The following is a 144,179-nucleotide window of genomic DNA, read 5'->3' as shown; positions in this document are numbered from 1 at the left end:
TTTTTTTCATTTGATTGATAAACTTGCACCGCAGTTGCTTTTTAAATTTGACTTCTTCAACTTTTGTGTATTTGTTAATTAGGATGACTGAATCAAGCTACTCACAGCTTTTGATATTTTGAGCAATGGCAAAAAACATTCACCCTTGGTAGAGATTAGTAGCATTGGGGGATAAACATTTGCTCATTTACTTTGTTCTTACTTACCTGATTTTGTGGCACTGTGACCTCTGTGTGACTTCTAATAGGATGGGTGTTTCTGTTTGGTGGGCCCCTGTTTAGGCCCCTATAACAAAACAACTCACATGGATGGAAAAGGAGATTTTTTGGGGAGAGGATCTCAAGTTATCCGCAACCCCCCACAACCCCACAGTCTTTTTAAAAGGTACAAGAGTCATGCAATTCACCAAAAGAAGCCCTCATGTCTCGAGATATCCTGCAACATGGCACCCTCCAAATAAGTACCCCTTCTCAACATCTTCTTGCTGATTCATTTCAGCCATACAACTTGTACTCCTCGTGGCTCCTTTCATGACAGAGCCTGCGTCTGTTCTGCCTGCCTTCCCTTTACCATTACAGCAATTCTCATTGTCCTTCTCTCCCCAGAAACAGATCCAGTGGAAACCTGTTTGCCTGGGCACCTTGTGAAGGAAGAGGGAGGCAAGGTGGGCCATGCTGTTGAAAAGGCTGGCCCTAGCATTGCCTCTTTCCTGTGAGCCATTCAGGTGAGGCCAAGTCTTCACTCTCCAGAGGGAATTAATTCTTCTTCCTATTTGTCCTCTTCCTCTCCTGCCTGAGCCTGTCTCCTTCAACTTCCCTCTTGGCCCGCAAGCCATTACAGAATCCTCAGATGAGTGAAAGGTGACCCAGCTTAGCTTCTTTGTTGATAAAGAACAGCCATCACCGCAGAGGATAATGGTGGCTGTGGGGTGCGGAGTTGCACCATGACACATCACATTGTGCTTGGGGAGAAGAGATAGACAGATATCAAATCTTGCAGCTGCCCCAAGGAAAACAGAGGTATTTCCTCCCTTCCTTCCTCCCCTGAAGCAGGCAGACCCTCTGAGGCTATTTCTGTCATTCCCTTGGCAGTATTTGCTACTCTGCACACACACTCCCACCCCTTCTCAAATTCTCTGTCAAGTTTTTTTTTTACTTGACCTAGGGAAGCAAAAATGTAAGTGTGAGTCTCTTGGATTTAGCAAGGAATTTTCCAGATGACCTGGATGTGAACACTTCTCCTCTCTGCCCTAGGAACCATCAAGCTCTTTGCAATTTCAGGAGGCATTCTCTCTCCCTTTGTGGAGCAGGGCACCTGTAGTTGGGCCAAGGGGGAGGGGTCTCCAGATTGGCTCTTCTGGTGCCCACCAACAACCTACACAAAACCAGAAACTGCACTTGCCTGGGTCAATTGCAGCTCCCCTGCACACCCAACCACTAGCTAGTGCTCATTTCATGTTAGCATGTAATGGGCTTTATTAGTAGTTACAAAGTTAGTCCTCTGTCATCACACACCTGGCATACCCACAGACACTGATCTCACAGTTCATCACTGATGACCAGTAGCAAGACTCCTCCCTGGCTGGGCTCTTTGAAGTGAAGGTATCCAGCTGCTGTTCTTTTTCCTTCCCCCCCCCCCAAACTTCTCTGAAATTAGTAGGGCTAAATTCTCACAGTTGGGTAACAGATGATACTGTTCGGATTTTTAAAAAGAAAGCTGTGTGATTTTGCATTCTTTGGAGCACAAGCTATTTTTTAAAAAATGAACTCCTGAAACAAATGGATCAGATTCAAAAGAGATAACCAGGAGCCAAAATTAACAATGAACTCAGAAAATCCTAAAGCAAATGGCAAACAGCAAATCACTCCTGTAAATGTAAACTCCTCAAAGATTTTCATTTCACTGGCTGAAATGATAGAGTCAGCTTACCAGGCAAATCTTTTTGGTACTATTACTATTACTACTACTATTACTATTACTATATATACTATTACTATATATATACTATATATTACTATATTACTTTGTTTGTTTATTTGTTTATTTATTTCCTGCCACTCTTGACAGAGCCGGCTCATGACGGGTTATAAGATAAAAATAAAGATATAAAGTCCCCTAAAAACCCTGCTAAAATTACAACAATTAACAGAGATACAGATTCCAATAACAAGTGTGGCGGCAAACCAACCACTCACCTACCCCTGCTAGGAACTAGAAGAGAACTGCTGGCCACCACTGTTAAAATGTGGTGGAATATCTTCCTTTGGCGGGCCCACAGATATTCTTTCCACACTGGCCTCAATCACAGACCTGGTGGAAGACCTCCTTCTTACAGGCCCTGTGAAAAGCTGAAAGCTCCTGCAGGGCCTGTAGCTCCTCCGGAAGCTCGTTCCACCACGTAGGGGCCAGGACCAAAAAGCCCTCTTTGGGGCTGGGAATTACCAGTAAGTTGGAACCCACATAGTTGGAATTACCAACGTAAGTTGGAACCCCCTGCAAGGCCCTGCAGGGGGCATAAGGTTACATGTGGTCTCGCAGATATGTGGGTCCCAGATTCTGTAAGGCCTTGAAGGTCAGTACCGAAACCTTGAACCTGAGCCAGGCCACAACTAGCAACCAATGCATCAGCCTCAGCACAGGCTGGATCTGGGCCTTCCAAGGTGTTCCTGTGAGGACCCTATCAGCTGCATTTTGCACCAGTTGCAATTTCCGGGTCAGGGACAAGGGCGGGTCAGCATAGTGTGAGTTACAGAAATCAGTCCTGGAGGTGACCTGGAGGTGACCATGGCCAGATGCTGGGAGGACAGATAGGGTGCTAATAGCCTCTCCTGGCAGAGATAGAAAAATGCCTGGTGGGCTACCTTTTTGACTTGTGCCTCCATGGATCCAAGGTCATTCCCAAGTTCCTGGCCTGGGGCATGGTGACCAGTTGCATCCCAGCCAGGGTGGGCAAGTGCACTTCCTGGTCTGCCCCCCTCCTACCCAGCCTTAGGACCTTCATCTTGGAGGGGTTGAATTTCAGGCAACTCTGTTCAAGCGATCTAGCAATGGCCTCCAAACATCTGGTGAATGGATCCAGGGAGAACCCGAGTGGCCATCCATGAAAAGATAGAGCTGGGTGTCATCAGCATATTGATGACAGCCCAGCCCAAAATTCCAGACCAGCTGAGCTAGAGGGTGCATAAAGATGTTGAAGAGTGTGTGGGAGAGCACTGCACCCTGAGGAACTCCACAAGGGAGCTGACAGTAATGCAATAGCTCTTCCCCCACTGCCACCCTCAGGGACCAGTTATGGAGGAAGGAGCATAACCAGCTGAGAGCTGTATCCTGTATCCTCATTACAGCAAGACAGTGGGCAAATAACTCATGGTTGACCATGTCAAAAGCAGCTGACAGAGCAAGCAAGAATGGCCAAACCACCCGTATCAAGCTGGCACCGGAGATCATTCATCAGGGCAACCAGCGCCGTCTCCACCCCGTGGCCAGGATGGAAGCCAGATTGATATGGATCAAGTGCCGAAGTTTCCTCCAAGAATGCTAGGAGCATTACAAGAAAATATCAACAACAAAAAAATGGCAGTGGGAGTTGAAAAATATCAATCCCAAACAAATGAGGTAGTTCGAAATGATGCACACATCTCTAGAACTTTTTTCACCCTCACCACTTTAAACGTTCCCTGCTTTTTCTTGGATACAGTTCAGGGTAATACTGTATCCATTATTTTTAACAATGTTATATATTTACCAAAAGGCAACCTTTTGGATCATCTGGTGCATGGGGAAAACACTGCCTGGGATTTTTTCTTGGCTCATTTCATCTTCCAATTAACACCTCTACATAAACTCTGCTTTAACTTCAGCCACTGCATAATACGTTCTGCCTTATATTTCACTGAAGAGCTTGAATTATACAGGCAATGAATGTAGCATTTTAGTCTAGGTCTCCAGAAAGTGAGGAGATATTTAAATTTGTTCCATTTCATTCAATGGCCATGAATTGGCTTAAAGTGTTAAAATTAACTAGATTGTTAGATTCCAAATTGTTTGGACTTCAAGGACAACTGAAAAGGGAAAGACACAAAAATGTTACTGTTTAGCAAGCAGGAAGAACAGTATGAGCTTTTAGTTGAAAAGTTATGAATGAAACTTTGCTGGATCAGAACAAGGAGAACTTTGCTGGATCAGAACAAGGATTCACCTTTTCAACATCATCCAGGCATCTTTTCAACATCACTTCATGAAATCCACAGGCAGGACATAATGGCAAAGACCTCCTCTAGTGTTTGTGCCTCAGCCTCTGGCATTCAGAGACCTCTTAGTCTGGACATTTCATTTACCTGTTATGGCTATTTTACAAGTCCTGAATGTGCCTAAACCCTTTTAAAATTCTTCTATCTCTATCCTACACTGATAACCAAAAGTTCAAGGTGACATAAAGATGATTACAAGCCATACAATACTGGCAATGTCTCAAGGGCCGCTTGGGTAACAGACAAGATGACTGGTATAGGGTCACTTCCTCCAGTAATACTGGAACCTTGGATGTAATGTCACTAGTACACCATTTGTGGGTTGGGAAAACTGGCCTATTCAAACCTAAAGAATGTATATTATCTTTAAAGGGTTGTTTAAGTAAGAAATGAGAATTTTCTGGTACACACACATCATAATTTTTTGTGGTCCCTCATCTTCTTTGTCCAGAATGTGAGAGCTAAATAAGACATCTTTATATATATATAAAAGACATACCTAATCAACCCAATAGACATCTGTAGATGGAGCATCTGGGGGGGGGGATTGGGGGAGGGGACTTAACTCTGATGTCTGGTGCAAGGATTGAGGGTGGTATTTTGTATGGTGACTGTTGGTCTGGGTTGAGCTATGTGGTCACTAGTCTGCACTCAGTTTTCCAATAGCCACTGAGCTGTGCACAGTTGTACAGTTGCCACTGGAAAATGCTCTCTTGTTGGTAATCAGCTTTCAGTTGCTGCTTTCAGTTGCTGCTTCAGTTGCAGCTTTCAGTTGCTGCTTCAGTTCATGGTGATTCCTCCTATGTTCAGGGACATGACAGAGAACTACCTTCTTATGACAACTACTAAAACCCTGCCTGTTCCCCGTCCCCTCAATTTAAATGGTTACACATAAGAAAAGTAAAACAGCCTAGAGTGGACTCTCATTCCAGTTTGCCAAAGTTGATTTTTAATACCATGGCACACAAGTACTCCTTCATATACTTAAGTTGGAATCTGATTATTGCTTTCTGTGTGTGGCAAGCATTTGACATTTTCCTTTTGAATGGGTCTTGCCATTTGAGAGTGGTTTGTCTATAGGTTGCTGTCAACTGGTAACCTTAGCATTCCCATTCTCTTGCAACTAGAAATGTTGGAGCCCTCAGAGGACCACTTCCATTTGAGAGAGTATAAAGTTGCCATGCAGAAAATTGTAAAGCAGTGGCCATATGGAAAGTAGTCTTTTGGTCCTACTCACGTTAGTGACCTGATGAATTATAGATGACGCTCAATGGGAATCAATTAAAAAGAGAGAGGCTGAAAATTCATCAGCTATTTCCTGTTGATAGGTGCAATTTATAGGGGAAAATTTCTTGCCCCTTCCCTTGGTTGACAGGCTCTTATGAATTGTATTATACTTGTTTAAAATCTTAAGCATACAGACAACTGACATGCCATGGTATAAGTTAATGCAGAGGTGTCCTAGGACATTAAAGGAAGAAAGTAAATGGTAAGAGTAGCCAGAGTGTGCAGGATTGATTGTCAATATAGTTTTATGTGCGTGAAATGGAGTGATCTTTATTAGAACTGCAGAGGAAACATCAGGCTGCAATAAAATTATCTTGACAACATGGTTTGCCTTTTGTAGACCATTTGTTATCCAATTCCCAAGGTTGTTGCAATAGGCTCAAGGGATTTTAAAATTAATTACTCCCATTTCAGATTTAACAGAGAGAAAATAAAGGAGGGCTGAAAATAACAGAAGCATGCCCAAGGAATATGAATGTGTAAGTGATAATTAAATGATTGGGCTTTGCTTTAACACTTATTGTAAAACAGAGATTTTGAAATTTCTGCATATTAAGCAATGCAGTTTTCTGGGACTGCTTTAATACAGAGAGGCTGGATTGGACTTAACATCTCTCTTTCACAATGTGAGGAGATGTACTAGGGCAGAAGAACCCTTTCTAGGCCTTCTTTTCATACTAAGGACCCCAGGAAACCATTTGATCCCACACACTGAAAGTAGTACTTTTTATTGCAGTGCTTTTAAATTAACAAAGCTGAATTTTGGGCTGTATCAAATGGAGTATCATGTCCAGATCAGAGCAGCTTCACTCTGCTCTGGTTTGGCCTCACTTGGAGTACTGTGTTCAGTTTTGGGCCCCCCATTTGAAGAGGGATGTAGACAACCTGGGACATGTCCAGGGGAGGGCAACAAAGATGGTAAGGGGTTTGGAGATGAAGACGTATGAGGAAAGGTTGGGGGAGCTTGGTCTAGAGAGGAGATGACTGAGATGGGATTTGATAACCATCTTCAAGTATTTAAAAGGCTGCCATATAGAAGATGGAGCAGAGTTGTTCTCTCTTGGCCGGGAGGGATGGACTAGAACCAATGATATGAAATGAATTAAAAAAAATCTGTCTAAACTTCCGGAAGAAGTTCCTGACAGAGCAGTTTCTCAGTGGAACAGGCTTTCTCGGGAGGTGGTGGGTTTTCCATCTTTGGAAATTTTTAAACAGAGGCTAGATAGCCATCTGACAGAGAGACTGATTCTGTGAAGGTTCAAGGAGGTGGCAGGTTACAGTGGATGAGTGATAGGATTGTGAGTGTCCTGCATAGTGCAGGGGGTTGGACTAGATGACCCAGGAGGATCTTTCCAATTCTATTATTCTATGATCCTATGATTCTAACATTCTAAAAATTAAAAGGATTGGACAGACAGACAGAATGCCATTTGGGATATAGATATCTTTGATGTAAGACTGGGCCCACAAGCTTCTATTTTTAAAGTGTTATTTTCGCCCTCTGGAGCCTGTAAGTATTGAAATGCTTCAGCAATCATGTTTAAATCACAAATTATACTATATGTGCAGCAAATTGTAGGCATGTGTTCCCTCCCCAACTCACCTAATACACTGGACTGCTAGAGTTGCTAGTGTGTGGCCTCGTAAAATAATGAATTCAGTAATTTCTTGCTTATTTACTTTTAATCTAATGAAGCGTGTATGGAGTTTTATTTGAGATTGCAATGCAGACATATGAATTCCATGGCAGAGCCCTAATCCATGAGGTCATTTTCCTCAGTCAAAAGGATCTCTGAGTAATACAGCTGAGAACAGAATTGTGATTGTGTTCTATCAAACCAGGCTTTATAATCAAGTAAATGATTCTCAGATCCCAGTAATAGGGAAAGGCATATAAAGGTTAATTCCCTGATATTTACACAGAGAGTTCAGATATAAATTTGGCAGGAGTCATTTGCAAAAGGGACGAAAACAAAATTCTTGTTTTGCAAGATTTCTATGAATAGATTTTTATTTGAGTATGGCACACATAGGTGATTTGTGCAAATGAATAAAGTTCAAAGATAAAATAAATGAAAAAATAGCTGTGGACCATTTCTTACTGAAGCATATTTCTAAAAAGAACTTTTGAAAGATGCCAGAGTTAGCCAGCAGAGGATAGATTACAATTCATATTGTCTCCATTTTTTCCTTAAACATTTAAAGTAAACTGAAGCATCCAGGAATTTTTGAAATAATAATAATAATAATAATAATAATAATAATAATAATAATAATAATAATAATAATAATAATAGAAAACTTTTGGATGAGACTAGGGACATTTCTTGATATGGATTATGTGCCTCCTTAGAATGTCATTAGTCTAATTGTAAAATTACCACAGACAGAGAAACCAGGTCATTAATGAAGTGATCCAGTGAGCATGTTAAGCTTAAGGTTTTGGTAATCACCTTTAAGGCCCAGTGCATCTGAGAGACCGCCTCCCTGCTTATACCCCCCCTCAAAGAGCCTTATGCTCTGCCACCTCCAACTGGCTGTGGATCCCTGGCCCCAGAGAAGCACATCAGACCTTAGCAAGGGCCAGAGTTTTCTCGGTCCTGGCCCCCACATGGTGGAACGAGCTCTTTGAAGAGATCAGGGCCCTGCCTGAATCACAATTTCACAGAGCTTGAAAAAGGGAGCTCCTCCATCAGACACTTGCTTGAGGCCGACCAGCCCCAAAACACTCACTGCCCCCCTCAGACACCCCTTCCCATGACTGAAGAATCTGACCAACCCAAAGTTGTGTCAATGTTCCTTTTTTAAATATTGTTCTGGTTGACATGTTATGATTGTTGTATTTGTTATATTTGTGAATTAAGAGTTTAAAATCCTTACTAGGAGTACAGAACCAGGACTATAAGTTGCTCTGTGATTGGCCAGCCACAGCTGGGTGGCAATTGATATACTGGTGTGGGCTGGAGGGAGAACAGTTCTGTCTAAAACTGGTATGAAAGAGGTCTGATTCTGATTATCACCAAACTGAACTGAAAAACTCCTCTGAGAAGAAACTCTAGTGAGAGAGCAGAGATCTTTATTGAGAGCTAATCCATACAGTGTCTCAACAACTAGAACAATGATTTAACTGTGGTAATTTGTTAAATCAGAGGTGTATTTTTAAAGATGAGCATGACCGATTATGCATGGCAGTGGCCGGCCCAAGCTGCCGCCAATTCCTAGAGGTGGGGCAGCATGCCCTACTGCTTCCCATGTATGCTTGGGGGGGGGAGAAATTCCCCAGTGCTCATGGTCCACCTCAGAGATGTGCCTGTGCACACACAACTCTGAGGTGAGTGGGCTCTGCTGCACCTCATGGTGGCAGTGGTAGTGGGAGGGTCGGGGACACTGCACGATGGTGGAACCAACTTGTGTGGGGGTGAAAATGCCCTGTTAGAACTCTCTCATTTCCACCTATTTCACAGGGTGTCTTTTGTGAAGAAATAAAGGGAAAGGTGTTTGTAAGCCACTTTAGGACATCTTTGGGTAGTGAAACAGGGTATCAGTTATAAGGGTATAAGAAACCAGTTCTTTTCTCTTCTTAAACACATGGGTGATAGTGATCTCGAACAATATATGTTGAACTGAGAATAAGCAGAACTTGGTAATTAGATAGATGTAATATGGATAATCAACTATCAATTCAGAGATGGGGGGGGGGGGATTTGGAGGACAAATATCCTTGATTTAGAAAAAAAATAACATGGCATGTCCCTATTGTTAGGTTTTTAAAGTGGAAACTATCACATCACAAATCTTTGCTGGGACAAATCAGATGATCCACCTGGTTAAGCCCTCATGCCAAGAACTCCAAGTTCAGCAAATTACCCATTAGATTGACTATACAAACAATGGAAAAAGCTAAGGAAAGTAACTGATCATATTGTGGTGAGAGGCATATTTGTCTTCATATTCTACTGAAAAATGTAGTTGTCGACTAAAATAAAGGTACCAGAATAATCTATAAAACTGTATGCAAAGTAAGAACTGTTTTTTTCCAATTAATTTTTGTAAGTACTTGGGATTTCTGTGTGCAGTCATGCAGCTGGGGAAAAGATAAATATTACATTAAAGATAGTTAATCTCTATCTGGACTTTTTAATAAATTGAAGTTAGCAAAAATCAGTGAACATCAATTGGTTCCAACCAACTTGTGTTTATCTTCCACTTCTGTCTGTGTTTGATGGATGTTGTTCATGCTCTTTGGTTTACAGTAACAAACAGGTTTTTAATTTTTCTGAACTCCATCTCTCCAGTGCCACACTGTGATGGATGATGTGACAAACTGTTTCTCAGTGAAGTTTGAATACTAAATAAATTAGCAGCGTAAGAAGTAGCACATCATTCGCTCCTGACTGCATTACAATCACTGCTACTTTTCTCCTCCTTGCCTAATCTCTGGTGGTAATACTATTTTCTCAGCACAGGACTGCGGCCCAGTCCATATGTCCTTACAGCAAATGCCAGGTATGGCAAGTAGGGTAAAGAGTGATTTTCCAAAAGAGCAAGGAAACACCATTGTGATTGTTCTTCCATATGTTCAGGTCCCTGATAAATTATAATGAGCTACGTGGAAAAAGAACACGAAGCATGGCCAGCCTTGATCAATTCTCACTTCATTTTCCATCTGTTGAAGGGAAAAGAGGAAATATTACTTTAAACCTCATGTGCTGTTCTATAGAGAACTGAACATGAATATATCAAGATTCAGATGATATATCCATGTTCACTGAACATGTGGAGAAAGGGTAAACAGTGGGCTGTGCCTCTCCAAGAGTTACATGTTCACCCAACACAAAAAACGGTCATAAAAAGCAAATATCTGTTAACAACAATTATATACCTTCAACTTAAAAATGTGTTTCTCTCTCTCTCTAGGAAACAGAGCAGTATAAGTTCAGAAAAGAAGTGGAATTTAAAATGTGTCTGATCAAATCAACAATTTACTTTTGATAGAGTGCTGCCATGCACATGTACAGATGTCATTACCTAGTTAATTTTGATAACCCTTCAATTTGATTTTAAAACAATACAAAATACAAGCGTAATTGTTCATTTCCCCCTGTAAAGACAGGTGTTGTCCAAGGTTAGCAGTGGTTGGTTGAAGAAGAAGAATAGTTGGTTTGTTTATGCTCCACTTTTCTCTTCCCTCAGGAGTCTCAAAGCAGCTTACACTTGCCTTGCCCTCCTCTCCCCCAAAACAGACATCCTGTGAGATAGGTGGAGCTGAGACACCACTGACAGAACTTCTTTGTAAAGACAGCTCTAACAAGACTATAACTAGCCCAAGATCTCCCAGCTGGTTGCATGTAGAGGAGTGGGGAATCAAACCTGACATCCAGACTACAGGCTGCTGCTCTTAACAACTACACCAAGCTGGCTCTCTGTAATTCTGGTACTATCGTGTTAAATGATTCACCACTCCAATGACATAGAAATCTGATTTGCTACCCACCACTTCAATCACAAAAACTATTAATTACAGAATTCTATGCATTTTGAGACATTAAAGTCTAGCTATGATTTCAAGTAGTATAACATGCATCACTTCAAGCTCTTCTCTAATCATTCTAAGAAGACTTTTTACTCTAGGCTATAGCATAGATTTCTCAAACTATTTATTAATTCTAAATATACTTCTTTGGGACTTATAGTTAAGATCAGTGTGATGTCACAACTTCAACATGGAGTAATTTAAATTACATTGCCATATGTATTATGCTTGAATTTTAAAATAATGAGACAAAAAGAAAAGGGAAAAACACAAACCAAAACATGGAAGTCATCAATTCATATAGTGGACATGTTGTGATATACTGGCATGGAGTTGAAGATGCCAGGCTTTTTCCTATAATGTTAGATCTTCTCTGGTCCTTGATTCCTCTTATTATATACTAGGGGCAAAGCCCGTTGTATCCAAGAATACAATGGGCACTAGAACTTGGCAGTGGGAAGAGGAAGGGGAGGAGTTTGTAAGGGCATGGAATTGAATGTATGTGTTGTGTGGGAGACTGTGGTGGTATGGTGGCAAATGAGGGCATGAGTGTGGAGATATGGGTGTCAATAACCTGTGGTTTGGAATGTTCGTTGAGTGTGGGAGAGGACTGACCTTTGAGAATTGTGGCATAATGGTTACAGATGAGCTTTCCAGAGCCATGTCTTTAGACATCCTGCATTAAGCAGGGGGTTGGACTAGATAACCTGTATGGCCCCTTCCAACTCTATGATTCTATGATTCTATGTGATGTGAAGGAAAAATCAGACTGGAGACTCTTCTTAGGGGAATATTACATGGCAACCAATTCCCCCCAGTTCTGCGTCATTTCCCTTCTCATGTGAATTAGACCATAGACACTGAAATGCCCCTCTGCCCTAATACACATGGAGGAGTCACAGTACACAGATGTCCACCCTGTTCCTTCTTTTCCATTTTTTCACTGATGATAAAATGTTATGTGCCCACATGCTTCTTTTATAGTTGCCCCTTAGAAGAACGAATTTTTGTACCCTGTTGTTTACTACCCAAAGGAGTCTCAAAGCAGTTTACAAACACCTTTTCCATTAGTCTCCCCACAATAGTCAACCTGTGAGGAATGTGGGGCTGTGAGAGGTCTTAGAGAACTGGGAATGGGCCGCAGTGACCCAGCAGGCCTCAGGTGTCTCAAAGCATTTTCCAGTCGTCTTCCCTTTCTCTCCCTATAGCAGACTCCCCATGAGGGAGAAGGGGTAGAGAACCTCACAGGAAGCTGGCAACCCTAATAGGAAGACTCTCTGTGCACAGCAGTATTGACCTTAGTAAGGTTTTTTTATACTGGTTTTCTATTTGCCAGGCCAAGGTTGAAAAAGGTCATGTGTCTTTAGACATTTACTTGTTCACTATTTACAGTTTCAGGCTTTAAATATTTATTTAGATCTTCCTGCACTTTCCAGACTCACAGGTCTGCCTGTCTGCACCCCAGAATACATACAGTTGCTGGTAAGGGCTGGCCATAACCCATATCCCAGGAGGGACACACCTGGACCACTCCCTCCCAAATGCAGGCAAAAAATGGCTTCTTTGAAGGCTGGACTCTGAGGCATTGTACGATTTTGAAGTCCTACCTCCAAACCTCCAGGAATATTTCCAACCCAGGGGTAGCCAACCTCCAGGTGGGGCTGAAGAGCTCCTGGAATTGCAGCTCAGAGTATAAAGATCAGCTCCCCAGGCAAAAAGGACTACTTTGGTAGAGAAGAAACATTTAAGGCCTCAAGTTGTTGTTGAATTGAAAGATTTGAGGCCTACTGCACAGAAGACAATATAAACTGCAACAACATCCAATTTCGTCTGCAGAATAACACTGTGCAGTAGGCTTAAAATCTGCAGAGAGTTACAAAGAAGAAAGACACATGGCTTGGCTGTGTCTAAACCCCAGCCAGAGCAGTATTTTAAGTGAGAAGGGGCTTTTCTGTGGCCTCCCTGTCAGCTATTTGGCAGAAGCAGAAATTCCACCCCCTCAAAAGGAATGCCCACCCCCATGCCCTCAGAATCCCCTGCATTGCTCTCAGAAATGCCTCAGTCTGGACCTGTCAGAGGCTCCTTCGCAGCAGGCCTGAAGGGGGGGAGGAGAGCACTCTGCAGCCTCCTGCCAGCTCTGTCAGGGTTCTGAGGCAATTTGCAGTTGGACAAGATAGTTAGAACAGCCTTGGGGCGAAATGGGCTGGCACAGCCTGTCCAAGCCTCTGTTCTCATCCCCCTTGACAGCCCTACTGACCTCCTCTCCCTGTGGTGGTCAGAATCAGACTGGCAGCAATGTCTCCAGATTTCCTCTGACTAGGCTGACTGGATGAAATTTTGGTGTGTCCTGGTGAGGGGCCAATCGAAAGGCACGAAGCACCTTCCAATTGGCCCCTCCGCTTGTCAGTCCGGGGCCAAGTGGCCAATTGTTGCCCCCCCATCCCGGACTGAGCCCACCCCAATACCCCTTACTGTTTTATTAAGAGGGAACAGATAGGCTGGCTCGCTACTATGTTTTCACTTTCACTGAACTGTCCTGTCCCACAAATTGGTACTTCCTTAATTCTTCCCCAATTAATAGATTTTTAGGCTGTTGAATGTTGTTTTATGCTATATCCCAGCTGATATGCTATACCCTAGCTGATACTATTATATTATTGTCTTAATGATTTTATTGTTCTGTATATATGTTTTGTGAATATGTAAATATTGAACAGTACATGGGGAATACCTTTGATGACCAGCTTCTTTCTGTACATGTTTGGTGTGCTGGAAATAAAGAAAAAGAGTCATTGATATAAAAAGTTGTGCATTTGTTGTTAGCCTATGGCTATCCAATAGGCTATTCCATTCTGAAGGGGTATAGTTTCATTAGCTGTTAATAAGGACATTGTTCTAAGACCAGTAATCAAGAAGCCTCAATTTAACACAACTTTTTGAGTTTTGTGTTTTACTTTTGACAGGGTCCACAAAGCAACTGACAGCAGAGGGGTTGTGCTCAACCCCTCCTCTTTTAGGTTTACAAGACAAAAACATGTCATTTATTTTTAAAGATGAAATGAAGACCTTCATATAATGCTTGTCCATGATTTCAGTCATTTAAATCTGTAGTAAAAAAATAAAAGAAAGGAAACACTGGCAACACAGTGAAGGATAGTACATTTCTTCTTTATCTTTGAAAAAAATAGATGCAGTCAAAGAAAACAAAATGTACCAACCTGGAAAATATTTTATGATGCTCTTATCTGTTGGAAACAGAATTTCTCTGAAAGATGCTCGGGGAAGGGGGGTGATCCCTTAAAGATACAATGGCATTCCACTGAGATCTGAAACAACCCTCCTCGGATTAGAGATGTCAGATTGCGGGTGCCAGAATCAGCAGGAAAGTGACTGCATTTTAAGTTAAAACTAACTGCCAGGAAGTATCAAACTTCAGGTGCTTGCAGTTCTATCTGAGCATGTAAACTAGAAAATGATAGGCAACATTTCAAAGAAAGGATGTTAGATTGCATTTAGAGGGAGGCATTGATGATAGTCCACCTTGAAAGAATTTGTCCTTAATATGGTCTTCTTCTATAAGTACATGGCTTGTTCTTTGCACTTGACTGTGTAACTTATAACCGTTCAGAAGCTGCTCAGTATTCAAAATCCCCTGGGAAGCGGAAGCACTCCCTCTCCCCCCCCCCACGTGGCCAGATGACTTTCCGGGGGCCTGGCAAGCACACCCAGGGCCACTGTGAGCCCCCCGGTAAGTTTTCCAGGCCTTTGGGAAGTGCTCCCTCTCCCCCCTCCCCCCTCCCCCCTGTGACCTCGGACATGGAGTGGCAGAGGCACAGATGTGCCTGGCTCTAACAGGCAGGCACATCTGCAAGGCAAGGGATGAGGGCTTGGTAAGGGATGACAGGAGCTTTAGGGGCAGGGCCAATCAGGGTGCAGCTGGCTGCACCCTGAGTAGTCCTATTCCAACTCAGACAGGGAGGGCGGGAGCTTTAGGGGCAGGGCCCTGGAGAGGCTGGACCGTTCATCCCTCAAGGCTGTTTCACAATTATTAAGAGGCAGCAAATGGATAAGATGTTGGTTTTGACATATTTTGGCATATCATTGTCATCTTCCAGTTTGATAACTGCTGCTACCTCTGCTTCCTACATGTGTTAGCTGTAGTTTCATTCTAGATGTTGTGGTGATATTCAAGGGATTCCTGCCACCAAGTCAACTGCTGTTTGCGATTACGCTTTGAATGTATAGACAAATCGAGAATATTATTTATATCTCAACAAGTCCTTTGACAAATTATTACCACAACATATGTCAGAGTCTCTGGGATGAAAACAGTATATAGCAATCTTTCATCTACAGTTCATTTGTTTGTTTGTTGACTGCTAGTCCAGGGCCTTGCCAGCTCATGGCAGTTTACAATAAAATGATAAAACCCACATAAAACAGGGGAAAAAATGCAATCCTATGTAATTGGATAAAGCTAATCTAATCCTCCCCTCCCTTCTTTGCACACCAGACCATAGCCACCCACAGCCCCCAACCACCACTCATGTCTAGATGACTGGCAAATGGGGCATATGAGGGGAGAGACCTGATCTTAGCATGGCCTCAACCAAATGCCTGGCAGAAGAGCTCCATCTTACAGGCTTTGAAGAACTGAGTTTTTTTCAGGGCCCTCAACTTCTCCAGAAGATCATTACACCAGGTTGGGGCCAGGACCGAAAAGGCCCTGGCCCTTGTTGAGGCCAGGCATGCCAACCAGGGACCAGGGACCAGGGACCACCAACAGATTCACATCCACAGAGCAAAGAGTTCTGCGGGGAACATAAGGAAACAAGCAGTCCCTCAGATATGCTGGCTCCACACCGCAGATGGCCTTAAAGGTAAGATCCAGGACCTTAAACCTGATCTAACTGGTAACAAGTGCAGCTGCCTCTGCACCGGCTAGATGTGGGCCCTCCAAGATGACCTTGTGAGAACCCTAGCAGCTGCATTCTAAATCAATTACAGTTTCCAGATCAGAGATAAGGGAAGGCCAGCACAGGGAGACTTACAGAAGTCTAGTCTGCATGTGACCATTGCATGGACAGAACATCCATTGCATGGACCATTGCCTATAGTAAATATTTGCATCAATTTCATCATTAGACTAGCTATGCTTTCCATTATAAATTATGGTTTTATTCAGGGATTAAAGGATATATTTTGTTTAAAATGGAGTTTGACTTGAAATGTGAAGCTGCAAAAAATATTTTATCAGCCAAATCTGTTTATAAACCATATCTGTTAACAAAACTACTCTCATGTGGATAATCAGTTAAGACCCACATCTTCATGACATAGATGAAGGTACACTTCTGGATTCAGGATATTGGTCTTGTGTTATATATAAGTTCCTAGAATATTAGTAGGCACAGGGTACAGGTGAATTTCTTAACTGAAGTATTTTCCATTGGCTTTGCCTTTATACAGACTTCAGTGCTTTTATGCTGGCTTTGTCCTGCTTCCATAGACAATTTGCATTTAGGATTTGGTGACTATTTTACTTCCAGTCCCATTACAATCCTATTGGATTTGAGGTTTTGTGGATCAGACACCAAAGTTTGACTTGAGTTTTCACCCTTGGTCAGAAATTCAGCATCAGGACATGTCTTCCACTAAGCAACTTGTTCCCCAGCCAATACTCCGAAACAGTTGTGATCTTGTAACTGCAAGGAAACATCATGGGGTTCTCTTTGTGATATACATTCAAATGACACAGAGAATCAGTTACCCTCTGATCAATAGACATGATTAAAGTTTTCCATCTGTTCCTGAGGAACATGTTGCAATAAAACCCACTCATTTTATCCTTACAATTACAGTCCAATGAGATAGCTGAAGCTGGGCCACACTTCTTTACTAAAAGGCAGAGAACTGATGACTCATAGGAATGTGAACTTTCCCCTCTGTTCTTTTCTGTTCAATAATTCTCTGTGTGCCTATGTCACTAAATGGAAAGAATTTTGTCAGTATTCTGCATACATTGTTGCTACTACTGCTGCCAGAAATATTTGGAAGAACACTGAAAACTAGAGAATGCTGTGTGTCTATGCTCCATGTCATGTCTCATTGCTATGTTTTCTCCCAGTGTCACAAATGAATGAAAATACACTTGAAGGCTTCCATGAGCAAGTAGCCGCTTATTTGCTGGATGATCAGAATGTTTTTTTCTTCCTCCATTCTGGCTCACTGTCTTGCCTCTCAGGGCTCTCGTCTCTGCTTTGTACACGGTGATCAGTTGCATCAGTTGTAAGTCAGTTGCATCCATCTAGTTCACTATCATGGCTAGCAAGAAACTTCTGGGAAATTGACATGCAGGGCTGCAGGTGAGAATATTCTCCTGTTATTTGTCTCTACAATCTATTATTCACAAGTTTATTGCCTTTCCTCCTGGCATTTAATTCAAATGGCTGGAATGAAGACGATATTGATAGCTTTATGAAGGTGAAGCCAATGGAAAGTGTAACTAGAATGGTTTGTTGGAGATGAAACTTGTAACATTTCCGAAGTATAATTCCCTGAATTTTTTTTATGAGACAAATGGAAATATTTATTTTGGGACTCTAGTTTTCTTGGCTAATTTATTAGGATATATTATATGGAAAACTATAGCTGGCTTGGTCATAAAGAGTTCACGAAATAAGGAGAGTATTGTGAGCTCAGCTGAGATAATAAGGAAGGGACTTGAGGGAGACTGGGAGATGATGAGTCAAATGAGTCAAAGCTTCTGACAGAACACAAGAGCAGTTCCCATGCTTATGAAGTCATTGGCTTTGGTTAGCTTGTTACATAAAATGCTTGGCTTCATGCCCACCGTGAAACCAAGTTGTTTTGTACCAGACTTCTTTTATTAAGACAAAAAGATGGTCATCTGTCTGGCAGCTGGAGAAGGAAGCCCCATCTGATGCCGGACCCCACTTCCTTACAAGGAAGTCCTGCTGCTTGCCACTCCCTCTGAACCTCCTGGCTACATGCGTGCGGTCAGGCATCCACCTGGCCAGCTGACTGCCCCCTCCCCCTTTCTGCGCTTCCGGGCCCTTGACCTCACAGCAACATTGTTCACGCCCCCAGGTGATTTGGAGGAGAGGGACATGAACGTATTTACATAAAGTACGTGGCTTCATGCCTACCATGAAGCCAAGTTGTTTTGTACCAGACTTCTTTTATTAAGACAAAAAGATGGTCATCTGCAAATACAAAAGTGTATTTTTATATAATATACACACACGCATACACTTTGGATAATGCTTGTTCCATACATATTATGGTCACTTCCTCTATGAGAAGGTGAAATAACAAAGAATCTTGGTACACTTTGAAGACTAATGCAGTTATTTTGGAATAGCTTTCTTGAGAATGTAAGCATGTAAAAAAGGCATCAGAGATGGGAATCTTTTCCTTCCTTATCTCAAACTATCAGCCTTTCCACTAAAACGTATCTTGACAAAACAGAGGAAATCAGGGATAGTAAGAAGACAGACCAGGGACTTGAGACCTTTCCTTCTTGGATGAAATTATACTTCCCTGGAAAAGCTGGCTTCAGAGACTGGGAGCGCTAATTAACACAGCAGTCACCTTAGAAAACCAGATGGTTATGGTGGAATATTATAAAGTGCTGTACATGAGGCTAAGAGTATTCAGAAGATTCAGCTAGTGTAGAAGGCTGTAGCTAGGTTGCTAGATGGGGCCAGCTATTGGGCTTATTTCATTATAACATTTCTCTACTCATGCTAGAACAGAAATATTAGGGCTTTATGAAAAATCAGAGAGATGAAAAAAGGAAGCAGCAATTGCAGTATATGGGGCTGCTCTTCTAACACCTTAAGGTCCTTCTGTCAGCAAGCTCTGCAAAACAAACACATTCCTGGCTTTAACTGAGTTATCCCTGATAAATTCACAGCATAGGTCCATGTCTAAAAATGGGCACATATTTTATTTTTATTTTTTTAAGTATTGTAGCTGCATGACTTTTGCCTTGTTTAACTGCTTACATGCTTAAAATGGGTTGCAACTTAAAAATATGTTTGGTTGCATTTTTTTAAAGAACTGGAACACTGTACAAAATCTGAAGTCCACTTAGTGCAGCATATTTATTGCACATGCAACCTATTTATTTAATTACAAAATCTATGTACCATCTTTCTGCCTTCACAACAATTAAAAATGTGCACAATAAAAACACGTTTTCAACCATTAAAAACCACACATGGAAAAATATGCATCATTAAGATAATTCAAAATAGAGGTAAAATACACATATTACATTTTTAAAAACTCAGCAATTGAAACATTGGTTAGGAATGTGGAATCACTGACATAATGCCAAACAGAGCGTGAGAATCTTCACCACTGGGAGAAGATGTTCACATAATGTTTGTTTGTTTGTTTGTTTGTTTGTTTGCTCATCTACAGAATCAGTCCCTGCAGCAATCATCTGAAGAACATTGTATTCTTAACTGTAGTTTAGCTGAGCCTTCCAAATATTCTGGACAACAATTATCTTTTCTTACACACAATAAGTCAAATATTTATTGCAATTTTCAGTCAGAGAAAGAAAATCTTGTATATTAAAGGAAATTCTCAGTCAAAGTAAATATAGACAAAAACATTGATTGACAATTAAATTAAAATAAGTACAATGATGAATATATATTCTGGTGTAAGATGCCTCACAATCTTCCCTGACTTACACAATTCTAAATTTGTCTTGACCTGAATACAGAATCTAGGAACTTGGCCTGTAGTTTGATTCTTTTTATCAGATAAGAGATATTCAAGTCTGATTTTTTTCAATCAACCAGGGAAACCTTCCAACAACCTACCAATAGTTTCCTAGATCTTACTATACAAATCACAATTTAGAAAGTGTGCGATCCATTCTACTTCTATTTGTGGGCATGCAGAGAACCTCTGAGCATATGGAATTTTCTGGTAATTCTCTTCCCGTATTGCAGAGGACAAAGCATTCTTTCTTGTGAATGTAACTGCCCTTCTAGAATTTTTGGAATTAAAAAAAAATAGATAGGTTGCCAGGGTAATTATATACCTCACCTTTCAGGAACACTGAAATCTGGTTGATATATCCAGTTGTCTCTCCATATCTGTGGGGGTGGGGAGAAGTGGGGAGGAAACAATTTGTGTCTCTGAATGTACTCCCTTTTATCTCAAAATTCAGAATCAACTTGGCCTTGAAACTGCAGCTCATTCCCACTGACAGCTCCATTTACAGAACTGGCTTTTCAGAAGCATACATTTTGCCCTTATAATGCAGAGCCAGCATGCTTCATCTTGGAAATTGAATAAATAGTTATGTCTTTCTGTTTATTAATCTAATTATGTGTAGAATTATCAATCCATTTTTCTGTGCACCCATGCTGCATTCCCCTTCCTCTTCACTATAAGAGATTGTAAAACAGCAACCCAGCGTAGAATTTCTGTCAATGCATCAGAAACCAAGTTTGGTAACAAACTACCGTATTTGCCGGCGTATAAGACGACTGGGCGTATAAGACGACCCCCCAACATTTCCACTCAAAATATAGAGTTTGTTACATTACATTACAGTACTATGGGCCACTATGGGCAGCTAGGTCTATCCCAACTGAAGTGCACCTGGCGTATAGGACGACCCCCCCCCCCCCACTTGGAGGCATGTTTTTCAGGGGGGAAAAGTAGTCTTATACACCAGCAAATACTGTATTCCTTTCCCCACAAAGACAGAGTACCGATGCAATAGCCGTACAGATCGCTATATCTGTTGAGTGGCTGCGTCCTCCTGAAAGAATGACCACTTCTTGTGTTTTGTGGGAAACAGTGATGCAAGCATCAGTGTTGCAAGTAGTCAGTGTATGCGTGAATGTGCCCCATATCTTGCAACAGAACAAAATTTGAGTCCAGTGGTACCTTTTAGACCAGCTTCCATTTCAGTGTATCTGACATGCACAGTACTTATTTAAGCCCCATAGCTTAAATAAAACATTGTTAGTCTTAAAGGAACCACTGGACTCAAATTTTGTTCTATTGCTTCAGTGAATATACTGCAACACAGTACAAATCTAAAATAAACCGACTTACTCATGTATAAGGCTTCTTTTTGTCACCCAAGTGGTCAAGTTAGCAGGTAAACCATTTGAAAACTATGTGAATTGTTCCTCCCTTTGAGTCCTGCGACTTCCCTAATTCCCTAATCAATATGGGGGTAGGACAATGATTTCTCAGTAAGCACAACAGCAGTCTTACTCCATAAGTAGAGTCCACTATTCATTTCAATAAGTTGTCTAAATAGTAGAAAAAGAAGAGTTGGTTCTTATATGCTGCTTTTCTCTATCTGAAGGAGTCTCAAAGCGACTTACAATCTCCTTCCCTTTCCTCTCCCCACAACAGACACTCTGTGAGGGAGGTGAGGCTGAGAGAACCCTGATATTACTGCTCGGTAAGAACAGCTTTATCAGTTCTGTGAGCCCAAGGTCACCCAGTTGGTTGCATGTGGAGGAGGAGCAGGCAATCAAACCCGGCTCACCAGATTTGAAGTTGGCGTTTCTAACCACTATACCATAGAGTGGATTTTAAGTGTATGTACTCTCCCTTTTCCCCAAAACAACTTACCACTATTGAACTGAAGAGTTCTTGATAGAAGATATGCACACAGAGAGCCTATCTGGGTAGAAAACGTCCTCAGATATATTCCATACACACACACACACACGCACACACACACACACACGCACATATATATATGTAGAATGTGTGCTTCAATAGAAAAAGTGTAAATTGATAAGTTATTACCTCCCAGTTGGCCACAATATTTTGCCTTTTCTCTGAATCAAATCTCACGTATGGGTACAGAATGTACGTTTAAGATCTATTGCTGCCTGTAGCAGCTGTAGTGTGTAGGATTGTTAAAGCTGCTCTGTGGGCCCTTAGATGAATGTCTTCACAGCCAAGTTTATTGATGTCAAAGAAGGAAAGGTAGCATATTAGAACATAAGGGAAGAAGGGACTTTATGTGAACTTGACCCTGGTATGCCAACAGTATGCTTGGCTTGCCGGTGCAATGATCCTATGGCACATGTCCAACCATAGCTGCAAATTGCAGTTCTGCCAGTGACACACTGCTAGATTGTGATAGGCAGAGCAATAAACGCTAGAGGCTACAGTGTCCTGAATCCTAAAATCTGTACTTCATTTTGTAACAGGCAGAAAATTAAATGCAAACTCATCAGGGTAATTCTTTTCTCCTTTTTGTGCAAGGGATGTACCATGGAGTGTCTCTCTTTAGTGCAATCACTTATTGTGTTTGTTGCAGTACATGTCTGCAAAACAAGTGTGGCCAATCTATTGCTATGCTGCATTGTTCAGAGCACCAGTTCCTGTTCTCAAAAATCTGTAGCCAGAGCAGCATGAAAAGGAGAGAACCCCTCCCCCCCGCCCTAAGGATTTGAATGGCTCCAATTTGTCCTGGTAATGGGTACCAGATGTCAGAGTATAAAAGGAATCCGGACCCAGCAAAAAGATTGCCATTTTGACCTTCCATTGAATTCTTCTTTTTTCCTGTTCTCCCCCCCCCCCCCCGCTGACCAAATCACGCATTCACAAACATGCTGAATGGAGTGGAAAAAACAGCTTGACTCTGGTAAAAGAAGTCACAAACAGAAGTGAGATGGCCGCTTGCCACTTTTCCTGTCAGGGTGACATCTGCCAGTGTTTGCTGAGATTCCTTTTGTGCAGGGAGGGGGAAGAATAAATAAAGAGATTAACCTCAGCAGGGCTGTTTTTCCTCTGCCTTTATGGCTGTCCCTTTCTCCCCAGAAAGCTTTTTATTTTGTCTGCAGTTCATCCTTTAGGGGAGATGAAGGCTGTATCCCAGGAACCCTTTTTCCTGCCCTTCTGCCATGGCTTGAGCCTTGACACAATTCTTCTTCTGATACACAGAACATCCAGTGTATTCTATTTACCACTCCATTTGTCCTGGCAAAACAGGTTTACATCTGTAAAAATACTCAGCAGTATAAATCAAAGTGAATATAGCGTGCTACCTTAGAATTTATAACAATAAAGTCAATCAGCTTCCACACAATTTATGTCTTTAGGTCTTTACACCACATTTGTTGAGAGAATGGATTTTTGACTGCAAAGAAATCTATGCAAGACAAACAGACAGACAGACAGAGAGAACAAAAGATTTTAAAATTAATATTACTGATCTTTTTAATTATTGGGTTCATTTGACTTTATTATTAAGGTAAGCAAGACAGTTTGAACAGCAAGGAGTGCTATAAAATTTTGCACTTGCTTAATTATGTCTTTTATAGGCCTGAAACTTCATGGTTATATTAGAATTGAAGCATATAGCTGAGTTCAGCAAAATATCAGCAGGGGCAATAATAACTTGAATGAGAATATGATAGCCAATCATACTCTGTGATCACTGTCTTTGTTTTCACATGAGTTGAAACCCCTCACTGGATCACTTTAATGTTGTGCTTCAAACACTATGACTACAACTTTGTACCTGTATGGTAGTTAAAACAAGCAAATAAACAAACTACATTTGGAATTTATAAGCTACATCTTGTGACAATGCTTATGACTTCCCATTCAGTGAACTAAAAGTAGCTGAACTACCTAAGGGACAAACTCATACGTGTGCTTTCTTACACTGACTTATGGGAGATGTAGTTCCTTTTTTTCTTCTGCATTTCTTCTTCAATTATACATCTGACTGTGCAGATGTGAAGAGGATGCAAACTGTGAGTGACCCTGTGCTTTATAAATATGGCACTGTTATGACATGACCATCACCCTGGGACATATGTGCCTCCTTCTTGGGTGACCAGAATAATTTATTTTAGCTTTCAGTGTGGGTCTAAAGCTTTTGCTGATTTATTTTTGTGGACATTCAGGCAATCTACAATTCTCATAAAATTAATTACAGGACAGTAACGCACTAATCTGGCAATTTTATCAGCCATGAATAGACACAACAGAATGTTTTCAGAAGAAGAAGAAGAAGAAGAAGAAGAGTTGGTTCTTATATGTTGCTTTTCTCTACCCAAAGGAAGCTCAAAGTGGCTTACAGTCACCTTCCCTTTCCTCTCCCCACAACAGACACCCTGCGAGGTGGGTGAGGCTGAGAGAGCCCTGATATCACTGCTCGGTCAGAACAGTTTTATCAGTGCTGTGACAAACCCAAGGTCTCCCAGCTGACTGCATGTGGGGGAGTGCAGAATCAAACCCAGCATGCCAGATTAGAAGTCCATACTCCTGTTTGGATGCCCCTTATGGGTTCTTGCCTTTAATAAATCTATTGAGGGTGTTCAATCTGCTTTCTATAGGCAAACTGCAGGGGTTCCCAATTGTGTCTCCTACCATGCCATTTGCGCAGAATTTGGCCAAGTTAGGGTAGAGACAAGGGCCTGGATAGCTACTTTTAAATTTTGGGTCAGGCTATTTTTTAGAATAGAAACTGGCAGCCTTTTAACTTGTCTGAAAAGTGACCCTCTTAAATTTTGATGGTTCCGGGCTATTGAACAAAAATTAGTCTCCATTGGCATCGAACTCCCTACTACCTCTGGAAGAAAAAATATCTTCCAGATTATTAAACAGAGAATATTAGACCATGAGCAGCAGGAACTCATACCTACCCAGCCTCGAGTCTGTTCACCAGCATTCTTTGGCATCACTATGCAGAGAAATATTATGCCTACATATTTGCATCTTCTTGATGTCCCACCCCTGAGAAGAGCTTTTCTCCTGGCACGAATGAATGCTTTCCCCTCAAAGGTCTTAGAGGGAAGATTCCACCGTATCCCATACCATGCGAGACTCTGTCCGTGTGGTTCTGGCTGCCCTGACTCTGTCTCACACATTTTGTTAGATTGCCCCTTATATGAGCAGTGTCGGGATGACAGCTTTGTTGCTTTGCTGGGAAACAAGCCTTCTGTAAGTAAAACTATGACTTTGCAATTTCTGCTCTCTGACAAAGATCCAGAGGTAACAATTTTAGTTGCCAGAGTTTTAACTAAGATGCTTTTATAATATGCTGCCTACCTTGTATTTTATCTTTTATAGTTTATTTAATCATTTTAAGATCTGTTTGGTTATGTAACCCCATGGCCTATTTTATTATTTTGTTGAAATTTTAAACCCTGTTTTTATATGTCTTATACATATTTTATGCCAATAAAAGGTTACTGACTGACTGGCATGTGGGGGAGTGCAGAATCAAACCCAGCATGCCAGATTAGAAGTCCACACTCCTAACCACTACACCAAACTGGTGAAGCACACAACTAGCAAGTTTTATTTTGATCTTTGTCGGTCAAAAGACAGGGGTCATTTTGAGTGTCACAGTAGTAATAAGATGCTACTTGAAAAAAAGTCTTCCTATATAGAGAGCACTTGCAACATGTGTAAAGTATCATCATTTGTGTATACCAAATTGCCTATTGTTGTGGAGATGAGCTGGTAATGCAAAATGAATTACGTCTCATAAACCTCTTATGAGCCAGTTTGATTTGGTGGTTAAAAGTGGTGGGCTTCTGATCTTGGCAACCTGGTTTGATTTCCCTCTCTTCCACATGTAACCCAGCTGGGTTACCTTGAGCTAGCACATTTCTCTTAGGGCTGTTCTTGCAGAGCAGTTATCTTAGAGATCTCTCAGCTCCACATACCTTACACAGTGTCTGTTGTGGGGAGAGGAAGGGAAAGATGTTTATAAACTATTTTGGGATTACTTTGGGTAGTAAAAGGTCAGGTACAAAAACCCAGCTCTTCTTCTAGGGTACTTTATTCTATTAAAGATGTCACTGAGTATAGAAGCAATGTGGATTCCTTGGTCAGCTTTGTTTAATCAAAAATAATGGTTGTGTATATTATAGGTTGACATTAGTATTAAGGTAATCTCTATCATTTGCATGTGATCTGACATATCTTACTGATATGGCTCTGTAGCTGGGAGGGAAGATAATACAATTAGTTCCAGAGATCTGAGGAGGGAGAAAGTACATGAAAAGGAAATTTTCCCACAATGACTTGCATACAGGACCAAGGCTGTTGGAGATGATAAGCAAATACTGGTTGGACACTTGACCAACAGACCAACAAGATGGCTCTCAATTGAACAGCTTTTAGATAGCATCGGTACCCATGCAATCTCATTAATCTTTGATGTTAGCAATGACAAATGAAGATTTTTTTTTCCTGGCAAGAATCCCAGATACATCTAGATAAGAGGTATGCATTCAGATAATTCAAATAATTAAAAAAAATCCCAACATTATCAGAGAATTTTGGCTATTGTTTTGGATTAGAGATATCTGAATGCAAATATTATCAACAAGGCCAGTAGTTTTCAAATCCACTTTATTTCTTTCCCTGTCATTACCTTCTCTCTACCTTCACTTGGGGGGAGGATAAACCCACCAAACTTAAGAAGGATGTTTTACTTATTTTTTTCTCAAAAAACTCTCTTTAAACTTTTAACCAAACACTGTGGAAGGAGGGAAATAGTTTTATCACCTCTATCTAGTCACAATTAATATGACATAAAAATACCAGGAGGAGAAAAGCTTACTCATTAAAAATAATCCATTAAATCTTCATGAAGGTATGTTATGGAGGAGTCATATATCTTCAGGGCTGACATAAAAAATAATGTAATGTGATACACAAGTTTGCCCAGATATCTCCAACAGTAATTTTTCTTGATGCACAGCACTTTAGGATATTCAATAAGTAGTGCATGGCTATTTATCTTCAAGCCAAAATATGTAAAAGATGGGGGAGCTAAGCAAGGGTCCTCATTCAAATCCAATGAACCTGCACTTTAGATTACATCTAACTCTTAAACATTCAAATGTTTTTTTTATCTACAAACATTTCATGCAAATCCATCCATGTTTACATATTTACACATTTAAGGTGATAACAAATAAATCTTCACCTTTCCGGGCTCCTCTTTTATTTTTATCACTTGATATACATATCTTGCAAGTTATCAACGCATTCAGATTATATTTCTATTTTGGCAGTAGAGCTATTAGATCAGATCAAGTTATCAGTTTGTCTCTTATAGCAAATGCCTTAATGGATCTCTCTTTCTGGCACTGGGAACATTTGCAAGGAAGGCTGTCTGTCCCAGCCAAGAGTCCTTGCCTAGCATGAGTTATTCAAATATATGCCATACTGGAAAAAAACATTGCTTAAACTTTACTAGCAGTAAAAATAAAAGGGCAAAGTATCCAACTTGTGCAAAAAAAATAAAGGTTTACATAGATTTGTATATATCCACATCTGGTCTACTTCATAGGGCTGGCTTAGAGGCCTGGACCAATGCAATAATGCCACTCCTTCATATTAACCTCCAAGACCACCTTGAAAGTCTCCAAGCCAGCCATGAAGCCCCTGGTATGGAATGGAATCACTGGATCAGCAATTATCACTTCAGGCTTATGCTAAACAGACCAAATTCTCTGAACAACTCTAGTGCCCACTTTTATCAGACCTTGTTCCATCAAGAATGTGATGTTACAGCATCCTAGAATCTTAGTCAAAACCTAATTTAATATATCTGGAAAGCTCTCTGTTAGCCATTTTATTGTAGGTGAAAAGTTATATGGCAAACACCATTTCTTAATACAGAAAGAAAGATCAGACCAAAACCAGTTTACAGTAACTGCTTGATCAATTAGAACATTGTAATCATTTTCTTAAACATCCACTCCATCAAGAGCAAGAAAGATGTGTTGTTTGTTCTCACACCTCTGCCAGTCAGATCATTGGGGTCCCATTCTATTCTGCATTAGTTTATCTTAATGTCAACTGCTCAGGGTAATAGTTCAATGCATTCTATTGGACAATTTTTGATAGCCAAACACACAATGTTCAACACCAGAACATACAATTAAAAATGTAAATACATTTGTGGAAGGAAAAAAAAAACATTAAAAGGAGCATCTCACAACCACAAATAAAATGCAAATGCACACTGATAGCATTATTGTTATGGAAGAGTTAGTAGCCATAACGTGATTTCAAATAAGTCACTGCATAGGAATTTTTTTTTAAGGAGACACTGGGACAGTATCAAGGGATCAGACTTGTGCATATCTTATTACCTTGTGATTAAAGTGTCCCAAATGATCAAGGGAGGGGTAGCACAAAATTTGTCAAACTGTCATTGTTTGCTTTTGGACAGAAACCAGACCTCTGTCTGTCACCACTGTGCCTTCACCAACTCACTACTCAACTGCCTGCTTTGACAATTGTTCAGCTGTCCACAGGCAGACACTTCATTCAGGAGCATTATATTGAAAGACAATCAGCCTTTATAGCATGAGGGGGGCAAAAGCCAGCTCTCCAGGCAGTGCTTATTCTAATGAATGCCTGCCTGCCATCTCAGTGAGGAAGAGTCAGGGAGGCAAGCTATCAAGGAGTAATATTACCCCAGCCTTTAAAGAGGTTTCTCTAATTTGCCAATATGCAAAAATAAAGTGCCTGACTTAGATCATAAACTTGAGTCATCACTGGTTTCATGCAAATAGTTTTAGTCAAAACGTGAAAGAGTGGTTTGTTTGATTTGACCTATATTTCCCTATATTAAGGGAAATGTGATAATGAGCTCCCTGACTTAAAAAAAAATTAATACTGCAATTTAAAATATTAAATTTAAAGATGAATTCTACAGTTTGAATTAAAAGATGAATTCTACAATTTACAACCTTGATTTATCCATAGATCAAAACTACACCAGTTTGACCCAATACATTGCTAATTTCAACCTACTCCAACCAAAGTATTGATGCTACCCCAGTTACTCCCATTTGTTTAAGTGGAAACAGAGTAACATAAAGTCAAATTCCCCAGTTCAATGGCATATGGACTAGGGAAGTGAGAATAGAATGTAAGTGGTTCTGTGCTTGAAGAGTATATCAATTTAACACTACAAGTATGACTCCAACAATTACTTGTCTTTTTGGCGGATCAGCAAGAAGATATAATTTGCATGTTGTGCAAGTACAACAATGACTTCAAGTTGCAATTTTTTTTTGTTACATATTACATTTTTTGTTGCCATATTACAACCAGTTCCAATAGTACAAGTGGGTATTTTTACAGTACTAAGCTGCTTGATGCAATATTTGCAATGAATTTCAAATACTACTGGTATGATACCCTCAAGAGTTCATCCTGCAATACTCCAGTCAAAGCAAGTTTGTCTTAGAGTTGTTTTCATTGCAATTAAATTGGTTTCCTCCACATTGCATTTTATACACTGCAGCCCAGTTTGGCACAATTTTTCATCGTCTGTATGGAGTTTTTAATTATATGGTCTAGAATTTAGATTACATCTAATTAATCCAATTGATCCTTTGATCTTAACCACATTTATATGGAATTACATCTAGTAGAAAGTTAAATGCTAACTGAATTTAAGGGAGGCCAACAGCTTTAATCCCAGAGAATTAAAGGGTAATAAAAATTGTTGTGTCCTTAATGTTACACATCAGAACAAGGAGGCAGCATGATTTTAAAAGCACAGCTTAATAAATCAGGTTCTTTTTCTCTGTATGGAACTTATGTAACAACTTCTTTTCTCCCCATGTTCACATGTTCACACAATTTCTTGGATGGGACTAACACAATCAAAAATACTGACCCAGATTAATGAAACAAAGTTATCACAAACACCACTAGTGATGGACATGAACTGGTTTGTGTCATACCTGGTTTGCAAACAACATAGCATTACAAGGTTTTAGCTGCCAAATTGGCTTAGTAGGAGTAGAATCCTACTCCCATGTATGCTAGGGTTACCAAACTCACAGGGAATCTCTAGCCAACTTGACTGTACCATGCCTCCAAGTTTGGTAAGGAGTGGATTCATGGGGTCTGAGTTACAGCACTCCAAATGAGGTGCTCTAGTAAAGACAGGTGCAGTGTATATTGACAGGTGCATGTTGCAGAATTTCAGGAGTGTATATAATGGACCCTGTGAAAGCTAGAAATATCATTTTTATAAGAAATCTCCTCCTGATGCTCCTCTACATGTAGATTGGATTTTGACAGTGAGAGTTACAGCCTCCCAATGAAGATGCCTGCAGGAAAGTGCTTTTGGAGATAACTCCAGGGGCATGTACAAAACTGCAAGCTACATTTCACACACACAGGGAACCTGTTGGTGATACCAAAGCTGGAGAATGCTGCACCCACATTCTTAGAAGTTGCTTTGAAGTTTGGTAAACATTTTGTTTGAGCAAAGACAGTCTGTTTGGAAATTTATCCATTAATGAACAGCCACAAACTATATGAAAGGTCATGGAAAGTTCATGCTGGTTGACCTGCTATGAACTTCAGGTCAGGAACCATGAACCAGCCAAAATGCATTATTAACTTTAGTTTTTGTGCTAGTTTCAACCACCCCAAAACACCACAGAAGCCTTTGCTTTCAATACAGAAAAGGAGATATTGTATAAGTGGCTGAGAGGCAAAGGGGAAAGAGGAGTTGGAATGGAAAAAAAATAGCACTATTCTCTGGTATGTGAACTGAGTTTAGTCCATCAAAGCCTGCACATTGAATTTTAAATGACATTTCCAGAAAGAGTCTCTGGGACAAAAATACTTTTCATGTACTTCTCCTCTAGTTCAAGCAACTTTTCCATTTGTTGAGTACTTTCATACAATTGTCCCGATTAGAAATTTCACAGGGATGGGAGGGAAAAGATATTGTCACTGAAAACATCATTTCAGCAACTTCTTTCACACAAGAAGTGGGCATTCTTTCAGGAGGACTCAGCCATTCAACAGATAAAGTGATCTGCAAGACTACTGCATCTATACTCTGTCTTAATGGGGAAAGGAATCGTTTGTTACCAAACATGGTTTCTGTTCTCTGATTATAAAGCATGATGCATTGACTGAAATCCTAGTATGACCTTGGCTACTGGGCTTGCCAGATTTTGAGCTAATTTCATCTTCTTTTGCATGCAGAGGAGTTTTGGGACAATCCACTGTGTTCACCCCCATATTGTCCTTGCAAATGCAGTTTTTATTCCTCTGCAATCCATTACAAACACATTTAGAACATGGAGGAGGTCAGTGAATATATATAATGAAAGGTTTCTTTTTTTGAAATGTCATAATGAGTCATCAGACAACAAGTGTTAGAGTTGGTTTGATGTTTTAAAACATTCAGGAACTTTATCAGCTGATAGATGTTCACTACCAGGAGGGCATTTTGGACTCAAAAAGGACATGATACATGTGTTTGGCTTAAACAAGGCTACAGCTTTAATATTCTCAGCAGGAGAACTGCATGGGAGAGGGAGCCTGAACTTGCAGTCAGGTATCTACATGAACCCGGATCCCAGCAGTTTCCCAGACAGGAACATAGATCCCCTTGCCACTGGGATTCCATTCAAGGGAAGTGTCCACCTGAGGCTCTAAAGGGCACAGATCTCATTTGGTAAATCCCAGGCCATCTGGCAAGTGAGCCCACCTGACTCCCACCTGCCTGGGTTGGCACCTGCTTGCACATGAGCTGCCTCTTTAAGGATACCTCTAAGATAAGGAATATAATGTGTAAGCCAGACTTCACCCAAAACAGGCTCCATCCCATACAAAAACCTTCAGCTGTAATGAATAGTTGAACAACATTGACTCTAGCAAAGGCCCAAAACAACATTAATTTTTAACCTGAAATAATGGAGGGGGGGTACCAGAGCATCTTATTTGTATCTTGAGAAATCTATATACAGGTCAAGAAGCAACAGTGAGAACCGGGCATGGAATCACTGATTGGTTCAAAATTGAGAAAGGAGTTTGGCAAGGCTGTATACTGTCGCCTTGCCTATTTAACTTGTATGCGGAGCACATCATGAGAAAGGCGGGGTAGATGAGTCACAAATTGGAATCAAGACTGCAGGGAGAAATATCAACAACCTCAGATATGCAGATGATACCACTCTAATGGCAGAAAGTGAAGAGGAACTAAAGAGCCTCTTGATGCGGGTGAAGGAGGAGAGTGCAAAAGTTGGCTTGAAACTGCAGATGGGGACTGCAGCAAAGAAATTAAAAGATGCTTGCTCCTGGGGAGGAAAGCTATGGCAAATCTAGACAGCATCCTAAATAGCAGACACATCACCCTGCCAACGAAAGTGCATCTAGTCAAGGCTATGGTCTTCCCAGTTGCAATGTATGGCTGTGAAAGTTAGACCATAAGGAAGCTCAAGCGTCAAAGAATTGAGGCTTTTGAACTCTGGTGCTGGAGAAGACTCTTGCGAGTCCCTTGGACTGCAAGGTGAACAAACCGGTGAATCCTAGAGGAGATCAGCTCTGCCTTCTCCTTAAAAGGCCAGATCCTGAAGATGAAACTCAAATACTTTGGCCACCTCATGAGAAGGAAGGACTCCCTGGAGAAGAGCCTAATGCTGGGAGCGATCGAGGGCAAAAGAAGAAGGGGACGACAGAGAATGAGGTGGCTGGATGGAGTCAGTGAAGCAGTAGGTGCAAACCTAAATGGACTCTGGGGAATGGTAGAGGACAAGAAGGCTTGGAGGATCATTGTCCATGGGGTCACTATGAGTCGGACACGACTTCACACCTAACAACAACAACAATGGGGGTGGGTGGGAGGGAAGCTGCTCTGTATGCTGGTGCTGGGATGAAGAGGCTGAGGCAGCAATATTTATTTTTATTTATTTTTACATGTATATACCACTGCCCTTGAAAAGACTTGCGGCAATTTACAACAATACCATAAAACACAATAAAAGCCCCTAAAAAACTCTTAATACATTAACAATTGGTGGGAACGATTGAGGGCAAAAGAAGAAGGGGACGACAGAGAATGAGATGGCTGGACGGAGTCACTGAAGCAGTTGGTGCAAACTTAAACAGAGTAATGGTAGAGTACAGGAAGGCGTGGAGGATCATTGTCCATGGGGTTGCAATTTTTCAGACATGACTTCGCACCTAACAACAACAAATACATTAACCAGATGGCGAGTTTCAATCTCTTCACCCCCCATTCAGCACATGGGTCAAAAGCTCTCTCTTTCACCGGGAGCGAGGATCCTGGTCCAATACATATTTAGGGATCCTCCGATGGTAACACCAAGACTCTGCCCTGGCCTCAACCATATGCCTCATGGAAGAGCTCTGTCTTACAGGCCCTGTGAAATGCTGAGAACTCATACAAATCCCTCAGCTCTTCTGGGAGCTCATTCCACCAGGTTGGGGCCAGGGCTGAAAATGCCCCGGCCCTAGTTGAGGCCAGGCAGATGTCCCGGGGGCCCAGGACAGCCAGTAGATGCCCTGTGGAGGGCATAAGCATATAAGTGGGCCTGCCAATAAGTGGGACCCAGACCACATATAGCCTTAAATGTTAAAACCAATACCTTGAACTTGACCAAGAAGCAGACTGGTAACCAGTGCTGGTCACAGAACTGACTGAATATGGGCCCTCCAAGGAGTTCTAGTGAGGACCCTTGCAGCCGCATTTTGTACTAGCTGCAATTTCCAGATCAAAGCCAAGGGTAGGCCCATGTAGAGTGAATTACAGAAGTCTAATCTGGAAGTGACCTTTGCATGGATCACTGTAGCCAAGTGTTCTGAGGACAGGTAGGGTGCTAATAGCCTGGCTTGACAAAGATGGTAAAATGTCGTTCGGGCTACTGTTGTGACCTGAGCCTCCATAGAAAGGGAGGCATCAAAGATCACTCCCAAGTTCCTGGCAACCGGTGCAGGTGTTAATTGCACCCCATTCAGTCATGGGAGGCATGCTTCCTAGTTCTATCCAGCCACAGGACCACTGTTTTGGAGAGGATGAGTTTTGGATGACTCTGCCTGAGACATCCAGCCACTGCTTCCAAACAGCTGGCAAATGTATCAGTAGGTAGTCCAGCTGTCTATCTATTAGGAGGTAGAGCTGGGTGTCATCCACATATTGGTGACAACCCAGCCCATAGCCCAGCTGGATTAGAGAGCGCATATAGATGTTGAAAAGTGTGGGAGAGAGTATTGCCCCCTGTGGCACTCCACATGGGAGCCCAGAAGGGTCCAACAACTCATCCCCCACAGCAACCCTCTCTTTGGTTCCAGAGAAAGGAGACCAGTAATTGAAGCACAGTCCCCCTAATCACGGTCCTGGTGAGGCGATGGGCCAATAACTCATGGTCGACCACATCAAATGATCAGAGAAACAGCTTGGATCAGAAATACCAATCTGAGTCAATGATACGTGGTAAGTATATGAGGTCACTGTTAAGTGTGGCAGGGCCCCCTGCCTCATTGACAGGCACACTGTCTTCTATAACCAATGGCACCACACAATAGTCTAGGCTTAAGCTAAAGCCAAGACAACACTGCTAGGATCGGCCAAGCCAGGCCAGACTCCATCTCTGCCTTAGGTTTGGAATGACAGCCTTTGCCTGACCCAGAGGTGCCTCTGGACTCAAGCTTGCATCCGCTCCCCCCCCCCATTGTATTTCTAAGCGAGTGGACTGGCTTCCTCCTGTTTGCCTAAGGGCTCATAGGAAAATCCTTTGTCTTGCAACATTTTTCACACTTGGCCCCTCTGCCAGGGGATATTTCCTCCCCACACCCTGCCAGCTAGACCTGATGGCTCTCTTCCTCAGAACCATTAATACCTTTATCCAAATCCATTTACGGCCATCACCCCCCACTTGGCCAGGTATTGTCCTAATCTCTGGGGACCCTGGAAACTTCCAGCACATGCTTACCTGAGCCTTGTCACATAGCCCCCTTCCCAAAATCCTATAAAAACTGTGGCTTCACACAGCCACTCTGAGTGTCTTCCAACCCGGGACCTCCCACGCTGGTTCGTGCTCCTTCCTCTGACCCACCACTCCTCGGACAGGTAACTATCAAGCCTTCCACTCTTCCTCCCCCTTCTCTATATGACTGCTTGTATGTGTGTTAGCTATTTGTGTGTACTTTTGTTATTTTCCTTTCAATAAAAGCTTATATTACTATTTTACCATTTAAATCTGTGTTTGCCTTGAGTTCCTACAGGTGGAATAACCCTCGTATACAAAGGTAACGATCCGATAACGCTAAGTTACCCCCCTCTCGCAGCATTTGAGCTAATATTCCCCACCAGCTCAAAGATACGTGTTTTTAGGACACGTGTTCAGCAATTTGGGTAACAGATTATGGTGGATCACGCGGGCAATTGCCCCAGGGCTTTTATTCCGTGGTAAAAGCAGAGGTGCAACTACCTCGGTTTAAAACCTCGGTGACGTAGGGGAAAAGTCTCTGAGTTGAACTAGTGGCTTTTGTTGTCTGAGTGTGTTTGCCAATCACTGTTGTGTGAATTCTGGGTGGGCTGTTTTCCGTTCCCCTCCTTTCCTTTAGTACTATAAAGCCTGTTGGCCGTGGGCTAAAACGGTGTTCACCTGGAATTTGTTGTGGGTTTTGACTGTCGCTCTGTGGGGACCCCACATTGCATCTTTCAGACCCACAGGGTGCCTCCCACCACAGTAGCGTGCGATAGGGAACCCCGCCCTCACGCATCTGACCTTCGCTAAGGCAGAGTTGAGGTTTGCCCTTTCATGTGCTGTATATACCGTGAATTAGGGCTCCTCTCCCTCCTCTTCTGATCACGAGCTGTAGATACGGTGAATCAGTCGAGGTTTGCAGGTGCTCCTCCTGACTTCGGGCACTCCCGTTAAGTACAGGGCAAGAAAGGACACCGTGCCAACCCCACCTTTTTGTTTCCTCCTGTTCATGTGCTGTATATACCGTGAATCAGGGTTGGTGCAGGCTGTAATCATTCTGCAGACACAGAGGACAGGCCTGGTCTTTCTTTTGCTGCATACCGGAGCTCGGTGCCAGCAATCTTTGGGTTAATTCTTGGGTGCGTTGCCTGTAGGATTTCCCCTATCTCTTTGAGTGTTTGGGTAACTGCTGCCATAAGAGATGGCTGCAAAGATTGTTCTTGCTGAAGCCTTTCAGAGCAAGGACAGGGTAGACCAGCTGACCAAGTGGGTCATGTCAAAGGGGCGCAACCCCTGGAAACCTGGGTTCTTTAAAGACCCAAATCCCCTGGAGAAACTTACAGAGACTTTTCAGTCATACTGTGACTCCAGGAGGCTGAAACTGGGAAGTGTGAGTACCCACGCTGCCTGGGGTCTCTACACTGCGCTGCAGGACAGTGTGGCACAGATTAGAGAACTCCAAACAGTGTCGGAAAGTTTGGAACAGGACCTCCAACTAGCACTGGAAAATCAGGAGCGTGAGTATGCACTCAAGCTCTCTGATACGGAAGGTCATCTTGAGTCCCTGGGGAAAGATCTTGAGAGAGAAATCGGGGAGCGAGATGCTGTAATTAGCAAGCTCCACCGAAAAATAGAACAGTTGCAAGGAGAGAAATTTGACTTGCTTGTGGACAAAAACCACTATGCAAATCTGGTACAGGAGAAAGATCTCCAGTGCCAACAGGCTCTTCTGAGAGCAGAAGAGGCCTCTGCTAGGGTGAAAGAATTGGGCAAGCTGCATGATCAGGCACAGAGTGCAGCACAATTTCTGGCTAGGGAAAAAGCAGCACAAGTCTCAGCCATAAGCCATGATGTGTGCCGCCGTGAAATTGAAAGTCTGAAGCAAAAATTGGGGCTTCAGACTGCTCTCATTGCAACTGTGCATCCCGAGACACTCCCTGCCCTGCCAGACCTGTCTCACACAGAGCAGGTGCTGCCAGAAGAGGCTGTCTCACATCCGCCAATCCACCTTGATTGGATGGAAACCTCCACTCCGGTCCATCCCGTCCAGCATGAGACAGTCCGGAGGCACATGGCAAACGGCCGTGTCGAGGTTACCAACCAGGAGAGAGTCATGATTTGGAAGCCTCATGAAGTGAAGGCTATTGGTGACCAGTTGGGCCCTCTCAACAGGGACACTGGCGTGCAATGGCTGTATTCAACCCTAGAGCAGTACCCCACTGCCAGCGGGGAGGATCTATGCCAGTTGGTAAGGGTGTGTGCTACTGGACCAGACGCACAAGCCTTACGGAATGGCCTACTCCAACGTAAAATGGCACAGTTAGGTCCAATGAATTGGGCCCGTGAAATAGCCAAGTTGCTATGGCCAGGCCAATCAGCGGAGCTACTGTTCCTCATGGACAAGCAAGGCCCCGATGAGAACCCTGAAAGCTATTCAAGCCGCAAGTGCTTCCTTGCGCGGTTAGCTGAGAAGGTTCAGGCAAATGCTCAGGGTATATGGAACTTTAATGTAGACAATTTTAAGACCCCGTTCTACAATGGTCTCAACATCAGAACAAAAATTGCTATAGGCTTGTTCAACCCGACCAACATCACTTGGTATGCGCTCAAGGAGAAGGTATGGCTCGCTGGCGACCTTTTCCGTGAGGCGGCCTATGCTCAAGGTTCTCGAGTCAAGCATCCCAAGAAAGGCTCCCAGGAACCGGTGCAGGCGGTCACTTATGCCAACAGTGGCCCCCATTTGAAACCTAGAAGAAACAGAAGACACAACAGCTTTGGAGCAGGGAAAAACCTCTCTGGCCAAAGTGCAGAGTCTTCCCTTGGCACCCAAACTGCTGTGCCTCCCCCAACACCTCTTGGGAACCCTCAGCAGGCAGTTCCCTCTGCCCAGAATCGGTCTCAGCACCCGGAAACCTTCCTAAGGAGATACTTCTGGGCCGGGCTCAAGGAGGCCAGATTGGACATGGCCCAGTTCAACAGGCAGCCTCTGGGGAAGCTAGCCCTTGCCTATGGGAAGCTTACTGCCAACTCAGCAGAGCACCCACAGCCACCTTCCTCTGCCCAAAACAGGGATAAGAAACAGAGTGGTTTTTCTTATAGTAACTTCCCCCAGAATAATCCCAAACCTAATAGAGATTCTGCCCTTCGGCAGCAGAATAAAATTAGTGACCGGATTTTTCTGTGGCGGGAACTTAGAAATGCTGGGGCAGACATGACCCAGTATGACAACCAACCCACATCTGTGCTCATGTGTGCCTTTGTGAAGGCCATGAGGAAGAGGCAAAACAGGAAAATGCTCAGATCTGAGCCAGAGATGGAGACAAGAACTAGGCCCACAGAAATTTCTTCTGAATCCCCTAAGGATTGGCAGAAGGAAATAGAGAAATTTAAAACTCTTACCCAGAAACAAGATCTAGAAATTAAGGATCTTAATGAGAAAAACAAGGAATTCCAGGGTGAACTTTTAAAAGTAAAAGCACATTTGCAAAATGTACTGGATTTCCAAAGCCACACAGATCATAAATTGAAAAGAAAATACAGCAGATCCAGCAACCCAGCTTCACCTCTTGTCTTTAAAGAAGAGGAAATATTCTCAGTTCCCACATCTCAGAGTCAGGAAGGAAACCATGCCTCTGAACCCGTACAGAGTACCAAAATCCAAGTTCACAATAATTGTTCAACATGTGTGCTTCCATTTTTACTTTTAAACCTCCCAATTTTAAATTTGGCTGCAATTGGTAGAGCCTCCACTAATAGTTGCATTCACACTGAAACAGCTACTATTTTGCAATCTTAAAACAGACTCTCTTTGTCTATGACTCCTGCCTTGCTCTCCCCCAGGGAAGCAACTAATCTACATAACTAAGAAACTTTAACAGCACAGAAAGTATTCTTTCTTCTCAAATCGGGAAGGGAAGAAGTTTTGTTTCTTTAAAGACTGACCCCCACCTCAGGGAAGCAAGGGGGGGAAGTCACAGATCCTCTTTGGGAAATGCGTCCTTTACAGATTTTTCTTCCCTTTTACATTTTGTCTTTTTATTTTTAATTGGCAATTAGAACATCTTTTTGTCATTTTTTTTGTTTTGAATGAAAATCTAGCTTATCAGGCAGCCAATAAAGACCCTCTGCCCATGCACAGGAACAGTCTTTCCCTTTAAGGATACCAGGTTGCTCTGCCTAAGAATGGGAGCATCTGGTTGAAGTATTTCCACTGTGTCCAAGGAATGGAAAGGACAATCGGACAATCCCCAGGAGGATTGTGCCACTGAAGAGCCCCTGGAGGTCAAACCTCCAGCCCCCACCACAACCGTTGTGGTCAAACAACTCTCACTGAGCAATTCAGGAGAGCCTGCTTTGGAAGGTGTAGCAGAAACCTTCCTCCAGTTTGATCCAGGGTAAAGGGAAATAGGGACAAATACCTTGCCTGCTCTCGGACGCAAGGGGGGGGAGGCCCTTTCCTGAGGCATTTTGCACCTGTGTATATAGCCTCTGCTACAACCCCCGTTGCTTTCTCATTCTAGCCTTTGCTGTGCTCTCTCTTGGAAATGCTTCCCCTACTCTTCCTCCTCAACAGGAGATTATTGTTCCCTCTTCCCCACAGCCCCACCTTTGACCTCCTCTCCCCAAGCCTAAAACACCAGATTCTCGTTTTCCCCATCCAGCTCCCTGGGTTCCTGCTGTTCGGGAATCCATAACCAAACCTGTCAGCTTGTTTCCCTGCTACAGATTCCCCGCAGATACCAATTGTTCCCGGTTTGCCCCAAAGATCTCGCGGCTCCCCTATTGTAAGGCTTGCCATGAATAATGCTTGATGCCACCCTCCCTGGGAGACTTTGCTGCAGCCGCTTTGCCGCCACTGTTTTCCTGGAAGCAAGGGGGGGAGGGCATCAGAAGACCTTGCCAACCTGCCAAGAAGATTCTTGGGAGGGAGGGAGGGGTGGGAACGGGAATAATTTGCCTCTGTATTTATTGGGAAGGTGACTGCCACCTCTCCCACCCTACATTTTTGCTGTAAATATACATTTTTCATTGTATACAATGTATCCATTTTTTTTAGATTGAGAATGTAGCAAATAGTTTGCTAGTTTATGTATATAAGTTTTGCTAAATTGCTTAGCTTTATCTTGTTCTTATTGCATTGCTTATTAGAAGCCATTGCTTAGTTCATTGTCTAACTTTTAGTTTCTGCCACTTTCTGCCTGCTTCATAGTAATTGCTTGATATTCATTGCCAGCATTTTTAGGAATGCCTAGTGCTCGCATTATAAAATATTGCTCAGGTACTGCCCACAGTTTCCTGCCTGCATAGAATTTGGTTTTCCCTGCATTTGCTTTTTGTCTATTGTTTGCTAGATTGCCTTGCTCAACGTATTAGTTTGCATTGGTTCATTGCTTTATTCATATGGTGGAGACCTCACGCTAAGCTAGTTCATAGTTCATGTATGTTACATTTAGTTTTGAGTGGTAGTGGTAAAGAGGAACTGCAACTTCACAGCTTTCCTTAAGTCACCCAAACCCCTCCTAAATGTGTTTTGTTTTAATTTGGCTTAAGTTTTTGTAGTTTTTGTAGTGGCAGAAGATGGCCCCACTTTTCTCTCTGAATTTCTAGGCTGGATTTCAATCTTTGCCACCACTAACGCAGTATACATTGGTCTGGAGCGAATAAATGGAAATAAAATTCGCTCCAGAGGGGGGGATTGTTAAGTGTGGCAGGGCCCCCTGCCTCATTGACAGGCACACTGTCTTCTATAACCAATGGCACCACACAATAGTCTAGGCTTAAGCTAAAGCCAAGACAACACTGCTAGGATCGGCCAAGCCAGGCCAGACTCCATCTCTGCCTTAGGTTTGGAATGACAGCCTTTGCCTGACCCAGAGGTGCCTCTGGACTCAAGCTTGCATCCGCTCCCCCCCCCCCCCCATTGTATTTCTAAGCGAGTGGACTGGCTTCCTCCTGTTTGCCTAAGGGCTCATAGGAAAATCCTTTGTCTTGCAACATTTTTCACACTTGGCCCCTCTGCCAGGGGATATTTCCTCCCCACACCCTGCCAGCTAGACCTGATGGCTCTCTTCCTCAGAACCATTAATACCTTTATCCAAATCCATTTACGGCCATCACCCCCCACTTGGCCAGGTATTGTCCTAATCTCTGGGGACCCTGGAAACTTCCAGCACATGCTTACCTGAGCCTTGTCACATAGCCCCCTTCCCAAAATCCTATAAAAACTGTGGCTTCACACAGCCACTCTGAGTGTCTTCCAACCCGGGACCTCCCACGCTGGTTCGTGCTCCTTCCTCTGACCCACCACTCCTCGGACAGGTAACTATCAAGCCTTCCACTCTTCCTCCCCCTTCTCTATATGACTGCTTGTATGTGTGTTAGCTATTTGTGTGTACTTTTGTTATTTTCCTTTCAATAAAAGCTTATATTACTATTTTACCATTTAAATCTGTGTTTGCCTTGAGTTCCTACAGGTGGAATAACCCTCGTATACAAAGGTAACGATCCGATAACGCTAAGTTACCCCCCTCTCGCAGCATTTGAGCTAATATTCCCCACGAGCTCAAAGATACGTGTTTTTAGGACACGTGTTCAGCAATTTGGGTAACATCACTGTAGGCTTGCCAGTCTCCAGGTAGGACTGGAGTTCTCCCAGACTTGCAAGTGATCTCCAGACCACAGAGATTTGTTCTCCTGGGGTAAAATGGGAACTCTATGGCATCACATTCCTGCTGACCTCCTTTTCCTCCCCAACCTCTGCCATTCATAGGCTCGACTCCTAAATCTCCAGGAATCCCTCAACCTGGAGTTGGCTACTGTATTTCCATGGGCTGATTCAACAGCATGCCTGTCAAGCACATAACTGCTAAGATGCTTCATATCCACATTGCCCTTTCTTTACCTCTCTCTCTCTGAGGCGAACACAAATGTGCATGCAGTCATGGAAACTGAAGACTGAAAGCAGCCAGAGACCACAAAACTTTTGGGGGAAATGGTCAGATCTGTCCTTGCTGGTTCACATTGGAAAATCAGAGAAAATTCATTTGGATTAGTTACCCTTCCAAGGTTAATGGCCAGGGCATGCTCAGTTGGTTCTCTTATTAGTCATTATCCAAATGCATGTCTCTAGTCATTATCTGAAATGCATATCTATAGGAAAATGGCCTTTGCATGTAGAATGCCCTCCTTTTTTATTCCTTCAGAATTACAAGAAATTATGAACTATTTTATATTCATGCTTTTGGCAGTTCCTCATACTGTACAATGCAAAGGAGGGTGAAGCTACTACCAGTGTCACCCTAGTCAATGTACCCTTCTGCTAGAATGGCACTATGTATTTGTGAATGAGAATATTAGTACTATTTTGGTGCTATGTTTTGGAAGAAATGGGATAGATTTTTAATAGTGAGAGAAATGGGATAGTTTTTTTTTTAATAGTGAGAGCTTGTTTAAAATAGTTTTACACATCCCATCGTAAGTAGACAAGACCAGCTGGTCAAAGGAGGGTAATTTTTATGACACACGTTATGCAAAAGTAATAAAGACTAGGATATTTGGAAACAATGTTTCACCTCACTGGAGACTGGAATTTACTTCAGTGTTCAGATCCAATTAATTATAAATGCTGTTTCACCATTTCCAAAGAATTTTCATACATTTAAGCCTATGCAATTTGTATGTAATTATGTTCAGTTGTGATTCATTAAATTCTCCATTCCTGAGCAAAAAAAAGAAAAGAAAAGAAAAAGGATTTCCTGAAGCATGGGGCAAGTGTCATGAGTAGCCAACACATCAGAGTACATTTTATCAGTAGACTATCAGTACTGGCTAATTTTCTTTATATTCCATATTAGTAACTCCTAAATTTGCTGAGAACTAATTACAAGTTTTCTCTGAAACTTGCAATTTCATTCCTTGGTCCTCATTCATGTTTTATAAATTGGAAAATGTTACAAAAAGCTTTTATGCAACATAATATTTTGGGCTCTCCCATGTTAATTGTCTTTGTTAGGCCCTCATCTTTTACTGTATGAACTTTTTCAAGAACAGTAAATTGGACAAGCAAATTAAGCTGTAAAAACAACCAATAATACATTAACTAATCTCTGCAGTTCATGGTATGATCAAGTAGATAGACTGTGTATTCCCTACAGTTTCACATAGAGTAATTGTAACTTGTGGTGAAATTTTCATTGTTCACATTTTCTATTAGGTACAAGTTTTTTAAATCCAGAAGAAAACTAAAAAGTATCCTGACTGGGAAGAATTTCTGTGATTAAAATAAATGTACTGCAAAACTAAACTTTATGTTTCAAATGTTTCCCATACATATAGAAGAAAGAACATTGGAAGAATGACAGAGAAAATGAAACAAATGTATTGGGAATGACAAAAAAGGCAAAAATAAGTTTTAAAGTGTTAGAACATGAGAAAAAGAGAGGAGAATTAGCAGTTACCAATATATATTACCAAGCAACAGGTTTAATTTGTATTGCTGACTGGATTAAAGACCCAAGACAAAGAATTGTAAAATTGGAATCAGCAGATCAAAATGAAGGCTTACATGGTTATTTATGGATTAACAAATCAACTAAAACTAATTATACCACAAGAAAGAGACCATATAATCAGAGATGGACTATTGAGAATATGGTTCTGTTGACTGAGTCCTCTAAATTCTCTGTTTATGTCACTAGTAGGGGCCTAACACAATAAGAATACCAGAAACAAAAATTACATTGCAATGTATAGCATCATGATTCATTTTACTGGAAATCAGGTCATGGCAAGACATTAAGGATTAAGGAATTAACACTCAATGGCTGTTATGTCATAGTTCAATCAACTTCAAAACTAAAGAAGACCATAAACACCAAAGGTGGAAGCCTGAGAGCTATGGTTGAGTTCAAACAATTTATCATGAAACAAAAAGAACATTTATTACTTTGGATTTATAAGTTATAAGTTACTACTCCAGCTAGCCACAGAAGAACAAGTGAAAACATGTATGATCAAATGGATGCAGGTGCTTAAAGAAGTAATATCCATGTATAAATAGAAATTACAATGGGAAAAACATATCAAGTTTACAACCAGTCAGGCACTCAGAGAAAGCTGGTACAAAATGTTTGTTAAATAGATTATTATTATTATTATTATTATTATTATTATTATTATTATTATTATTATTATTATTATTATTATTATTATTTTATACTGCCACTCTCATAATTTTATACTGCCACTGGACTCACGGCAGTTAACAAATAACAAAATCCATTTGTTTTAAATCCCCCATAAACAGTTAAACAATTAAACAATTAAAACAGTTTACAACATATAACAATAACAAATAGAGACAGATTAGTTCCACAATTTGAAATGTAAAATGTTGAATTTAAATGTATCACAACTGAAGTATCTTATAGATAGCACTCTCAAAAACTTGTAATGAAGTGGGTGTTAGGAAGAATAATTTCTTATTTCATAATTTTTTGGTTTATGGTATAATCATCCTTGACTCTCTGCAGGATGCTAAAATGGACATTTTGTACTGTAGCATGGATATTTCATACCATACATATAAATCTCCTACCATTGTGAAAGGGAAATACATACTTTGAATAACGTATTCAGAAATTAAAAATAAAACAAGACATGACATGACAATCAGGAACATTTGATCACATACCAGTTTGACCTATGTTCTGCTGTGAGAGAGTGGCCATGGGTGCCAAGTGTTCAAAAAGTCTTATTGATATAAAAAGATTATGAAAGACACATAGTTGGTGGAGGGTGCAACTGCTGTTCCCTGTCCATTGTATCTGGCAACACCACTCCCTATGTAAAAATCCATATTTTGAAAGATGAAAACATTCTTAATTTTGCATTAAACTTAATAAGTATCGATTTCAGATCTATTAATACGGTCAAAAACCAGCAAACACAGTACATTTGATTATATGACTATTAACATACATCAAATAAAAATAAAAAATTGATACAAGGAAGGTAGAGTAAGTCTTGTGTTGTCTCTATAAGTCTTAATGTAACTCGGTGTCTTTCAGTGGCAACCAAGCTCTCCAGATCTGTTGATGTGAATGCCTCCCATGCCCTCCCAATCTTTGTTTTGCTTCTGTTTCTAATTTTAAAGTTTGTTTTAAAGATACATCTCAGCGGCCTCTTGCAATACAGTGTCCCTGTCACAGAGATTGACAAGTAAAAAGAAAGATATCAAAAGTACTACAATCAGGAATAGAATCATGGCTGTAGCCAATGATACTTTAAATGTGTAAGAATCTGTACAGGCAGTTAGGACTGAATTGTGAGTAACTCTGTGGCTAGCAAGTAAGTCTCTTTATGACCTGACCATAACTCTTCCGAGTACATGCCTTTTCTCTGCTGACTGCAAAAATTTCATTTATGGATTGTGCAAGCTGAAAAGCAGCCACAAAAATCAATACAAATGTAATGTATTGACCAAAGCATGACCCAAACATAACCCTGTAGTACATAACCCTGTAGTTAATGTGCCATTGCAAAATTGTTTGGGACATGATTGAGTCAGACATCAAACACAACTTAAAGGCAAACCAGCAAGGAAGTTCAACTCAGATGTAGCTGATCGGTCAAGTTCTGATGATAAAGTTCTCAGCATCTACAATCATAAATGGTCTAATGTTCACTTACATAGCTATAAGTAGAATCGGATGTGTAGCCCTGTTGCTTTGACAAAGTGTGCATACACACAAAGACTTAAATCCTGAATAAAAGTTTGTTGGTCCTAGGGTGCCACTGGGTCAAATTTTGTATAGCTGTAAGCACTATACATTTCAGTAATGAATATGGCTGTGATGCAGCTCAGCATGGGCTGAAACAACCTTTAGTATGATTGTAGTCAGCTCATATAAAGTGTGCCATGCTTCTTGTGTGAATGTTTTATGCCCATGTATTTAATCATTCCACAAATTAGATTGTCTAATTTCGCAGGGTATGAAGAAAGGGGGACAAGTGTTAGTCCTGTGATGCTGCTAGCCCAGCCCAATATAGAAATGGGATGAGATGTAGCACCTCTCACTCCTTACCATTTGGTTTCCCAACCTCGTCCTTGGTTCCTCCCCCTTCCTTGCAAACACACATAGAGACATACAGAGACTCCCTTCTCTTCCTCCCATTCTCCCTAGCTTTCCTGTTGGGTTTCCAACCTCCTCCTTAGTTTCTCTCAATTCCCTCACTTGCAAACACAAACACACATATTCCCTTCCCTCCTCCTATTTGCCCCCTTACTTCTTATCCCAACCTGTCTCACTCCCTCCCAGCTCACTGCCGCTTCAATAATGGTCTCAGTTAAGTCCTGGCCACATTTAATCAGTCTTGTACTTGCATAACCCAACATTTAAATGAAGGCTTGCAAATGAATCAACTAGAGACTCTCTCCTCTGCACTTTATGAACCAATTAGTGAGCCATGTTAAGGGCCAATCAGGGCTCTTGGCAGGCTCCCCAAACTGTATATAAGTCCATGTTTCCCCCACTTGTTAGTTCGGTGTTTGGATTGAGTTGTATTTGTGAAGAACTTGGAGTCTGTGTCTACCGAACCCACAAACTTATTACATTTTGTTTCTTGATGCCAAGTTTTCCATCACATTACTTCCACACTTTCCACAGTGGTCTTTGTACAAGACTAAATCAGTATTGTTAGGATATAAATGCACCTAAATGTTGTAGATTATGCATGCAAGTTTCATATAGTTTACAAAAACTGCACATGTTCATATAATACAATCAAATCTACCAAATTAAAAATGGATAAATTAAAGCAGACAAAAATCAGCAAAAAATAATAAAGTAGGTAATATTTGTTCCTCAGCAGAACCAAAACAAAAAGAGTTTTAGAGGGGAAAGGTAGGACTATTTTAAATATATATATATTAGACATTTTTTCCTTCCCAGTGCTGCCAGAAAATAGGAGCAAGAATATTAGATGGCTTGATTTGAAATGTTAAGTATGGTTTTCCTCCCAGAGTACTTTCTTTTGTTGAACTATTTCATGGGGAAATTATCACTTTAGGGTAAAAAGGGGAAGAAAACAAAACAGCCTACAGCATCCTTCTCTTTGTTCATGTAATGTTTTGCAGTTGCTCTAAATTGATCATTTGTTTTCCAGACTAATCTCTAAGTGGAGGGCATATCCCTTTCACTTGCAAAATACTTACATAGAAGATGAATGTCCTCCTTATCAACTCCGGTACTTGCCAATAAGTACTTTTTATTCCCGTCTTGAGGGGAAAATCAAGACAGAAAACCAGCTTGTATTTTGCCCACAAGAGCCATCTTTCTGCATTTTAATTCTGGGTTCAACATGAACATCAGAAGAGCTTTATGATGTTTCACACAAAAGGGCCTGTGTTTTACCCAGAACACCCAAAATAGCAAGCAGTAAGCAGTGACATACAGTGATTTTTCAAACCCAGAAACATAAGTGCCTTTTACTGGCAGGAAATGGTTGCTTCCAAAAGCTTTCAGAGGGCTCTGAAGTCAAAAGAACTTCCTTTTATCTGGTGTTTAAGCCAATTTTTATCCTATTCCTTTTTGAAAAGCTAGGAGGGCCCGGTGGCCGCACAGGTAAGTTTTCAATTCCTTTTATAATTGCTGTACTAGTGTACTAGTTTGAATAAAAGAATAAAATCTAAAGCATTTTGAATGAGACTTCTTGAAAGACAAGACATTCTTATTCTAAGCACACTGGCTTGGAAGTGAGTTCTGTTGATTTAGACAGACATTTTACTATCAGGGAAATCTGTTTGGATCAAAGAACAAACCTTTTCTATTATTGTTTATTTCGATAGCACTTTTCCAAAGTTCATGTGGCTTACGATCCGTCTGTCATTTATTTTCTCTCTCAAATACTTAGTGGGATGAGAGGCAGTGCCTTGGCTGAGGTCAGTGCCTGGATACACACAATAGGATTTTTTTTTCTTTCAGTTGAAAGAAGGATGACAGAGCTGTGGTGGCACAAGGTGTATAGACTGTTAGTCATCTGTGTCCAAATAGATTTAGGAAGCACCATAAAAGTCTGCCAGATATGATGATGAGGTAGAAAACACTGATATCTCTGTCGTAACCCCCTAACCTTTTGGTGGAAAACCGCGAAAGTTGTGGTTTATTGGTGACGGTCAAAATGACTTATCCATGGTAATAGAGGCTTAGTTTATGCAAGCAAACATGTTCACAACTTCTTGAATTTCTCATACTGAGTGCAAAGCTTGTACATCAATGTTGAGTGTCCAGTTTAATGAGCTTCAACTGCTGTCTAAAGTGTAGTGTCTTGGAAATGTCTGAATTGACATTTGCTGCCAGACTTTCTCTTATGGGAATAATTTGTGCAGTTCATTGCATCCTACATTTGGGTGACTGTAAGTAGTTTCTGTTTGTGCACAATGTTGATTTGAAATGTATCAGCCCTGCTACGTAAGGCTCAATATTCCTCCTTTGATTTTTGTTCTTATTTAAGCAACAAGAACGTGCATTTTTATCTCACTGTCTGTTAGGACCTATTTTTTCTTATAAAATACATCAATTTCCCCACAGGCTATACATACCATAATATGAAACATGCAATATTGTGCAAACTGCACAAAATATGCAATCTAGAAATGAATCCATAATCCCACAGTGAGGAAAAAATTAACAGGGAAATGAATATATTGATAATATAACAAAAGAGAGACCATTTGCTCATTCTTACTCCTGGAAGCCACTAGAATATAAGAGAAAATGCACAGAATCTTCACTACTAGTTTTTTGGATTTAGGAGAACTGCATTTAGAAGAAGAGTTGGGTTTTTATACCCTGCTTTCACTACCTGAAGGAGTCTCAAAGAGGCTTACAATCACCTTCCATTCCTCTCCCCACAACAGGTAGGTGGGGCTGAGAGAGATCAGACAGAAACTGCTCTGTGAGAAGAGCTCTAACAGGACTGTGACTGGCCTGAGGTCACCCAGCTGGATGCTTTGGAGGAGTAGAGAATCGAACTTGCTCTTCAGATTAAAAACCACCGCTCGTAACTACTACAGCAAGCTGACATTTATTTATTTATTTATATTTCTATACCGCCCATTTCTTTGCAGCTCTGGGCGGTTTACATTGAACATTATATAATACAAATTACATGGAACCATTTAACCTTATGGTTGTTGCAGACAGAGCTAAAAACTATGCTAGAACTTGAGGAACCCCACACTCCACCTCTGTGCAATTGCCAGGTTGTTTGCTGGGTGTGAACATTCAGAGGAAGTGCCCAAGTATACATTTTCTCCCCACGGCAGAAGTGCTGCTGTCCTACAGTTGCTGACCGCAAGGAGGAGCACTCTGTGAAAATGTACCATGCTCATGAGCCAATGATGATGCAGAGATGAGGGACAGTGCTCTTTCTCCATGCATTCAGTCAACGCATGTTTATATGTGTTACATATCATTGGCATTGTTCCCCAGACAATGTGCTAATATATAAGCAAGGACTTACTATCAGGTATTTTCGAGCATGTATTTAACTATATGTGATGAGGATGAACAGCAACATTCTGCAGCAGGGTGCATTGCTGTGTGCCATGAACATTTTGAGCATTTAATTTCAGCTTTTTATAATGTGCAATGGGAAAACTATACTTAATTGCACCTTAGTGCCTCAGTGCAATAATGGCTATTCTAAATTATTAAACTGAATATAGATTATATTTTTCTTGTAATATGAAATACTATTTCTTGGCTGTGCTTCTTTTGCCATGTCTTGATCTTATTCATGTATATAAATTATGGATTTCTCTTTTAATATAAAATAATACATCTGGGTTATGTTGATATTGCACAGTTGAAATCCTTTAAATATCATAGTGTAGTCTTCCAGTCAACAGGGTCATGGAAAAAAACAAGCAATGTGTATGGCTGAGAATGCCCTAAGAATGATCTCAGCTATTCTTTTTCTTTTAAAAAGGGGCTTCATGTATCCCTGTAGCAATAAAGTATTTCCAGGGAAAGGTGATTGCCTAACTGCTGTATGGCTCCCAGCTGTGTCTTTATAGAGATCTTCACCCTGGGGAACCAGTGAAATCCAAGTTTCTGTAATCAATATTTGGAATTCCTTGATGTACACCAAACACCCTCCTCAGGTGGGAGGTGTCTTTCATTTGAGGGATGTATGTGGTTTGTTAAAACTAAACTGTAATCCTCAGTAGTCTTTCTTATTCTTCAAGATAGCCATTACTTAATTAGCTGAGAACTGTTGAAATAAAATTATGCTAGTACAATTTCTCTCCATCAGTCCTGTTACAGCTAGGCTCTCAGAAAGCCAAAGATATACTTAAGTCAATCTGATGGTGCATGCCTGCAGTGGCATCCCACTGTAACGTATGTCTCCATTTATTATTTAACATATATTATTTAACAATACAAGAAGTTCCTAGATACCGTTTTCTTTTCCTTTTTCTTTTTCCTTTGCCATATGTCAACACGCATCAGCCTTTCTGGAAGACAGATACCAAAGTATTGCTCATTCACAACAGGTGTGTCTCTGTCAAGACTAGGCATGTGCAAGCAGCGGATGATTCAGAACATTTTAAATTTTTCTGAATCTCCCACAATATAGTATTGATTTGGATGTGTCTGAATCGACTCAACAGCATGGAATCCAATGACAACAGTAAGTCAATAGGGATATTTTCCCTTTCTGCACTCAAGGGGGGGGGGAATAGTTGAGATATACCCATTATGCATGGCAGCACTAAGGTGGGCAGTTACTGTGCTGTGGTTGCAGTACTGTGCTGTGGGATGCCCCGCCATTTCCCATGTATGCCCGGGGGTGGGGCTCCCCCGGTGTATGCAGATGCCCCAGCGTAGTGTGCACACACGTGCTTTGCACTGGGCTGGGAAGCCTGAGATGCTGCCCGATGGTGGCAGCAGCTGAGGGGGAATGGGGAGGTGCCAGGCTCCCACCGCATGCTGGTGAAGAGTGGCATGCCACCCTCCCACCACGGCGGGGTCAGGGGGACTCTCCGGCTGGCTCTGCGGAGCTTGCAGGGCCATGAAGTGTACTTCTAGGGACAGCATAGGTTGGGGCAGGGCTGGGCCAAAAGGCCCAGTGCTGTCAGTTACACATGATGCCAGCCCACCCCATCCTCCACCAGCACCCGCAGTATCCCAGGGACTGTGGAAAATCCTGCATTCCCGTAATGTGGGCCTTCCATGGGCCGGGCCGGACCTGGCCTGGCCTGCCCCCCCCCCCCCACTGGTGTCATCATCATCCGTAATCAGGGATTTTTCCTGATGCCCTGATGCTGCCAGCATGGGCATTCCAGCCCATGCCTAATGGGTCATAGAGGCATGAATCCTGCAGAGTAACTGCAGAAGCCTCTCCTCAAAAGAACCGCCACATTTCAAAATGTTTGGACCAGGGGTTCTGATCCTAGTTGCAACCAGAAAGAGTTGCAATCTGACACTCATCTGACATTCATTATATCCAATGATGAGAATGTATGATCAGATGAGAAAATCTGCTTTTTTCACGGCTCATGGACGTGATCAACTGCAGCTCAGTTTTCCAGACAAAGTTTAACAAAAAACAGGTGCTTACTGGAAATTGTTTGAGAACTAAAACTTGAGGATACATTCTCTAAATCAGTGGTTCTCAACCTTTGGTGATGGAATCATCCTTTAACAGGGGTTGCTGCAGGACAAGCAGCTTGGCTGGGGGGGGGCACCATCCATACAACAGCCTTGTGGGGTAGATCGAGATAGAGTGTTTGTCTGTCTGGAGCAGCAGAAAAGAGTGAGATTGGCATGGTGGGACCAGAGGAAGAACTTAACAGAGAAACCCCAGGAAAAAAAAACAATTTATATACAATCATGAGCAATAGATCTTCCCACCATTGGTCATTTTCGGTTTAATTTCTGTGAAAGAATACTTGCATAATGTTATGGTTGGGGGTCACAACAACATGAGGAACTGTATTAAAGGGTCGCAGCATTAGGAAGGTTGAGAACCACTGCTCTAAATTATATCATGTTTTGTTTATATTGAAATAGAACCTATGTGATTATACTAGTAAAAATTCTTACCCAACCTGGAGGTTGGCAACTTGAGTTCACCTAGTTGTCCATAGTAAATTTCAGAATGATCCAAGTTGTTGATTTTTTCTATCAAGATTTTTTTTTCATTTCCACACAGTTTACTGCTGTTTGAGATAGCTCAGACGACTCATATAGGATCGTTATTAATTGATATAGAACTTCCAGTCTACAGAATACCTTATCAACAATAAGTTGGATGCATAATTTTATCCCAATAATGTTGTGGAGTCTTCCCTGGGTATAATGACACTTCCTTCACTGTAAGAAATATTGCTCCCAAAGAAAGAGGTGTGTTCCATTGTTGGAAGGGTCTAACATGATGATTATACAGCCTTCAGTTAAAATCTCAGTTGTCTTTGATTCTCCTGATTTTATCATTGATTCTTGCATAGTGTATTTCATACCAGTCTTCTGAATCATAGGAAAAGGAAAGGGAGAGTCACTGATGCTATTTGTTGTGGTTCCTCCTTATGTGTGAAGCTACTCTGTGAATGGCTCATTTATTTCATAGGCAGTTTCCCTCTGATTATCAGATTCAGGGCAAACCATGAGGGTTTATTAAGTCAGTAATTCTTTCCTTTTGAGCTTACCTATTGCTGAAGATAGAGGCTTATGTCATATGGCTCCATTCAGCTGAATTTGCAGCCTTTTTCCAAACTATAAATACTTCCATCCAAGATTCTTCTTTTGAAAGAAACTTTCTTAGTCTAAAGCTTCAGAGCGTCTGGGTGGGTTAAGTATGGCTTAATTATAGGTCAGACCTCCTTTCTGTTAGTTTTTACCTAGAAATGCATTCTTCTTATGGACATCTTTAATTGTGTTAATCATGCGTTGAGCAGGGCGTTCGACTAGATGGCCTGTATGGCCCCTTCCAACTCTATGATTCTATGATTCTATGAAGGCATTCAACTTCAGGTTCTTGTGTGATCTCATCTTTCCAAGGACTGTGATATTTACATACAGGTTATCCCTATAACAGTCAGTTTAAAAAACTTTACTTCCGTTAGCATATTTATATGTATGCACAAATAAGAAGATGAGCAATCAGCACCGTTTATCTCTGCATGACATTTCCAAACACTATTCATGAATTTCATGGGTTACTTTGGTTATGAAAATGGCCAGGTATTCCATCTATCTAACAATCTGGCATTTGAATCCAATTCAATTTATGTGAGCTAAATTAAATACGAGGAAAGAAGTCAACACACACATATCCTGTATTTATACTTGATTGCCAAAATTTCATTTCTCAAACAGGGCTTGGGATATTGTTAGGAAACTTATATACATTTTATCATGTAGGAACCTTTGTATCTTCAGAAGTGTGAGTGAGAAAATTGCTCCATTTGCTCTTTAGTCAAATAACCAGCAGCAATATATAAAGATGGAAGAGTGGATTTCAATCTATGCCAGTAGACAGTTATAGTTATATTCAAACAAACTTCTGTTGAATAAGGGACTTCCAAGTAAATGTATTTTTAGTTGAGATTAGCCCTATTGTAGGATAAGTGGAAGAATGCTAATGGCAAGTATTTGACGGGTTGTGACATCTATTGAGTTTTAAATATTCCCAAAGTTCAGTGCGCATTCATTAAAGCAATCTTCTATTCAGAGACCACTATTCCATAGAAAATATGAAGGGAAAATAGGGTGTGAAGAAATGCATTTTAGGGTGGAGGTTTGAACTGAATAAAACCTTCACCAGGAATTAAAAAAAAAAAACTCTGGCAGAGAACAGGTAGGGAAGGGATAGTCAGTTCAATGGCTTTCTAGCCACACCTTAGCTACCTCTTAAGAAATGCTCATAGGTCTAGCCAGAGACAATAGGATGGTCCAGTCTCTCTTTCTCTCTCACACACACACAAACACACACACAAATAGTTGTACAACAGGGAACAGAGATTTGGAGGTATTAAGTACTAGAAGAAATTCAAGAAGAAACTTCTGGAGACTTCAGAAAAAGCTTCTTTGACCCTGCCTAATCTAGCCAGTGGGTGGAGGAAGATAAAGGATAAAACATGTGGGAGCAAGAAGGAATTTCTCTTGACTGCCAATTCCATTGACGCAGACAGAGCTCTCAACTGAGGTCTGGAGGAGACAGCCATTATCATATGCTGACTGCACCCTTAGAGCAGATGGAAGCCAATAGAATCATAGAGTTGGAAGGGGCCATACAGGCCATCTAGTCCAACCCCCTGCTTAACGCAGGATCAGCCCAAAGCATCCTAATGGAATGGAAGTCTTCTAATATATATATAATTTTCTAAGCTAAGGTGCCTGCTTTTTTTTTTTTTACAGCTGAGTGGGCATTTATCTGAATAAGGGAGTATGCACACAAAAGCTTATATGCAGAATTAAGCTTTACAATTCTTAAAGGTGCCACTGGACTCAAGCTTTGTTCTATTGCTTCACAACAAAATGGCCCATTGTATAGCTTCAGCCAGCTTGGTGTAGTGGTTAACAGCAGTGGCCTCTAATCTCGAGAGCTGGGTTTGATTCCCCACTCCTCCACATGAAATCAGCTGGGTGACCTTGGGCTAGTTACAGTCTTTTTAGAATTGTTCTCACAAACCAATTATGTTAGAGTTTTCCCAGTTCCATCTCCTCACAGGTTGCCTGTTGTTGTGAGCAGAAGGGGAGGCAATTGTATGCCACTCTGAGATTCCTTAGGAGAAAAGAAAGCAGGGTATAAAAACCAAGTCTTCTTCTACACACCTGAATCTATCAGTTTAAGAAGGCTTCCTGTGTTCAAACGAGACAATATTTCTGCTGCAATATTCAAGGCTTCAAATAGCAACTTGGCAGTCTTGCTGGATATATAAAAGTGAATTTACTGTCTGCTTAATAAAAATGTTCCAGCCCAAGGTTTTGCTCCTTCAGGAGATTTGCACTGAAATAGAGTCATGTTGTTCTGCCTATGGAATAAAGAAGTGATCCCCTGCTTCAGGGAGCTTCCTGTCACCTCCTGCCAGCTGACTGACTAGCAAAACACTGAGCTCATCATGGGCAAAAGCACCACAGCAGTGACACACTCAAGTTACCCACAGACAGACTTCTTGTCTTTCAGAGTTTGGCTATCTGTCACTGTGGCTGTGCCTTGTCTTTGTTGGAAAACTAAAGCCAAACTGTATCGCGTCACCAAACCAAGAAGTAGTCTCAACTTCCGTCTGCTTCCTTGGACCAGAATTGGCTTCAAAAGAGTTCAATAAGCATCACCTGAGCATCCTCTTGGAACACCTTCCTTTGTAATAGGATGATGCTAATGTTTTGTGATGGTGCCTCTCACCCCGCCCCCCCAACAAGCATTTTGCAATGGTGACTACCATCCTTTCTCAACATTCTATAAGTGCCTGGCAAATAAGTGTGGAGATCCCAGCCCTAAAAAATGTCCTTCAGGCATGGAATCCTGGGAATTCTGTATAATTTTCATACCCTTTCCCATCCTTTTTGTGGTTGAAAGCCTGAGAAGAAAAAAATGATCTGGCCTTCTCTTGTTTCTTGGATAGGAGATTGGCATGGGTAATGATTAGCAGCTGTGCTGGATGCCAGCCTCCAGGTAGGACCTGAGGATCCTTCAGAATAATACATCATCTCCAAATTACAGACACTAGTTTGCCTCACTTTGGAGGGTGGGCTATATGGTATTATACCCCACTGAAGTCCCTGTGCTCCTCAGACTGTCTCTTCATCTCCAGGAGTTTCCAAACTGGCAGCTGGCAATCTTCCCTCTCACCCCCTGCAAGGGGGATCTGGCATCTCTAGCAGCTAGTTACAACAACAACAAAGTCTTTATTGGCATATATAAAAGAATGACAATATATGGGAGCAATATACAGAGGGTCCCACTGCAATACAGACAAAGTAGACAACATCAGATATACTTTAGAGTGAGAGTACATTCATGACACCTCATTGCAAGTTGTAGAAACGTTGCACCTGATTCAATTAAAACAGGATAAGAAAGTGAATATTATAAACAGTGTCTTTAGCATTCTAGCAGCAATGGATCAAACTCATCTTAGGTGTGCCACTAGAGAGCCCTACTTTAAAAATCAAAAGTTTTATCTTCTCTTGTCCATTTCTTATTAACCAGGTTTGTTAGACATTATAGGGACCCCCTTGTAAAATTAGCATACATCTGTGGTTCTCCAGGTGGGAACTATTTGTGGGAACATCCCTAATGCACATTGTTCTGCATGCTGAGTAATTCTACAGATTTTGTTTCACATTAATCAAAATGTGGCTATCCCTAACATGTTTTCAAGCATTACGGAACATGGGTGTATAAAGAAAGACTGGTAATATAATACATGGTGATTTGTTTTGCAGCTTTAATTTTGAATTCTGTTACTCTGTGTGCATGTGTGTGTTCTCAGAGTAATAAGAATATTGGAATCTCTTATCTAAATTTATATAAAGTTTTTTGTTCTTTCATAAATTCAGGGTTCTTTCTGTATTGTTCAAAATTACCTCAGCATCAACTTAATTTAAGGTTTTCTGAATGCATTTTTTATTCTAGGTTATCATATTTTCTCTTTGTTCTGTCATACTTTGCTTTCAAAATATTATCATGATACTTAAGTATTAATAAGAACTCAGATCAATAAAATATTTAATACTATGGAACTTATTTAAAACTTTTTTGGAGGAAAATATCAGACCACTTTGCTTTCTTGCACAGTGGCTTAACCTGCAGAAATCTCTTCTAGTTTTCATCAATGTACTGCTGGACTGGGCCCGTGTCATCCTCAAAGAGCATGGTTTGCAGTTTTCTGGCATTGAAAGTAAAAGGTAATAATTGTAAGACAGTTCTAGTGTAATTACTCTGGATCAATATGTAAGACTAGGCCTTTGATAATATGTGCATAGTAACAGAATTGTTTCAGTAGAATTCCTTTGCAAAGACCATGCACAAATGGATGGAAAGGATTCCTATCCTTTCCAACAGAAAGCTTCAGTTTGCATAAATCATCCAAGGTTCTCCACTCAGTCACCTGGGAATGTCTTGCCACATGATTTTTGTGTCATGCTTTTTTATTGCATCTAGGTGGCAGGAGAAAGAATCAGAAGAGAGAATCATGAAATGTGCGGCCTTTGGTGGCTTTTGCACACCAGAGATTGGATACTAATAAGAATAGGTTTTAGGGTAGCTATGCTGGACTACAATAGAAGAACTAGATTCAAGCCCAATAGGAAAGACCAACAAGATTTTTAGGGTATGATATTTCAGGTACCTGAGTTTGCCTAAGGAAAGCCCACATACCCAAAAACCTATTGCTCATTCAGGTGCTACTATACTCAAATCTAGCTCTCTCATGAAGAAGAAGGGGGAGGAAGGGAGGAGGAAAAGTTGGGTTTTATACCCCACTTTTCACTACCCAAAAGAGTCTCAAAGCTGCTTACAACCACCTTTCCTTCCTCTCCCTACAACAGCATCCTGTGAAGTAGGTGGAGCTTAGAGAATGCTGATATTACTGTTCTGTGAAAGTAGCACTATAAGGGCTGTGATGAGCCCAAGGCCATACAGATGGCTGCATGTGGAGAATCAAACACAGCTCATCAGATTAGAAGCCACTGTTCTTAACCACTACACGAGCAGCCTCTCTAAATCTCTAAATTAAATTATGCTTTATTCTTGTGGTTATAAGTAGAGCCGTGAGACGATATTATTTATTCTGATGTTTGTCCTCAAATGTTCATTTGCATCCACTATATTAGTCTCAGTTTACTGTTTCAACATGACAGAAGCTTAATTTACATCTTTTGTGATCAATACCATTTGGTGAACGATTCATAACTTGAGACCCAAGTTTCCAAAATTGTCTTGGTGTAATGAAACATGTGAGAATGTCACTTCATCATTTAAACAGGGTTGAATGAGCAGTTTCACCTGAGTAAGTATAAGCTTGACCATTGAGTTCATGGACAGCATATGTATCTGTAAGATTTTTGTAGGCATGCAGTCCAGGAAAAGATCCACCAACTTATCTGCGATTTTTGACAACTGGAAAGTCGCATGGAATGTTTTTTCATGTATCATGTTTTATGTGACCTTGTCACAGTATTATATTATATGGTAGTAATATTTTACTGAGGGTTTTATTGCAGTGTGCTACCTTCACTTCCAATGGTCTGAAATAAGTGGTCTGAAATTATACTATCTGAATTAGTTTTTTCTGTCATATGCTCCTTCTAGACTAAGATTTGCAGAAAAAGGAAATGGGTCTGTCTTCACTGGTCGAAGCATGAACTGTGGCAGTGAAATTATTTTTCTTTTCTGCTGAGCTTCCTGCCTTGGAGACTGTAGCAGTGATGACACATTCTCGTAAGGAGGGCATCAGATTGAGAAAATACACCTGCAGAATGGAACCCTTGTGTAAGGGCTATCATTCAGTAAGAAAGGATAAATTTCTGATACACATTCCTCCACATCACTCACTTTCTAAATCTGTCTTTTCCAAGAGTCAGTCTTAAGCCCTAAACTAGGGGTAGTCAAACTGCGGCCAGTTTGACTACCCCTGGTCTATAGGCTTGCATGCTATAATCCTTGATTCTCTTAAATTGAAAATGGTTCAGATTCCTCCACCCCTTTCAATCATCTTATCAGTCTTAAGTCCTAAACCAGGGGTAGTCAAACTGTGGCTCTCCAGATGTCCATGGACTACAATTCCCATAAGCCCCTGCCAGCATTCACTGGCAGGGGCTCATGGGAATTGACAATCATAGTATCAATGACCATATCAGTAAACTATGTGGAACTGTGTACTCTATAGAACATACATTAAAAATCCACTAAGGTCAGAAACATGGGAAAGGTAGTTCCTTGGGTTTCTTGTTATGTGGTATAATTTATCATGTTTCACAGCATCAATAAATGATTTTGCAAATACTCTTGGAGTCATCCAGCACTTTCCTTTTTACCATTCTGTTGTTGTTGTTGTTTTTTTGGGAGGGAGGGGAGTCTGTTTGGAAAAGTGGGCAGTGGGCAAGTTTGATGGACAGGTCTAGAATGAGTACCTCCAGAATTAAGTTTAAATGGTTACATTTGAACCAGTTTCAATAAAGTAAAAAGGTATCTTCTAGAGTAGCCCAATTCAGAAAAAAACAGCATTAAAATAAACCCATTCTGAAAAGTAGCTTTAGTGTAATTTTGTTTTGTTTAATTAATGCTCCCATTCTAGAAATTCTACGCTGGACAAATCCTTGATTTCTGTTCTGTTCAATTGCAGTAAGCATTCCAAGGATAGAAATCAGTAAAGGAGGATTTTGCAAACTATCTCTAAAGTGAGCATATATATTAGTTCTAAGTTATTTGAGAATACTTTTATCCAAATTTATCATAATTCTTAGCAAAAGTTGTCTCTTTAGACTTCAGTTATTGTGGATAGCATTCATTCTCTTTTTTTGTGTTAGCCTTTTGTGCCCCTTTTCCTGTTATACCATAGTCATCTGTTTGACCATCTGTTCACAACTAGGGTTTATAGTATTTTTTCTGGTATCAGTATCAATGGTTAGAATATCTCAGAAATGTAATGATGCAGTGCATATATACTGCAAATTACAGGAAACTTGGTCACCTGAATCCATTCATAGTTACTTTTGTTCCCAGGAAACAAGCCAAGTTTGGCTATTTGTCTGCAGATTTTTAAAAAGTGATATTTTTTCCTACTTGATTTTCACACTTTCCTTCAGATACCACATCATATAAAAACAGACCGCATCACATCATGTAGAAGAAGAAGAAGAAGAAGAAGAAGAAGAAGAAGAAGAAGAAGAGTTGGTTCTTATATGCCGCTTTTTTTCTACCCGAAGGAGGCTCAAAGTGGCTTACAGTCGCATTCCCTTTCCTCTCCCCACAACAGACACCCTGTGAGATGGGTGAGGCTGAGAGAGCCCTGAAATTACTGCTTGGTCAGAACAGTTTTATCAGTGCTTTGGCGAGCCCAAGGTCACCCAGCTGGCTGTATGTGGGGGAGTGCAGAATCGAACCAGGCATGCCAGATTAGAAGTCCGCACTCCTAATGACTACATTTCAACAGAAAGGAATAAAATGTATCAAACTAAGTTGCACATTTCATGGCACACTGAAGTGATGCACCAAGTATTTTTCAAGCAAATTTTCCACTCTGTCATACCACTTTTATTTGGGCTTAGAAAACTGGGGGACATATTCATAGCTCTCATTAGCACTAAAAACTGTAGATTAATTCCCCTTGCTGCTATTGGCAACTTCACATTACATTTTGCAAAGTTTCTTGATGAGCAAATCCATAGTGGAAGGGTTTGGAGGAAATAGTTTGCTTAATTATAAGCATAACACAGTGATGCATTTTAAAATGTACTGTGTTCTTCAACCTGCCAAGAGAAAATAGGATACTTGTTTTCTCTCTTTGGATTTGACTTGCAGGAGGGCACCTTGGGTTCAAGGAAGACTTGTGCACATTTCCATTGACTTAAACAAGGCCACAGCTTTATTACTACTCTGCAGCTGTGTTGGTGCAGCATGGGAAAGGGAACCTGACTTGTAGTCGGCTGACCACAAGAACCCAGACCCCAGCAGCACCCTGGAGCCTACCCAGTTCCCCTGCTGGGAATGCAGGTCGCTTGCTGCTGGCATCCGACCCAAGGGAAGTGTCCAGCAGCACCCTAGGGCCATCCAGTTCCCCCACCAGGAACATGGTTCCCCTTGCCACTGGATTCCCTACATTGGGAGGTGTCCACCTGGGGTGCCAAGAGGAAGTGCAAACTTCCCTTGGCCCCATCCAGGCCACCAGGCACTGTAAACCTTGGGGTGCCAAGGAGAGGCACCAAACTCCCTTGGTCCCATCCTGGGCTACCTAGCACTGAGAGCCCCATGCCTCCCCTGCTGGGTCAGCCCACTTACAGACCTGCCACCTCCCTAATATGGGGAGTCTGATGTGCAGACAGAATTCCCCCCAAACCATCCCATGCCAAAACCACCAGCTGTGACAAAATACAATTCAGACATTTGACTGTGGCCATTCAGACATAAACAATAGTAGCCAACATAACTTCTGTTAACAAATCCATGTCCCATAATTTCTTTCCTCAAATGTAGTTGATGGCAGAAACTGGGGTTACATTGATATTAATGAGTTTCATGGGTAGTAGTTACATAAAAATTATTTTAGAACCATGCTTCTTTTGGAATTAGGATACAGGCCGAGAAATTTTATTGACTTGCAGGTGGGCATTATATGTTGGAATAAGATGTGACACCAGAACTAACCTCTTGGCACTAAGCTAAGGTCTTCTCTCAGTACGTCTTAGAATTTCATGACTATCTACTGTTCTTTCTTTTCTATTCTGCTGTCTACTTGAATTGCAGTGTCAATTATCAAAATCCTATCCCTTATTTTTAATACAATTTCAGGGGTGCTATGCTCCAAGTGTTTATCTATTTGCAACCAGAAGTCCCAAAGAATCTTTGTTTCATCATTTTCCAGGATCTTGTCTGGTTTGTGTTCTTATGAATATCTGGATAATGATAAGCCACATTTCTTGCAAAGATTTCAGTGCAACATTACCATCATGGCTTTTTGTACAGTACAATTGAACGACTTTATTACAGGCAGTGACCATGCAGTTGAGTGTTTCATCCTTTATACTGCAAAGTTAATATTTATGCAAAAACATTCATCTTCCTAATACTGTGTTTGAACAGAAGGAAAATATGCAGAGAGAAACACCCAGAAAATAAAAATATCTTTTTTTGAGAGAGAAACATCTGAGAAATTTCACAAAGCTCTTGAATAAAACTAAATACCGGTCTGTAAATAGCTCTAGATTAATGAAGCTTTTGCAAGAGTTCAGTCATGGAGGCAAATGATTTGACTCTACTTCCTTCCATTGCCTCTATCAACAGCCTTGCCTTGATTACTTCTTGTTCCATAACAACATAATGACTATACAGCCATTCATCATATCTCTAAAGATGCAATAATAAAGAGTTATGGCAATGCATATTATTGCTATCTTGAGGCCTTTTTGAATATTCAGTTTTACAGAGCAATCATTACTTACCAGATTCTAAGAATATATGCAGCTTTGCATTTATCTTTCTCAAGTAATAGCAGGTCCAGGGTTGTTGTTCTACACAGAGTCAAGTAAGTTCCTTTGAAGAACATGAAACTGGAAAAATTACACTAATATTATTCATATTCCATTTCACAGTCATTCTGAAGATTCATTCTATTCTTCATACTGCACTTCTTGAGTAGTATTAAATAATTAATGTTATGTACAAAATTTGAAAATAGAAAAATGCAACAATGGAGGATTCCTAATGTATCAGTTCCACTTTTGAACCTACATAGGCAATGGGGAACTAAAGAATTAAGAAGGAACTTCATATGAGAACTTTGGAAGCACCTGTAATATATTTACCCATTGTCCATCCGTCCATCCATCCGTCCATCCATCCATCCATCCATCCCTCTTTCGGTCCAAGGCAGTTTCATTATAACTCTCATTAGTGCAGATTATGGGGCTTCTGGTTGGTGGTTAGCAGCTTATTCACTTGTTTTGGCCAAATGCCTGGTGGAAGAGTTATTTTGCAGGCCCAGTAGAATTGTTTTAACTCACTGGAACAGAGTACTGGCAGATTCGGGGAGCTGTTCTAAGTCCTGATTCCTGTGCACTGGCCTATGTCGCTCATGCAGAGACAGAGTGGATGCTCAGAAATAGCCTACTGAGGATCTGCAAAGGAAGCATTTTCCATAAAGCTTTAATGTGCTCATTTTTCTTTAGTTTTATCAGCAATTTGTAGTTGTACCTTAAATTAGTCTCCTTGCTGATGGACAAGAGATAAACTGGAACATTTAGATCTACCAGTTTGGCCTCCATTCTCTGAAGCTGAACTAAAAGGGGTTATTAATACTCTAGTAATTGGAAAGGCCCCTGGGGAAAATCTAATCTCTCTGGTCTCTTCTACTTGGTAAAGTTTTTACTTTAATTAACAAATCTGGTCAGATCCCCCAGGGCTGGAAATTTTATCCCCAGCTATAAGAAAGGGACCCTTGACATCACCTATGGTGAGATATAGTGGCAAACCTGTCAGATATAGTAGAAAGGCTTTTCAACATATACTTGCTACTTAAGCTTCGTATCATAAACCAATAGCAAGCAGGTTTTAGGGGTTTTAGGAAATAATAGAGTACTATTGATAACTGCCAACTATCCAAAATAGAGTATTATTGATAACTGCCAACTGCTTATTCCAGCATGATTGGTCCTATGAAGAAATTATATATGGCTTTTGTTGATCTGGGCACTGCATTTGACTGTATTAATAAGAACCACTCCTGGCTAAAATTAGCTAAGACAAATATCAACAAGCTATTATTTTTATTATGAGAACTGCACACAGATACAGGTGTCCAAGTTAGGGAGGGGTGGGCTGGTAGACCTCTGGCACTTTTAATCAAAGGTTTATATACATGTCAAAATCAAGGCAGTTTACAATATAACAAACAGGTTGTGAGAAAACAAAATATGACAGTTCAATAAACAACATTAAAATATACACTGAAAACTACCAATTAAACATCATTCAAAATCAATTACTTCCACAGAGTCCCTTGCAAATCTCCCAACAAAAAAGGCAAAAGCATTTTCATCCTACATTCATTCTAAAAACTCAGAAAAATGTAGTAATTTAGTTCTCTTTCCCCTATTTCATCCTCATGATACCCTTGTGAAAGTGAGTATGTGGCCGCATTGTACTATTGTATCTACTTCACAGAAATGAAAACATCTACTATAAAAAATTTTAAATCCAAAGTTCTACAAAGAAAATGTAATAATAATAATAATAATAATAATAATAATAATAATAATAATAATAAAGTTATAAGAACCCTAACCAGAATTCTGCATCTAATTACCCTTCTGGAAAGGGAATGAAAGCTAGAGAGCAGTGTGATGGTCAGGCTCTTCACAGGAATTGTACATGCCCCAACAAGGAAACCATTTGACGTCAATGAAGTCAAGCCCAACATACCCAATCTACTACCATCGTATCATTCCTCATTGCACTGGCCAAAGGAATAAGCTCAGATAAATTTTTAGGGGTGTACAATTCATCCTCTCAGTATTTTTTTGATCCATGTCTAATGAAGCAGACAAGTGTCATTAGCAAAATTAGGCAGAGGATTAAGAGTTAGATTCCTTTGCAAATTGACCAGGTGTTGGCATGCATTTTATTGCAATTAAGATTCAGAGAACTAAAGTCAGATCTAAAAAATCCATTATAACACAATTCTACACATGCTTCCAGAGAAGTCTCACTATTCTTGATGGTGCTTTTGTTCTGTTATTAAGCTTCATTGAACATACTGGGGCTTTTTTTGGAACTGTGCTTTTCTTGCTTCCCTTTGGTTTTGGTTTTTGATGCTTATTCAGAGTCAATAAATATAAAGATGAATTCTGCAAATACATTGTTATAAATTCCTTTTTCAAGACTAAACGTAGTTGCAAACTGTCATGTTAGAGAACTTGGGCCTAACTGTCAAGATGTACACATTGAACAAATTGTCAGAGTGAGAGGAAAGGACTGGATGAAGAGATTCAACAGAGACTAGTATGACAAAAAAGAAGTAGCTCTGCAGGGCGAATCTCTTGTTTGGCTTTCCCAGTTTGTTCCTTGGGGATGAGAATGAAAAGACATATACCAACCCTGGAGTGAGTGGCATGAATTACTTTACTGAAAAGTTTTAAAAAGATATTTTCACAGGGACAATTTTCTGAAGCTCGCAATGCTAGGCAGTGTTAACATCCCTAAACCAATGGACACAGGCAATGTCAGAAAGCACAAAAAAGAAGTGGAGAATAATGGGTACAATTTATTTAATATATCAGATGGCATTCTGTGGTGCATTTTAATTGGTGCTTCATAGCCATAATGAGCCATAATTCAGTAAATCCACCTGTTCCTCCCAAAGAGAACTATGCTGTGCAGGCTCCAATAAGCGAGTGATCCCTGGTCCCAGGGAGGCATGTCTGGCTTTGACCAGGGCCAGGGCCTTCTTTGTCTGGGCCCCTACCTGGTGGAATGAGTTCCCAGAAGAGAACAGGGCCCTGCCAGAACTAAACAGTTCCATGGAACCTGCAAAAATGAGCTCTTTTACCAGGCTTTTGGTTGAGGCCAATGAAGCAATTCCACCAATCAGAATCCAGATACCCCCTCTCACCACCTCTTACAGATGGGTGTCAAACCACAGTGCTGAAATAATATAAAATTGAGAGTTGTAAAATTATAATGTAATTAAATGTTAAATGTTATCCATAAAACAAAGGCCGATTAAAACAATTTAATCATAATTATAAGAAAATCAAGTTGTTTGCAAACATGAAAGGATATTGGGCTAACTTTAACTGAATGGGATAAGCCAACAAGAAAAGAAAAGGCTAGATAAGTCATCAGTCCACTTCTCAAAATTTCAATAATATTCATCTGTTTGGCTATTTTGTTTGATCGTATTATTTCTTCTGTTGATGCTTTGTATCATCATTTATGGCCCAACTTTAATGTGAAATATTTTAATAATTAAAAAAAATATGCACAATGTTAGAAGAATGGAGTCATATACCTATCTGTGACAACATATTGGAGGGGATGGAGTTTATGGGATCTAGATCCGTGCTAATGAAGCTTGCCTGTCTCTAGGCCTGATTTCTTTCTAGAATGAACCTTAATTGAGGATAATTTGATTGAATGGGGTGGCGGAAGCTAAACCACTTTCAATTTTTGAGAATCAAGGATTATAGCATGCAAGCAACCTATAGACCAAAGATAGTATCCTCTTCTTAAATTTATGTAGACACTATATATTAAGAAATATAGCACAATGTTAGTGTGTTTTTAGTGTTGCAAAGGACAAATGCCAAGAAAAAAAATCAGAGTTAATTTGATCTCGCTCCACCCACTATTTGTTGCCCTCTGCCCTACCAGTTTCATCAGGCACCAACTGCAACTGACTGTAAATTCTAAACGCCTTGACTTGGAACAAAATGAATGACCTAGAATAGGGGCATTGTATAACATCACAGGGTTTTCCTGTAGCCAAAACAAAATACTTTATTATTTGTTATTGTCAAAAAGTGCATTTGGAAGGAGGGGAAAGAGTGCAGGCACAGAGCACAGTTAAAGGAAGTTCTTACGAACTGGAATCAAGGGAGCTATGCAATTACTGAGCTTGTCTACCAAGCTCAATTGCTCTCCCAGTTTTAAACAGTTTAAACAGAATATTTTATATACAGGGTATAGCCTTTCCCTTCAGCCAGACTCACTGAACCATGCCCTGCAAACTAGATGAGACAATGCATAGATCCACAGTTTCTTAAAAGCTAGTGTTTGTGAGTGTGTTTTTTTTGTTAAATTACTAAATCATGAGCCACAGATAAAATGTATCTGCTTGCAGTGTCCATTTTCTTCTGTCATTTATGATACCTTCAAATCAAATAATGATTTACATGAAGGGTTAGGCCTAGCAAGAGACAATGTTCTACTTTAAAAACTACCTCTTCACATTTTATTCCTCCCTTTCTCAGAAAGGTATGAGTTGTAGTTTGGGATGGATGGGGCCTTATGACAGAACTTCCTGTGTGCTAGCCACATGCACATATTTTTATGAGCATCCAATCAAAATCCCGTAAATGCCCAGTGAAGAGATATTGGGTTTTCAGCTGGAATGCTCACCAGAAAATATGCAAGGAATTTTAAGCTGAGCATTCACATTTTCACCTATTAATGAAAATTTTCACCCATTAGTCAAGAGTTTTGAGAACTTAGATTAAAAAATGAGAAATGCTTACTTGTCATTTGCTTACCTATTCAACAAAGGCACCTTCCTCACCAGGAGAAGTTTTGATCCCAAAATCAAAATGCATTAAAAAAAATCTTCGTCTATTAGGGATCATATTACCATAGAACATCAATTCATTATGGCAGCAAATTATATGGTATTAATAAAATAACCTTTTGGTTATTGAAAGCCACTTATTATATATACAGCACACAACACAATACCTTTTTTGGCATATACATACATACATACATACATATATACATACATACATACATACGAATGCTAAAAGTACATAAGTACAGATAACTGAATTTTGAATTTATATGCTGCCTTCCCCTGAGGCTCAGGATGGTTTACAGAACACTGAGCAGAACTGGGAACAGTACAGATAATGCAATAGTTATGAACAATACAGTGATTAACTATCACATGTTCAATGTTCAATATTATAAGCTTCAGTGCTGCTCAACGGTTATCAATGGGGGATGTGCTGTTGGCTTCAATAGAAGCAGGACTGCATTCAGTTATAGTCATTTATTTTATGCTTCCCCTGTCTCTCCTCCTGACATATCACAGACAGTACTTTAATGATATGGCAAAGAAGTGTTTCATCATGCTGGATGTGACATTTTCCCAGTTGTCTTTGTCAGGCTTTAGAACCTCCATACATTATAGGTTAGAAGCTAAATTGCAAAAGAACATAAAAATAGAGTTGTACAAATTGTGCACAACATATTGTTTCATTCTTTCCTTTCATCTCATGGTAATAATTTAGAGTAGACTTTACAGGGTAAATTTCCTTTGAAGAACAGAGCACAATACCTTGGTTTTCACAGTAATTGCTTTATTTGTAACTATAGGCTGTGAAGGTATAAGGAGGTACAGACATACTTCCAGAAGAAATGCCAGAATAACACTTACAACTAAGGAGGAGCAAGAACCTAAAAAGAGGAGAAGTTCAGGGTTCAGGACAACCCACACACTCAACCAAATGGGCCTGGTAAGTTTGGCTTTCCCTTTCACCAGGCCATGGCACACCTGAGCCAGGTGAAGGGGGAGATTGCCCAGGATAGGACTTCTTTTGCCCTTTTCCACCAGCCATGCAGCCATGGCTTGCCATTACTTAGAGAAATGGGGTAGGAATCACCCAGGAAGGAGCATTGACCTATGCCAGTCACAAAAAAGGAGGTCTAGGTATTTCTGGCGTTAATACATTTTTACAGAAGAATTGTAAAAGGTTTCAGTAAAAGGGCTGCACTTCTAATTGAACTATGTAAAAAGAGTGTCCCTGTTAAGGTAACCTGGAACCCTTAATAACAACCTTCGGCTCCCATTTTAAAGCCACCTAATTATAAATATCCTTTTGAGATTAGAATCAGAGCTTCAGATATAATTATGGGAGCTATGTTGTTTCATATGAGTGCTCCACACTGTTGTCTGTTTGAACAGGAAATTCTTGCCCTGAGAGTAAGCCTTCTGCAATCTGGAAAAGGAGGGATTGGCTCTGCTTTCGATCCTCAATAAGATAAGACTATATCTGTATGGTATCACATTCATTATAGAGACAGATCACAATACTCTGTCTTTCATTCACCAAATGAAGGAAAGCACCAATATTATGAAGTAGGCTTTAAGTCTGCAGTTGCTCATATTAAAGGCAGCCAAAAATAATGATTGATAGTTTGTCCCACCCAAGGGAGCTGTAACATTTTAAGTGGGATGTCCTGTAGTTCTACTTTAGTACATGTTTTATTCTGCTACGAAAATTATAATCTACTACACTTAATAGCAATTGTAGTTCTGACCAAGCAGTAATATCAGGGCTCTTTCAGCCTCACCCACCTCACAGGGTGTCTGTTGTGGGGAGAGGAAAGGGAAGGTGACTGTAAGCCACTTTGAGACTCCTTTGAGTAGAGAAAAGCTGCATTTCTTCCTCTTCTTCTGCAAAGCACCCCTGATTATTCTCCTCAGGGGTTAAATGCATAGTAACTAACCTGTTCCATCTTGCAGTTGTTACCTGCAGACCTCTTATCATCTTCAAGGTATGGAAGAGAGTAATTGGCTCTTCCTGAGAATTTATGAGCCACACAATGGGAGTGGGAGAATTAGGAATATAGAGTCAGTTTTCCAGAGAGTTCTACTGCAGCCAGGCAGTATCCTGATCAGTTTATCATTATCACTTGATCTATGTGGGCCAAAAACTATAACTGGCCTAAGGGTTTGAAGCAAGAGAATGTAGTATAGATTCTGTTGGACTAAAAGCCCATCCCAAAAATCTTTTGCTTTACAAAGACTGATTCCACATGGGGCAAAAAGTCTGGGCCACTGCTCGTACAACAGTAGGACTAATCCTGCTTCCACATGATGTCACCGCTGTCCTGGCCCGGTTGTGCTTTAGGGGCAAGGGAACATGGCTATTTCCTCATTCCCTTTTCTGCCATGGGTGCCAATAAGGCCTATCCTAGCATAGGCCCATATGGAAAGGAGAAGTGTTGGGCCTTCAAGGCCTGGCTACTTCCCCTCCTACAGCATCCCAGAAGAGACCAAAAATGCCCCAGTGGGCTCTGTGGTGCTTCACACAACCCCATGTTCATGAAAACAAAAATAATCCCACACTTTCCACCCCAGTTGACTCATGTGGAGGCAGAAATCTGGGATGGCCTAGGTCCACCACTGAAAACAGTCCCCATAGAGACACAGGAAGTAATGTGGCAAACAGCAACATCTGAAACTCCTGGTGGCAGCCTGTAAAATTAATCACCATTCAGAATCAGTAAAAGAGTAAGTACCATACAGAATACTTAATCTGATGCCTGCAATTTCATTATTATAAAACTGTGCCATAACTATCTTAAACCTTATAATGTTGAAGTTACATCCAGCTAACCCACTCCCTACCTGTTTGGTCCAGGGGATGTGCTGCCAATAGGGAGATATCATTTTGCAAGTGAGAATTAATCAGTACACTCTTGCAATGAGGGCCAATCAGTGCAAATTGCATGAAGACAATTCAATCCCTACATGATTTGGCCCTCCCTGGGAGTGTGTAGCCAATAGGGAGAGAACACTCTGCCAATGAGGGATAATCAGTTCAAATTGCACTTTGTCACTGAAGGCCAATCAGTTCAAATCTGCCAATGAGGGCCAATTAATTTAAATTGCATGCAGACAATGCACTTCTTACCTGACTGGCCATTCCTGAGTTTGTGCCACAAATAGGGAGAGCACTCTTTCAATGAGGGTCAATATTGAGGCTTATATGTTCTCTTTTTCCTCTTCCTGGGAGAAAAAGGTGTTAGCCTCTCTGAAAGGCCCTGCTGATGGTAAGTTGCTCCATTTTCAACCTTTTTCTACCCTCCATCTCCCTCAGGAAAGGGAGGGAAACTAGGTGCTTCCTTTGACTTCTGAGTTGGTCTCAGGATTCAGTTCTCCTGGAAGGAAGTACAGACAAGATGTAAGGGAAGCAGAGATAATCAGTATTTTTTTTTTAAAGTTCAATGTGACAGAATGCAATGGATATCTTAACTCAGTACAGTGAGTTAAGTGTTCTTTCAAGCAGTCCAAGGGCATCAGCAGAAGGAACAGGTTACAGGTTGTGTCTACCCAGTCTCAAGTTAATATAAGCTGTCAGCAGTCTCTCAGTTTGTGATGACTCTCAGTCTTCTGCAGTCAGCAGCTGTCTTGCTAACATGGTGTGTTGCCTTTTAGACTGGAGTTCTCTTCTAGCACATAGCAAGCATTGCTTAATTAGCTCAGGTGAGCCAAAGCTGGGAGCTACACCTGAAGGATGGTCCGAGGAAAGAGGAGCTCCTGCAACAACTTTGGAATCTAAGATCTGGTTTGTTTGTGACCAGCTCCATTCCCGACTGCTGGTCAGAGCTTGCTACCTGTTGAACATCTAGCTGGGCTAAGCTCTCATGCAACTGAGTTATTAGCAAGGCTTTTCCTCCAAAGAGTACTCAGCCTGGCCCTTTGGAAGATGTAGGGTAGATGGGAAGGTGGGTACAGTGGTAACCTATATAGACACTGTAGTATGGGGTGGGACTAGGAGGACCAGTGCCTTTTAAAAGCAGTTCTTTTTTCTTTAGGAGAACTGATGCCTTCCTCCCTATCTTTCTTTTTCTCTGTCTCTCTCATCATGTCTTTCTCTCTTTCATCTTCCTGAAAGTTTCCAGGACTCTACTGTTACCACAAATGCATACACACATGTCCTAGACATGTATACTAGTAATGGGGAATTGCTTTGCAAGAGGCATGGTAACGTAAAGTTAAGGATCATTTGCTAAGGTTTATGAAGTGATTGCACACTTTAGAGCTTAAGGCAGACAACAGATAGTTATGGCAAAATAGTAACTATCTTTAGTGGAATGAAAAAAAACAATAAGCAATAATATTTTTAGCACACTAGCAGTTTAACAGATAGGGAAATAAAGTGGGGAAAAGGGTTGTAAGTATATTTACTGGTCTTGAAGAGTAGTGAGGCAGAGATATGGTACAACCACCCAGCAGTGTGAAGGGTGTTCTGAATGGGTCCACATCAGATGCACACTTTGGTTGTGGCAAAGCCACTATTTATATATGTTTTGGGGAGATTGGGTATATGGCTGGGACCAGGTGAACACAGGAATTTTTCATGGGGCAGGATATTAGAAAAAATGTCTACCTCAGTTAGGAGATAGGCTTTTAATGTTTAACAGATCTTGTCTAGCTGTTTGGGAAGTGATTTCCCTTGGCAGATAAGCGATAGTAGATTATAAATGAGAGATCAGAAGCTTTTGGGCAAAGAGGATTCTGCCTAACCCTTTTGGTCAGCACATACAATGGGGGGGCAGTGAAAGGTGAGCTGGACATGTCTTGGATTGGAGCTGTCATGTCAAATCTGTGACTGAGAAGATGATGTCTGGTCTTGGCAGACTTTAACAGTGCTTGGCTTTGGCATAAGTCTAGACTATTGATTAGTGTTGCTGTTTGTTCATAACAGCATGCCAACCCATAGGGTAGGGTCCTGCCATCTGTAACAGCACCTGGAATCTAGTATCCCCGCTGGCTGCATATGGAGGAGTCAGGAATCAAGCCCAGCTCTTGAGATTAGAGTCTGCTACCCTTTAACTACTTCACCACACTGGATCTCAAGATTGTGTGGGGACAAGGAGGAGAAGGGCCATAATCCAAGCAGTACACATATATATGTGAGTGCCTGTGGTATTCCTGGGTGCAATGGGCTTTGCCCCTAATCTTTAACCGCTCCTGGCGGAGCGGAAGAAATAAAACAGTAAGGGCCCCGAGGGCAGGCCCTGTCCGGGATGAGGAAGGGTGCCGATAGGCCCCTTCACCTTGACTGACCAGCAGAGGGCCCAATCGGGAGGCGCGAAGCGCCTCCCAACCCGCCCCCCCCACCAGAGCTTCCCTTCGCTCCGGCGGCCATTACTTTGCTGGCCGCCGAGAGCGAAGGTAGGCTCCCTGGCCCCTGCCCCGAAAACGGCTCACCTTAAAGACGCTGGGCAAGCCCCGGGGAAGGCGCTCTGCGGCTCCTGGAGCCGCGGAGCGCCTTCCCCGGGGCTTGCCCAGCGTCTTAAAGCCCACCAGCCGCCTTAAAGACGCTGGCCAAGCCCCGGGGAAGGCGCTCCGCGGCTCCTGGAGGCGCGGAGCGCCTTCCCCGGGGCTTGCCCAGCGTCTTAAAGCCCACCATCCCCCTTAAAGACGCTGGCCAAGCCCCGGGGAAGGCGGTCCGCGGCTCCTGGAGCCACGGAGTGCCTTCCCCGGCGCTTGCCCAGCGACTTAAAGCCCACCAGCCGCCTTAAAGACGCTGGGCAAGCCCCGGGGAAGGTGCTCCGCGGCTCCTGGAGCCGCGGAGTGCCTTCCCCAGGGCTTGCCCAGCGTCTTAAAGCCCCGCCGCCGCCTTAAAGACGCTGGGCAAGCCCCGGGGAAGGCGCTCCGTGGCTCCTGGAGCCGCGGAGTGCCTTCCCCGGGGCTTGCCCAGCATCTTAAAGCCCCGCCGCCGCCTTAAAGATGCTGGGCAAGCCCCGGGAAAGGCGCTCCGCGGCTCCTGGAGCCGCGGAGTGCCTTCCCCGGGGCTTGCCCAGCGTCTTAAAGCCCTCCCCTCGCCTTTAAAATGCTCCCCAAGCCCTGGGGCCTGGGGAACATTTTGCTACATGAGGGTGAGGGAAAGCAAACCCTCCCCTAGGGCCCGCTGTATTTTTTTGACAGCGGGCTCTACTGCTAGTCTAATATAATTCCTGATTGTACTATTTCTTATTTTTCAAGCTGTTTGCTTTTTAGAGTCCTTTGTAGCTCATTGAGAAATTGATAGGTTCAGGTCACATACTGATACATTTGTTTCCTCAATTGAGTTAGTAGATTGAGATACTTATCGTAAATATAACATTTCTCCTGTAATTATTAAATAACAGCAAATGAATCAAATGTTTCATATTAGTCATTCTCCATTTAATGCAGTGGCTTTCTCCCTTTTACTTTAGCTCAGTGTTTGTATTCAGGGGTAATATGTCTGAAATAGGATTTTGTTTTATACCAGTGTAATCTGTATGGGGAAGTAAATGATAATTATTCATTAATCGGTGTTCTGAAACAAACATATTGTTATATTGACAAGGTATGTGCATAAAATCCTTTCTCTGACTTTTGTTAGGCACTTGATTAGTCATGGTTCTAGCTTGATGAACACAGGGAAACACAGAAGGAATTCAGTTCAAGTCTGCCTCAAGGAGAGTGGAGAAAGAGTTAAGTTCTGCCTTAGGAGGGAGCAGTGAGAACTGGCTCACAAAAAGAGCAGCGAGAAAGAAGGGTAGCTCTGTTTGGTAGTGTGTCAGAGTGCTTTAGCTCTACCTCAAATAAAGTCTAGAGTCATGTCACTAGCAATGACCAAACTTTGGACAAGTTAGACATTATGCACAATTGAAGTCTCTCTCCTCTTCAAACTCCTTCCCCCAGTTTTTACCCCTAAAATCTCCAGGAATTTCATAATCCCAGACTGGTAATCCTAGATCAGAATTCCAAATGATTACTAGTTGGTTTTCTTCCATCCAAAATGTCTGTTTTGCTGGCAGGAAAAATAAGACAAATTCATTCTTTTTTTTTCTTTTTCATTTTGTAATGGAAAACTCAGAAGCATTGCATTTCCACTCCTCTCCCCATTTTGAAAGAAATCTAAGAGAAATGAGCTATTTCTCCACTCCCTTTTACCTGTCAATCACAATTATGTGCAAAAAGGATGGGCAAGAGTTGGTCATCTTTATTTATATACAGGTAGGGACTGTATCATACTACCATTTTCCACTGACAATACATGCTCTTTGATCAGGTGAACAGTGTGGAGGTTCACTGGTTCCTCCAGTTATTACTGACCTTCCAGATTACTCCAAACCTGATTTTAGGGATTCTAGATTGAAGTAAGAGGATGTGAGAAAATCCTATTCCAAAATACACTGTCTCCCCTGTATTTTCTAGCCTTCCAATTAAGATCTTCTTCCTGTGTCCTTGCCTGCAAGGAAAGGAACCAGATACATGACTTTTCAGCAATGGCATCTCACCTTTGGAATGTTTTCTTCCTTAGGATTTGCCAGTCATCTACTTCTGTTTTTTAGGCATCAGGCAAAAGCATTTCTTTGTACTGAGCACCAAGACAACATTATAAACAACCCCAACATTATAAACATCTGGAATGGAATAATATGTAATATTAAGGAGTAATTTGTGATAGAATCTGGCATTAGTGAGAAGAGTAGAAATAATAGCATGGATGTCGTAATGTCTGTGTTCTGCTTACATTGCTTAGGATTCTGGCTTTCAATAGAAAGCAGTGTATAAGAATGCCAAGATCTGCAGCAATGTCAGAAAATATTACTGTCTAAATAACATTTACCAGGAAGTGTCCTGATCAATGTCAAACACCCATTGAAATGGTTCTGCATACCTTTGCATTGAAAATAAGGTAGAACAATTCATGAAATTGTGACAGTTTCAGAGAACCTAAGTCAAAATATTAGTAGCACTAATGTTTAGAATAAGGCCAATTGAGTTGTTTTGACATCTGAAATATGATATAAAACAAATAGTTTTCTAGTGTACTTATGATAGCTCTAGTTTAATTTACCAGCACAGCAATGATTATAAAACCCTGCCATAATCAGAATGCATGGGAAATTCCTACGCATTTGAATGAATTCTTCTATCTCCCTGTCTACAATACCATTCATCCAAGGAAAGAAACACATCCTTTAGCAGCCCTTCTTTCAGAATGACTGGGGGGAAAATTACATAGTGCATTTGAAAAGCAATCAAAAGGATAATTAATCAGCACCATAGATGCGGTAATTGCTATTTACTATCCTGGTGGGATTCACTGTACAATATAGAGAGAATGGTATTATATTCACTGCTTGGCAAACAGTTCCAGCTTTCCTAATTGATCTATGTCTTCTTCTAAGTGTGTTGCAAAGAAAACCAGCTTAGCAAATGCATTAATGACATCCTTTGATTTATGTATATGTCTCCCCCTAGGGAATATTAAGATAATGAAGATGACATTTAAAGCATAAATATAAGCTTTTAAATCATCTGCAGGTGTTGATAGATAATAGCAATTTTTTTCTTGTGTAGTAGAAAACTTTTTCTCTTAATGAAACAACGCATAGCTATTAAATCACACACTAGAAAACACTGTGCATAATCCACACTCCGCGCTGTTCTTTCTTTTTCTGAAATGGAGAATGTTCTGTGGATTCCATAAAGAATACACATTTCATATGTAAAGTATTGGTCAGGCCAGATTTGTAGTTAGGAACTTGCCTGTATGTCTGTGTTAAGAAGTGCTGCTAGCCATGTGCTTGTTCTACTTTTAAATATGCACTAAAATATGTGGCTTGCTGTGGTTTACAGCAGTGGTCCCCAACCTTTTTATCACCGCGGTCAACGCTTGACAATTTTACTGAGGCCCGTGGGGGGAGGGGGTTAGTCTTTTGTCGAGGGATGTCGCCACCACTGCCTGAGCCCCTGCTCCGCTTGCTTTCCCACCGGTGCCCCTGACTTCCCGCCGCCCACTGGGGGGTGCTGCTAGCAGCAGCTGTGCAGTGCCAGCTCAAAAAAAAAAAAACCCTGAGATGGCCAGTTAAGAGCATATAAGGCAACACAGCTTTGAACAAGTCTCTACTTGAACCTCTCATGTTTGCTTTCATTCAATGTATAGTGCTGGGTTGGATTAAGCATTGTTCTGACTCAGTGCATCTGTGTCTCTGACCTATTGCCAATCATACAGATTCATCACTGATCCAAATGATGCATATACTAGTTATACTCTTTACATTTTCTACCACTGATGGCTGTTCACTGGATGCCTTCCTTATGGGCTGCTTACATTGGAGGAGTAATGTCATATTCTGTATGCTTATTAACCTGATAGATATATTGATATCTTGTGTCATCAGAGCAAACTAATAAGCTTTCTTTTGAGATGTTCCTTTTCATGTGCTACAAGAACATGCATGGATTAGTTCTGCAAAGGAATTTTTGCCAAAAATAGACAAATTTTATAGATGTTTTATAAATGAGAATATTTCCCCCTACCAGATTTGAAGATTGGCATTGGTATGCTGGGATAAGGCAAAAACACAATTATTTGATCTGTGAAGCAGCTGAAAATTATGTTGAATGCTATCTGTCAATCAAATGTAATCATATCTCTTTATTTCATATACATTGTTTTGTGAGAATCAGATTGTCACATATTATGTGAAAACACACTCTGTCTTCCTGCTGTCCTGGGTGTCCCTGAAGCTATGCATTAGTTCCAGGGCCATTGTGGTCACCACTCTCCATCACATCTGCAGCAGCCTATACTAGACATACCCCAGCCTCCCCCCAATTTCTGGGAGACCTCCAATGGGATGCGGCCACAACAGAAGTGCCTGCAGCAAACACAGCCTCATCCAAATGGGCTTCTCCCAGCCATGCTTGGTCTCCTACCACCTGCCCCAGAGCCCAGGAGGGCAGTTTGTGCAGCGGGGCTGTGGTAGATTGGACATCTGGCTTCCCGCTGCCTCTGCCAGAATGGAGCTCAGCTCTGAGGCACGGGTGCCACATTTGCTCCCCTCTGGGGAAGAGTGGGCATCCAGCTTCCTGCTGCCTGGGCCAGACTGTAACTCAGCTCCCAGGTGTTGGTGTCGCAGTCGCTCCCCTCCAAGGCAGATCAGGCCCCTGGTTACCCACCACCTTGCCAATGTGAAGGACAGAAGAGTAAAATGTTGTTGAAATTAATTATAGAAACACATGCAACATGTAGATGTGCCCTAAGAAAAACCAACTGGGACAAGTTTGTCCACCTGAGGGAAACAGCTGCAGTTCTCATCAGTTGTGTGAATGACCAGAATAACCAGCACAAAATGGTTGCTAGTGTTGAAAATACCAAATTGCCTACATGTACACTTACATATATTTATGTCATATTTACTGAATGAAAAATCCCATTGATTGAGTTAATAGTGCACAAGTTCATTTTAACTGAAATATGTAGAAAGGCAGATAACACCCAAGTCATTCTCCTGATGGATGGCCACCCTGATTCACCCATAGATTCATTGGCTAGATGTCTTGAAGCAGTGATGAGTTGGCTCAAGCAGAGCCATCTGAAACACAGTCCTTCAAAGACAGAGGTCCTATGGTTCAGTAGGAAGGGACCCAGTGAGGAAGTGTGACTGCCCTACCTGGATGGGGTTGGTTAGAAGTGGGGCAGACCACATGAGACTGTCATTCTGAGGGGACATTGACTCTCCCAAGCAGCAACAGCTGAGGAGCAGTATGTCAGTTAGAGATGCTGAGAAGATGCCCAACAGAAACACTTCTAGAAGGCTTGAAGAAGCTGGCAATCTAAGCCTCATACCTGTTTCCTTGGAAATCTGCTAAAAAGTACATCCTTTGGAGTCAAGAAGGCATTGTGGAGTAAAAAGCACTCCAGGATTTTAATTTAGGCCTTTGTACACTGGGAAATTTCCTTTATTTTCTTTCTTGCACAGCATTTAATCAGTGCCTGTGATGAAGCAAATACTACAAGGTGTGATTTTAATCCAGGACAGAGAATGTGTGCATGCACTTTATTCCACCACATTTAGATTTTTTTCCCCTCCATTGTTGTTGGTGTGAACAAAAATTTTTATTCACCCTTTAAGCACCTGGAGGTCAACATTTATTTTGGCTAAACATTTAATCCAGTTAAAAATTATTGCTAGGATACACAATGGAATAACCAAGCTTAATTCATAAAATGAATTAACTGAAGGGTAGTTTTCCTTTATGTACAAAATGCCTGTGAGGGTTTTACATATTAAGGGGGAAAGAATGCTTGCCTTCACACCATTTGAGTTGTTAATCAAACCTCTGGTCTTCTTTTGTTTCTTTTCTTTTAAGAACAGAAAGAATTTCTAACTGAAAATTCAGCCTTAGATTTGACACAGAATCAATATTTCTACTGCTTTGAAAGAGTAACTTTTTTGTGTTTCCACAGATGCTTATTGATTGCAAAGGAAATTTCAGCATGCATTGTTACACATGGCTCTCCTTTGCACTGGCATTATTTCAGCATTGGACACATCTTCCCTGTGTGTATGGCTGGAAAGTTGATGACTTGAAACAAATTTCTGGGACATCCCTAACAGAAAAACAGGGTTGGGTTCAGAAACCTATGGTGGTACGTGAAGAACAGGTGCTAACACATCCTTCGAAATTTAACCAGGTAAGTCCTTTCTCTGGAAGGTGTAGCAATGAACTGAAACAATATTACAATAGAATCAGAGTCCAGTAGCACGTTTAATACCAACAAAGATTTATTCAGGGCGTGAGCTTTCGAGTGCAAGGACTCTTCGTCAGAGCTTGCACTCAAAAGCTCACGCCCTGAATAAATCTTTGTTGGTCATAAGGTGCTACTGGACTGATTCTATTGTGCTACTTCAGACCAACACGGCTACCCATTTGAAACAATATTAGTGTCTGTTTGTTTCTCTAAACCTTTTGCTGTTTGGGTCTGCTGATCAAAAACTCTCTGGAGAACCTTTGGATGAAAGCAAGTTTAGGGTTATACACTGATATGAAAGCATATGGGGAGACCCACAAAACAATTTTTATTCACAGTTAGGCTGGCCTATGTCAACTGAAATCATTGAGTTTAGGGTGGAATAACCTCCAAGTACTATATTTGTCTATTTCCAATCCACTTGAGCAATGGAGTGTCTAACGAGCTGAGCTGTTCAGTCACAAGGATGCATTGGACAATTAAAAGTATTATCAAGCACCCCCCCAAAAGTCAGGGTCTCTATTATCAAAATCTGGCAATATGTTTCACTTTTTTGTGTGTGTGTCTGTGTATGTATGTTGCATCTGAACCAGCCTGCTGAGCACAACAGTGTTGTTTATCTACAGTCTTTCATAGGATATTTTATTATTTTAAGAAGCAGCTGATTTCCCTCTCATTACTTTTTAATGAAGCAAATTAATACTGTATCCTTTTACCAGTGAGGAAGCTCCAGGAACCTACACAGTTCATTACATTAATGTAACTTGGGCACAATACACAATTATTTCTCACCCTATTTAAAGTATACCGGGCCTGATAATTTTCTTCAAAAATCTCTCTTCTTCCATGTTATTATTTAGCTCCTTAAAAACACACACACGCACCCTCCCCCCGGAAGTACAAGAAGCTGAAGCCACTTTCAGTCTTTTTTGCATCCTTTCCTGTAAGGCAACTTTTGAGATGAATGAATGGAGAAAAAGTTTAACCACAAATTAACTAGCACTAAAATTTAATTGGGCCCAAAGGGTAAAGTATTTGGAATTCATTAACTACTTTTCACAGCTTTCTGAAACAAACTCATCTGGAAGTATAATGTCTCATTTCAAAGAGAACAAATGGAGAATTACTTTATATTTTGTGCATCCAGAAACATGGCAACTTTTAAAAAGAAAGGTCACAAAACCTATCTAGCTTTATGAAGTTGTGGTGCCTTTTAAATTAGCACAGCACTAAGAGGAAGCAAATATAGAACTTTAAAGAAAGTAGATAATGATCCAGGGAGTCTGTACTTATTTAGAAAAGACTGTGCACATGCAGAAGAGGTTTGTTCCCCCCTTTGCTTTATTATATAACAGCAGCAAGTTTCTGCCCTGCATGATACTTCTAAATACTTTCTGCTATGTCCTAAAGGGAAGGAAAAGATCCTACTGCATTGTGATTTATTTCTCAGTATGACCCATTATGCACGGGGGTTTTAGCGCACGTTCGGGGTGGAATGGCGCTGACTAAAATCACCAATAATGCACGGAGTCGGCTGCAACCGGCCACAGATTCGGTGCACGCCGCCGAAAAAGCCGCGTTAGCAGAACGCGGAAGAAAGCGCAGCTTCCCGGGTGACCAGGGCCCAACCGGAGGCGGCGCCAAATTGACAGCGTGCATAATCGGGGAGGCCGGAGGGTCGGAGGCGGTGCGACCGCTCAAGTAGCTGCCGGAACGAATGGTGGCGCAGGCCGGGGGGAGCCCAAGAGAACACGGACGGAAAGGCGGCCGGAGAGCTCACAGTGGAGGGGGGCGAGGGGATCGCCACGGCTAAGGATGGCAGAGAGGCCGGCCACCCACCTCCCACCCATTCCCAAACACACACCCCAACCACAAACAAGAACGGAGGCAAGGTCTCTAAGAAAATACAAAAACTTTATAAAACAGTGTGAATGAACAAAGCACAAATATACAATACAAAGCTTAAAGTAGGGGAAACAATATAAAGGGGAAATCTATGGGGCAGAGGAACCGGGGCAGCAAAGAAGGGGAGAGGCGAACTGGGAGTAAACTAAGGGGAAGGGGAAACATGCTCCCTCCCCCTCCATGCCTGACAAACCCGGCAGGGCTGCGCCTGCGCAGGCTGCTTCCGCCCTTCCTGGCCTCCACCTCCGATGCTCGCCAACACAGCGGCGCGCTCGCCTCTCTTCCCCTTGGCTCCGCATCGATGCCTTGACACCCACCGCTCCGGGTTTTGCCGCCGTCGCACCCCATCCCGTGTATAACCGGTTTGCTTTGCGTCTTCCCCCTCCACGTTTTTCATGTGACCCGAAATCGCCTTTTCGGCGGCCGTGCATAATGGGCCTATTAGAAACTTAGCAAGCCAAATTACTGGCTACTTCTATGATGCATATCCCCCCCCCCCTACGAGTCATTCATCTTTTGCAATCATGTGCAAGCTGAATGGAAACCACAGTTCTACATGCCTCTTAATATAGAACCTGTTTAAAATCCCTGCCAGATTCTACTATATTTGGATATAGGATAGGTCCATCGAGTCCAGCAACTTTTCCCACGCAGCTGTCAACCAGTTGTCTTGAAGGGCCATTCAACAGGCTAAGGTATTTCACCGATGTTGCTTGCTAGCCTTGGAATTCAGAGGTTCGCTTCCTCTGAATATAGAGGATACCTTTAGTGACCACGGTTAGCAGGTATTGACAGGTTTATCTTCCTCCCTCATTTGAAAGACATCTGTGTTCACTTCTCTATATCCATTGACAGTGAACCGAATTCTATGCTAATTATGCATTGATCATTGACCTTCATCAAATGCTATTGTTATCAGAGAAAAAGTTATTTATATCTCTTTTGTCATTCATCTGCATAATTTTCTAAATCTCTGTCATGCCTGCCCCGGCAGTATTTTTTTTCTAAACTGAAAATCTCAGAATCTTCAGTGTTCCATATAGAAAAGGTGCTCCAAATCCCTTCATCATATTGGTTGCTCTGTTCGTTATCCTTTTCCACAAGTTCTGCTTTTCTTTCTATTGGGAACTTGGGAGCCCATCCTACACCCATAAAAGCATGCTGACTTGAAATCAAATGTTGCAAAGTTTACTTGTTTGAATTTTATCTGGAAACCAGTTTGTCATTCATTATTTTTCCAGCAGCAGTCCAAATTAGACAAGCAGGACATGTCTCAAAAACATATTTGGACTGATAATGAGTTACAATTTTTGAATGGACCTTATGAAGCCACTGTTCCTGAAATGTCTGCTGAAGGTAGGACCATGTTTTGCACTTTGTACTTTGCAAAGCCACTGCTACCACAATGCATATTCCAGAATAGTAAACTGCCTCACAGCACCCATCAAGATCTTCCAATAATGGCATTCTTCGGAGTCATCATAGCCTCCCAGTTTGTTTAGAAAATTGTAGTAACTGAAATAAGAGAGTCTCAATCATTGTTTCCTGATGGAGGTAACATTACAGTGCAGAAAACAGGAAATATAAGGGAGAAAAATTGATCTGGCCCTAGACCAGCCTTTCATGACCCTTTTACCATTGAGAAATCTCTGGAACATTCTTCAGGCTTCAGGAGTCTCCAGAAATGATGTCAACAGGTCATATATCCCTGCCAGGCCTAGAAGCTGCTTGTCGCCAGAAGTTACATTACCCAGACATTTGCACCAGATGTGACCCCCCCTGACACTCCCCACCTCCACAATGCCTGAATGGTCCAGCAGCCTAGTCTGCTGGGCTGGGAATAAGGCTGGGGCAGGAACATGGTGCACCATCGCCTCCTGCCCTATCCCCCCTATTCAGTCAAGTTAAAATGAAAGTACTTAGTCTTTGGACTCCAGTCACTAAAATGGGTGACAAGCCTCTGCCAGCAAGGTATCTTATGACTGGGGCCCTTCACCTTTCCACTCCTCCAGGACTATCATTGGCCATTTGGGGAGGGGTGGGTGGGTCGATATCATCATGTTAAATGATCAACTGATCATTTAAAAATAAATTTAAATATATATCAAAAATTAATTAACTCCCACCCAGTTGGAGAAACCCTTCCAGGACTCTTGAGAAATTCCAGGTTTTTACAAAGCTCCAGTTGAAAAAGCCTAGAGTGACTTGCAATGATCTAGCAGTAATTCTGCATATTTAATTTGATAAAACTAAACCTTCTATGGTTTTTGTTAACTGCTTGGCGCAATACATAAATACTGTTTTCCTGTAATTTTTTGTAATTTTGATATTGGATGTGCCCTCATGCTCTGTCCTGTCTTGTCCATTCTTTTAGATTATAAACCTTCTGGGATGAAAAAAATGCAAATTCTGTGTTGCATACTATATATATATTATACCAAATATGCTATGCTGTTTTCATTGTTTTCACATGGCTTTCAGAAATGGCTTTGTATCAAGTCTTTCAAGATGGATGTGTACAGTCAAGATCTTCATTAATGTAGGGTTACCGATTTTAGGTTAGGAAATTCTTGTAGATGAGAGGGTGGACCCTGGGGAAGGTGGGATTTGGGGACAAAAGGGATATCAGCAGAGTATGCACCTCAGTGCCCTGAATGATAGCCACTGGAGCCTATTCTTAACTATCTTTTTCTATGCCCCTTTATTGCAATCTTTCTCAGTTAGATTCAAAATTCCTTTCCTTGCATTGGAGATATTTTGCTTTAATTTAAATGCCAAGATCCATGCATGAGCTTTCAATTAACTCTGTGCCAATTGAGCTCTGAGAGCAATACTTCCACTGTCTGAAGTTAGATGGGTGACAACCCAAGAAAGTTTATTCCTGGCCATGGCACCAATACTCTGGAACTCACTCCCCAAGGAGATTCATCTCTTTCTATCAGTTAACTGGTCTTCCATCTAGTGTTGTTGATGTGCTTAGTTGAATTATTTTATAATTCTAACTGTATTTGTAACTGTACAGATGGTTTAATAGTTTTCCATTTAAGTGTATGCTGCCTTGTGGACCCTGATTGGTGGAAAGGTGATATTCTGTATCCTAACAGTTGGGAGGTTTCTGGAGTTCTAACCTTGCTTTTGGACCTCCTGATGGCATCTGGGTTTTGGCCATTGTGTGACATAAATGGGGATTTGACATTGAAGTCTCCCAGATACTAGTCTGACACTCTTAACTACTACACTACATTGGCTTAAGACCTTTCAGCACTGTGTCATATGTAGGTGAGGATAAACAAAGCCAGTGACTACAGTAAACAAAGCCAGTGACTACAGTACCACTGACTACATTTGGACCCATTGTGAGTTTGCCCAAAAGACTGGAGGGATGGACCAGAACCAATGGAATGAAATTAATTCAAAAGAAATTCCATCTCAACATCTGGAAGAAGTTCCTGACTGTAAGACAGTTTCTCAGTGGAATAGGCTTCCTCAGGAGGTGATGGGTTCTCAAACTTTGGAAATTTTTAAATAGAGGTTGGATAGCCATCTGACTGAGAGGTTGATTCTGTGAAGGCTTAAAGGGGTGGCAGGTTACAGTAGATGAGCGATAGTGTTGTCAGTGTCCTGCATAGTGCAGAGGGTTGGACTAGATGACCCATGAGGTACCTTCCAACTCTATTATTCTATGACTAGAAATTAATCCCGCTGTAGAAGAAATACAGCGGGCGCTAGCAGATGGGGAAGCAAACTGTAGGAAAGGAAGGAAGAAGATGAAAAGAGGTATGGGAGGGAGAAAAAAGGGCAAGGTGTGGTTGAAGGGATGAGTAGAAGGGAGAAAGACAGGAAGCAAGTGAGAGGGAGAGACAGAGAGACAAGAAGGAGACGGAGAAATACAGGAAGTCAGGAAGGAAGAAAGGAAGGCAGGCAGAGAGGTAGGTGAAAGGGGAGGGGACAGGGTGTATGTGAAGGGTGGAGGGAGAATTGCAAGGGGGGTGAATTGGGAGGGGGAGTGAAGAGGGGGGTAGAGAGGAGTGTGTGCGTGGCTGTGTGGGGTGGGAGAGTGTGGTGTGTGTCTGGGCGCAGGGAAGCGGCAGCAGAGCGATCGCGCAGGGGGGGGGGTGGCCAGGAGGGTTTGGCTGGTGAGGCTGTATGTGTGTGTCTGTGTGCACGGGAAAGCGGCGGCAGTGGGGTTGTGTGTGTGTGTGTGTGTGTGTGTGTGGGTGCAGGAAAATGGCAGCGGTGAAATGGCCATTGGAAAGGGACCCCGGGCGGGAAAGGAGCAGGGACGCTGCATCGGTGACGCGGCATCCCTACTCCTTTCCCAAGGGTGAGGGGAAGCCAGAGGGAGTACTCACCATCGGGGAAGGCTGCTTCTCCTTGTGTGCGGTGAGTCCCCGGCCAGGCAAGGCGACACTCCCCATTGGCTGCTTGGCCCTGGAGTGAAACTCGGAGGGCCCAGTCAGGAGCAGCTTCTGTTTATCCTGGAAAGAGCCCAGGCGAAAAAAATAAGGACAAGGCTGATGGTACAAAATATTTTTGCCTATTTTGCACCATTGTTCGTGGATTTGTTTTTGTTTTTTATGATAGCAGCCACATGTACTAATTCAGGTATATTTAATAGAGGTGTGTCCTGAAGGGAAAATTTTTTTACACTTTTTAGATGGAGGAATTTTTTTTTACAATGATTGCATGGTAGGACATTACTTCTTGGCTAAGAAATCCATATGGTGTTTTGGGGTTCTGGATTTTCAGGACCATTCTTTTCATACAAAACCAAGTCAAAGCTCTGCACAGTCTTATAGGTACTTCTGAATCTTTACATGTAGCATTACATGTAGTATGTAGTAGAAAATATTGTACAATTGTCCTCCTTGATCAAATGCTCAGCCAATTTTCAGCATAAGTTCTGAGCGTGGGTATGATGTGAATTGCCAGCCACCTTTAAATGAGCCTCATTGTATTTATGGCCATTATTATTAGTCAAGAAAACATGAAGCTTGGGGATCTGTGTAATAGAATTGCTTAATTCACAATTTTATCCTGGTTTTGCATCACAGTAATAAACAATAGCAGCTGATTAGGAACAACATACTGGAAAACAACATTCCAGTTTAGAAATTGTAGCCTGAAAGCATTTCTATTTTGCTGAAATCACATTTGAGCATAAACCTAAATTGGAGCTGCATTTTTCAGTCCTCGGCTCTGAGATTAGATACCAGCTTGATAAAAGCTGGTATCTGCAAGCTGTCGGTGAAACAAGTTTTTATCAAGCTGGTATCTGCAGGCTGTTGATGAAATTCTGGAGATCTCCTGGAATTACAATTCATATACACAATATAAAGATGTCTCCCAAGAGAAAATTGTTCATTTTGAGGGTGGACTCTATACACCACCTAGGTCTCTCTCCTCCCCAAACTCTGCCTTCCTTAGGCTTAGATCAGCAATTAAGCATTCAAAACAAGAAATCATTGTTGGACATCACTCAGTGAATGTGTTGGCCAGATCTATGGCTTCAGCCATAATTCTTAGGTCATTCTTGGTTGCAAAATACAGCTGTTTCTAGAAAGCCCCATCCAAGAGTGGTGGATCTACCATTCAAAAGATCAGTTCTGTCTTCTCAGTCTACCAATGGCTTCTTATCAGCCATGACAAAGAATTCAGATGGCCAGACCTATAATCATATTTCCTTTGGTTCCAGCCCTTAGTCAGTGCTTTGCTCAGAGACAGCATGGTTTTGTTATCCTGTTTCACAGGTCCAGAGGTAGCTGCATCAACAACTTTTTATGTATGAAACTCCATATTAATGTTCTGGAGCTTTATGTAGTCAGACTTGCCCTTGCCTCATTCTCAGGTATCCTCACAGCCAAGAGGGTACTAATACAAATGGACAACACTGTGATGATGTATTACTTCAACCAGCAAGGAGGTACAGGCTCCAAGGGACTGCAATGGGAAGCAATCAGAGCTTGGAAAGTATTTGAGCCTCTCTCCACAGCGCGGTCACTGAACACAGACCTGTTGAGCAGGGTATACTGGTCATTGGTCCATATGGGACAGATGGTCCATAAAAGACAAATATATCAAAGGGGTTTTCAGCACATGTGGATATCATCAGTTGGCCGTGTTTGCTACAGCTGAATCCAAGAAAGTTCCAATTGTCTACTTCCTGGTAAGAAGCAACTCAACTTCACTGGGGAACATGTTCCAGATTCCATGGTCTGGAAGGTTTTTTATGCCTCCCCCCTCTCCCATTTCTTCTACTGAGCAAGGACATAAGAAAGATGTTAGCAAATCATATAGATGACATCTTGGTGGCACCAGCAGATCTGCTTTTCAGAGCTATATACCCCTCCTCCCATGCCAGATCTCCAAATATACTGGTCACTAGCGCACTATGAGGTAGCAAGGCTATTCTTAGCAATGTAGAGGATTTGGCCCTAGGCTACTGTTTTCCCCAAGGGGTCCTAGAAATTCTGCTGCAGGCTCAAAAGTCATAGAGAATGGATCTGTTTTGAGTTCTGGGTTTCTGCTAGAGCAGAATACCCATTTGCCTGATATATACTTTTGATATTAGACTACCGGTTAGCTACGTCTTCAGTGAGAATGCATTCACCAGTCATTTTCATAAAGAAATTCAGAGAACTACTGTTTCTGTGCATAAGTTGGCCTAGCACCTCTTAAAGTAAGGAGGTGGAGGGGTTAAACAGTGGAACAAGTTCAGTAGTGCCACTGTGGCAGTGACAAATCCAACAGGACAAAGTTCACATCTGAGACTCTCTGAAGTAGAAACTGGGGTGGTGGGGGGGGCATTTATGCAGGGACAGGAGGACCAGTGCAATGTCCTAGTGCCCAGCATCAGAAACCAATGTCCTAAGTGTTGCAAATGCCAGCTCATTGGAACAGACAGATGTCAAAAACAGAATCACAATCCTAGCACGGGAGGCGGTATATTTGTAAGAACAGCAGAACGTTGGGATTGTGATTTGGTGCTGCTGTCCTGTTGAGCTGGCATCTGCTTCAATGGAGCACTGTGTTCTGTTCCTGGGAACTAGAAGGTTGGTGCTGGATTTTGCTGCTGGGTACTAGTAGGGTGGCAACTTGGCACTGGGTGCTACTGCTGGGCAATGGTGCATTCACTGCACTAATTCTGCTCTCTTCACAGAAATGCCAAAGTTCAGTTTTTACTTTAGATATTCTCAGAAGTAAATTCAGTCCTGTTGGATTTGGCACTGCCACAGTGGCACTGATTCTGCTGCTGGGGTGGCCTTGCAAAAACTGCAGAGATTCTCTGGGACATTCTGCTGGGCTTGTGCTTTTTCCTAGTTATTTTCACCCCCTTTGAAATAATGGAGGAAAGGGTCATCTTTTGGGGTACTGTTAGAATTGGACCCCTTGGTCCAATCTTTATGAAACTTGTTTTGATAAGAGGCTCCAGCAGTTATTCTGCCAATATGTTGCTGCTGTCTTCTTAAACGTCACTCCCACCAGACCACTGAACAGCAGGCTAGATTTGCCAATGATTTTAATGGCCCCATAGACATAATGGGGCTGAAAATATTCAGTATTCTGGAATATTTTGGGAGTTTCAGGACTGATTATATTGGTGCTTCATACAGATTAGAAAAATCTGTATTCAGTATATAAACTTCCCAAATTACAGTAAGGGTATTTTATGGTATTTTCAAGGGTTTACCAAACTGAATGCACATGCTGAATCTCAAATTAGTGTTTTTTACTCAACAGGGTCACATTTAAATTGGACCTAACATGACTCTGTCTTGAATAAACCACAGATTAGCAAACACTATTCTAATGTTAATATTTTTAAGTAGAAAGTTTATGTCTGCTTAAAATGGTATAGATCATAGAAGCTGCCTTACACTGTGTCAAATCACTGATTTATTATTATTGTATACATTAACTGGTAGCAGCTCTCTATAGGATCCCAGGATTACACCATCTACCACTCAATTCTTTTAACTTGAAATGCCAAAAATTGAACCTGAGACCACTACATGGAAAGAAAAATGCTCTGCTATGGAGCCAGTCTGACCTCTAATTGTATCCTGCACTTTATATCATGGTTTACAACCAGGATTCCAGACAAAATATAGTACAGAATCCATTAGTTTAAGAAGTTTCTCCTGGTGCCTTGAAAACAACCACTGTTCCTATCAACATATTTTCAGATGGTACGATAGCTGATACTATAGAATCCTCAGGGCAGTGCTGACTAATTTATCAGTGGAACATTCAGTAGCAGAATGTCTTGGGATTAAATGTGATAATGTAATTCTATGACAGAAACCTATGGGAAGTGGCTCTAGGTCTTGTTTTCCCCATGAGAAAGGTCGACTTGTATTTTTATTTAGAAGTTAAGAAATGAATCAGACATAAACACTACATTATGAAATGAGATAGCCTGAGAATATTTCCTTCATGGAGATAATCTCATGGAAGACCCTTGGGGTCGGAGTCAGATTTGTATCTAGGACAAAACTGATTCTTGACTAGAAACAAAATAGGCTTCTATAGATTGATTGTACTATCTGTTATTTAATGGAAATGCTCATTAAAGACCTCAAGGATAAGAAAAAAAACTACCAGAGTTCTGTTTATCTTGGATGCATTGCCTGTTATGACTTTATTTATTTTAAGCCACATGACATCCATTTAATTAGGGATTAATCCATTATCCTTGCTATAGAGACATTTTATCACCTTTAAGAATGTTATCTAGTTAATAACTATATATACATGCACAAGGTAATAGGAAGGCCAATAAAAATGCTAATATATAAAAGGAGAGAAACAAGAAGTGCCTTGTGTGTATGTGTGTAAAGTGATATTGAGTCACAGCTGATTTATAGTGACCTCAGCAAGGGGCTTTGAAGACAAGCAATTAAGCAAATATGTTTTTTCATTGCCTTACTCTGTAAAGTTTTCCTTGTTGATCTCTCATTCAGTGCCTATCCTACTTAGTTCCTGAGATCTAGTGAGAACAGGGCTGAGCACAAATTGACAAACAAAAGTTTGTCATGAATTCTGGATGGTTTGTGGTTTGTGAACTGCAGTTTGTGGCAGGTCAACTGGCATGAACTTTCCATAAATTTTCAACTATTTCATTGGTTGTTAAGGAATTGATATTTTTTTCAGACAGTCTCCACTCAGTCAAGGGCATCACTTGGGGACTTGGAGCATCCTTCCCCTGATCTGCTCCTGGAGCTCTCCATGGTAGCAAAAGAGTTTTTGCTAGCATTGCCCAGTACTGTGTGACCATAGATATCCTCTCCTGCCCGTTCATCAGAGTGGGTGTTCTCCCTCCTGGGAGACATTCTCTACACTCACCTCTCATGTCTGGACATAGCCATGGTGGACAAGTTTTCTTTCCTCAAGTTCAACCTCCCCCTGACTATACAGGAAAGTCCCTGTTTGACAATCCCTTTAAAAGTTGTACAAAGCAGGTGATCTCTTATCTGGTCTCTGCCCAACTGTCATGGGGTTTCTTTGTGGAGCTCCTGTCAAAACTCTGAGAATATCTGCCTTTGGAAACCTGGGAGTGCCCCTGCCAGCTCAACATGTCCTTCAATTGTCTTTTGCTGTGCTGAAGAATACATCATGGTTTCTGGGTGTGCTCTGGACCTTTGTGTTTCAGCCTAGGGTGAAGGTCTCTGAGAGTTTGTTAATGCTTCCCTTCCTTATATTGTGTAGCTAGGGTGCCCACGTGCTGCCTTGTAGTTATTTGGGAGTGGGGAGGGGGGCTTTAAAAACTCTAGGGGTGTCTATGTTATGAACTGTACTTTAAAAGCTTATAAGTACTGTATGAACATGTAATGGAATGTGGAGGGCTAATGCTTAAGAGCCTCTTGTGGCGCAGAGTGGTAAGGTAGCAGACATGCAGTCTGAAAGCTCTGCCCATGAGGCTCGGAGTTCGATCCCAGCAGCCGGCTCAAGGTTGACTCAGCCTTCCATCCTTCCAAGGTCGGTAAAATGAGTACCCAGCTTGCTGGGGGGGGGGGTAAATGGTAATGACTGGGGAAGGCACTGGCAAACTACCCCATAATGAATCTGCCATGAAAATGCTAGAGGGTGTCACCCCAAGGGTCAGACATGACCCGGTGCTTGCACAGGGGATACCTTTACCTTTACTAATGCTTAACAGCAGCTTGTGACTCAAGGCTCTGTGAGGCATTAACCCTTCATAGTCTAGTACATATCTATACAGCACTTTGTGGTCACAATTCCCTTGCTTGGCTTGTGTGGTTCGGGTGCCTGCCAAGATGCAGTGAGGTTACTTTGGGGAGTCCCTGTTAATACTCTGAAGTGTCTGCCTGCACTTTGGAGACTTGGAGGCTTGATGAATATGGGGGATTCTTGCCTGGCTTCCAGTTTCTGATGTGTGTGCGTGTGTCTTCCCAGGTGAAGTTTCACTGTGAGTTTGGTCAGACTCCTGTAGCTGCAGCTATCTTTTCCCGAGAGAGCACTGGGGAGACATTTTAAAGGGATTTGTTCTGTGAGCCTAGAAATGTAATCCACTCCTAACATGGAGAAACATGGAGAGTTTGTTGTTGAGAGAGAAGCAGGGTGTGTTTGGTGTGTGTATTTTGAAGGGGGATCCATTCTATATACTTTTGAACCTGAACCTGATATTTTCCCCAAAAGCACTTTCCCGTGGGCATCTTCTTTTTTGGGGGGATGGGAGTAACTTGGACCCACTAAGTCCAATTTGCACATAACTTTGTGAACCTGTAAAAGAGCATCAGAAGGAGGACTCCTGAGAGTTTGATGACTCTACATTGCACCAGGTCTTTTCTAGACACTCCTGAATCTACACCTGTCATTACTCCAAAAAGCACTTTCCTGGAAAATAATGGGGATTCTGTAAACCTGATCCCTATTGAACTCATAGGGCACATAAAGAAGTGACAGCTGGAACTCCTCTGTGAATTGTGTGTCTCTAGTATGCTGGGAGGCTGTTCTACCACATCACAAACCAAACCAGTTCCTTTGATACCTGAAAGTTCATAATGAATTGTGGCTCATGAACTGGGCATGCCACAAACCATGAACCAAAACACAAAAAGAATTACATTTTGCTGACTTATGACAATCCTTATCCATGGTTCCTCTATATATGTGTGAAACAGCCTGGGGGGAGAGGTGTGTGGAGTGTGTCTAGCTGTCCAAGTTGGAATAAGGCCAATCAGGATGCAGCCAGCAAAGCTGCCCCTACAGCTCCCACCCTCTGTCCCCGGACTCTAGCCTCTTTGCTCTCAGATGCACCTCAGTGCCTGGAGCCAGCAGCAGGTAAGGGGAGAGGGCCCTGGGCAAAGGATGGTGGTGGATGGCCTGCTAGTGAGGGCCTGTTAGGCTGGGCCTGCTAACGAGGGCCTCCCGGCCTGCTGACTGCCTGTTTTGGAGTTCTGTTCTGGGCCTGCTACCACTCTAGCCAGCCCTCGCCTGCCCCACTTGATCCGGCTGTGAGCTGCAGTACAAAGCCACCTTCAGCTGCCTGGCCAGGGGAGGGGACCCTTTCAAGGCCCATTCTTAGTAACGGGCTTTGAAGCTAGTCCCTATATAAGAATGTAATAATATTATACAATTCCACATCTCAAGTGGTTCCTTAGCTATCTCTTTTTTATTCTATTAATATTTAATACATTGTCTGGTCTGATTATGGATTTTTTTTTAATACTGGATAGCTCCATCCTTTATTTAGTTTAAGAAAGAAAATAACAGAAAAAAAGAGAACAAAACCATAACAAGTCAGTTCACCTTACTAATATATTTGTTAATACATCTATACATATCTGGCTAAATATTTGTAAGCAAATATGAAACTGTGTCTCCACAGGTACTTCTGTGATTCAGGTTACAGCTTCAGATGGAACAGGTGCCCGCCTGTTTTACAGCATTCTTCAAGGACAGCCCTACTTTTCTGTGGAGAGAACAACAGGTATTGTTGAACACAATGGTAACCTCATTTTGAAATTACAATTTTTATACATTTTTATGTTAAATCAAAATAGTTCTTCAAGGTTATCAAAATCAGAAAATCACCAATGCTACTGAAAACTAAGTTCCTGACATTAAGAAATTGTTCCTACCATTATGGCTAAACCTATCCTTTGGTAGAATAATGATTCTTGTCCTTTTTTTTATAAGAAAAAAAACCATGAAAAGTTGGTTTTAAGTGCTTGTTTTAAAACATTTGAAAATCATAACATTTTAAAGTGTCCCACCTTTCACCAAAGAGCTTAGAATTGTGTTCTAAGAGAAAAATCATTTCACGAAATTCAAGTGCATTAAATGTATATGTTTTTTAGGAGTAATAAGAACATCTTCCCCATTGGATAGAGAAACTATAGATAAGTGTTTTGTTGTCATCCAAGCCCAAGACATGATTGGTCAAATGGGTGGACGTTCTGCAACGACAACGGCAACTATCAACCTCTCAGATGTTAATGACAATCCTCCAAGATTTCCCCACAGTGAGTAGAAATTCTATTGGATTTAATATTACATATAGAAATCAACAGTACATAGACAACATTTTACATAAATACATTTATTCTTCAGAAAATACCAACTCTCCAGAGATCTGTTTGAGATAGCTCACAAAATCATGTAGCCACAGCATAATAACAAACAATATAATCTAGAGAATAAAACAGCATAAAATAATATCAGTATAAAATGATGTTAGCCAATCCTCAAACTAGGAGAAGACTGTAAAAACTGCTTTAAAAGATGGCCTCCCTCAGATAAAATCTTGAGTAAAAAAAAAATTATTTGGTGCCAATGCAGACTGTACAGCTCACTTCCTGTATTCAGCCTCTGATAGCAATTTGGCCATCACATTTTGGACAAACTGAAGTTTCCAAACAGTCCCATGTAAGGTACATTACAGTAATCTAATTTGGATGTGATACGAGCAGGCATCACCATGGCCAATGGAACACTTTTTGAGGAACAGTTATAGCTTTCATATCAGGCAAAACTGATAAAAGGTGCTACATTTCATAAGAGACATGTGAACCTCAAACTGTAAGCTAAAGTCCAGAAGCACTCCCAGGCAATGAATCTTCTCCTTCAAGAGGAGTATAGTCCTTTACATGTTAGGCTGATTTATCAATCTTTGAGTAATGGTATTGTTATCCAACAGCAAATCAGTCTTCTTTAGAATCTGCTTTGTTTGTTAATCCCTGTTCATCCCATCACTTTCTCTTGGCAACTGTTCAGGACATCTACAGAAAAAAATACAACTCAGTAGTATGTGTCATCCACATTTTGTGGTAGCTCAATATTGAAAATGTGTAGATTAACATTGCAAATTTATCATACACACTTACTCAGAAGTAAAACAAACTATGATGATTTGTGCTTAATCCCAGATTAGTATACAGAGATTATAGCACAAATGTATTACCTTCATGGCTTGGAATCATCACATCTCTTTAAATAAGTCCTCAAAAGGGTGTTCTAGAAATAGTTTTCAGGTTGAAAAACAAACAGATCTGAACCCTTTCAGTGGGACCGGAAACACATAAAGTCATGGTCGACAGGCTAAAATTTATAGAACGACTGTGGACAATGTGAATCATTTTACCCTATTTGCAATTAGGGATGGACACAAAACCAGTTTACAAATGAAGTTTGTCATGACTTTTAGCCAGCTCATGGTTCATGAAGTTGCTCAATGTGAGCATTCCTTGAACTCTGGTGTTGCTCGTGGTGGTTCACAAATGGATATATGATCAGACAGACTGTCTCTATTCGATTAAACTGTTTACAAAACAACAAGGCAACAGGAAATCAGAATTCTCCAGCCTTGGAAACACCAGAAGGAGCACTCTAAAGCTTAAAAGGCACTGCTGGCTGCCAATAAGAGAGTTTCCATTCTGCTCTTTGGGTTCAGAAGGCTGTGTGTGTGTGTGTGTGTGTGTGTGTGTGTGTGTGTGTGTGTGTGTGTTCAGTTCAGCTCCACATACTTTTGCCTGTCAGCTGTTTGCATGGCAGTTACACTGAGGCAGAGAACTCCATGAAAGCTGATTAGCAGAGCACGTTAATTTATTCCCCCCTGACTGTGAACTCTTCTTCCCTGCTGGGGTTTGGGTGCTAGGTGGACTCAGAGTTCTTTGTCACCCTTTCACTCTGCTCATGCTGAATACTGGGCTGAAGACCCACATTTTATAACCTCTTCATTGTGAAATGGTCTCCCTGCTAGTGGACTCAGGACTCTTTGCCACCCTGTCTGTCAGGGTTTATATACTGGATGCCTTGGCTGAGGGAGGACCTATATTTATATTGTTCAGATTGTAAACTCCTTCTTTGGTTTGGATATTAGGTGGACTAAAGATTTTTGCCAACCTCTCCCTTTGCTTGTACCAAGTGTCTGGGCTAAGGACCTATGGTTTATACCCTCCCGATTGTGAACTCCATTCCCCAATGGAAGATAGGGGCATCATCTTTGAGGGGCCATAACTCAGACTCCATAAATATAACCTTTACTTTTCTTGGAGGGCTTGTAGAGTCAGCCAGTTGTCTGCTACAATTTTGGTGTTTTGAGACTACTAGGTAGAGTATTTTACTACTTCATGGACTACTCAAACTGAATCAGTGTATCTACTGTTCAAAAAGTATGTGATAATCTGTGTTTTGCAAACCAAGCACACTGTGAACCATGAACCAAACAGTGCTCATCCCTATTTTCAGTGCCCTCTCCAAAATCACTGTAATGGGGCAGCACATTTTTGGATCAGGGCAAAAAATTTTTCCTCCATCTCTCTTGAATTGGTTCAGCACTATAATTCTAAGTTTGATCTCATACCTCAAAATGAAGACACCATACAAAAATACATGTTTAAACCAGGGTTTAATAATTACAATATGAAGCACGAATTAAACTCATGCTCCCAAATATGTGGTTAAGTCACCCTGGCTCCAAGTTCAAGGTGGCCGCAGGCCCTGCCTGCTTTCCCTCTCCTGCGCAAAATTTGTGCTGAGGTAGTTTGTCATGGCCTTCCTCTGCAGAGCCTTCCTTGATGGTCTTCCAAGGAGCAATGCTGTTTTGCTTCCAAGATCTGATGTGATCGAGCTGTACCATGCCAGCTTCCCTCTGACCAATCAGACAAGGACCCCAAAATTCCTGTTTGACACTGCTGTGGTCTAGCTAATTCTGCAACGTTGCCACAGGGAAGGAAGGAGAACTCTCAGCCAAAACTGAGATAAGACTTTTAAAATAGCCTTCTGTTCTCAGCTGTCTCACTGGCTACATTGCATGGTGTCTGGAGTCTCTAATTCTCTGAGGGGGGGAGGTATGGTTTGCAAACCTCTCATGCCATGATTTGGACAGAAATGTATTTTGATTTGATCCTTAAAAATTACTAGGGACAATATTTTCTCTATCTCTTTTGATTATAGTAGCCTAAATATTCTTTATGATTGCTGATCCAGTGAAACTGATACTTTTAGTCTCACTGATAATTAAAATCTTCTCTAAGTAGTACTAATTATGTGATAAATATAAACTGAATGATTAGGGAACAAAATGTCTCAGAGCAATATGCCTTTAGTTGAGGAAAGGCATACCTTGCTGCTTAAAGGCTTCACTTTGTGGCACCAATTTTCAGTCTGTTCCAGTGAACTCTGCAGCTTTTAATAAATTCATCTGGAGTTCCTCACAGGAACAGTAATGTCAGGTAAATTTGCTTGAAAGACCCATATCCCAGTATTTTTAATCTTCTGCAATGGACAGCTCTGGGCAATTGTTGAGTTCATTTTAAGGGACACTCTGAACTGAAGTAATGAAGTGTGATGAACAAGCCCAATAAGCTGTGGCAGAATATTTTGTGAACTGACTGCTTATCTTACCTAAAAACATTTCCCAGAATCCTCTGCAACATAGCAGGACAGCTTGATATGAAAAATGTCCCTAGGTAACCACTACTTTACAGGTATATTTCTCTGTGTAAAAACTAATACTCCAGTCCATTGTAGAATGAATCTTGAGCAAAAATGACTTGTAAAATAGACTTGTTGATGAAACATAGTAGAATTACTAAATCATATGAAATGAATGACCCTCAAAGATATGATAGGTGGAAATGCTCTCCACTTCACTTCAGAATTAAATACTTCATTGAATTTGATCTGCCTCTGTACTTTAAGTTATATTAACAGCTCCGAAATTGAGATGGCCATATAGGATTGTGTGATGCAACACATTACCAATAGCTCAAATGAAGGGTTGTTTTCTTCAAATACCTCCAAACCAAAGCAACTGTGATTGCCAAATGGCAGAACTTGATTCACAATTACATGTTTTCTTTGACTATACAAAATATGAAGCAGAAAGAGATACTTTTTTTGAGAAAATGGATTTTGAAATGTTCATTGTTTACTGATAATATAAGGCTAAGATTGTTTTTGAGCAGTTTGTCAAAATTGTGTTGATGTAGCAAACTGAGTTTTACTGGGGGGGCGGCGGGTTAATTCATGGATTTATAGGTGTATGGTTTATGGGCTATTAAGCCTTAATAAAAATGAAACTGAGTACCTTATGAAATGATCATGTAAATGTGGATGCGATTGATTACTTTTTATTCATTTCTGTACCTTTAAAGTTCTTTAATAGCCCAGAAGAAAGTCCCACTTTGTTCATTGGGGCTTATTTCTTGGTAAGTGTTATTAGTATTGCAGTCTCAGTCTGTTTTGCATCTTCAGCTCCCCCTTGAATATGGTTGTGGGATTCACGTTTTGAATAATGTCTTGCATCTGTGTAACAGATTTCATTATGATATTTCAGTGTTGGATGGAGTTATAAATAAGTTAATCTATGAGCAAACTGAAAAGCTGAGTGGGATGCTTAAACCAAAGACTGAATTTTACTTGGCCAATAAAAGAGAGAGAGAGAGAGAGAGACTCAGAAACATGTTGATTTTTTCCTGTCCATTGTTGCATTGTATTACCCATCCTTATAAAGGACATATTTGCAAACAGAAAAGTATATTGCCTCATATTGAGAAATGTATTCACTGTGCAGTAATGCTAATTAGTTCATGCCCTGATACTTTTATTTAGACATAAGGAAAACTTAATAAAAAACAGAAAAGTGTAGTTGAAATGTGTTGTCTTAAACTAATCCATAAAATCTGATAGGACATTGATCAACAAAGAAAGAAATTCATAAGGGAGGCTAAGAAGAGTTTCTTAACTGTAATTCTTTCTGTGAGCAATTAACCATTGGAATCCAGGATGGCTTATTCTTAAATGTTCTTGTGTTGATGTTCAAGAATTTAGTGAGACTGTCACCATACTGTCAGCTATTTTTTTAAGGACGTTATCATATGAATATCTCTGAGGCGGCACCCATAGGAACCATTCTAGGCAAAATCTTGGCCGAAGACAGTGACATAGGAGATAATGCAGCAATGAACTATGAAATAGAAGGACATGCTTCTCACATCTTTTACATCATTACCAATAATAAGACTCAAGAAGGAATTGTCATATTAAAGCAGGTGAGACATCAAAGCGTATTAAAAGAACTAGCATGGAAAACAATAACTCTGGTTGTTATAATATTCTTTGTTGCCCATAATATGCTATATGTGATGATGAAAAAGAAGATTTGGTTCTTCTATGCAGCTTTTTTCTGCCAGGAGTCTCAAAGCAGCTTACAATCGCCTTCCCTTTCCTCTCCCCACAAAAGATACATGTGAGGTAGGTGAAGCTGAGAGAGCCCTGATATTCCTGCTTGGTCAGAACAGCTTTATCAGTTCTATGGGAATTCCAAGGTCACCCAGCTGGCTGCATGTGGAGGAGCGGGGAATCAAACTTGGCTCACCAGATTATAAGTCAGTGCTCCTATCCTCTATACCAAACTGTATATAAAAGCCCATTTCTAAGGGCCAGACTAGATGTCATGCTGGAGACTGTGACTCAATACCTTGTCTGTTTAAGTAATTTTAGTTACGGGGGTAAGGAGGCCACATTGCAGCAAAACATGGGAGAAACCATTTACACCTCTCTCAGGAAAATCCTTCTACCCCTTCAGCTATTTGCTGTGATAGGTTATATACATAACCCAATGGGAAACAAAAACACCTTATAATGAAAAAATACAACAATCCAAAGATGGGGAGAGGATTCAGGGTGAATAGCAGGTCTCATCTTCCCCCTCTCATACATTTTCCCAATTGAAGGACAGAGTTTTACTTCTTGCTCCTTTAGAATCCAAACCTTATGCACCAGTGGAAAGAATAACAGAAGCCACCATATCTTATTAATCTTCTGCTAACCAGCTAACAAGCTCCTGCTGCTTCATCCCCTACTAGTCAAAAGCTTAAAAGCAAATGAAAGCTGATTTATTTTCTTTCTCATTCACTAAGTGAGAATTTCAGAAAACAATTTCCTCTGCAGAGTTTTTATCAAAATTACTAGTGAGATGTCAACAAGAAACGTCTACCTGGAAAACAAAATGCATTAACACAGAAAGTTAACATTAAATCGTTCAAAAAGTGACAAAAGTTCAATTGTTTCCACCTCAATGATATTTCAGAAGTGACATGGGAAGAAACCATGAAGCCCTGAAAGTCAACCCAAGTAGTAAAGCTCAACTCAGTAAAAGCAAAGGTGAATAATTAATATGTTTTTACAGCAAGGAAAAAAATGTAGCACTAACCACTTTCAAAACAGTCCCCAAAGTAGTGTTCCATTGTTTCTTTCTTGTCTTTAATCTTCCACTCATCATTGATCTATAATTAATCTCCTAATGTTTAAAGATAAACATTCTACTTTCCATTTTTTTTCTCTGCAGAAAGTAGATTATGAAAACAGAAGTCGATATGATATTAGAGTCAAAGTTATCAATAGACACATTGATGAGCGTTTCCTACAAGATGGGCCATTTGAAGACACAACTCATCTAAAGATCAGTGTGGAGGACACTGATGAACCTCCAGTTTTCACCTCAAAGGAATATGCAATGGAGATTTCTGAAGGGGCTGTGGTTGGCTCACTTGTAGGGGCTGTGAGTGCTAGGGATCCAGACAATGCCAACAGCCCAGTCAGGTATGTTTAAAATTCCTTAAGACATGCAATTGGAATATAATGCCAAAGAATCATGGGCTCTTGCAGCACACTGAAAGCTATATTTCAAATGAAATGCAACCAGCCCAAGAGAAAAACACATATTCCTAGAGATTTTGTCTCCATTCTTGAAATGAGGTAATTTGAACATACCTGGGAACATGAAGGTTTCAGTTCAGTTGAATGCATTGCCTTGAGTTGCACTATTAATCACAACATACTATGTTGCATTCAGAAGACCATAAATGTGAGTAATATTGTGAAATGGGACATTTCTGCCACCCTTTCCTGCTACAGCCCACTTACAGTAGCATCCTAAGTCGAGTTTCAGAATGTAACACTAGCTTTATTTGTATGCAGTAGTACGTCAAGATTTGAGTCTGGTAGTACCTCACAGAACAACATGGTTTTGCCTGGATAAGCTTTCAGGAGTCAAAACTTCCTTCTGATGAAGATATCTGATGAAGGGAAGTTTACCTCTTAAAAGCCAACATATACCCTACCCGCCCCACCCCCAATTGTGTTGATCTCTAAGATGCTAATGGATTTGAATCTAGCTAACCTAAGCAGAGTTACAATTTAATTGTAACACTGAATGTTTGTAGCCAGTAAAAATGTGACTTTGTGTAAGGTGGGAAGCTTCCAAATTTTGCACCTGCAGGTATGGGGACTCTCACAAAGAATGTGGAAGTTGAGGTTTGCAGTGAGAAGGGAAACTGGCAAAAATTATCACTCCTCATCTACCTCTGGGAAAGTTGTTTCTCTGGTAGAAAAAGATCTTGGGATCCAACCAATTGTTATCAATTAAACCTTTTTTTCCCTTCAGTCAATTTTTTAAGGCAAAGAACAATGGTATCACAAGGGTTCCAAGTAGTTCCTGGACCCTTAATTCAGACCGTTTATGCACTGGAGGTTTCATTCCGGGCTGCAGGCTGGAGTTTTAGTCGTGAAAGGTTGCCCCACCTCTTTTTGCACCCACACGGGGGAGCATTTGGCCCGGTGCACCTCATCCACCCCCAATTTGTGCTCCTGCATGGGAGCTGGGGCAGTGAAGTTCCCAGAGAAGAAAGGGATAATGCTCAGAAACAGACTGCAATGCCTATTTAAAGCATTTCTGGTCTGCATTTCCATCTCATGGGAAATCACCAGGCAGATAACATTTATTTTAAATAATCTCATAAATAAAATGTAGGAAGCAATCAAGCAAATAACCACATCTGTAAGAAATAAAGTATCCAAAGTAGCAACTTTAGGGGATTTAATATGGTATTTAATCTTTACACTCTTCTCTTTATCCTCACAATAGCCCTGCAAGCAGGTTAGGCGGAAAGAAAATGAAAAAGGTCCTAGGCCATCCAGTGAGCCTCTGGGAGAAGGGACGGGATTTGAATCTTCATCGTACCCATGCTAGTTCGTCACTCCAACAATTATGCAACACTGACTCTCTATGATAGTGGATCCCTCTCCCCGCCCCCCCCCCACAGCAAGAAGCGGCTGATTTGCTCACGGCCTGTGTGGAGGGGCGAAGAGAGGGTGCCGCAGCCGCCAGCGGTGCAAACGCGCATGCACAGACTTGCCGCGCATGCATATTTGCATCCGGCAGGACCACAAACGTGTGCACACGGCAGTTTTGAGCATGCACGTATGCACAGCACCGCCGCAAATGCATTTCCCCCCCCCGCCGGACGCAAACGTGCATGTGCGGCAAGTCCACGCATGCACGTTTGCATGGGGGCTGTCGCACATGCGCGGGGCCCCGGGTCGCCCTCTCCCCCCACCCCATGGCAGCAGTCCACAGCCACAGAAAGGTTGCGGACCGCTGCTCTATGACATTACTGTTTGTAGGAAAAGGTGGTCCTGTGGCTTTTCTGCTTGTTTATGAGACTTTCTAAGAAGCAGTCCCATGTCTATTTCAGCATGAATATTTCCTTTTAAAAGTATATAGAATCGAAATGGAAGACATTCTAAACATGGTGTTTTGTTACTCCATCCTTCCTGGTGTTGCTCTTTTAACACTGTGTCAAGCTGGTGATGAAATAAGTGCACCATTCCGTCCCCAACTTAGTTGCCAGTGTTAAGTCATTTCACAAGTGGCACTTTGCTGTTTCTTTTCCATTGAATCACTCACCTGCTGAGAGCCTCCCTATGCAATAAGAATGAATAATACATTTTAGATTTGCTTCACATTAATATTGGTCTGAGGCATATTTAGCTTTCTAAAAAGAAGTGCTTTGATCTTGGCAGCAGCAAAGTTTAAATGTTTATTAGTGTGCATTTTTCATGATTCCTGAGTTTTGAAGCACCCATCCATATTCATGTCAATAGTTTTTTCTCTAAATGACAATAGCTTATCTGTCCTTGTTTCAGTAGGAGCCATTCAGTGCATGAACAAGTCTTGTTTTTTTCACTTTGTGGTGCAGGTATTCTATTGTTCCCAGCAATTATGTAAAGAGACATTTCAGCATCAATGCACAGAATGGAACAATCGTTGTAAATAAGCCACTGGATCGAGAGGTAGCTCCATTGCACCATTTAATTATTACAGCCACCGAATCAAGTGAGTATGAATTTTCAAGGCACCCTATGCTTGAGATACTGCATCTCTTTGTTGCAATTATCTTCCAAATGTTTTTTTCTCATTTTCTTGCTATTGACCGTTAAATGATGAAGTATTATTCAAGTGATGAGTTTGATGGAAGCAAAATAGTGTTTGAGCGTCAAAATCCTGTACTGTTTAATAAAAGAGTATATAACAAGATGGGGGAGAGAGAGAGAGAAATGTAATGGAATGGGATCACTAACCATTTGAGTAATATTAAGGAAAATAAATTGCTCTCTTGGTACAAGATCATATGATAAATTAGACCCTGGTTAAGTTCACAGCAGATTTTTTTAAACTGATACAAAATTAGCCAGGGTTTAATTAAACACCAATCAGAAAACCATACTTCAAAATAATTTTGAAAGCAGGACCTAAACTAGTCAGACCTGCATAGCTGCAATTAAACCTGGAAATCCTCATGTATATTTAAGATTTGTTTCAAAATGCAAAATTGGTTACTATTCCTTTGGATTCAGAACTTTTTTTTAATTCTTATTTATGACAGTGGAAGCCAACATAGATATGTTTGTGCATTCTTGTCTATTATGCTGGTTGTTCTCCATCAGCTAGCGCGTTTTAGGTTGATGGGAGCTATCAACGTTCTGCAAGGCCTGTAAAATGGAGCTCTTCTGCCAGGCTTTTGGTTGAGGCCGGTGGAGGGGAGGAATCCCAAGGCTGATTAATCGATCTATAGGTCCTATCCTATGACAGCTGACTGCCTGTTACCATCATATGCCAGTAATGGCATGTTACGGGTGGTGGCATGGGGACGGGAGGAATTGTTTTGTTTTTTGTCTGCCATTTGCCTTACTTTATGGGGTTGAATACTATGTTTAATTGGGCAGAAGGGTGTGTTAGTGTTTTTATTATATTTATTCTGTAAAGGCTGTTGCCTTATTTGTGAGCCGCCCTGAGCCAAGTTGTCGAGAGGGCTGGAGTATAAGTTTAATTAATCAACTAATATTAATAATAATAATAGGTCGGTGAATCCACTTAATGTGATTCCCAAAGAAGCACTTTAAAATGGAGGATGTAGCGAGCTGTCAGCTGGATGTGGGTGACATCATGTGCAGGGGCCAGAATATTCAATTTGCAATCGACTGGCATGGCACTACGTTTAATGGGTGCAGAAATGCCCATTGATAGCACAATATCCAGCAAGGAATTTGGATAGCAAGTATCAAAATACTGATTTCTATCTACACAAGAGTGAAGGGGGAGGGAAGAGTAAAGGAAAATCCAAAGCAATCAGTTAATGATAATATGATGCTGTTTCTTTCAGTTTTGGGTTGTTTTCAGAGTAAAAAGAGCTCAAAAATAAATATCAAAAGAAAAGAAAAAACTCTACAGACTGTATAAAACAAATGGAACAGGACTGTAAACTATTCCATTGTCTATTGCACATATTAAGAGCCTCTTGTGGCGCAGAGTGGTAAGGCAGCCGTCTGACAGCTTTGCCCATGAGGCTGGGAGTTCAATCCCAGCAGCCGGCTCAAGGTTGACTCAGCCTTCCATCCTTCCGAGGTCGGTAAAATGAGTACCCAGCATGCTGGGGGGTAAACAGTAATGACTGAGGAAGGCACTGGCAAACCACCCCGTATTGAGTCTGCCAAGAAAACGCTAGAGGGTGTCACCCCAAGGGTCAGACATGACCCGGTGCTTGCACAGGGGATACCTTTACCTTTACCTTTATTGCACATATTACTGCTCTGTCTTCAACTTTTATAATTCCATTATCTACATTTCAGAATGATGCACTACATAATGAAAGCAATCATAATTAATCATATAAATGCATCAAAGGGATGACAATGTAGGTGTTAAGCCAAATTGTTAGTCTTGGACAGCCAATCCACATAGGTGGCCTGTGTCTTGTGACTAGGTTTGATAGTGCAGGACTTTTAGTTATGCATAGGATATTTTCTTGGGCTGTTTGGTAGCTAACCTCACACAGAGCTTGATCCGGAGACATTATTTATGCTATTCATGTGCTGTTCCACCAACCAAGTTATGCCTTTCTCTGCAGTCTTTTCTACACTGTCATATATGGGATTTGACATTATAACCCAAATGGCACACAATGTGTCATTTTCCATTGTGATGAGAGGAATAATGTCAGATGTGGATAATAGTTCTATTTCATCCTTTTATATTTGTTACCCATCTACTTTTATTGGCCAAAGAAGAAGAGGAGTTGGCTTCTGTACTCTACTTTCTGTACCCCACTTTTCACTACCTGAAAGAGTCTCAAAGTGGCTTACAATTGCCTACCCTTCCACTCCCCACAACTCCTCTGTGAGGTTGGTGGGAGTGAGAGAACTCTCTGTGAGAACAGCTCTGATAGGACTGTGACTGGATTCAGGTGGAGGTGCAGGGAATCAAACCCAGCTCTCCAAAGTAGAGGCTGCCATTCTTAACCATGACACCAAGCTGGCTCACAAAAGAAAAGCTTTTCTAACAATCATTAGAACAGATCACATGCCACAGAACTGTGCACGATGTTGATACTGATTTTTCTTCCCTTTCATTCAGAGAACCGCAAACAAATATCAAATGCGAATGTTTCCATCCAAGTTGTTGATGTTAACGAATATGCACCAGAACTTTCAAAATACTATGAAATATATGTATGTGAAAATGCAATATTTGGACAGGTAGGACTAGCATGTCTTACTGTACTCCTTTTTCTCACTGATGAGATCTAATATTTTGGAGGATTGCAGGAAATGTAATAACTGTTAGGAAAATTTGGCTTAACACTACTTCCCATTGTTCCAGCAAATCTTATAAGATGTTCTTCAATAGATCGGTAAATCTTGTAAATATATGTAAATAAGATTCCATAATATCCTTAGACTAGTAGTCAATTGTTGTGCCTGTTTTCTTTTCTTTTCTGTGGTAATAGAGTTGGAGCCTGGGTCAGTCAGGGTCACAGATCTCCAGAGCCTGATAACGATTCCTGTGGCCCCCCTCATTTGAGCTCTGGACAGGGCCATTCATCCAGCCATACTTCCTCATTCCCTCCCTTTTGTTTTTCTTCTTCATGTACATGCCACATCTGCAGCTTGAACAGGAGATCCATCACCCAACCTAGTCCTAGTCTTATAAAGTGTGTGGCTGATGGTGCTGTGCTAATCATTCATTGCAATCAGAAGAGATGGGTCTATGGCAAAGCCATGTGCAAGGATATAGGCATGGAATCTTGCTTCCATATTGCTCAGCAAAGTCCATCTTTGTGAGATTTACTAATGTTAAGTAATGAATATAGCTGCTACTGCCTAGCCACTTTTCTTTGGTCTCCCTACCATTCCCACCCCCAATACTGTGCCCTTTAGCTTATGAAGTATGCAGTGCTAAACATTCTTCAGAGTCATCAGTTGGTACTCACTTTGAATTACAACTTTTTTCTTCTCCTCATAAACCTTTTCCGCATGGGAAATTCAGCCCAGGCCAGTGCTCGTTCTGTTGCAGGGCTAACACCCAGATGATGTTGCTGTTGCCCCACAGCAACAGGGGCATGCGGTGTCCCTGCCAATTATGCATGGCACTAGCCCAACCTAGCCACTGCTGGCATCTCCAGACTTTCTGGGGTGCTGTGTCAGGCCAGGGCTGGGATGGTGGCAGCATGGGGTACAATCAGAGATTACCTGCCCCGTGCATAATCAGTCATGAGGAAAGAGTAGCTTTACAAACTACCTAAGAAACATGCTATTACCCAATTTCCCTTTGCACTATATATCTGGCACTATATATATATATTTTAAAGTTCTGTATCTATATCAACTAAATGATGGCATTCTTAATCTTCCTTCAGCTGGGCTTTGTGGGTGCTACCAAACATTTTGATGTATTCTCTTAAAATGGGTCTTTCCCACCACAGGCCTGTAGCAATGGCCTGGCTCCATCACCTCCTATGACAGCCTGGAGGGGGCCCCACTCAGCTCTGCAGTGCTACATGGTATGATGGGGCCAAATGGGGCATTTTTTGATTTGCACAAAAGTGGGATTGTGTAAATAACTTCCCATTGCGGTAGAACTCTCCCACCCCAGCTGCCTCCATAAGGAATAAGTAATCCATGGTGGACCTGGTTGATTGCCAAAAAGCAATTCCCATTGCTATACAGAATCAGTATCAGAGTTTAGGGCAATGACATCAAAAGTTAGGTTGATAATAAATATTAAATGTAAAAAAAGATGGGCTTTTCATAAATGCATCCATCATGTTTATCAGGTACTTTTAGCAGAATGTTGTTATACTTTTATGCTACAGCTCTGTGCCTTCTGCCAATTTACATACCAGGAACACAATAGCCTGCTTCCTTTTACACAAACTGTTTTCAGGGCACTGCTCATGTAAAATTCACTACTCTCTGAGACACTTCAAAACAAGCTTGTGTCTGAAAGGTGTTCAATAAAATCTAATAAAATCTGATCCTCTTACAGGCACCAGAGGTAACAATAATATTAATAAACAATACTTTAGTGGGACCTTCAGCTATAATAACCAACCATGAAAGCTGGATGAAAATGACACAACAGGGAGAAAGAAGCCCATTCTTAAACTACAATATAACTAAAAGCTGTCTTTTAAAACTGGCATTGAGCTATACTTTGAAATGTTACTAACAAAGGTAATACTCAAGGTGGCCAGATCTGTGGATACTTAAGTCAGAATAGATGAGCTTTCTACTAGCCTAAAAAGTATCCCATGTTTGAAGAAAAATCTGAAACAAAAAATACACCAAGGAGTCTTCCCCTTTATAGAAGCGGAAGTTGTAGTTTTAAGAAATAAGTTGTGGGGCAGCCTGGAATCATTGGGTAGGGGAGGGAAGGGCCATCATTGGTTGCCAGACAGTGGAGGGGCTGGCTTGGAGGGTGCTGATTTGATGCCTCATTGATCAGTATTCTGAGCTGCTTAGGTTTCCAAGGACATGGTTGCAACTGAGTAGGGGAAATGATTTGAAAGTTCACATATCTCTGTCAGCATTATTGCCATCATAATTTTGAAACTGTTTTGGGGGTGGGGGGCGCTATCCCATTCTGGAAATATTTTGGGAGCTGACTGGCTGTTGCCATGCCACTCTGACTTTCTACTGGCACAGGGATTCTCATCATCATTCTTCTGTCATGCAGCTGCACTGGGAAAAGAGTGTAGCACAATGTCATTTGTTCCCTGAACTGGTGGAAATGCCCATTACACTGTCATATATCTGAATTATGCTTATGTAGGGGTCATTAGGCTTTCAATTCTGATTCCCCCTGGATTGCTCTTTAAAAAATGACAGGCAGTCTTTTTGATGGGCCCGATGTTCAGGAGTATATGGTATTTTTTTGCAATATAGAGACACCAAACATTGAGATCATGTAGAAGATCATCTGGGAAAGGTTCACTGTAAGTACGGTATCTTCAGCATGCATATAATCCATTCTGTATGCTTCTGAACCTGTGTCTGTCAAAATGGCCACTTGTTTTGACAGGTGCAGGTTTAGAAGGTCCAGGAGTGTATAGAACAGATCCTATGTAAGATAGAGGCATCAAAGTCACAGGGCACCTCCCATGGATGCTCCTCTACATAGTCTCCAAGTTTTAGCTTTGAAGTTGTGTAGCATTCTGATTGAGCAGAGAAAATTTGGCTAGAGATGCAGCTGTTCATGAACTGGCATGAACCTCCATGAACTGCTGGAAAATTCGTGCCCGTTGACCTGCCACTAACCTCGCTTCACAAATAACAAACAAGCCATGATAATGTTACAATAGTTGTCTTCAGTTATGGAACCCACTATTATTGTTGCTAATGTTATGAATTATGCTGTATTGTCCCTACGTATTGTGTAAAGTGCCCTGAGTGGTATAGAGGTATATGAAATAAATAATTCATCACAAACTTTCGTTTATAAGCTGGTTCATACTCAACTTGTCCAGTGAAGCTGAAAGATTAACATGAAAATCCATTAACTAAATAGGATTTTTTAAAAAAAAATTGAGAATACATTGGAAAACTATATATAAATGATGAAAGAATGATGGATTTCTTCAAAGAGATTAGGAATGATTTACAGAAAGCAACATAGCAATGTAAGAAGACATAGCTCAGAATGTCTTAGGCTGTGAACAAGTACATCTCCACCCACTCCAATGAGGCATTAAACCTTTTGAATTGGATGAGTTTAATTTATTGTGTATGACCATGAGCAATAATCATATAAAACATTAACAGTATAAAATTGATGCAAAATATACAACAAAAATACGAAGTTCAGATTAAAACAAAGATACAGAGAATTCTTCCAATAAAACAGTGTTAGTGAGACCAATGAGAAAGTGTGGCCATGACTTACCAGACAGCCACCATTGAAGGGGTGGTGGGTGGGTGAAGAAGGAAGGTGCATAGAGCCCAGCGGCAAGGGGACCCATGGGCCTATCTGTGGACCAGGACAGGATCCCCAGGGTTCTGCTGAGGATAGTGAACTGGGTTGGATGACCTAGAGAATTATGTTGTGGACTCCATAGCCTCTTGCCAGCTAACACATGAGTGTTAATAAAGTTTGCAAAAAAAGGAGAAGGGGAAGGGGAAGGGGAAGGGGAAGGGGAAGGGGAAGGGGAAGGGGAAGGGGAAGGGGAAGGAGAGAAGAAGAAGAAGAATTGTGTATGATCCCTATTCCTAGCCCACATGCCCACCTGCAAGTCAAACCTATGGTTTAACAAAGCTGATAAACCAGTGGGGATGTGTTTCTAAAACTTTTGCTTGCTTGGCGCATAACTTCCTGGGAACGAAAGCAAAAGCACCTACTCTATTAGCTATGGAGGAATCATCATCACATAACAGAAAGGAGTGTTTTCCAAGTTTTGAGAAGAAGTTTATTATTATTTAATTTTTATACCACCACTCCCAGGCCAGTTGGCTCATCACAGTTCACAATCTTAATACAGCTGTTGCTGTATAAACATAAAAAGCTTAGGCCTGAGTGGATGGGGCCAGTCTGGGTGAGGGCCCAATCGGAAGACTCAAAGCGCCTTCGATTGGGCCCTCACCAGGACAGACCAGAGTTCCAGCCGTCGGGTTGCACAAAGCCAAAGTTCTGACAGGGCCCGCCCACCCAGCCCAGCCAGGGGCAATCTGCAGACATTGCTGCCAGTCTACCCCTGACCACCGCAGGGAGAGGAGGTCAGTAGGGCTGCCAAGGGGGATGAAAATGGAGACTTGCAGGCTGTGCCAGCCCTTTTCGCCCCAAGGCTGTCCTAACTGTTATGACCAACTGTAACTTTGACAGAGCTGGCAGGAGGCTGGTGAGTGTGCTCTCTCCCCCCTCCCTTCAGGCCTGCAAGGAAGGAGCCTTTAACAGCCCCTGACGGAGGGGAGGGAGGTATTTTCAAGAGCAATGCAGGGGAGCTTGAGGGCATGGGTGTGGGCCTTCCTTTTGAGGAGAGGGAATTTCCCCTTCTGCCAAACAGTTGGCTGACAGGGAGGCCAAAGAAAAGCCCCTTCTCACTGAAAATACTGCTCTGACTGGGGGTTAGACACAGCCAAGCCATGTGTATTTCTTCTTTGCAACTCTGCAGATTTGAGGGCACTGCACAGCGTTATTCTGCAGATGAAACTGGATGCTGTTGTGGAGGGTTTTTTTGTTTCCAGTTTCATCTGCACAACTACCCTATGCAGTAGGCCTCAAGTCTTTCAATTCAACAACAACCTGTGTGGGAGGCATAAATGTTTCTTCTCTATGACAACCCTGTCCAAAGGTGCCCTTTTTGCCTGGGGAGCTGATCTTTATACTTTGCAGATGAGCTGTAATTCCAGGAGCTCTCCAGGCCCCACCTGGAAGTTGGCTACCCCTGCGTTGGAAATATTCCTGGAGGTTTGTAGGTGGGACTTCAACATTGTACAATGCCTCAGAGTCCATCCTTCAAAGGAGCCACTTTTCCCCTACAGATGGGGGGGAGTGGTGCATGTGTGTCCCTCCTGGGCTAAGGGCTATGGCCAGCCCTTACCAACAACTGTTTGTATTCTGGGGTTGCAGACAAACAGACCAGCATCAGTACTGTGAGTCTGGAAAATGCTGGAAGATCTAAATACATATTTACAGCCTGAAACTGTATATAGTTAACAAGTAAATGGCTGGGGAGACATGGGATCTTAAATGACTTTTTCAACCTTGGCCTGGCAAATAAAAAACAAGTATAAAAAACCTTACTAAGGTCAAGACTGCTGTGCACAGAGAGTCTTCCTCTTAGAGTTGACAGCTTCCATGTGAGGCTCTCTACCCCACCTCCCTCATGGAGAGTTTGCTATGGGGAGAGGAAGGGAAGATGATTGGAAAATGCTTTGAGACACCTGAGGCCTGCTGGGTCACTGCGGCCCATTCCCAGTTCTCTCAGACCTCTCACAGCCCCACATCCCTCTTAGGTTGTCTATTGTTGGGAGACAAAGGGAAAAGGTGTTTGTAAACCACTTTGAGACTCCTTTGGGTAGTAAACAACAGGGTACAAAAATCCAGTTCTTCTTCTAAGGAGCAACCATGAAAGAAGCATGTGGGCACATAACATTTTATCAACAGTGAAAAAAATGGAGACAGAAGGAACAGGGTGAACAGCTGTGTATTGTGACTGCCCCATGTGTATTAGGGCAGAGGGGCATTTCAATGTATGTGGCCTAATTCACGCAAGAAGGGAAATGATGCAGAACTGGGAAGAATTAGTTGCCATGTAATCTTCCCCTCAGAAGAGTCTCCAGTCTGATTTTCCCTTCACATATCTGAAGACATGGCTCTGGCAACCTCATCTGTAACCACTATGCCAAAATTCCCACAGGTCAGTTCTCTCCCACACTCAATGAATATTGCAAACCACAGGTTCTTGACACCAATATCTCCATACCCCTGCCCTCATTTGCCACCACAACCTCCCACATAACACACACATTCAACCCCATGCCCTTACAGACTAGACAACTCCTCCCCTTCCTCTTCCCACTGCCAAACTCTAACACCAACTCTATCTTGGATACAGCAGGCTTTGCCCCTAGATAGAGATATTAATTCAAGAACTGAATCTAGTACAGGCATAAGAACATAAGAAGAGCCCTGCTGGATCAGACCATGGTTTATCTATTCCACATCCTGTGTCACATCCTGAATTCCTGCAGACAATGGGCTTTGCCCCTAGTATAATAATAAAAACACTAAAATCCTGTAAGACGTCAAGCTCTACCAGTTGCTTGGATCTTGTCTAGAGATTTGGTTCTGGGTTCTTTAAAAGGAGGGTAGAACTGGGAGACCACATAAAGAGAGGTGTGATTGTTTTGGAATCTGAGCAAACTTCCTGTAAGAAAGGCTGATAACATGGGCTAGAATCACAAAGAACTTTTTAATTTTAATTTTTTTTCAACTTATTGCCTGCCACTCTCATAACTGGCTTGTGGCGGGTTCCAGTTTGTCCATGTTAAAAACCCCATTAAAACCCCCTTAAAACCATTCTGGACATTCATCCATATACAAAACAGACTCCTAAAAAAACATTTAAAAACCATGGCAGTCTAAACCCACTAACCCCCAAAAATCTAGTACAGGAGCAGGAGTGGGAGGAGGGAGCGCAAATCACATAGTGGGTGCTTAAGCTCTTAACACTGGGGGCTCCATCAGATCTTCCTTGCCATGCTGGTGGAGAGGTGAAGATTAGTCTGAGTTTTTTGAAGTGATATTGGCTAGATATGTAGCTCTTTCATGATTGATGTATGTAGCTCTTTCATGATTGATTCTAATATTAACTGCCTATCATAAGAGGCATCTATCTTAAAACTCATAAATTAATCCCAGGGATCGGTGGGCCTGTTAAAGCCTTCTGAAGTCAGGGAGCCTCTGAATTTCTCAATCCTGAGCCAGTCTACAGTCCACAAGTATGTGTAATGTGCTGCTCAGTTCTAAAATTTCAGTTTCTACATTAATAAATTTTCCATGTAAATAGTTACCTGCCAAGTTAATAGTGTTTCCCACTGCCTTGTAGAGTATTATCATTTTCAAATTAATGAGCCTTGATATCACACAATTCTTGGCAATTTGATTTCAGCACAATCAATAAACCAGCTGATTTAGCTACACGAACACAATATCTATGTTGATACTTGGGTTTATTATGGAGCATGCAGACCATAGACCTTGAATTAGCAACAATTATGGTGCTGTTTCATTTTCAAACTGAGATTCTAGCTTCCCTTTAGATATGATGTCCTTTGTTAATTGACATTTCAGCAAATATAGGAACATTACAGGAAAAAGTAAAACTTTTAAAACCAAAACTTTCTGGATCATTTCCTTCCATCTTTATTCTGTCCTTTGAATCTGAACTATATTAATTGTATATAAAATCATGTATCACCTTACTGAGATATTGTAGATTCAAATGATGTGTTAAATATTGAAGACTGTGTGTGCACTGTATAAACTTCTTTTTAACTGAATGGAAGGTGCATAAACATGCCTTTGATTCAATGGGGATTTCCTATCATTAACAAAACCAAGCAAAGAAAGAAAAGACCACACAATGACAATTTCCCTTTAAAAGGGGATGATGCATGTCCCTAATACTGCTACTTTCTCATCTGTGTGAAATAATTTTCCTTTGAATAAATGTGTCAAAACCCTGATTGCAATCCTGTGCACATTTACATCAATTTTAACCCAGTGTGGATTCAGATAGATGTATACATAAAATTGCATTGACACTCCCCTGGGAGCTTTCTAGGTATAGAGTACTGGGAAACACTGTCACCAATATTGTGACATCATTTCTAGGGGTCGATCAAGATCTACTCCCATAAGCTTCTAGATATCCCACAAATCTCTATTGTAAAGACCATCAAGATTAGTGTTCTTCCTAGAGCTGCTGTTAACGCATATACCACACTGATTCTCAATATCTGTTGTATCCTTCAGGAGATACATTAACATCACCACCTCTATACAGTACCTAGTACAGTACAGAGGGATATAGTACCTAGTGAGGGATATAAACCAGAACTTTCTTGCATATGGCCTTGTTGACCTTATGCCATACTCTCTCAATTTGGGTGGGATTCCCTCCCCAAACCATCCTCTACAACAGCTTTATCCATATCACTACTACACCAGGGCACCACTCATTAACCTTCTTCAAATCCATAATTATCTTGTGGGTCAGCATAAAGCCTTCATTTTGCACTAAATTGTTTTAATCTAGTTGCAATAACTGGACTTCAGGGTGGCTGTCTTTCTCAGAATCTGGTGAAGAGAAGGCAGGAGCTCATTCTCCACCTGCCACACTATTGAACTCTAGCAAAAAGGTAGATAACTAATTTCCTGGGAGTAGTTGTTCTTGTGCCTACAGAAATTATCTGGATCTTTGCCACAGAGTTGAACTGGATGTAAACTGCTTGGAAACTTGAACAAAAAGACCCGGTGATACAGTTATGCCACAATGGTTCAATTGATACAGGTTCAATAAAACAGTTTGGACTCAACTTGTACTTGATCAAAACACTCAAATGGCAAGTTGATACTTATGCATTCAGCTGTGGATAAGAGAAACATATTTCTAAAATCTCTGTTAACCTATTTGTTGTTGTTAGGTGCGAAGTCGTGTCCGACCCATCGCGCTGTTAACCTATAGCATCACTAAAATGAACTATGCTTGTAGCCTAATCTCAAAGTAATTTTGGTTTTGACCTATTTTAAACCCCAAATAATTAAGCCATTAAAGATGACTTAGAAGACTTACATTGCTAAAGAAATAAATGAACTGGCCTTGCATTGGTATGGTGAGATAATGTTGAACTGAAATAGTGAGATAAAAAAAACAATGTCACTGATAACATATGATTTTCAGAACAGCATCAATAGATAATGGCAGCAAACAGTTACTCTTTGTGAGAGGAACAACTGCTTGTTATATAACCACTGCGACATGGCTTGTTTATTCAAGAAGACAGAATCTATGATTTTTGAATGCAAAGATGCTAATTTTGACTTTTTTGTACTCTTACAAATGGCAATCTGGTTCAATGTGTTTGGAAATACAGGCTATTTTGTTTCTTTGAAAACACACCAAGTGTTTCCATAATCAATCTGCTACAATCTCAAAGAATCAACAATTCAGCACATGAACTTGTCACAATCTTGCGGTCATGGCAACTATAATACATCATTTGAGTGATGCCTATGATGTTTGTGGGCTAGAAGGAAATAGGTTTTTGTATTGAAGGATGTGTTCAAATACAGAATGATATACTTTTCACCTTGGAGAACAAAGGAAGGGCAGAATAGTTTATACTTTTTTATTATTATTGCTTATAGAAACTTTATTTAACCTTTGCATTTCAATCCCAGAAGCCATTTGCTTTAGCCCAAGAATTTAGTGCTTATCTCTATCCAATCAATACAAAATCAAGTGGCATAATTGTAAGACATTAAAAAATCAACAAACCCAACAGGACTGTGCTAAGTGATGTGTTTTAGAAGAAGCTGCTACAAATTTCCTGCTCCTGAAAGAAAAAGAGGACAATTTTAACTTTGGTAATTCAATGGAATGTCTTACTTGCAGCTGCAGCCCATTGTATTAAAAGGCACCTAATAGTATTTGATTCTAAACATAATTGTTTCCCAATATTTAATACTAGCACATTCAGACCATCAGTGCAGTGGATAAGGACAGTCCTATGGAACACCATCATTTCTCCTTCAGTTTGGCTGAAGCCACCACAAACAGCTCCAGTTTTGCAGTCAAGGATAATCAAAGTAAGTGTCACTTGAGACAATTTTGAAATATTCTTTTAAAGGGTAAGTGCTCACCTAATCACATTAATCATTAGCCTGTTTCATCGTTCATAGAAATATCTACACCAAGTAGACAGCAAATTTGAGAGCCAGTGAAGTTCAGTTACTAAAATGCTGGGTTTTGATCTGGGAACTCCACATTTAAACCATTGCTTCAGGACATCATCAACTCACTGCTTCATAGGATTACTGTAAAGCTATTCTACTGTTTCTGAACATTTTATAGAAGTAGAATGATACTTATAGATGCATAAGCATCCACCATCACAAGTATGCCATAAACCGTGTAGTATGTAAAATCTGGGCATCAGTGAACCATGGTGTCACAAAAAGATTGCAAATACAATATTTTATTTTAAAAATCTTATTGTGGCACCATTTTCACGGTGCAAAACCCATCGTATCATTTTTGTTTTTGCATTGCAAATGCTGCCCACTGTTCCAGCAGTGTTTTTTTCAGTGAGGCTTCTGAAACTAGTTTTACGGCAACTTTTGTTGTGTGACAGCACTGAGGATGGTCTTCTTTTGATGCATAAATGTTAGTGTGTTTTTGGTCTCCCCCCCTTTTTCTGCTCTCAGTCGCTCATTCACCAATGGGAGCTTGAGGTACTTGCTGCTGATTTCTGCCTCCTCAGTGTCAGCAATCATGTAAACATGCAATTTGATTCAGTCTCCCATTGCCCATAAAAGCCCAAGAACAAACTGGGTGTTTCATGTGGATTTTTCTTAGGAAGAAAGGGACTTTGCCCTTAACTCTGGGTGGCTATCTGGCAGCCTACTGGATTTTAGAGTGATTTCCCCCAGAAATCAGTCCTTTGTAGCTTGATTTATGCAGACCCAGTACCTGTCTTAAAGATACTGGCTGCAGCTCCGGGCAAAACTGCAATTGAAATGATAATTGAGGACAAAACTGGTTGGAATGTGAATGGCATTACCAAGCAATGGAATTCCCTCCTTGAATGCTCCTGAGACTACAAAACTAACTTATCTGTGGAACTCTGTCACACAAGTAATTACTTGCAATGCATTCTACCTCTGATCAAAATCCATGGCGGGGGGCGGGGAGTGTTGTTTGATAGTTTATCTGGCTGGCAAAGCAAAGGGGTCTTCCCTGTGCAGTTCAGCAGCTGGCAGAATGGCAAAAGCCTGTATGTCCCCACGGAAATTTTTCATTCGGTCTCTGTGTTCATGAATTACAATTCCCTTGGCGCCCTGCTGGCAGCATGTGCCAGAATGATGGTCAGGTGACATTGCAGCACAATGGAGGAAATTCCCCCTCCCAGAGTTACCTCTAGAACTTTTTAAGATGCATAATCTCTGGTGTGGGGAAAAAAACAATCCAGTATCACAGCACATGCATAAATGGTAATGTTTTAAAAACATTTTTTTTAATGGTGATTTTAAAAGGTTGGCAAACTGACTGTAGTGATAATAGGCCCTGGACAGCTAGGAATTTTCCTCTCAATTGCATCTAAAGAGTTGTTCCAAAACTGTAATAAATGGAAAAACCAGAGCTTACTCTCAGTTCCCTATGCAAATCAAATTATAGAGTTTTGGATTTCTTCACTCTTAAAAAAAATTGCAATTTCTAAAAAAAATATTATCCAGCACATTACAGAATGAGGGCCTTTTTCACTGCTATCTTACCCAGAGGAGGAAAGAAACCAAGTCTTCAAAGATTGCTCAGGTTTGCAGAGAGAATCATATGAAGAGATTAATAAGTGGTCAGGGCAATCAACCAACAGACATATTGTATCTAAGAGAAACATTGCATTAAATATGTCTGGGAAAACCTTGGGGGGGGGAAGGGAGGGCAGAGAAGAAAAACAGATTAGACTGGACAAGAGGGCATGAAAAAGCTCACAACACTTTGAAAAGTATATTTGAAACTGGTTTGAGAGAAAAGTATAATTGCTGAGTATATGTTCCACAAAACAGAAATAACTGTGATCAAGCCAGCTGTATTTAAGACTTCCTATTGCAGTGATAAATGTTATTGTCTTCCAAAGCTTTGTTCACCATACACACACATACACACACACATATATTGGGGGGGGGGGGGCTTCCTTTCAGAATTTCAATATTTATTTATTTTTATCTAAAGACTGTTCTCACTTGGCTTTATCCATTTGTTAAACATACAAATACAGAATCCATGGATCAAAACACAGAGAAACACAGAAGAATGTCCCAGGAATTTATCCAGTTGGTGATTACATTCATTTTTCCCCATTTGTCACAAAATATGGAATATGCCCATTTCTTTGACTAGCAGGATGGCATTTTCTGTCTGAATAACATGCAACTCAGGTTGCTTGGCATTAACATGTCTGTAGTTTTTATTACAACCTTCCTCTGGAGGGTTGGCCAGGGACAGAAAGGAATCCTGAACACCACAGCCATCCAGCTACAGTGTCGCAAGGGACCAGTGGTGCCCTGGAACCCGCATCTTTCCCAGCTGGGAGAACAGGCCCCTTGCCTCCTGGAATCCCTTCCCTCGGAAGTGACCTGAGTGGGAGGCAAGAGGTGCCTATGTCTTTTTGACGTTGCCTGGCTATGAACCCCTGGCCTCTCCAGCTGTGGTGGCCAAACTTGTCATCAGCCAGTCTCATTAATGAGACCCCAATCTTAGGGAGCCCAGTGCTCAAATGGGCCTGTCTTCCAACAAAGTACCATTTGTGCCTTAAACCAGAATTTCAACAAATACTAACATTGAACTTGAACCATAATCATACTCTGTAAAAAGCAGGTGGGGGAGAGAGAAGCTGTCCAGGCCACACATCAAGCAGAAAGGTGAGACAGTGAGCATGTGGTACCTTAAATAAGCACCTGCTACCCACCCACCCCCACCCCCAATGCTGCCACAGCCTAGCCACGTTTTCTTGGGACACCCTCCATGGCGTCAATGGTGGTCACACTTATTCACAGCAGCTTCTAATTACACATATGTCATTCTCATTTTCTACATCTTACTCCATTGCATAAAATATTTTGTGTTAGATGTTGAGATATTAATCCCATTATCTATAATTCTTATATAATATACATTCTATTTACAAGGTACCTAAAACTGTATTTTACCTTGTATCTTCCTCATCTTATTATTTCTGAAATTTTATCCCATTAAAGATAAAGGCAAAGGATGAAGGGATAATGCTTTCCCCCCATCAGTTAGGAAAAGGAGTAGAGATAATTAAAATAATGTTGGTATAGTATATAAAGGCACAAATATGATAAAAAACTCAATAAATTTTACTACTATTATGATTATCACTACTATTACCACAGCTAGTACTAGTAATACAATTTTAAGTAATAAATTGAAAACTTTTTTTACAATATGTGGCAACAATAGCAAGCCTACTTTTCCATATCATCTTTGCATAATGATCACTCTTTTGGTCTCAGTGCAGCTTTCAATGAGTCTCCATATTAAGAACACTACCAGTTCTTTACTTTTATATGAAGCATTGATAGCAGATTCTGACTTGAACAATTTTGTCATAGGTCTGCAGACAGTATGCTAAAGTTTTTTTTCCCCAGAACCATCTCCTATTTTATTTTTCAATAATTGCTTTCTAAGTATGGCACATTGTAGGAGTGATAACTTTCCCATTAGCTCTTAAGCTGCCAAATGCTAGTAATATTATAAAAAGGGGAGAGAGAGAGCAGGTTTAACATTTAATATTAGTATAGAAATCTGTATTTGGTATTTAGTTCTTCTGAAATAATGTTATAGACAAAGGCAGAGTTCACAATTATTTAACTTTGTTGCCTGTTTCCTATTACACTGTTTTCATCGATATACTGATGACATTATATGAATGACTTTTCTGTGTTGCAATGTTATGCAGCAGTGGTATTGATCCTAGAGGCTGAGAAAGAATTGTATAGGGGGACACTAATCGAAACTAATCCAAAGGGAAAACTTAAGTTCAACGGCTGATGAAATTTTAGGAAAGAAGACCACTTAAAGGCAGCCTTCTGAGAGTTAGAAGAAGAGCTATTTCAAATTCTACTAAAGTATACATTGCTCATATTGGTTTAGCTAATTATTTGAATGTTCTGGCTAAGTGAATAAATCAATGCAGCTAACTTTTGGAAAGTTCACAGTATTCTGAACAACAAAAAAAGATTTTCCACTGGACTTCAGGCTCAAATAATCTGGATTTTAGTAAGTGGCATTAGCCAATCCACTATTTTATACCCTGAATGTCTATGTTTTCCTGAATGCATAATCTAGAGACAGTCCTTATCTGTCTAACTATCATGTCCATTGATATTCACATCCAAACTGTAATATGTTTCCTCTAATGGATCTTGCCTAAGTCTTTAAGAATGATAAATATATTAACCTAATTTTACACATGGTTAAATGCATTAGCTGTGATGCAGCATATAACTGTATGGGAAGCAGTTGTTGCTGCAACGTAACCCAAGTTTAAAGTAGAATGTAAAATGTCATAAATCTCTCTATTTATATATTCTGCACAATTTTCCACAATGTTCTCATAAAACATGACAATAAATTCTAACTATGATGTGGCTGGATATTTTCTTGAATTTCTGAAGTAAGTAATGTATACATCTTGTCTTTTTAGATAATACAGCTGAAATTCTTACCAAAGGAGATGGCTTCTATCGTCAAGAGCAGCCTGTTTTTGCCTTGCCAATCCTCATTGTAGACAACGGAATGCCACCCCTTGCCAGCACGAGCACCTTAACAGTGCTTGTGTGTGACTGTGACACTGAAGTCAATCGTAAATTCTGTAGATATGGAGCCCTTGGCATCAGTGTGGAAGCATTTGTTGCTGTGGTGGCTTGCACATTAATTATATTAGGTAAGGAAAAGAGTTAGGTGCCTTCATTCTGCTTAAAGATATATGTCTTCCTACAGTGGTAGTAGCCAACTAGTTTGATCTACAGGCACACATACTATATACCTAAGAGTATGGTGGTATGTGAACAAAAGATGGAATAGATTATACTTTGCCAGACACCTTGAGTTGGATACAGCACAAAATTTCTGCTTGTGCTACAGCTTGTGCTAAATCTGATTTATCATATCCCCACTCATGTTTCCACTTGTTCAAGATCTTGTGCAACCAGTTCCCAAGCACTATAATATACAAGGGAGGAAAGCTTTGTACTGAAGTGACCAGTAAATCCCATGATATCCCACAGAAGAGCAGATGGAAAAGCGCATTGCAAATGCCTATATGGGAGTAGCAGAGACCTGTTTTGTCAACCTCTGATTTTACCTTCTACTGGCTGAGGGGCTCTATAACCTACCAGTTATTTCATCTGAGTCCATGGGCCACTGTTGTGAATGCATATAGAATCATAGAATCATAGAGTTGGAAGGGGCCATACAGGCCATCTAGTCCAACCCCCTGCTCAACGCAGGATCAGCCCAAAGCATATATACAAAGATGTGTGTCTATACTTGATTAAAATGAGTTAATTGATAATTATACTGCTTTATCAAAGTCTTGGTCTGTGACAAGGAATCAACATTTCAACAGAACTTTGATATCTTGTGTGCAAAATGTTTTGAGCTTAACATTAGGCAAGATGGTTTTTAACATTTTATGTTCTTACTGGCTTACAAATGGATCCTTTCACTTTTCGTATTTTAGAAATCCCTTTGAAGCCAATGTGAGGTTACATTTATGCCCTATAATTACACTTACCAGATCTCAAATTTGCAGTGATATCGTTATGTGTATGTTTCAGTATCCTTGGGAGTTCTTAGACCCATGCCAATGTTCTTTCACCTTTTTTGTTTGCTTGTCAGTGTTTGTTCTGGCAATTCTGGCCTTCAGGCAGCAAAGGAAGAAATCTCTATTTCATGAGAAAGGCGAAGAGTTCAGAGAGAACATTGTTAAGTATGATGATGAAGGAGGTGGAGAACAAGACACGGAGGCCTTTGATATTCCAACACTGAGAAACCATTCAGTCCTGAGGGAACACAAGCCTCGAAGAAACATCACAACACAAATACAAAGCCTTTACAGGCAATCTCTGCAAGTTGGCCCTGAGAGTGCTATATTCCGGGAATTCATTTCACAAAAGCTGGAAGAAGCCAACTCAGATCCAGATGTTCCTCCTTATGATTCCCTTCAGACATATGCTTTTGAAGGAGCTGGGTCAGTGGCTGGATCTCTTAGCTCACTGGGATCACTTGACCTGGATACAAATTATGAGGACATTGTTCAACTGGGCTTCAAGCAAGAAGAAAGCATTCACGGATCTGTAAATAATGAATGGGATTAGGAACCAGCAATGGTCACAACACAATTAGTCCGAAGGTGGGGTAATAATTACAAAAAGCGTATTATTTTATCTAAGCAGGTAGGGGAAAGGAACCTAAGGGAAGTAGATAGCAAGCACTTTTGAAACACAGCACATTTTTTTCATTCTATGAAATAATGTACATTTTAACCATAAGCAATTCATCACACCAACAAATAAGAACTTAATAGAGTCCTAATGCCAAACAAGTATATGCAAACCCACAACATCACAAATCTATTAAACCAAGTAACTATACTGTTATCAAAAATAAAAGTGTTACATAGTAATGACAATATGTTCTGTGACACATTAATATATACCTCAGAATTGCCCTTTTAGCATTCTACTCCTGCTTAACTGAGTTCCAATGCATAATAAATGACTGCCATGTCTTAAGATTTTATTGTTTAAACTGCATTTCTGACCTATGATCAGCAGGGAATGTATGGTATGGAACAGCTGGTATTGGAATATAAAGTAGCCCACTTCTACTGGACAGAAAGTGTTAAGGATCAGGAAAGAGTGACACTATATCTACTGCTAAAATACCGTTTTCCGTACTTTAACAAGTATGGGACCTTCACATTATGAGAAGGTATCTAGCTACTGGGAGTAGGCTGAAGTCTATATTATCAGCCTTTTAAAAACCCACAAAGGGAAGTTGTAACTATTCTGTACAAGTTAAAGTTCCAAAGTAGTTACACAGCTGTTTTAATTTCAATTTAATAACTACAAACTGTAATTTAGAGATATAATGTAAATATTTTATGTTTTACAATAGAAACATAATTTTGTATAACTGTGCTATATGTCATAGAGCCTCTTCTGGCACAGGGTGGTAAGGCAGCCAACATGCTGTCTGAAGCTCTGACCAAGAGGCTGGGAGTTCGATTCCAGCAGCTGGCTCAGGGTTGACTCAGCCTTCCATCCTTCCGAGGTCGGTAAAATGAGTACCCAGCTTGCTGCTGCGGGGTAAACGGTAATGACTGGGGATGGCACTGGCAAACCAGCTCGTATTGAGTCTGCCAAGAAAACACTAGAGGGTGTCACCCCAAGGGTCAGACATGACTTGGTGCTTGCACAGGGGATACCTTTCCCTTTCCCTTTACTATATGTTAGGAATCATTTTAGAAACATGGAAAATATGGATGGAACTACTGGGGAAAATCACAACAAAATGCAGTATGTTCATGAAACCAATTTTAGGTTTCAAAACATGACTACTATTTCACATTGGCTTTTATTCTAAATTTCTTCAGATGTAGGTATGATTTGGACCTTGTCTGTTAATTCAGAGCCCCAATGTATATTAGAAAAACTGATGCCACATGAAAAATACACTCAAGTAAATTTAATTTATCAATGCTAAAATATAGTTTTCTGTAACAACCAACATTTATTCACAGTTAAAGGCCAGTTTTCATTAAACTACTGAGAAATATGTTACAGTCTCAATTAATTTGTCATGGGCAGATTCTAAAATAAGAGTAAAAGTGGACTATGTTCAAGAAAGAATCAATATTCAGCTTAAATATTGTTATTAGCCATGTTGTATAAAACCCAATACTTATTCACATCTGGGCATTTTTCCTTTAAGAATTTAAAAGATGACTGATTTCCCAGAACAGATTTATTTATTTTATTATTGTTATATGGAATATAAAATTAGCTGAAGCACTCAATTTTATTGTTACAGTATTAAAGATCTTTAAAATGCTAAGCTGGTGAACATAAAACTTTATGTATAACATTAGATAATAAGACAGTAAAACACTTTTATGTTAATCCAGCTCTTCAGAAAATGATCCCTTTCTATTTCATTTCTCAGGAATCAACTCAGGCTTCAGAATTATATTTGCCTATTATAGTTTTTTGTTTGCACAGTCCACAGGTGATACCAAACTGGCTCAGAACTATGATTCCCTGTCTCTTTATCTGTATACCTATCAACACGTAAGCTACTGACCTAAAAACCTTCAAATGCATTCAAAAGGAACAGATCTAAGGAACAGATCCCTGCCTCTTTTTTATTATCCTTCGATTAGGTTTTTATCTTAGGTTCATGTAATCGACTGAAACATTTCAATGCTTAGAAGTTTGCATTATGATAAGGAAAACTGGGCAATTAGCTACTTTATTTTTTACACCAGCAAGGAAACCTCTGCTGTATTACAATGAATGCAAAAGTGGAAAAGCATGTCAGATGAATTGCATATACCATACTTTGTACTATTACTATTTGTACTAGGAAAAAGGGAGGTATTTTTTTAGAGGCAGTAATAAAAATCTATCAACTGTAGAACTGTGAGGGAACTATATCAGTGTTCTGACTCAATCACCTAGCTTTTTAATTTTTTTTTAAAAAGAATAAAATTAAAATTAAAAGAACAAAAACAATCTGATGGCTTAATATCTAGACTTTTCTTGAAGTGTCTATGGAAAGAGACATCACAATCCTTTAAGCCAATTTGCGTCATTACTAAGCTTCATAAACAGCAAGTTTCCCATACTACTTTAGGTCAATCTAGTGAAACTCCACAATTGCTTACTGATAACAGCGTGGGTAATAGATGGCTGGGCTCAGCCATAGGTTCAAATTTGTACCCAGCCATAGAATTTCCTTAAGACCTTTGAATGACGTTTACCTTTCCAGCCTGTCCTTAGATTACTAGGCTGTTATGTGAATACACTGAAATCAAGGTGTAGCATAACACTTTTTCAGCTTCCAAACTTTCCCTGGACTTTCTTGCCAATCCATCTAGAAGGATGTAAAGACATGGCCATACTACAGGTATGCATTTGGCTAAACTGAGCTAGAGGGGGAAAAACTTTCTTTCTTTCTTTCTTTCTTTCTTTCTTTCTTTCTTTCTTTCTTTCTTTCTTTCTTTCTTTCTTTCTTTCTTTCTTTCTTGTATTTCTAAGCAGAATACTGATTAGGGAATCTGTTTTGGCTATCACTGCCCCAGCTGATTCTCTTAGGTCTGCATGTGGCAGATCTGTCCCAACCTCATACAGTTCTGAGACAGCTTCTGCTGTATAGTAGCCTAAACCACTAGGCAGCAGAAGCCTTCAGAGCTGGGACTACAGCGGTGGTAAAATATCTCCCAGCCCCTTGAAGAACCTGGATATGGCTTCTGATGGTCAGCATTCTAAACCACCAGGCAGCAGAAACCTTCAGGACTGGGAATGTGGGGTGGGGATGGGAGTGGGGATCCTGGGGATGCAGATTCAATAGATTTGAACCCCAAAACTGTGTGTGTATGTTTGCACACCACTAGTTCATATAATTTTGTTTCCTCTTGACTTGCAGAAGGGCATTATGGGCTAGAATAATATGCAATACACCAATATTATAAGGGCATAAACAAGGCCAAAGTTTTATTACCTTCCCATGGTGCAGCATGGGAGAGAGAACCTGACAGACTACAGCAACATCCCACAGCAACCAGAGGTGCCCTGGGGATCCACACCATTCCCTGCTGGGAGTGCAGATCTCCTTGCCTACTGAAGTCCTATGACGTATGTGGGGAAAAACCTCAGCTGGCTGCCCACAGGCCACCCTGGCATCCCCTCTGGGTAAGCTGTGCTCATTTACATGCCGCTTCTTAGGGAGACCCCAGACCCCAGGGGACCTGATCGCACACCAGACTACCTGCCAACAGGCTCCATCCCAAGCAATCCCACAGCTGTAATGAAATATTAATTATGAAACATCCACCTCAAAGTCTGTAACAAGGCTGTTTATACATCAACACAGGGCGGGTAGGAGGGAAGCTCCTCCTGTGGCATCTTGTGTGACGAGGCCTGGACCTGCGCACGGGGTGTCTTATGCAGCATGCACCAGAAACAGCCCAATAAGGCAGTCACCTTCGCCTCTATCCGGCCCATGTTTTGGGCTCTACTGAAACATATCTAGACATTTGATGCTAGAAGCTAAACAACACACACACACACACACACACACATGATGCAAGATTCTTAGTTGGTAGGAAGAAATCTTGAGGATGGAAGAAATACAAATAAAATAGGCAGACAATATGCTACTTCAATTTTGCAGGTACTATTTCCCACATCTCCTGTTCTGTGTAGAATTGCAAAAAAAAAAAAAAAAAAAAAAAAATCAATGGAAAGTAAAGTACAGAAATTTCTTCAGCTTCCTGCATCACATTTTCTGCTATGTGAAGAATAAAATTAAAATATGGTATAATTGATCATTTAACCTATATTAAATAAATCTCGTAGTGGAGATATACATGACCAAATTTCATAAACAGATAACGGATGCAGAGTTCTAAAATCAACAGTTTAAGGAGGTAACAGTTTGGGATTTAGCAAATGTGGCTATTTCTTTAGTAAGTTGTTAGATAGTAACTGAGGACACTGCAACAATGTTCAGATAGCATTAAATGGGCTTGTACCTTCCATTTAAACTGGATAATGGGATGTCAGAGAGATAAACGCAGGAAGACTTAAATACATACACTAATTAATAGGTTTTATCCTGACATAAAAATGTACACCAGAGCAACATTTGAACATTTCAGTTTCTGTCCATACAGAATACCTTGCAGTCAGTTCAGCTGCACCATAATATGTAAGCACTTGGTTTTTAAAAATATGCAATGTATGTTCAATATGTTGCCAGCGGACACTCCTCTTTTTTTTCTTAGATTCCTGACATGGATTGTGTGACACTTCATATTTATGAACAAGCATGTGCATCCAGATAATACAAAAATCAGCCTAGAACAGAACCATGTTGAGCAAAGGAGGAGCCAGTAATTTTGATGCACTTGAAAGCACACTAAGTATATGAGCTAACTAGAGCTTTATTTGTAGCTAATGATATCTAGCACAAAACACTAGGAATGGAGAAAACAAGGAGGAGGGGGGCAATCAAAGCCTCAAGGTAAATAAGACAGCAGGTTATTCTATTTTCTCAAGGATTATGCTTACCCAGTTTGTCAAGAGAATTGGAACGTAGCTGAAGGATCATAAATAAGAGAAGATGATAAACTTCAATATATCCAATGAGGGAAAATGTTCCTGGGGCAAAGCAGGATTCACATGTCTTATAATACCTACACAAATGATCTGAAAAAGTAGATAAACATCATTTTAATGGTATTTGCCAGTTATAAAAATGGGATATGTTTAAACACCAGGGAAAGAAGATTCAAAATGAAATCAAGAAATATTGGCAGAGGGAAGGAAAAGAATGATGCTCTTTGAAAAATGCAAGTTGCCTTAATAAGAAAAATAAACTGAAAACTAGGGTATGTGATACAAAAGAGAAGTCCACAAAAATGGTGTGGTCACAGCATTAGGCAAGATGAAATATAATAAAAAAACAATGGAAATTTAGTGGCCTGCCTTTGTGCTCATTTATCAGAAGGATCACATCATAGGAAGAATTCATTTATTGATCTCCAAAATCTTTTTGTTGGTATCACAGATTACATTTTTTAGAAGTTTGAGGATGTAAAGGAAACAATTATAATGAGCCAGAACAAATATTTCATTATCACTGTGTGTGCATTCAGATCTACCTGAGCTGAAAATATCCCTAGAAATACCTTATCATATTTTTGGATATATGTTGGCTTCCTGAATATATCTGGGTTTTCTCAGGAAGACTCCCCCCACAAAAAAATCCCATAAAACCACAAATATATTAAGTAGTTACTGGTAGATCCAAAAACAGTAGAGAGAGGGGAAGATTGCTCCTGCCTATGAGCTTCTACTGCAGTCTTTTTAAAGTTTAAAGGGACTGCAGAAGATAGAAGAAGAAGAAGAAGAAGAGTTGGTTCTTATATGCTGCTTTCCTCTACCCGAAGGAGGCTCAAAGCGGCTTGCAATCGCCTTCCCTTTCCTCTCCCCACAACAGACACCCTATGAGGTGGGGGAGGCTGAGAGAGCCCTGATTGAGAGAGCTCAATTAGAACAGCTCTATCAGTGCCGTGGCGAGCCCAAGGTCACCCAGCTGGCTGCATGTGGGGGAGTGCAGAATCAAACCCAGCATACCACATTAGAAGTTTGCTATCTACCCACTATACCAAACTGGCCCAAGGATTAGGTGTTCCCAGGGGAGCAAACTGTTCCCTCTGATTCAGTTTGGTTTAAATTGGACTTTAGGAGAAGCCAGTCCCAGACACTGCTGTGCTGTAGGGAACATTCTGCTCACTGCGACACAGCAGATCCTTGGGCCAGCTTCTCCTGCAGCATGGTTTAAACCGTGTTGCAGGAGAAGGAATCCCAGCCAGGGTTGTGTTCAGTGGGGAGAGACCTCCCTGAGGCATACAGATCCTGGGGGCAGCTTCTTCTACAGACTGGAGCAGCTATTCAGTGACATTCTACCATCACACATGTCCTGCTATGGATCTCCTCTGTTCTTTGCTATGAGGATGTGGGAGTTTTTTGGAATCAGGATTCTGGGTCTTCTTTTCCTGGGCTCATGCTGAACACAGAGATATTAACTATTGGGTACTTTTTCTTCCCTTCTCCCCTCTCCTTCTAACAATCTCTGCATTCTGCTGTGGGGTTTGGGAGTTTTCTGGAACCAGGGATCTAGGTCTGGTCTTCCTGTGTTCATGCTTAGCTATTGCATAGCTTTCTATCACTCCCCGCAACTCTCCTGCTACTGATGTTCTGTGCTGTGGGGGTTGGGAGATTCATGGAACCAGAGAATTGGCTCTGCTTTTCCTGCTATCATACTTAGCACAGAGAATTATCTACTGGGTGCCTTTATTCCCCCCCCCCACCCCCCGCTAGTGATCTACTCTACTGTCTGGCCTCAGGTTATGGGGAGTTTCTGGAATCAGGGATCAGATGGGCATCTCATTCCTGTACTCATGCTAAGCATAGGGGCTTTTGGATGCATTTATTTATTTATTGGATGCATTTATTTCCTTCTCTCCCCTCCACTTGAAAGCATACAAAATGTTCGATGATCCTATATTAACAGTGCAATCCTAAACAGAATTATACTCTCCTTGTTGCATTATTTACTTAATTGGATTTAGAACAGTATAATTCTGTTTAGGATTGCACTGCTAATGTAGTATTTTTGTAATTTTTTAAATACATTTCAAATGGAGTTCTTAAATATATTACTCAGATTGGAAACTGATTCATTTTGAATATAAAAAAAGATCAGAATGCCTCAATAAAAAGTAAAGATTGCGTTCATTGGTATGCATTAAAATAATTGACGGTACATCCTTTTTATGTGGGAAACCTCTGCTCCGGATAAGTGGAATGGTTTCTATGACATTAAATGATAATAGAGAAAGAACGTTACTCAACTAAGAAAATAGTAAAAATGTAATAGAACAAGCCAGTAAGCCACTTAAACTCATAAAGAGGGGAGATATTGTCTGTATAGATTTGGTCCCTTTTGCATCTTTTTCGGTTCACTGGAGGGTGGGGGGGGGGAGACGAGGAAAGTCACACTTTCAGTGTTGTTTCTTTGTTAACAAATGCAAGATATAGACCTAGATGTCATTGATAAGTGGTTTTTAAGTTTATTTCCACATAACTCATTTTTATAGCAACTGTTCAGATGGTCATTTCTGTAACACACTCTACATGGGCCCTGCTTTGATGCTGATCTGAAAACTGCAACTGCTCCAGAATGCAGCCTCATGAGTCCTCATGTAACTCCATGGAGGGTCCACATCTGGCCTGCTTTCAGGCAACCACACTGGCTCCCAGTTGAATTCTAGATTCACTTCCAGCTGTTGATGTTAACCTTTAAGGACATCTGTGGTCTTTAAATGTATCTGTTTGACTGAATATGCCCCCAAATAACATTACAGTCATTCAATTTTAATTAACTGGTGATCCCTGGCCCTCAACCGGGGCCAGGGCCTTTTTGATCCTGGCCCCCACCTGGTGGAATGAGTTCCCAGAAAAGCTGAAGTTCCTGACATACTTGAATCAGTTCCTCAGGGCTTGCAAGATGGCGCTCTTCTACCAGGCATTGGGTTGGGGCCAATGAGCACCATAGAGATACTGGAGGAAAACACTGGCGGGGCTCCCAATATATCCTATTCCCCCCAAAGCCTTATAGCGGCATGAACTATCTGGTTGATCAGTTGGTTTGATTGATTTTAAAACCAATGTTAATGTTTTAAAGTGTATGCTAATGTATTTACTACTATGTACTGATTTTAAAATGTTGGCCCCAAGCCAACCTGCTTAGAGGGGTGGTGTATAAATCCCTGTATAAATAAATATATGACTAGAACTGTGGCACTCCTATGAACTGATGTGGAAGTATGCCCATCTGTGAACATGACCACTTTGGGATGTTGGCTGAAGCTCAGAGAGCTGAATGCCCTTCCAACAAAAGCAAATGAGAGCTCTAGCTTAGCCTTTTCCCTGATGTACTAATTTCTATGTGTGGAGTGGGTGTCTGGGAGGTGGGGAGGAGAATAAAGCAATTTTCTGTCATATGAGGCTCCCCCTGCAGTGTGAAGGTAGAATACTTGAGAAACAGATTTGCCTCCTCATCTGAGAAAGCTGTGATATAAAATGTACCCTATATTCTTTTGAAGTTGGAAACCACTTGCCCTATATATCATGCCCACTAACCCTGTCACCAGCTCAGAATTGCAACTGAGACTTACCAAGATCTGCTGGTTGAAGAAGCAGAGGAGTGAAAGGAAGGGGGGTGCATCTTGGCATTGCACTCAGCAGCATGGAAGACAAGCATGGCATGGGGATGCACCGCACAAGAAGGGAGGAGAGGAGGGCTCGGGGTACTTTATAAAGGTGTCACATACATTGAACCCAGCCTCTTTTTTCTGCAGCTGACAAGCAGAGTGGCTACCCACCCACCCTGTTATATATTGGTTACACGTTTGTGTTTTGTTCCAGAGATAATGCTATGTTGGGCCTGGAGTTACAGGCTTTTGTTCACAAGTTTTTTTTGGGGGGGGAAGTTCACTCAGGGCATCAAACTCCCCAGGTTAGTGGCCTCCATAAGAGGCAACAAGTCTGCAAGCATGACTGACCCAGCAGGGGAGGCAAAAGTGGGCCTGCAGGGCCAGGTGGCCTGGGATGGGACCAGAGGAAGTCTGCAGTTCTCTTTGGCACCCCAGGTAGACACTTCTCTTGGGTTGGAACCCAGCATCAAGGGGACCTGTGTTCCTGGGAAGGGGAACTGGGTGGCTCGACAGGGTGCCACTGCAGTCAGCCACTTGTGGTCGGCTGACCACATGCACAGGCCCCTTTCCCGTGTCCTCCTAAAAAAAAAAAAAAAAACTGTACATGTCTAAGTTCCATTTGCACCATCAGAAAAAGGGTTTTTTCAAAGGCTCCTAACTGCAGCAAGGCAGTTTATACTCTGTGCTGATCTTCAGCTGCAAATAGATTAGGGGCAGGACTTGAGAGCATGATTGTGACCCCCCCCCCCTGAAATACTTGCTTCTTGTAAATATTAATGTAATGCATACAGAGTAAGGCATGTAATGAGGAAAGCCTTGCTTCCTTCAAATCAGAATTCATCTTCCTCTTACTCAAGACTGCTGCCTCCTCCTCCTCTCACTGCTGGGGAAATCTAACAATGCCCTCCTTTTGCAACCTGAGGTTTCCTCACTCTATGGCAGTATAAGAGGAGGGTGCTAGTTGATAGGAAGAGAGTATTATTGAATTGTCATTCAATAATATGCTGCCAAGTCGGAACAAGACTGAAGAACTTTTATCAGCATTCACATTGCTGCCTTGTGAATGATTCATGTTTGAAAACAGGTTTGAAGCACTGTGAATGTATTCTGAGCACTCTTTGGATACTGAATCAGTTTCTGGCTATAGCTTGCAGATAATCTATCTAGATCCATTCCTTAAACAAAAGTAGAATCTGTACATAACTCCCCTAAAAGATTGCCCTATATGATCATAAAAGGTAAAGGTATCCCCTGTGCAAGCACCGAGTCATGTCTGACTCTTGGGGTATGATCATACCCAGAACTTTATGCAGAGGGATGAATTCTACTACCTTCCTTCATTATGGTATGAACATCATTTTACCTTGAACATTTTATGTGCGAACACATGCCTACTGGGTATCCTATAAAGGTAAAGGTAAAGCTATCCCCTGTGCAAGCACTGGGTCATGTCTGACCCTTGGGGTGACACCCTCCAGCGTTTTCATGGCAGACTCAATACAGGGTGGTTTGCCAGTGCCTTCCCCAGTCATTACCGTTTTACTCCCCAGCAAGCTGGGTACTCATTTTACCGACCTTGGAAGGTTGGAAGGCTGAGTCAACCTTGAGCCTGCTGCTGGGACCGAACTCCCAGCCTCATGGGCAGAGCTTTCAGACTGCATGTCTGCTGCCTTACCACTCTGCGCCACAAGAGGGTTGTCCTTTAGATATACCCATAATCACATGTGAGACAGAGCTATGTCTGAATAAGCAGGACTCATTTTGTTTATAGCAAAGGTTCATGTGATCAGGCCATTCATGTGGGCAAATCATCTGGACACATCTTGAACATGAGATCTGCAGGTGGACACTTAGCTTCAGGGCAGCTGTAGAGAAGTCTAAAGCCAACATACTATCATCTGCATGCTCTGCTTCCCCACCATCCTGATTTTATTAGTAGTGTATCTAGCACATACTGGCTTAAGCACTGAAAACAAAGAAAATGTCTGAAATTTGTCATTATTGATATATACATATATTTAATATTGTGTCTTCCTTATAAAAATCACTCACAGTTTTTTGTTTTCATTCCATTGCTTTTTCCTTTATATCATATTATTATTATTATTATTATTATTATTATTATTATTATTATTATTATTATTATTATTATTATTATATTTTCCCCCATAATATGCATGTATGCTTAACTGTCATTTGTGCATTAATAAGTCAGCATCCTGTGCATGATAAACTTCATGTCTATGTCATATAAAAATGCATGTGCATTCTGTATAATGCATGCATACACAATGCTAACCAGACTTCAAACCCCATGGTGAAAAGAAGAAAAGGGGGGGCGGAAATCTACAAGAATGTGAACAAATCTAAAGGTAAGCAGAATATGTAACTTTCATTTATTCCTTCTCTGTAGCCGTTACTATATCTACAAAAAGTCCAGAAGATGGGGCATAGAGGGCTTTTGTTATAGGAACTAACTATTCCCCATGCTGAATGAACTTAAAGTAGCCTGATCTCATTCCTAATATGGGATACAGGTTAATGCCTAGGGAATGTGCATATTCTGGGTATGCTACACGCAGAGCTGGACTGTAGCCAGTTGCTAAATCTAGAATTACACTTGATTACTCTGTTCAATGCAACCATATTCAAGATACGGTTCCGAATTTCAGTCAGAGATGAGTTAATCAGCCATGACATTAAAAGTGGAATACCTCTATCTGCATTCCAGTGCACTCTCCTCAGACCAGTCAATTTCTGTGAGCTTTGAAAATTTTTGAAAATATTTTAAGAAGTGCTGTGCTTGCAATAATTTTAGTTGCTGACAAGAATACTTTCCCCTTCTATTTAAGCAGTGCTTTACTAAGGACATTAGGAATGAATGCTTAGGGAGAATTACTGCACAAGCAGCTTTCACTAAGTACGTGATTATATAGATCCTTTCATGCTCCTGTATTGGGTTAAGTTCTGATTACTGTGTTTCTTTCCTTTCTTCCCATCCCAGCAAAGAATAATTTTTGTGGGTTCAGGCCATAGCATGTACGGCACAGAAATGCTATGGTGGAGGCTTCTTTATAGTTCATACAGCTTAGTAGAGGAAATCCTGATATCGAGGCACAGCTTCATATTGTGATTAACTTTTCAGCTGCAGTCAAATAGGGTATTTCATAAAAGGGCTTTAATAATGTCTGGTCGAGGAGCACTTTGGCTAAAAAGATTCTGATTTCTGGATTCTCTTCTCTCATAATGAATGCACATTCCTTTGAACTCCAAAGCATACGAAGGAGATCCAAGGGGCTAAAACCAGACACTTTATTGGATTTTTAGATGGGAAATTCACCATTCTTCTGCTACTACTAAATACACTGGGCTGAACCTGTACTTAGGATTTTGATCTCATTATAACTACAACTATTAACTAAACCTATGACTCCCAGGTGGTGGGTGGAAGTTGAGTAGACAATGGGTGGAAAAATGGCTCCCTGATGGCGAGCAGGATGGTGGGTGGCCTCCTCCTTAATCTACTTCCTGAAGAAACCATTTCAGCTCACTTTAATACAGAGGCAGCCCTGTTGAGAGATGAGCCAAGCTGGCTTTGCTTTGGTCTGTGTTTTTTAAATATATATATCTAAATTAGTGATTTTCAAACCCCTCCCTCCCTCTATTTTTTTATTTATTTTTGGTTGAGGACCCCTTGTAATATGATATCCCATGGAACCCTGGTCTTCTTTCTCTGCATCCATAGTAACAAGGTAAAATGGGTAATAAGTAATTTAACAATTACAACACTGAAATGCAAAAAAGAAGGGAAAGTGAAGTGTCAGAGATGGGAAGATACACTGTTGTGTCTGTAGTTCTGCCAAGAACAACACTTGAGGTCTGAGACAGGATCATAAGCCTTCACTGTTATTGACCAATGCTCAGCTGGATCTCTTTTGCCGGATCCAGTCAGTTTAAAGTGAAACTGACCAACAGTGCTCACTGGTGAGAAGATCTATTGTGTGACTTTTGCATATGTTGGGGTTAGATGTGGCTTTCTTTGGTTCAGTTTTGGTTCTTGTATCATCATACTGGGGGTGCAATAAAAAGCTGGAATGAATTCCCAGTGTCCTGGCCTCTGAACCCATGGATCTAACATACACCATTTTGCAGAATCCCTTGTAAGAGCCCTGGTTGAAAATCACTCATATACATAGACAAGGGACAACCATTGTGATAGTTTGAGGCAGAAGTGGAAGTCCTGTCTAAATACCAAAAGAGTTCCCAAAACTATGAACATTCTAAAGACATAATATGCTATAATTAATGTGCAGAGGGAAGAATGACATTACACCAATGTACAAGTTCTGGCTCTGCTGTTACATGTATTTGATATAGCAGTTAAAATATTATTATAATGTAAAAATCCTAAATTATATAAAACTGAAGCCATATAATTGAACCCAGTGAAATCTAAGACTAGGCAGATTTGTTGCTGGGTCCACTGTACAAAGGTTGTTACCATGAATATTGTTTAACCTCTATGTGTTTTCAGAAACAAAACACTTACCAAGGAACTAATCCATCTTTTCTGTTCCCCTATAAATAACAAGAAATTTGTTTTGAGCACTGGGATTGGAATGTTAAAAGTTTTTTTTTCAAAGTTAAGTGTGCAAAATGGAAGTTTCAGGAATTGGCTGTTAGTTGACTTTGTACTTTAGTTACACTGACTGCTCAGAAACTATAAATGGGATAAAATACAGTTCTTTGGTTTCCATGAATGCACAGCATAAAATATATAAAGTATATGAATGAGAAACATATGTTGCAGATCTCTGCTATGCCAAATCAAGAATTAGCTCATAATCACTTGAGTTAGCTATACTGAATCCCGAGCAAGTGGTTGATATGTGTATTTGTATATCACATGCTTAATCTGCAGTACTTGTTATCTAAATCAGAGATCCTGAGACAAAAATGTTATAAGCATAACATAAGAATACCATTTTTGATCAGGCTCCAAGAAGTTCCATGGACCCTCCACCAAATTTTAATGCCCCCCCCTTTTTTTCCAACACTGACTAAGCAGATAAGAAAGGACCAAGTCTTTTGGCGGACGTTTTGCGGTTTGTTTATGACGTCATGCGGAACGTTAAATTAATAGTGTTTAGAAAAGGTAAGATTTTGGCTACATTTAAGCTGTGCAGAATGGACCTTAGTTTATTTTATGTGTGGGTTACACACAGTTCTGAAATTGAATGAATGTTATAATATCTTAACTAGAGGCAAAGCACATTGTACCCAGGAATACATTGGGTGCTAGGATGCACACCTGCACTGTGGCCTTCTTGGGGTCTAGCTACATGACAAAAGCTCCTGTCAACCCTTGGAGTCTTGAGGCTCTGTCACAAAACCTCAAGGAACATTCCTGATCAAGGGGTCACCAACCTCCAGCTGTGGCCTGGAAATCTGGAATTGGACTATAGAGCTCAGCTCTCCAGGGGGAAATGGCTGTTTTGGACAACTCATCTCTGGGATCCTGGATATGAAAAGGCTTGCTTGAGGGGGGGGGGGACTCTATGGCAAAGAGGTTGGGACCTGGAGATTTGCAGGAATTTCAGGTCATATCCATGGAACAGAGATCGGTCTCCCTGCAGAAAAACCCTGGCTTTTGATCCTATAGAGGTGCAGGGTTGCCAGGCTCCAGTTGGGAAACAGAGAAATGCTGACTGGCAATAATTGGTAATAACAATAGACATCTAATTCATAAATTTGTCACAGTTTCTTCCTTTTATTAGAATAATTTGCCTCGAACTGAATACCTTTAAGTCAGTACGTTCTTCCGTTCAGTTCTATATCAGAGTAAATAGAAAACAATTGTTGTTATAATCAAACATGAAAACATTGGTTGGCAAAGGACTTACATAGGGTTTCTCAATCACTGCCTCTATGTCAGCTTTTCTCATTGGGAACCCCCTGAAATATTCTTCAGGCTTTGAGAAACCCTAGAAGTGGGATCTAGCTGGGGTCCAGTAACCCCACCTCTGGCCAGGGGTGCCAGCCTCCAGGTGGGACCTGGAGAACCCCCAGAATGAATGCTCCTCTCCAGACTGCAGAGATCAGTTCCCCTGAAGTATTATAAATGGCGCTCATCATTTAGCTGAAAATGCTCTTTCAAATAAACTGGCAGGATGTAAAATTACAGGACAAATGCAGCTAACATAGCTGATTTCAAAGTCACACAAAGTGCTATTGAGTCAAATTAAGAATAAATAGGGAGTGACAATTGGAACAACAAGTTCAAGGTTACCTGTATATATTTTCAGTTAATTAACCAAAATGAATGCATTAGTTCCTCTTAAAAGAAACATCAGCCATAATGGTAGAAGGTGGGGTTACATAATGTGTTGGAGGAATTTAGAATCAGCCAGAGCTATAACTCGGCTAAGTCAAAATGTTTGTTCTTGATATCATTTCATCTTCCATGGTTCTAAATTTCTTTAAGGCCCAACTCACATTATTTCCACTGATTCTCCTGTACACCCCAAGTTACTTGGGCTTATGAGCTATACTGGCAAAACTCATTGTGATCCCTTGCCATGTCAATATGGCACTGCTGACATGTGGGGTACCCAGTGTGGGATTACAGGGCACTGCTGACGTGTGGGGTACCCAGTGTGGGATTCTAATGCTGCCCAATCACATCACTAAACATTCTAAAGTTGTGAAGTTGTGTACAGCCAAATCACTCCCTAGCTGATTAGCCCTCCTTTGGGGTATGCTGATATTGCTGGCTGCACCCTGATTAGCCCTCTTCCAACTTGGACAGCCGGACACATCCCAGGCTGTTTCACTAATATATAGAGGAACCATGGATAAGGATTCCCCAGGCTCCTAAGCACTCTGGCATGCTAGGAAGGCTCCATTCAACTCTGGTGTGAGACAATGAGGGTGGGACCCCCCACGTGGCCTACCCACATGGCCCACCCATGTGGCACCTTATATAGGCACCATAGTCCTGCCTTGTCCATGACACCGTGCATGCTGTGTTCCCATGGCACACACCCCTAGTGGGCCTCTGAGGCAGTTATATCCTTCTGCAACATCTAACATCGGTCACAGTAAGTCTCAGCCATGCTTTTCTGGCACCCAACACAAAATAAACAAATAAATAAACAGAATAAAGAAATCTTGTTTTGCAGAAATCATAACAACAGATTTTTTTAAATTCCCTGAAGCTAATAGAAAATAATACATTGTCCATGTAATAGAAATCAAAATCTTCCATTGTGGACGAGAGAACAATTTTCCTTCTTGCTGTGGTGTCTTAAAAGTTGTTTGAAATGATGTTTTAGGATGTCTATGCAAGTCCAACAGAGCAGGATTATCTGCAAAATGAAAGCCATACAAAATGGTGGTGGTGACAGCAGAAGGAGGGAGGACGGGTAAAGAATGCTAATGCTGATTAACTTGAGCTAATGCTTCGTCGATGACATAGAAAGATAAAGGATGAATAAAACTGAGCTACAAAAGGTTACATTTAATTGGATTCATTAATTGCATTTCACACATTTCATGCAATATTAGATATCCTGTTGGACATCTGAACAAAGGCACGTGGAGTCTGAATATTAGGACTACTTCAGACAATAATGGCAGCAACAAGGTGAATAGATGAAGGAAAGTGGCATTCCTGCCATAATTTATTTTCTGCTATCCTGCTTAGCCATCAAGTCTATAAACCTGCATCAAGTCCATTAATAGCTTTTTTTATTGCAACATAAAAGGGAGAAAAAGTGAGTGAAGTGAGACTGAATAAGGAAGGGGAAAGAAATAAAAAGAGAGGTAGTTAAAAGATGAATGTAGACCTTGTTAATGGTCAGAGAACTCAGAGAGCCTTTATAAGGAACACCCACACAAGATGAAAAACAACTCCCCCCCCAATATAGTTCTGAAAACTTTTGGCCAAGTTCAAGAGCCTCACAAATATTCTATTCAGGAACTGAACAGCTTTGAACTTCCAGATAGTGCTTTCTTCTGAAAAAGTTTTGAGAATGAGCCTTAGATTTTGTATCAGATTTCATTTTTAAGTAGTTAATTCTTTTAGGATGCATAAAATTGAGATGGGGGAATCCCTCCCATGTACAAGCAGTTCTGGGATAGGTAGTGAGTCAATTTGCAATGCTTCTTAGTACGCCAGCCGTAAGAGTAATTTGTCAGCCATTTTGATGACTGTTAATTCTCAGGAAAATTCAGGCAACATAGACGGGCAAGGGGCAGCTGTCTTGCAAATCATGTTAGGTTTAGAATAAGACTCCTTGATAGCAAATCACCTCTCCTCTCTGCTTATTGACTTTTAGAACAAATGTAAATGACTGCACTTCACTCCTTGCTTAGTGTTCTGTGTCTATACTGAAAGCTTACAAGCAATTTATTATTTAAGAAGTGGCAACTGAAACAAAGCTTCAGTTTCACTCCTCAGCTGCTAACCTGACAAGTCTCCTCAAAGGACATGACTACTACCGCACAGGCACAGCAGGTGTTTCTAAGCTTTGTTACTGAACAGCAGCCTTCCCACTCATTGCACTGCATGCAAGCAGCTTCTTAAACTCAGGGGCCTTTTTCAATCAGCTTGTCAGTAGCGGCATATGAGACATATCACTTCGAAGGCAATAGGCTTTTTTGAGTGATGATCTGAATGCAACAGAGAGCGAAACATTTTTACATAAGGCCCAAGAGCCAGCAGTAGGTAGGCCTGAGGTCTGCCATTATGCTAAGCACTATGCACCATACCTCGATATCATCCACTGAGTAATACACAGGGTGCATAGTCATCTGCCACAATATTATGTTGAGTGCAATGCTTCCATCATCACATCACAATGTTCTCTGTTAAGTGTATTGCCTTCTGTCTCCTCCCAAATGTCACTCAGAGATAGAAGCCATTTCACTCTAGAAAAGAATTGCATGAGCCATTGCAGCTGGCCAAGTCACACAACATGTGGGAATGAGAATCCGTTGTTTTTAGGGTTGCCACTTTTAACCTGGACATCACTTGGAGATTTGGGTGCAAGGCCTATGGTATGTGGGTGTTGGGGAGCAGATAAACTTCAGCAGAGTGTAATGTCACAGTTTACCCTCCAAGGCAGTAATTTTATTCAGAGGAACTGATATCTGTAGTCTGGAGATCACCTTAATTCTAGATCTCCCAGCCCCACCTGAAGGTTCATGACCCACTGCACATCATTGTGTTTGTTGTTGGTTTGGGGCTTCTGTAGCTTCCTGAAGAAAGGGGTGATCTGAGAGTGTTATTGCACTCAGATTCTATTTAGTATGCGTTCTGTCTCTTCTTTAAAAATTCAGCAGATATCCCTCTCCTGAATGTGTTAGTTCTTCATTCCTAGTTAAATATGATGAGAATTTTCTATACCTTCCTGGCTTCCAGACAGAACAAAGATGTGGTTTACCAGTATCATATCTTGAAAAGTAAGTATTTTCCATCACAATACTGCAGACAGGAAAATATGCAACAAGTTACATTTTCTCGTGCAGTCCACAAAGATACTAATGTGGTATACAAAAGGGGGAAAAATGTGAAATAGTATCCTTCCTAGTGTCCAGTGCCAAAGCAAATATTGGAATGTGAGTATTTGAGCTTTTTGATACAAAGAAAGTAATAGAAAGACCAATTATTTTCAGTTGGTAATAAAGAAACTGGGATGGCTCTATGATTTTTATATTTGTTGGTTTATTCATCGTATTTTTATCCTGCCCTTCAGCAAAGTAACTTGTACAAAGCCACCTAACATGACAGAACATTGTGCATTGTTATTTAAATTGCCAGCAAATGAAGAAAAAAATGTCTCATATCTTTAACAGAGACTTAACATGTGGAAATAGATAGCTGAAGCTTGTCAAGCTTGAGCATTAAATAACAATCCATTAAATCTCTATTGGCAAGACATTTGTCTGCAGGTAGTTGGCAACCAGGGCTGCTACCTACTCACCCACATGAATATTTGCCCACTAATCTACTCAGTTGCCTATCAATGCTGATAATCATCAGTAGCATCAAAGTCAGAATCCACAAGCTCAACCTCCACAACCACCCAACCAGCGACATAGTGTCCCTGGCCTATTTCAGATATTCTTGAACCTGATTTGGATCAGGACTTTTGTGCACAGAGATACCTCCTCTTAGCATTGCCAGCTTCCAAGTGAGGCACAAAACCCACACCAAACCGTGAGCTAGCACTCGTTGTATTAAAGTATGCAACAGGCTTTACAATTAGTATATAATGATCATTAATTTATGTATCAGACAGGAAGCTATTAAGTTTTGGAAGGATGTTAGGAATAACTAATTCAGGAAGATTACTGTGAGGGAAGTGCAATTGGGAAATTGACAAGATTAAGTGATAACTCCTAAGAAACCCATTGTCCTAAAGTATACATTTCCCTGAAGTGTGGTAGAGGTTGTCACTCATCTCAAAAGTTATATGTCCAGGCATATCCAAGACTGGCATCTGTGTTGCTGTCCTGCAAATAGAGCATTTTACGCTCATGTGTTGGCTGTGTGTTTAGGGGTCATTTCGGCCAGGCAGTGTATAGCAAATGATAATAAAGGAAGGATGTTTATTGGTGTCTATTTATGAAATCACCCTAAGTGAGGGGAGGGGAGTCTGCCTGCTAACAGTAGATACAAGCAAAAAAAAAAGAAAATCTGCTGGAAACAGATAACCTCTTAGGAAACATCACATTATTAGTTTTTAGAATTGCAAATGAAGATGATTTTTTTCCAAAAAACTTAGCTTTACAATACATAGTGGGATGTGCTTGCATACTGCAGTGGACAAACAATGTGGTTTGTCCCTCTTGCAGACATAACATACATGTGCACACATATGTACACTAACATTGACTCATTTTATTCCAGGCAGTATCTTGGTTAGTGTTTAAGTAACGAGGACCCGAGTGTCTGTGATCTTTTTGACACAAGAAAACAGAACAATATGTAACATGTGTGTGCCTTTACACCAGAGTAGGAGCCGTAGCCTTTTGAAGCAGTCTTTCAGTATATCATGTGATTTCCAATCCCAACAGGCATGCAATGAAGATAACACACTGGATCTGTTGAAGTCAATGATCAAATTTTCCTTTACAGTGGGACTAGAAATTGACTGGGACAGTATCAATATTTCTACAAAAAAAAAACCCGATAGAAAAACACCAGAATATACAGAGGCAGATAATATACAGAGTCGGGTTTAAGGTCATGTTCAGTTATACTGGAAAGATCTTTCAAAATACAGAACATCTCCTTTACTATTTACTAAATGTTTCATGGCAGTCTGTACGCTGGAAAGGAAAGTGTATTTCATAACACCAGATTCTGAAAATGGCAAAGTAATAACTATTTTCAAGCACTGATAAAGCAGCTCCTTCATTCGCAAGAGCTTGCCAAGTGACCTCAAAATTACAAAGTATAATCATTTAAGTTTTCATCCTCAACTATAATCATTCTGAGTTGTGGGGTTTTCTTTCCATTGCATAATATAGTACCAAATACTTCCAAAACTCTTGTTTACTAAAAGCCTTTTTGAAAAGGGGGGAAAAATTACAGGGTTTTATTCGCACATAAAGGTAGTTGAAAAGATTGGTGGAAAACCATTATTTCTAAAATACTGTAATCATTGCAGCTTATCATTTGTTCTTATTAATCCTGGATGCTCTTCCTTTCTATTATACTTTCTTCCCAGGCTTCATACATTCTCTCTTAGGTAGAGACCCAAATAATCAATCTCTTCTTTGTCAGTCTTTGTTTACTTCTAAATACATTTCTTCATTGTGTCTTTATCTAATGCTGAGCTGGTTGCATCATCTATCTCCCACTTTCATTAGTTCAGGATTATTGCACCTGTGTCTTCCCACCTATAGTGAAAGAGCAAGGAAATTGCTGGAATCTACAATGTGTATAACAATGTCAAGTAATATGTTTCTTTTTGTTTATCTGTATGATGTGTTAATTGCAATATTCCTGTCCACTTAAGAAAGAGGGGAGGAATGATGTACTATAAATATACTTTCCTGCCCTCTCCCTCTATGATAAATAAACAAGATTCGTCTAACTGGAGATAGGCATAACCGTGAAAATGGGGTTCAGTTTGGTTTGTGGTTTGTGGCATACCTATGAACCGAACATGGACTGTCACAAACAAAAATCCTGTTCAGATGAATTAAATCTGCTTGGGATGTTAGTAATGCAATAGAACAGCTCCTAAGCAGGCTAAAGACACCAATCTCAAAGGGGACCTCTGGCCGACTCTCTTCTACATGCCCTCCAAAGTTGGCAGGATTGAATTTACAGGATCCAAGTTGCACTCCCTTAAAAGATGCCCCCAGGAAACTGCTTCTGAGGAAATGAAGTACAGGTTCAGGACAGGAGGGTTAAAAAGATGCCAGTCCAGTCTGATAAACCTCCTAAACCCTGATAACAGAAAGCAGATGAGATCGCTAGTGTGTGTGTGGGGGGAGAATATAAAGGCACACAATAGCTTAGGCCCTGTGTTTGGTGTGAGCACAGGAGCATAATGACACAGCTAAGACCCTACATTTGTTGTGAGTGAAGGAGGAGCAGACCCAGATTCCTGGTTCCAGAAAACTCTCACACTAACACCACATAAAGCAGAAAAGGTCAGTAGCATAAAAAGGAAGGGAGTAGTATAAAAACATCCAATAGCTAAGTCCCTGTGATCATCATGAGTGAAGGAAAAGGAGACCCAGAATCCTGGTTCCAGAAACCTCCCCCAAACCCCTACAGTAGAGAGCAGAGTTCACTAGTAGGGTGGGGGAGAAAGGTAAAGCATTGAATTACTAAATCCCTTTGTTCAACATGAGAACAGGAAAAGCAGACCAAGATTCCTGGTTCTAAGATATTTCCACCCCCAGCTCCTCTGCAGCAAGGATCAGCGGAAATCACTAGTGGGGAGGGGAACTGTAGGGCAAAACACCCACAGCATGAGCCCAGGGAGAGCAGACCCAGGTTCCTGGTACCAGAAAACTACCTAAACCTCCACAGCAGAAAGCAGAGCAGATCACTAGCAGGAAAGGCAGGTGGGAGGGTCAGCATAATAGCTGAGCCCCTGTGCTGAAAGTCAAAGACAAGAATATTCTACTGTACCCTAATCCCAATCCTCAGCAAAACAAAGAGCAGATGAAGTAAACAGGAAGTAAACACGTGGCCCCTGTTTATTTTTGCTACAACAGAGCCTAATATAGTTAATCTTCACAATCTTAAGTAGATCTGTTCAGAATCCTATCTGGGCCTATTTAATGGGTCTTGCTCCCAGAAATGCATTTTTTAGGATTGCATGGTTAATTATTCATACATTAAGCTTCTATCCCAGTTCATCTATCGCTAATAAAACTGTTTGAATGGCTGTGCAGTGCAAAGCAGGGTTTTTAAGCAACAGACTTTAGGCAGCAGCATAAAGAAAAAAACATGGAGAGAGCCAGGAACATGGTGTTTTATGATATAAGCAATATTCCACACCAAATGAAACAACTTATTTCAGAGTTAATCGGGAATGTTATAGAGAGAAGCTCACAATATTGAGCAGAGGCTCAGCTGGCAGATTAGTATATCATTTCATTTCTCTAAATGAGTTCAGGACCAGCTGCTTGGGTAAGCTACAGTAACCAACAAAGGTCTTTTCCTGCATTGTGGAACCTTACAAGTCAAAAATGGAGGATGAAAAAAAAGCAGCAAATGCAAGCTTGCTGAACCCCAGGAACAGGAGAGTTTTGAAAAAGAAAGGCATTTTTCTTAACCTCCCTCTTCTCTTGACTTCCTGAGTCACTCCTAGCTTAGAAAAGCAAGTAGGAGGGAAGAACGGAGGGTGTTTGGCAGAGACCTTTTCCACGCAGTCTTCTTTCTCTTACTTTCCAGTTTCTTTCAGCTCAGAGAAGCATAGAGGCTGGAAGGAAAGGATTCTAATTTGTGAAGAAATCCTTAATTAGTAAAGCAAGCATAGGGATTCTTGGTGAATAAGTGAAAGGTTTTCTTTGCCTTAAGAGAAAGGCAAATAAACATGAAATATAGAAAGAAAAAGAGAAATGAACCAGATGCATGAATTTGTTCTTGTCTGATTCTAGGACTTTGGTAGTGTGAAAGACTGCGAGTGTATTAGTTACCTTGAGTCACAGAAAAACTTTGATCGGAATCAAAGGGCAT

At 41.0% G+C, this 144,179-nt stretch overlaps 1 protein-coding gene across 3 annotated transcripts; it reads left to right on the top strand.

Annotated features, from left to right (window-relative positions):
* Positions 1–47,331: 47,331 nt before the first annotated feature.
* On the top strand, positions 47,332–121,694 carry LOC143844958 (cadherin-19-like). Of its 3 annotated transcripts, none has more exons than XM_077352847.1 (13): positions 47,338–47,470; positions 67,662–67,801; positions 78,317–78,544; positions 81,751–81,862; positions 92,358–92,459; positions 92,830–92,994; positions 97,841–98,025; positions 99,324–99,577; positions 102,016–102,152; positions 104,730–104,851; positions 114,845–114,962; positions 119,603–119,842; positions 120,799–121,694. In XM_077352847.1, the coding sequence occupies exons 2-13, from the start codon at positions 67,793–67,795 to the stop codon at positions 121,275–121,277; spliced, it is 2,151 nt and encodes a 716-aa protein (XP_077208962.1). In that variant the 5' UTR covers positions 47,338–47,470; positions 67,662–67,792; the 3' UTR covers positions 121,278–121,694. The 3 variants fall into 3 exon arrangements, with proteins under 3 accessions (XP_077208963.1, XP_077208962.1, XP_077208959.1); XM_077352844.1 differs by having other exon boundaries at positions 81,748–81,862; XM_077352848.1 differs by lacking the exon at positions 67,662–67,801 and having other exon boundaries at positions 47,332–47,470; positions 81,748–81,862.
* Positions 121,695–144,179: the final 22,485 nt, after the last annotated feature.

The sequence above is a fragment of the Paroedura picta genome, chromosome 9, assembly GCF_049243985.1.
Source record: "Paroedura picta isolate Pp20150507F chromosome 9, Ppicta_v3.0, whole genome shotgun sequence".
NCBI classification, from domain to species: Eukaryota; Metazoa; Chordata; class Lepidosauria; order Squamata; family Gekkonidae; genus Paroedura; species Paroedura picta.
This window is presented reverse-complemented; position numbering and strand designations above follow the sequence as displayed.

Excerpts from the sequence above, each read along its gene's own strand:
- LOC143844958 (XM_077352844.1), top strand. Across the intron at positions 102,153-104,729 it reads TATTACAGCCACCGAATCAA|AGAACCGCAAACAAATATCA; the intron begins GTGAGTATGAAT and ends CCTTTCATTCAG. Across the intron at positions 114,963-119,602 it reads TGCAGTCAAGGATAATCAAA|ATAATACAGCTGAAATTCTT; the intron begins GTAAGTGTCACT and ends TTGTCTTTTTAG.